Here is a 126,353-nt window from a genome sequence, read left to right on the forward strand (position 1 = left end):
ACTCCACTATACCTGATGGTAAATGGAGTGGGGACGGGATAGAATGTCGACTGTGGAAACAAGATTATCCCTCGTCAGTCGACTTAATTATGTCTCGCTGTTTGAACTGGATAAACACAGGCTAATTCCAGAACGCGACACACTTACGTGGGCCACTATGGCGAGTTTTAACATCTTATGTAGGTTGGTCACTATACGGGCGGATACTACATATTTCCACCACCGGCAAATATAGGTATGTATATGTTTGAAATATTAAAAATAATATTTTTAATCAGTTCTTAAAAATTAAAACAATTACTCCAAACAGTAGGAAAAAATAATAACATTATCACTTTACTTGCCAGCTAAACTACGTACTTTCCATTTTGTATTCTGTAGTTATAAATATCTATACAGAAATAAGTAAACCTGATCCCAGCGGTAAAAGCAATGAAAGATTATTATCTACCCATATCATTATATTTGATTGTATGTATTGTTGGCAAATAGTTCAATAATGACGTGAACTTTAAATTTTACATGAGCAATCGTCATTAATTATCAAGATTACAAGTTATTATTATAATGAGTTTGTTGGAAGTTCAGGTTGGAATATTTTTCTTCAAAGCTCTTTTTGTTACGGTAATGGAGTGTAGCATTATATGTTATTGTCATTCTTAGTATTGGATTTTAAACGTGACCAAACAAGCATTTCAATGAAATTCAGAAAAATGAAGCTGTTCTACATAACATCCGGTAGTTATTTTATTACTCTACAAAATGAAGAAATATTATACACTATGAAATTGATCCCAATTATTATTACGATGTCAGATTTTTATTGGTTTATAACTACACATTACGATAATACTTATTGTATTATGTACATTATACAACATTCTCTTTGTAAGTTATTTATGTAGAACGGAATGATTTTTTGTACTAGAGTCCTTTATCGAGTCAAACATTATCGAAAAATTAGGTACCTAAGTACCTACTTGCATTCAAAAAACGACAAAGCCAGTGAAGAATTAATTGTAGTTCGTACTATATGTCTAAGGGCTATTCTTGTACCCGTAGTCATGTAGGATAGTTACAGCCAGATATTTTTGCATACGGTGACGTAAGGTGGTGGACCCAACATTTGCCGCCCAAGGCGCCAGGCGAGACAAAAAAAAACAACAGCGCCACACGTCCCTCTCCCCTTTCTCCCTAGCACTACTAAACGCGACCAAATATAACAAGAAGAAGTAAAAAAAAATTAAATTCCTTTAAATTTTACATCCCAGCACGGTTGCCTCTACTGCGTTTACTACGCTACGCCACTGTTTGCGTACCCACCGAATATCTAACAGAATATATTTTATTTTAACAATTAAAATTGGGCCTTTTCATTAATTCAAATAATTACAATATTCTTCAATTACATACATATTCTATATTTATAAAAAAAGGTACAAAACAAAAATTATAAGTTGTATTTATTTTGTTGCCATACATTTATATTAAAAAAATATATCAATATCAATGGCTGTATAGTTTTATGTCCATTGACCAAAGTAATGTTTTGACTTTATGAGTTTTGACATTACCTTGAAGAGGTTATAAAATACATAAACAAAATATAAATGCATACGAAGATCGTTTTCATATTTCCTCTTACAGTATAATAACGTTTTATTTATAAAAAAAAAGACAATGACTAGTAAACCTAACTCTAAAAGAACGATATATGTGGGTGGTTTAGCCGAGGAAGTTGATGAAAAAGTTTTAAATGCAGCATTTGTACCATTCGGCGATTTGGTGGATGTACAAATACCTTTGGATTATGAAACAGAAAAGCACCGGGGTTTCGCTTTTATTGAATTTGAGAACGCCGAAGATGCCGCTGCTGCTATTGACAATATGGTAAGTAATAATGAAAGTAATTTTATGTTTGGTTAGTTTTTATCTGGTCTTAGAATAATGCAGCATTTGGTTTAGTTTTAATGTACATAAAATGTAAGTAGCAACTGCCTTTAACATTACAATGTAATATATTGGTCACCAGTCATTTCATACCTATACCTACCTACCTATTTTTAATACAACTATGACACCTAACACAGGGATATTATGTATTTAAATATAGGGAAATAATAAATTCCAACTCCTTAAACAATTAGTGCATACTACAGTGCTTATACAACCAAAAATTGGTGCATCAACTTAAAGTGAGGTTATTATTTTGGATCCTAATAAATCAATTATAAAATTTATAATTCCAGAATGACTCCGAGCTGTTTGGTCGTACAATACGAGTGAACATCGCAGCGCCTCAACGGATTAAGGAAGGTTCAACTCGCCCCGTCTGGTCTGATGACAGCTGGCTTCAGAAACATGCCGGAGAGACATTGAAACTGGATAAAGATGCTGCTGATGACGCTGACATGGAGAAAACGGAAGCTGGTTCAAATGTAAGTAACCATGTAGTGTGGCTCAAGTATCAGGTATAAAAAATGCCTTCCCTGTATAGTAAGCGATTTTGAAATATCGTTAAATATTTGTGATGTAATGGTTGTAAATTTACTATATTGTACTTTGCATTGATATGCTTGTTAATAAGAGAGTACATTATACCTGATTGTTTTGATTATTTTATATCCTGTAGGCAGACTTGTAATTGGGCGGAACTGCACACAGACATATCTCTACTATCATATGAAGCTGAAGAGTTTGTTTCAATGTGCTAATATCAGGAACTAATAAAATGTTTTATTTTTTTCACTATTAGGAAGTTACATTATTCCTGAGTGTTATAGTTTTATAAGCAAAATATAAAGCAGATTTTTATCAAACATTTTTCACACAGGCAGACCTATGAGCAATATAATATAAAGAAATTAAATTAAGTATCTTGTGAAATATGACATCTATAAGCTTCTCAATATAATATTATCTGTAGTGTATTTGTAACATTTGTCTAGTCTCACAAAATATTATTAAGTTTATGTAGATGTTTGGATGTTTATGACAAGTAAACTGTTTCATGAATTTGTATGAATCAGGTCTCATAGGTAGGCCATGCCTAGATTGAAATATAGGCAAATTAATCCCAGAAACTGTATGGCGACAATCAATTCCAGGAAAAGGCTTAATTAATTTATTGGTCAAGAGAAATGTAATTTATAAGTAAATCATCATTTCTAGGGAATCCCAGCAAAACCAGCAGAGAAGCGGAATCCACAAGTGTACTTTGATGTAACAGTAAACAGGCAAGAGATTGGCCGTATAATAATGATGCTGAGAGCAGATATAGTGCCCAGGACTGCGGAGAACTTTAGGGCCTTGTGTACACATGAAAAGGGCTTTGGGTACCAGGGCAGCAGTTTTCACAGGATTATACCAGAATTTGTATCCTTTTATATGCAAACAAAACTGTTGTTCATACCTTATCATATTCTCTGTATTGAAATATATACTGCAGTGGCAAAGGGTCCACATAACTCGATTCCTGCTTTACTTTATGGAGAATCTAATTACCATTAAAACAATTTGCAGACTGCATTCATGCAAATTAGTACATTGTGGGGTCCCCTTCGGTAAATTTCACCCTTCGCCACTGATAAACAGAAGGTGTGGAAAAAATGGGTAGGCTTTCTAGTTTACAGTAAATGAGTAAATCACTTGATGTTATGGTCTACTCTGTCTATGAACACCCACAATTCCAGAAGATGTATTAATTGAGGTATTGAGGAAAGCTAATAGAGATTATTCTTATATTGATTTAGTGCTAGTTGGTGCTATAGTAATTGAGCCAGCTCATTTAAGCTGTAAAAATGCCAGACCTGTCATTTGAAGCCATAACTCCTTGGTCATGCATTCTAAGGACTTCAAATTAATTAACATTAATTACCGGTTTTAAAGACAGTATAAAATGTTTTATGTTATCAAGCTCATATTGAATGACCTTTATTAGCATGGCATGGAGTATTTTGTTATTTCGAAATAGTTCTAGTATATCTATTTATAAAAAGACCTATTTGAGCCTGTAAGATATCCTTATCAATCTCCAGATGTGTCAAGGTGGAGATTTTACAAATCATAATGGAACAGGTGGCAAATCTATATATGGGAATAAATTTGAAGATGAAAACTTCACACTAAAACACACAGGGCCTGGCATTTTGAGTATGGCTAACTCTGGCCCCAATACAAATGGATCACAATTCTTTCTTTGCACAGCCAAGTAAGTGAATTATTGCTTCCTGTGTAGTTTTAATGGGATTTGAAGTTTCCTTTTACAGCAAAAAATATATATCATTTTTTGGAGTTACAAACTAATTTTATGCTGAATTATTTATTGTCAAGGAATGTAATTCTGGGGGTACTGTGGACATCTGCTATGTTGAGGTCTCGGGTTTGATCCCTGGTAGGACTTACTATTATGTGTATTGTTGCTCATTGGTTGCTCTTTAGTGTACAATGTAGAGCATTTCTGTGTGTGAATTCTGAGTGTATTTATAATATTAAAATGTTTTAATTCCAGGACAGAATGGTTGGACGGGAAACACGTGGTGTTTGGTCATGTTATAGCAGGCATGGATGTAGTGAAGAAGATGGAGCGGTTTGGAAGCAAAGGCGGGTCTGTTTCAGCCAAAGTGGTTATAAGCAACTGTGGAGAATTACAATGATTTAGATTTATCTGACGTTTGATTTTTTTCCCAACATTGCTTATGTTTATTAGCCTGACAAAGGTATGTTTATACAAATTCACTGGATTTTAGGGTGTGTAGTATGTGTGGGGTGCATTTTAGGCGCTCGCAACCCTTACAAATTAAGTTACCTTGGTGAGGGCAACCCACTAACGGGTTTCGAACCTCGGCTCAGATGGCCAGTGGGAGTGGATGGAGACATTAATGATTATGGGGTTTGATTATGTAGCTCCTTTATTCCTTTCAGGAATTAAGTGTTTAGACTTGAAAAATCCTTGTAGCTAGTGTATTTACTGATAATTATAATTCTTACGCCCCATTTAGACGGAACAATTATTGCTTACAATGGTACCCTGTCTGAACTTGTGCTTGCCAGTGTTGACGTATGCGAGTCTTTAGAAATACACAAAAATCTATTATAGCTATTAAATTTAGCTTACTTTGAAGAGAGCAAATTGCTCGTCTCATCTCGTCTATAAATAGGAACAATCGTATTTAGCTAGACAATGTTTCCAGATAGTATTGTATTTTGTATATTCATACTTTTGAGACTAGATGGCGCTGTTAGCATTTTGAATTGCTGCAAGACTGCCTTAGTGGCGTAGTTGTATTCCGGTACAACTGTTGTGCTGAGGTTTCGGGTTCGGTCCCAGGGTGTGTAAGGTGCTATTGGGTTTTTCTACTCAGTATCAGCCCGGAGTCGGGAATTTGTGTCCGATATGGTGATAGGCTTGCACCCTTGCGCCTTGCGTGCCTCTCTGCTTTTGGGATAAAAGGGATGAGTGTATGTAGCTATACCAGTGATAAAGAACTCTATAGAACCTAAAACATTGGGTTTATTGATGTGCTATATTTTAAAACCCAGTGCGAAAGAGCTTTATTTGTTCATTCGATTATAATTGACTGCCGTGGTGGTGTAGTTGTTTTCGGTGTGCGCGGCACGATCATTGTTCTATGGTGCCGGGTTCGAATCCCGGGTTGGAAAAAGTGATATAAGGTTTTACTGTTCAGTATTTTTTCATGTAATTAAATCTTACGTCATTTTTAGGAGCTCCCTGCTGCATTTGCGAGGCCCGACCTCCAATAGGTACTATTTTTTATGGATAGCACGGAAGCTCACCAGTAGCTACAAAAAAGGATAGGTACCTTTATCATAGCATATAATACATAATATTGATTACCTCTAAAATAATATTTCGATTAAAATACATATACACGTAGTTATTGCTACTGAGACTTACAGATTTTATACAAAGAACAAGAATTTATTCAAGGGAAACTTCGAACGCTTACAATATTTTCTTTTATTCTTTGAACTCTAGTTCACTTCTCTAATGATATTCACTAATTTACATATTTTTTATTATTTCTATCAAATATAAATTAAAGATAGGGATTGCTTTTCGTACTGAAATACGTAAAAACAACTTTCAACATGAGCTATGCACTGTAGAAAATAAAATATGATATGTGATGGCCGCAGTACATAGATTTTTTAATCTAGTTTTATGCGGAAATTGTTTTCCGTAGGTCAATATAGAGTTATACTTAAGGAATCTGCCCAAATAACCGGATCATTACATGACCGTGCAATGAACGTAGCTGGCACGGAAAGAAATACGACACAGTCTACGTGTTTTACGGAAATGGCCTTGCGTAGTTCCCTCGACTAACACGTTTAAAGAGTCTGTCTGCTTACATAATCGGCTCATATCATGACCGTGCTGTGAACGTATCAGGCACGGAAATAAAACAACACGGAGTACTAGCCCACAAGAACATATAATTTATAATTTTGATACTGTTGATGTGTATCATAGTCGTGCAGTCATAACAGTTGTGACGGTGGGACGGTTCGTGCATGGCACGCGAAGATGTTGGTTGGTGACGGAACGGTCTAGTGCCCATAGTCTCATACTTTTCAATACAAAGTACATTTTTGTTCCTAGTACGTATGAAATCATATCATAGCATAGTATGAAACGGTTAATTTGACAGACTCCTTTATTCCTAATTCGATATAGTGTAGGTAGGTATTTTTTTAGGAATATTGAACATTTCCAATATTCAAATAAAAGTACTGTACGAGTTTGAATAATTTTCGAAGGACGCGAGGAATGTTAAAAGATTTTATTCAATAAATATATCTAATTGCAAAATATAAAAAAACTACAATATCCAACCGTATCAAAGAAATGTTGTTAGCTTCGTATGATCTGTTTTGAAAACAAGCGAGGGATTAAAGAGGTTTTGTGTAGATGAGATGGGGCACGCGTGAGTGGAAAACAAAGCAGCAATTTCATTTACCTTACGAAAGGCTTGTAAAGGTGGGTACGCAATGAGAGCGAGCGTGTGTGGTAACAAGTACCACTAAATATATACTAAGTATACTACTTACTAAATCTTAAGGAACCAAAAAAAAGTGCAAATTTAAATAAGTATATGTATTTCTCAGTATTTTGATGTGATCGACGGGTTAGAACAAGCATTATTGTTTACATTTAGTTTTCCTTAGATAATAATAATAAATAATAATAATATCAGCCCTGTATTATATACTTGCCCACTGCTGAGCACGGGCCTCCTCTACTACTGAGAGGGATTAGGCCTTAGTCCACCACGCTGGCCTAGTGCGGATTCGAAATTCCTATAGAGAACTTCTCAGATGTGCAGGTTTCCTCACGATGTTTTCCTTCACCGTTAAAGCAAACGATAAACTCACACATGATTTTAGAAAAGTCAGAGGTGTGTGCCCTTGGGATTTGAACCTGCGGACATTCGTCTCGGCAGTCCGTTCCTCACCCAACTAGGCTATCGCCGCTTGTTTAGTTTTCCTTAGATATAGTGAATGAATTCCTTAAGGTGCGTTTCCATGCTTGCCAAGGCTTGACAAGCATCCACAAGGCACAAGCGTCCACAAATCTCGCTTGGCATTTGGAAGTCGGTTACACGCTTGTGAATGCGTCAGTGTGCTATATACATCCAAGCATGGCGGACACCGAACTTGTATCGGCTATTACGTTTGGTTTAACGTACTTTTATTTCAAATATAAGCAAAATAAAACAAAAGCAAGGAAACCCCGACGACCACGAAGATGGTGGATGATAAAGATTCATAGAAATCGTACCAGGAGATCACAACGGCTACTAAGCGCGCGCCAACGTGTGAACGCGTCGCAAGCGCTTGCCGCAAGCGCCCTTTTATCTGTGTCCAAAAACTGACACTAGACCGGATCGGATACAAGCGTCCACAAGCTCACGCAAGCCAAGCCAAACACCCTCTTTGCACGCTTGTGTTTGTGGACGCTTGTTAAGCCTTGGCAAGCATGGAAAGGCACCTTTAGATATAGGCCTTCTTACCTAGCTCTCGATAACTGTTATAAAAAGTGACAGACATTGATGTTCTATTGGTTAAGTCACTTTCTCTAGCTGTCTATATAATGATCATTTCTCTCACCATTCTCTGAAGAAATATGCGATGTAACTTATAAACTAAGATTAGTCATAAGTGGGCTCGTAGTGGAAACCTTCGATAGTCATGTCATTATTACATAGACATTTGTCATCATCCTACTGAAAAGCCAGTGTCGTGGGCGTGGGTTAGTCATTCGTGAGCCTCTCACAATTTTTCGCAGTATTTTTATAATCGACGTGGTCGTCTAACGCTTGACGCTCAATTCGGAAATCTACCTTAACAGACTTAAAAATATCTTGGGAGTTGCAAGCGCTTAAAGCGGAGATTATTTCGCACTTATTTTAAATTTATAAAAGTAATGTAGGTTATAGGTATCTATGGTTTAATTTAGTATAATAAGGTAAAGTCCGAGATAAAAAGCAGGTAGCCTGTTATGTCCACCCCTCTCAAACTATCTTCATACCAAGTTTTATCGAAATTCTTTTGGTATTTTTCCAACTAGACAGACGTGGTGTGGCGATTTTGTTTTGTAATATATTGTAAGAGTTCTTTTTATTATGTAACAGTGATGGTTTCGAAGGCTGGTTTTATTTTTCTCAAAAGAATTATTAAATTCATATTTCTTCCTTTAAGTACACTAACGTTCTTGGTGGGTAGTCACCTTAACGTGTACATAATTTTATTAAACCACGAGAATAATGAATCAGTCAAATCATTAATATTTAGGGAGACAATATATTTTATTTTATTGCGAAAGTACACATTAGAATTCAGTGGTATCTTACGGAGGAGTTATTGCTTACAATTTAGAAGGCATTTGTCTCAGTAATCGATTGAGCTGTATATCTGGCTGTAGGGCGGTGATCTAATGCTTGTTTTCATCCACCGTTCCCTAATTTAAGGGAGAAAGGGGAAGGGGGGTCATTTAAAGACAAATAGCGTTAGAGTGGTGCGATGTCGCATAATTTCAAGTATTCACCATTAAAGATTCACTATTTTATAGAGAAGTAGATGAAAAGCACATAAAAACAACCACCGTGTATAGGAGTGAAATAGACTATGTAGTATGTAGTAATTGATACTTAAAAGAGTAGGTAAGCCACCTTATGCTAAGTAATTTACATGATCAAGAAACATGTACGGGCTGCAACCAGCTGATAAAAAGAATAGGGATAAAGGAAGTGTTAGAATTTATATTTATGGACTCAGAGTATCTAATTCACTACACGAAACGCAACAGCAAACAGTCACTTTAAGTACATCGGTTTTATATTTTAATATATTTTTCGGACCTACGTTTACGAGGTTATCATGATTGCTATACCTACAGTAGCATAAGTAACCAATTCACAATTCCCCCAACTACTTAATGTAAACTGAATAGAGTTTAATAAAGTCTCACCCTTTAATGAAACCACAGACTGAATATATGGCTGTGACCACAAAGAATCTTCATTTCCACAGTTAAAAAAGGTCAGAAAGAGGGCCAATTTCAATCGTCGCTGTTGTTTTAGAAGTCTTTGTCACGGTATTACCCGGCTAGGCTCCCTTATTTACTTTTATTGCAAGGAATAAAGTACAAATTATGAGTGACCTCGTTGTGTGACAGCGTAAAAGAGACTTTAGAGGGAATATTGTAAAATTTCCTTTCGGGAAGACAACAATTAATTTGGAAGGTCCGCTGTTTTATTTAATGTTTATTATGAATATAAACTTGGGAGGAATGATGAAAGTGACGTTTTATACGTTATTTATAAGGTTGAATGTTGTTTCGTACCTTTTTTATGTATGGAGCAACGGTAGACCTGTTTGTGGGCGACGAAGTGGTGAAATTTTATTTCTTTTTAATTTACATATAAAATATTTTAAATTAAGTTTCAGCCCTTCTGCATTTTGTTGTATATGCTCAATGTTCATTAAGCTTATTTCTATCACAGTTTAACAAGAGGCGTGCAATATTTAGATACCTTAAGAACGTCAAAAATAGACTCAAATATTGTGTTAAAATCTTGTATTTAAGCTATAAAAATATTAACTTGCAGCTAGAAGACTTGTTATATGAGTCCAATTATTCAACTTGCATTTTTTTTATTTAGTTGACTCATACTTCGATTAGTTGATGTAAGTAGAATAGTAAAATGGTATGCGAATGATATATCCTAACGACAAATCTTTTGCTAAGATATCTCTCATTGTAAATATCGGAAGTATAATAATATCAGCTCTGTATTATATACTGTCCCATTTTTGGGCACGGGCCTCTTCTACCACTGAGAGGAATTAGGCCTTAGTCCACCACGCTGGCCTAGTGCGGATTAGTAGACTTCACACATCTTCGTAATTCCTATAAAGAACTTCTCAGGTGTGCAGATTAAAGCAAACGATAATTCGCAAATAATACACACATAATTTTTAGAAAAGTCAGAGGTGTGTGCCCTTGGGTTTTGATCCTGCAGACATTCGTATCGCAGTCCGTTCCACAATCAACTAGGCTATCGCCGCTTATATCGGAAATAAGTATCGAAAGTGTTATAATAAACTATTTAAACATTTTATCTCATTCCCACAGATCACGTTAGATTCAACGATTGTAGGAAGGCTTCGTTGTTACGGCTGGTGGTCATTGTATTCATTACCTTAGAATGTAAGCAAACTGCTAATTTACCATTGAACCAATATCTAATATAACTTCCAATACATAAATATAAGCAAACTTCGCGAACAATAATTTGTCTCATAACATAATTTTGGCGCGAATCAATCTAAATTACTCCCGCAATAAGTGCGAGCGCACCTGCTGGAGACATGATTATTGCGTTAATTGGATCCGTACACCTGATATGAATTACGATACAGGTATTGAGTTTCCAGTCCGTAAACGATAACCCCATTCAGCTTTTGTTCGAGAGAATTAACTTAACCATCCGGCTTCAATGTCAATTTATAGTTATAGGTTTCCATAGATAATTACTAAATCCTATTATGTGCGTCCCCTATTAATTTGGGTAGTACATAGTAAATACTAAGGATGGGATGTACTAGGTAAATTTGGGAATAGGTATTCGAATATTTTTGATATAAGTGCATCTATTATTAGTAAATACGTGCCTTTTTAGGTGGAAAAGCTTCATCTACTCCTTTCTCCCTTTTTAAACTAATACATAGTTAACAAGACTTAAAGTGAATACGTACCAAAAGATGTTGGTTAGATTAGGTGATCGAACGATGCTAAAATTGGAAAAGGTGTCAAATATTCTCGTAAAATGCCTTGATAATTCAAGGAAATTCTTGTTAAATATTATCTCAAGAAAATACCTCGTACCAGCTAGGTCCGTAGTTTATGTGAATTTGCCTGATAAACATGAGTGCTTACGAGGAACTCATTACAGATTTGGGTTTCAGGAAATATTGTATTGTTCACGAATGACTAATTCAAACTTCGAAGTTTTATTCTAAGAATTGCTGCTTAGAGAAGAGTTTTCCGTTTATGAATTACTGTAGGTCTACCTGACTTGACATTTTATATAAGGACATTACATTTTTATTTCTCTTTTGTGCAGTTGTGTAAATGTTTATAAGCATTTTATTTTTTCTTTGGTTGGTTTGGTTTTAAAAAATTTAAATCTATACCGTTCATTATTACATTTTTCCAGACCTTTGAATCGCAATAGTCATATAAAATGCTTGTTCACAAAACTCTCAGATATGTTTTTACAACAAAAAATGATTTATCGTCAAAAGCAAAATATCAAAGAATTGTATACATAATGTAAATTATTGACATTCTTCAAAATACGTCTGCAATAAAAAAGTTTTCGTACAATTGAAGGCTTGTAAATCCATACCTTCCCAATTAAGGTGGCAATGATAGAAATGTCTAAATTGTTTCTGAAAGTTGCCAAAACTTAACGAACGTGTTTGTACTTTAACGAACGTGACAAAAAAATGTACATATCTGGCTTAAACTCGTTTGCAATTTAAGATGTCGTTTAAACAAATCTGAATAGATTTGAATTCAAATTGAATTTGGAAAAAATGTGTGTAAATTGAAATTTATTGTTTTTCATTTAATGTTTTTAGTGATAGATGCTATAGAATCGGAGGGACGTGGGTTCCATTTTCAGGTCCCAGGGGTTGCCAGAGTAGAATATAAGTTGATTCGGGATTTGTGCCGTATTACTGTACTAGGCTCATATATGAGAAAATATTCCTATCATTCCTTTGCTTACCATTTTGAGAATAAAGCCGAAAGCTTCTACATATTATATGATAGGTAGTCTAGTTTATGAGGGTTGAGACTAGAAATATTTTTAAAATTTTTAACATGGCAATACTTGAGCGCTAATTTCCAAAAAAAAATCTTGATGACGGATATTTTTCGTTGTGAAAATGTGGCAACTGGGCAAAGGTATAATAATAAAATGCAACTATATATCTTGCTATAAACATTTTTATTAACTGCATAGCTTCGTTGAAAATTTCCAAAGCATTTATTGTTTGTCATAAACAATAGCAGACAAAATCGTTTATTCATATAGTACTTTATTTACACTCAATTATACTCTATGAATACAAATGTATCAAGCAAATGAGTAAAAACGTATTCAATTCCGGAGGATTTTTTTCAAAAACGGCGTAATGACATCAATGGTATCGCTAATATTCGATGTTTACAGATTTTTCTAATAATGGGGTTGTGTTACTGTTTTTTTTTTATCTGTCTTCTAAATATATTGTATAATATATTTTGTGTTCGCAATTAAATAGTTAGAGACTAAACCAGCATTGAATATGAAACTTTGCTTTGTTGTTTTGCTTCACCATTGTTAAATTCAAAGTTAATAACTAACTACTGAGGTAGGTGATGTTATCTAGGAATTGTTAAGTTTCCGAGAATAACCAATTACACTTTAACGATCATATGTCTAATAACTTACTGTTCAATTAGTTCTGTATTGAACGCAATTTTTTTTTATTGTCTTTAAAATATAAGAGCGGCGATAGGCCAGTTCGGAGTGGAACTGACTGCCGACACAAATGTCCGCAGGTTCAAAACTCAAGGGCACGCACTTCTGACTTTCTTAATTGTGTGTGTATTCTTTGTGAATTATCGCTTACTTTAACGGTGAAGGAAAACAAGACGAGGAAACCTGCATACTTGAGAGGTTCTCTATAAGAGTTAAGAGGGTCTAGGGCCTAAGCCCTTTCAGTAGTAGGGGCCCCGTACCTATCAGTGGGACAGTATATAGTACAGTGCTGATATTATTATATTTATTACTAGCTTCCGCCCGCAGTTTCGCCCGCGTGGATTTCGGACTTCAAAAATGGAGCCGGTCGCGAACGTTCGAGAATGTCCGTTTTACGAAGCTACTCCCTAGGTGATTCGTTAGCCTCTAGGTGCCAAGCAAGCCGCCTGCCTGTGCGTTCGCGACCTTATATATATACAAAAATATTCCTTATAGCATGATTCAGTATTCACGCGTGATGGCTTATTATTAGCGTATTTCATGTATAACTTTGGTGTTTCTATACCGATTTCTATGATTCTTTTTTTATTTAATAATGTTAACTTTTTTAATTAGGGACGACTGAGAGTGTTATAAACGTAAGAGTAGACAAATATAATGAGAAAGCTTGGAACTGCTAAGCTATCGGGAGTTACACGTGTTATTGTGAGTCAACCATAAAAGTTAGACATAATATGCTGTCGTGGGATATTTTTTATATAATTTTAAGGAGAACATTTCCGTCATACATGATTTCTGTGTAGCATTAACCATTAAGGTTGCACACGCGACGGAAGCTTAAAAAATGGAGTAACTTCACCCGTTTTCCCAACATTTCCCTTCACTGCTCTGCTCCTATTAATTGTAGCGTGATGAAAAGTATACCATAACCAGCTCAGGAGTATGAAAAATAATTGTACCAAGTTTCGTTAAAATCCGTCGTGTAGTTTTTGTTTCTATAACGGTTATACAGACTGACAGACAGACAGACAAAAATTTTACTAATTGCATTTTTGGCATCAGTATCGATCCCTAATCACCACCTGATAGTTATTTTGGAAATATATTTCATGTACAGAATTGACCTTTCTACAGATTTATTATAAGTATAGATTAAAATGGAGGTTAGGACTTACACAGTAAATCTCTAGAAAAAAAAATCAATTCTAAGCAACACTACGCGAGACGTCTGCGTAAAAACAAGGAAAATGATTTAATACCATCTAAAGTGGAAAAATACTTGAAGATAACACAAATATTTATTTATAAAACATCACAACACAAAAAAAAAATGATTGCAAACAAAACGCACGATCTTTTCTATAGTACTAACTAAAAATTTTGTAAAGTAACTATAATCTATAATATAAAACAATTAGTAACAAAAGCTATTAGGATGACATCGCTATTTTAAGCGTGTTAGAGTTAATAGCACAACTCTAGACGCTAAGATCACATGCCTAAGTGCAAGATATTGCATTAAAGGAGTGCTCGACAATGGCGTAGTTCAACACGAATTGACGAATTAGCGACAAGAAACTCACTTCATATATTCATAGGATTAAGACGACGCTTTATTATATTTCCTTAAATTTATTAAAAGTAAATTAGAATTTTATTAAAAATCCAAACTTAATAGTTCAAAATTGTAATTTTTGTGTACAGATTTTTTTTTTGTAAGAAGAGCTTACTGTATAGTGTTTCAAGATTGAGTATATATATTTTGCAACAATTTTTTACTTTCGCTTGTATAGGTAAAGAGATTAGCAGGCACATAAAGGCCAACTGATGAAGATAAGTCCTTATGACACGCATCACGTATGGAGATAAACATAATGTTTTTTATAGAGACCTGTCATGTGTTTTTAATGTGATTACTTAGATTTTGAACTTATTTTATATAAAATTTAAAAATACTAATTTCTATTTCCATACATTCAAGAGCCACAGACGTTAAAAATATCTTATTGTAGTTTTCAAAGACCTAATGCGGAATCTATTATACGAAAATAAAATAAAAATTTAATATTCGACGCAACATACAGATTATCTATGAAGTCACTTCCTTGAGTGAATAATATTAATTACTTTTGTTCGGAGACATTTGCTAAATTCGTAAAAGAAGTTGCAAAGTTCGAAATAAACAAACGGAACGAAGGATTCGTGAAGCCTTTTTTAGGTTCTGGTAATGTTTTGTGTCAAATAATTACACAGATCTGAATTGAGGTAAAAAAAAATCAGTAGGTACATACCTGTGCAGCGTTTCGTGGCACGAAAACATTTTAGCCCCACAAATTAAGATAGTTGATCTTCTGCCAAACAGCTCTCTTATTAAATTCACAGGGGTCTCATAGTTTATTACAGGTGCATTCGGCTTAGTGCTTTCATATAGACGGGAATACGGATGAGCTAAGGGATTCTCAGACATTGAGAGTCGACTGTAGGTAGAACTTGTAGGGTTATTTGTGAGTTCCAAGTATTCGTAGTCAACTTGATAGTACGGTATGTCGTTTTGAACTACGTCGTATTTTAATGAAATAAATACTCGTTATTATTGCATTAGTAAATTAATTGAGTTAATAATTTTGTAAGGGGTTTGGATTTTCTAAAAGGCTCATCTATCTACTTTTTATTTGTTTCCAAATATGTCAGAAACTTCGTTGTAGTCGAGTTAATTACAGTGATAATTATTGAGATTATAAAAATACATCCGAATGCATGAAATTTTGGTTTTTGCGAGTTAAATTACTCTACTATTATTGACTGAACTGACATGAAGAGGCCTGTTTCTTGCCAAACTGAATCTTATTGATAAAACTATTTTTGCTTACTGGGTACTGGTTTATAGGTGAATAATTTATTTAAAACAGACAATTGATATTGCCACAGGTAGAAAATTGACTCCATAGAAGAAAGTATGGAAACACGAAAAATTTTAGGTTCTAATGTTAAAGAATAGGAATGAAATACTAAAACATGTTTGTTGCGATGCTATATTTCATGAATGGCGTGAGTAATGCCCATTGTGCCGATAATAGTGGGTGAACACTTCCATTTGGCATCGTATTGCTTTTTCGATTAGTCTACATGTAACTTAGTACCGTTTTATAACGAAGAATGGCCGACTTTCCTGTATAATAAAATGATGTATAGTCGCAAATGTAATATTAACTTGATACACTACTCGAAATTATATTGAAAATAATTATTTGTATATATGGCGAAGAGGGTGGGGAACCGCGCAATCGTAGGGCTTCGCGCTTACAGGAGCTTTGCCTTGGAGGATCTTTTTTAAGCATCTTACTGATGAAATTGTTAAAATCGAGTACCTTTGTTTGTTTGGCCCGGGGCCTAGTGTTGGTTTTTTTTCTTGCGCCGGAGCCTCGCATCGGCTATGGCCGCTACTGGGTACCTATATCAAGCATTATCATTATTTTTCCACTATTGTAATAGGTTCTTAGCTCAGGCAACTGATGATTTTTTTTTAACTAAATTAACTGTTTCATTTTGACGGCGTAAAATAGGATCTGGTATGTAATAAATCCATGTTAAAAAAATCTATATGTTTCTACAAAAATTACTCACGCCATCTCAAAGAGGCGACAGGAAATCGTTGGACAGCTCATTTATCAAAAAGTTTGTTATTTATTTTGGTTGAGACGTTTAGATTGCGTAATAAATAAGCTATTAATTAATAGTTCTATTCAATACACTAGGATATTTTTCGAGTTAAAAAATCGGTAAAACATGCGTAATATTATATACACGTGTACAAAAAGTATATTTTGTTTACAAAGTCGTCTTTATTAATACGTGAACTTGAGCGTTTTCCTCCGTCAGATTCATCTCGCAGTTTTCCCGCCAGTTTCCACCCAGATGTCGAATGCTGTGGACGCGTCGCCCGCTCCCATGTTACCCCGCGGGATCTGTCGAATAAGTTCAAATTTGGAATATGTGGATGGCAATTGAAATGTTTCGTTTTTAAATTCGGCCAGTGTTTAAAACTTACGAAAAGAAGACTTTAAAAAGTTTTGTTACATTAGTGTGTGTTTATTATAATAAGTGTTTAGTAATGGTGAAGTTTTAACAATTTTAAGAGGTAAGTAAAATAGTTATGTAGAAAATGTCATATTTTATATAATCGGAAAATTATTATGCAAATAAATGTACTAAGATATATTTAATTGCCAGTTGCTAACATATATTATTAATATGCAAATTACGTGTGAATTATGGTAAAGTTATACACTGAAATTTGTACGCGGCTCTTATTAGCGCATTGTTTAAAAAAAGGGATACAGGTACAGTATTATAGCGCTTGTAATACATAAAATACTTACCGTTACTGGCAAATATCTAAGAATAAAAAAAAAGTCAGTTGAAATTTCTTTTAAATTTCATAGTATTTAAATTTGTTCCCTTAAAGAACATAAGGAACAGGTTATACTTGTACTATATATTTGTATGGTTTGTTAATAATTTAATTATTTATATAGTTTAGGTAATATTTTTATTTCAATATGTAACATTTTCTAAGGACATGACACAAGAGAAATGTTTAGGTATTACTGAAATATTCAAGCATTTTAAATATACAACAGTAAAGTGCAACTATGTGAATAGAAGATTATTTTTGAAAGTACTCGTACAAAAAGTACCGCTATTTTGAGGTATAAAGCACATATCAATATAACTCAATAAACTACATCAATCAGTAGAAAAATAAATCACACGATGAAAAGCTATTGAACACATGTAATGATAAAATTGGCCGTCAGGAGAAAGTCCGATAAACCTATCGAACAAAAAACAATTAATTATCTTCCAAACCTCAAACGAGTGTATGGGTCAGTTAGATTGATGGCTGTAGATCAGGGCTGCTACGGTTAGAAAAAAACTGCAAAAAATAGAACAGTAATTTTTTTTTTATTTAGTCTTCACTACTGGATTCAGGCAATATAATATGCCTTAAATACTATTTACAAGGAATGGTTGCACTATGTTTGTAACCTTTTACATGTAGGCATAGCATTCTTAATAGATAGTACTCGTATCTTAAACTGATGATGACGTCTTCCTAGTCGATTTCGGCTACGGAGACTGTAGAAACTGGACAGGAATATTTAACTTGAGCTAAAACTGGGTATCCTCTAGTCTATAGGTTAAACTATAATAAAGACTAGAATACTTATTAACATAACAACGCGGGTTGGGAGAAATATATGAAGAATTTCGTACTTGAATTGACTCGCGGCTTTATCCGCATTAAAGATTGTTCTTATGATAAAACCTAATATGAAACACTCAGAAATAATGGGGCTTCCTGATGCGATGAACAATTTTTCAGAATCGGAGTTCAACAATAAATAATTATAATTTAACCTTCGTAATATTAGCATAGACTCCTTTTAATGAAATACATTGGTTTCGGTGTATTACGACTTCATAGTTTTTGACAAAATTAATGTATTTGCCCAGTGTAGTCATGTCACCATCTAGAGTAGATATAAGATGACTGAGTTTCTTCAGTTTCTATCTTCTTTTTACGTGATTATCTGGTAAAAGACGAACATAAAGTTTTATTTATTTATTTAATTCAGGTAATAAAGGACTCATAACAAAACTTACACCTACATGACAGCATTCATATGCAAATATCTAGTAATAGCATAGTGTCATTAAGAAACCATGTTTTCTTAGCTCAATTTGGTTGATAGAATTCAGAAAAGGTTTCCGGTGCGGTTTGCAGTATTAACTGTGTACTTTTCAATAGTTGTAGTTAAATTACAAGCCAAAACCAAATATTTTAGTAATAATATAAAAGTAAACATTACGTATTAATAAAAGCTTATCATGATTCTCCTTCAATCACAGGAATAAAAATATTAAAAACTTTTTTATTTCCAAAAATAAAGAAAATACTAAGTGAAATCCAACTTGCCAACCCTGCTAAGGATGACCACGCTTTTCTTTTGTCCGGGAAGAATCCCATTATGTTACTTTATGCAGATATGTAGTCAATAGTGCTTTGTGCTCCCTACAAGGTCAAGGGTGATAATTAACGAATCGTGACGAATGTAATAAATCACAGTCATATTGAAAATTATCGTTCGGATGAACTTTGAAGGTCGGCTTCAGACACATAAAGAGAAAACTTAGCAAATGTAATATATTTAATTGATAAAACAAAAGGATTGCACTCTTTGATGTGTCATAAAATTTGCGAACTTATCAAAACAATATTTATACATTCTTAATTGTTAAAAAAATAAAAAAAAATAAAATACTTTATTTATCACGTAGGCGAACAAAGTTGCACTTATGATACGTCAAAACAAAGAATAAGAATAATTATTATTTCTAAACAACTATTAAAATCACTTATATAACTATGGAGATTTTAAATTAGGGATAAAGTTTATACAAAAGACTAGGTACAAACCGAAGTAACCAGCTCGGGCTGGCAAGTAGGGGGAATAGAAGGGTAACGCGTCGCGATTCTCACCGGTGAGGACATGAGCCCTAGCCTAGCTAACCTACCAGCCTTTCACTAGCTACCTAAGTGATGACTACCCGAAGAAGAAAGGCAGAAAGAAACTCCGGGCTTTCTTTTTTGTCATCAATTGTTCAGTACTTCTTTTGTATTTTTTCCAAGTCTTTCTTGTACATAGTCACAATAGTTATATAAGCTAATGCACGCACATCACCGTTAACATGGGATAAGATGAAATCCAATCGACTAAACCTGGAGCGGCATAAAATAAAATTAGCGATAGCAAATAAAAGAGAACATAGATTCATACTTAAATAACGGCGTACAGCGTGCATTCGCCTACATTTACAATCATAGTTTTCAATCATGAGAAAAGAAAAAAAATAGTGATATTGAACAGGCAAACACAACATGATCGGGTGGTCGTCTTTCAAAAATTACATTTCATTAAGATATGATATGATTATGTCAAATTAGAGCTATAGAAATGTCATTATTATAAAAAAAAGCATGTGAGACATGTAACAAAGACATTTTAGGCAGTTAATTAATTACTAATGTGTGCTAACATGGTGGGTCATTGTGTGCAGGACAAACTTTCCAAACCGTCTTATCATTAAGGTAATCAGATACAGTATAGTATCCTTTACACATTAATTCACGCTTAACATAACACTTGAATTTTTGTTCGGTCAAATTGGTAACTTCGAAGGGAAGTTTATTATAGAACTTAATGCTATTAACTAAGAAAGATTTATTGGTTTTACAGAGCCTATGATTAGGGACAACCAATTTATTTTTATTTCTGGTATTTAGACTATGCAAGTCACTGTTTTTAATAAAAGTACTAAGGTTTTTACGTACGTACATTATATTCTGAAAAATATATTCGGCCGGCAAAGTCAGTATATTCACCTCCTTAAACATTTGCCTAAGGGAATCATGCGAGAGCGAAGGTTGTAAATAGCTCTAATCGCTCGTTTCTGCAAGATAAAAATGGTCTGCAGATCTGCAGCAGAGCCCCACAGAAGAATACAATAGGACATAATGCTGTGGAAGTATGCAAAATACACTAGCCTTGCCGTAGCCACGTCAGTTAATTGTCTAATCTTCCTAATAGCAAACACGGCAGAGCTCAGTTTACTAGAATTTTTTTGAATATGGGGGCCCCATTGCAATTTACTATCGATTGAAACCCCGAGGAAGACCGTTGAGGGAACTAATTCTAATTTATCCCCATCTAAATCAATATTTAGTTCCTTTTTTTTGTTCAGTAACGAAAATCTGACACATTTCGTTTTTGCGGCATTTAAAAGTAAATTATTAGAAGAGAACCAGTCAGAAATCAAACTAAGTACTTTATGTGGCTCACCGAGATTCTCATCCCTTCTATTTAACTTAAAAATAATCGAAGTGTCGTCAGCGAACAATACTACATCTGCCATATTATCAACCATGTAAGGCAGGTCATTTATGTAAACTAAGAATAGGAATGGACCCAATATGGAACCCTGGGGAACCCCAATTCTAACTGCGGACCCGGCAGAGGAGACGTTGTCGATAAATACTTTTTGATTTCGACCTGATAAGTATGAAGATATTAGTTTAAGTCCAATTCCTCTAATACCATAATAATGAAGCTTTAAAATGAGGGTTTTGTGATCGACGCAATCGAATGCCTTGGAAAGATCACAAAAGACCTCCAGTGCATCCTGGGATCCCTCCCAAGCATCTAACACAGCTTTGACTAAAGCACGTCCAGCATCTTGCGTGGATCTGCCTTTTGTAAAGCCGAATTGTCTATTATGTAAGATCCCATTTTTATTAAAAACACCAGCATTTGGTTAAGCATTAGTTTTTCAAATACCTTACTTAAGGCTGGTAAAATAGAAATAGGTCTGAAATTAGAGGGGTGTTAGAACAACCTGCTTTAAAAATTGGTACTACTTTACTAACCTTCATAAGATCAGGAAATATGCCGTCTCTGACGCAGCAGTTAAAGATTTCCGCAAGAATTGGGGCAATGTTGTCTATTACTGACTGCAACGCTTTAACAGATAAACCCCATAGGTCTTCAGTGCTTTTTATGTTTAAGCTCTTAAATACTTTTATTATATCAGAGTGCGTGACAAACTCAAATTCGAAATTTGGAATCGACAGATCAACATTTTGTTTTAAGAACGACTCAGCTGCCTCTGGTGAGGATGGCAGACATTTTGTCGTTTCAAAAGGTATGTTAGTAAAAAATGTTCAAAGTAATTAGCTATTCTATATTTATCTGAAACTAGCTCGTCATTAATGTTCAATAAAATCTTGTCATTAGTTTTATTTTTGCCAGTTTCAGTATTAATAATTTTCCAAGTAGTTTTAATTCTATTATCTGAGTTTTTAATATGACTACTGATATAGGCAGCTTTAGCATACCTACATACACGTTTAAAAATTTGAGAGTATGTTCTCACATAATTATTAAATTCGACATTGGGTGTAAAGGACCTTCTGTCATATAATTCATAGAGAACATCTCTACTACGTCTAATACCGTTTGTTGCCCAAGCACTGAATGATATTTTATTTTTTAGTGGCACTGATTTTACACTACATGTTTTATTAAATATGTTTGTAATACCATTTAATAATGTTTTAAACATATTATTTGGGTTGTCTGAACCGCAAGTCAGCATAGGCAACACCAAATTAAGCCTAGCACTAAATTTCTGTAGATTATATTGGGTTAGGGGTCTAAATTGTACTATGTTCTTACTTCTATTGCTTTCAAAATTCAGTTTGACCATTTGACATGTGTGGTCTGAGCGAACGCCAGCTAATAATTCTTTAGAGTTAATTTTAAAATTTGAAATAACATTATCAATACAGGTAGCTGAAGTTGTAGTTAATCTAGTCGGCTCGAGAAATTGACAGTTTAGATTAAATGATTGAAGTAAATTCAAAAAGTCTTTTATCTGTGGAATCCACTAGCAAATCTATATTAAAGTCCCCACAGACTAAAATGTTATTATTCATTTTAAGTTTTTAAGAATATCCTCCATTTTAGAAATAAATGCCAATATACTTGATGAAGGAGGCCTATATACACACAATATAATATAACCACTGGTCTCTGCACACGCGACCTCACACACTCGTTCTACAGAAAGTTTTACAATATCCTGCCTATCCTTGTGAGAGACACCATCCTTGATGAGGATCATGGTGCCTCCACCTTCTGCTGATATCCTAAAGAACGAGCTGGCGACTCTGTAGCCACTAACACTAAATGCCATTTTATCTGCTTTTAACCATGTCTCCGTAAAACATAAAATATCAATATTATATTTTTCTGCTAATAATTCTATGTCAAGTATTTTGCCAGAGAAACGATTTATATTTTGATGAGTTAATATTAAGTCACTTTTCTCTGTTGTCATAACTAATTGTTTAAATTATTTACTACACTTATATTAGTAATACTACTAAAACATGTAGTAATGGAGGACTTCGTCATAGTACTTATGACTGAGTTAATATTAAATGCTAACAATGTAGCAATCTTAACTTTAACTAATTTTGACAGATATGTTCCATTTTATATTTTAAAACATTACATGGGATAAACACCATTGTTAAAACGTACGCGCATATGTATTTAGGTAACATCAATATTGGCTACAATCCTAATTAAAATAAAATTGGTAATGTTTTTCGAAGCGAAAATTTTATTGAAACGGATCTGCCCTAAAATTTTAAGTGCAATAAAATTTGTTGAGGCAATCTCCACGAAGCGCTGATTTGAAAAGACAAATCATACAACGATGTTAAAGTAGTTATCGTTTAAACCATTTTTGCTGGTGGAAGAGTAGTATAGAGTGTAGAGAACATGTGTTGAAAAAGCAACCATAATGACTCCTCCTAGTTCAGTCTGGTGGCTTCCGCCGATACTAAACCAAAAGAAGAAATTCAGATACATCGGAACATTTTTTTCCTGCTATCAAGATTTTAAAATGTATCGCTGAAGCCTTCTAACGGTATAAACGTACGAAAAAGTTATGCGCGGAGAAAATATTAAATTACCAAGTTAAGGATTTTCATTCAAAAGTCAAGTTGATTAATTACTTCTTTCGTTTACGTTTTTAACTTTACTGATATAAACTACATCTGAAATGTCATTCATTACTCTTCAACAAAATACTTAACATTTTAATGCCAAACTTTATGCCTTTGCGATAATATATTTAAGAATCGGAAAGTTGTATTAGTTTTATAGCTCATACGATTCTTTAGGTAAGCATCAATTTGGAATCGTAAATGCAGTGGCTATAAAACTCAACTGACTATAAAAAGGATTTCCGGTTAAATCTATTTTGTATCATGCAAATCAGTTCCGCAGATACCTTTTTTATTAATGCAGTTATTTTATCTTGTTGACATTTGGTTTCGGAAGCTCGCCCCTGTCACATTGGGACTACATTGGCGAATGTGGGTAAATCATTTTGACAGATCTGTCAGATTTAGTCGAAGTCAGATATAAGTAATAGGAAAAAACTACAAAAAAGGAATTTCTATCATGGATTATTTTCGAACTCGTGTCTGCGCCCTTGAACATTTTTTATTCAGCTTTTCGACCACTATTTCACTCTGTTTCCCTAAATCCCTAAACACTCTACCTCAAAGTATACTATAAATTTCAAAATAGTCTATTTTCTCAATTATTAAGATTAATACATATTATTTGGTATCTAGAAGCACTTGGTTTCAATACCTCATTCTCAAGCCACAACAGTCGGACATTATTTTTGTATTTCTATTTAAACGGTGTTTATTCATGATGTTGAATGGGTGCTACTGAAATTTGCATTTCAATCGAAACTTATATTTCCAAGAGGCTCGTTAGTTAGCAAACCGCTTGCAAATGAGGTTACTTTTACATCAAAGATGTTATTATAACTTCAGGAAATGTTATAGCAGAAACGGGAAGCGAGATAGTAGAACACCTGAGTTAATGCTGTCCATTAATCCATATATGTTCATAGTGCATTGAATTTTTAGGAGTTCGGCTGGTAGTAAATGATTATGTTCATAAAAATCTGTAAATATATTGCCTTATTGACATATGGGAACAGAATAATGGTTTAGATGTTTTTTCTTGGTTCAGCTGAACATGCCCTGTTTATCTTCTCTGCGTAATATAATTCTGAACTCTAGTTCACATCCAAACCATATTTTAAATTGGATAGTGTAGAAGCATGAAAATTATAGAAGAAGCAATGGATATAGCAATTCAGTAATAATTGATTCTACTCGGGATTAATTAGAAAAACTTCAATAATTTACTCAGAATTTTAGGAAAATATAAAATAAAACTTCGGAACAAGCAGAATGTTGCTTTCTTTAAATTAATTATTACATGAATAGCAGCGTCTCGCAGTATTTCATTCGACAATTATTTACGTTGATACAAAGCAAACAATGCTAGATTTCAAAATGAAAGAATACAAAACAAAACAAAGTTGTTTGTAAGAGTCGTTTGTACTAATTAAATGTAATACCTGAGCTTGTTTCTTCGTATGTGAAATATAGGTGGGAATGTATTTTACACTTTGCTTGGCTGTTTAACAACGTTTATAACTGTAAACAAATAAATTATATTATGCAGGTTATGTTTACCTTTTGGAATACTTAATGTATAAATTAAAATATATTTTAAATGTGTCATCTTACGCCGATGAAGCAGATCGTAATTTGCCTTATGTACTTAATTTCTTACCAAAAATTATTCGTATTTTAGTTAGAAGAAATACATTGCACCTGATAACCATCTTTCTCTCGCAAACGAAATAATTAGTATTCTTTGCAGTCATTTGGTAGATTCTAGTAATATTGCGCAGTAGGTAATAGTGATTGCGAATACCATGAGTATATTATGATAACCAATATGCTAGTAGTTCTTACGGAAGTCCACATCACTTCCGCATAGATTATTAGACAATGTAAATAAATTGTTATAGTAACATATTATATAGAGCATATATTAACATCCACGAACATATTACATTGTATTATTATATTGTAAGTAATTTTTACTCGCGGCTTCGCGAAGAATGTTTCTAGGATAAAATTCGTGCTATATTTTCCTGTAAACTAACTCCATATAAGAAATTTCATTAAAATCCGTTAGATAGTTTTGAGTTTATTACCTCCAGACAAACAGACGGCGCGGGACTTTCTTTTATAATATGTAAGTATAAGTAATAGTTGATAGGATATTAATAAAAACAAATAAAGATTAGTGTATTGTTTAGAATCGCGACGGTTGTGTTTTTAATAACTTGTATAATGGAGGTTTTAATGTTTTGTTTGTAATGGCCTCTGTGTTCGGTTACGTTTAAAAAGGAAAAGTCTTCTTGACTCTGTCAGTGAAAACGGTGTTTTATTGTTTTTCAAAGATAATTATTATATATTTATATATGGAAATTGTTCTCTTTGTGTAATACTATGTTACGAAAGTACTGGTTTTATTCCACTAATAATATTCATATAAATCTTACTCAATCTTTATTGAAAACGAAACCCAATAGTTTGGATAGAACCTGATCTTCTAAAGCTTATAATGTAGGTGTGGACTAGAACTCTGACAAATTCATATTATATGCATTTATACATATGGAAATATAAGCTCAATATAACTCACTAAGGTTAGGCAGATGTATATCTAGAGTACATTTCACCGAGTCACAATTCGCAAATTATACCCGTCCCATGATGTAATTTGGTGCAACATTCAGATAAAAAATTGATTTTAGAGCAACACAGGTGTGCTTTGCAAATCGAAAAAATTTATGTCGTGCTCTCGTTTTATTGGTTTATGCGATAAATGAATGCTTTTGAATTGCAAACTAATTGATCAAATGGTTTTAATGTAACGCGCAAACGCTATAAATATAGATATAGAATGAACGAAAATAACATTTTGTATATGGCCGGTCCTACATAAACGATGTAAAACTTTAACGAGGATGTATAAAATATCTTTAATGTATCACGAGATGACATGCCAGACTGCTTTGAAAGAAATTTCGTACACAATACACTTTATAATTTTCTAAAATTTATATGGAAGACGCCACACTACTCGGAATTTATTGCGATTATATTTTGTGATTGCGATGTATTCGGCAAAGTGCTGAGGGACATTTGCTATACGTAAGAAATTATTTGATCGGTATTTTACGGTCGGCGCTGATACTGAATATTTACATTAATATTAACCAAATTAATATAATGCTTTAAGATATAAATTTTGCGAAGCATTACAACCCTCTGAATCAATTCTTGTGTTTCTTACAGTTGGGTATACGATTGTAGTTTTTGTAGCATCGTACCATAACGCAATAACCACTGGACCGCAAAATCTGTTTTCCATATTATAATACATAGTTCTAAATACAAAAATGGTCCAGGATATTTGATTATTGATGAGCGCAATAGCCTGTCCTTTACTCTAGCAATACAACTTTGAATTATAGACTACTGAGACCGTCCCGAGATGGCAGAAGACTTATAATATCCAGTAATTTCACTAATGTAATACATTTGAATTGGAAATCAGGAGGAATATAACCGATGATCTTAATTTGAATTTGGATGAAACTTGGCATCGTGTAAGGACAGTTATGGCTTGAAAACTTTAATCATTTGAGCGCTGGTCTAGAGATTCGTGTTTTGTGAAATAAATTTCTGTTAGATTACATTCGATGAATTTTGTTTTAGTACCATCGGACTCACATAATAATCTAATATATTTATAAAATACTAGCTTTTGCTCGCGGCTTCGCCCGCGTGAAGGTGTTTTCCAGGATAAAATTCCACTGTTTGATAAAAGTCTTGCTACATATTTTCCCGGTACTTATAGGTTCAAACTAATTTTATCCCCAATCTATAATTTCAGTTCAATCAGTCGAAAATCTAAGAACATTTATACAAACTTTCATCCCCTATTTTATCCCCTTAAGGGTAGAATTTATCAAAATCCTTTCTTAAGGGATGCCTACGTCATAGTAGCTTTATGCATGTAAAGTCTTAGCCCGATCCGTCCAATGGTTTGGGCTGTTCCTTGATATATCACTGTCAGTCACCTTTGAGTTATATACTATATATTAACAACTGAAGTTAGCTAAAATTGAGTTTCTCGAAGCCGACCACTATTTATGTACTATGAGATGTATTTTGAGACTATGCAATTTTGTCGCGTTCGCGATTCACTTTCACTTTTGTTGAGTTTCAGAACGCGATATTAGATCCTCCAACGCGCACGCGAATTTGAACTTTATGCAGCGGTAATAAATTACAAATTGACTCTCCATTTTATTTAGAAAACGTTTGTATGGGAAATAGAAAAATGCTGTTTTGAGGATTTTCCCGGCAATTATTCGAATTTTTCTCACCTTTTAAAACTTCCCTAGACCTCCACGAATAATTCAAGACCAAGATAAGATAAATCCGTTCAGCCGTTCTCGAGTTTTAGCGAGACTAACGAACAGCAATTCATTTTTATATATATAGATAATAATAATACCTCTGTTTTATATACTGACCCAGTGTTGGGCGTGGACTATCTCTATTACTGAAAGGGTTTTAGGCCTTGGTCCACCACTTCACATATGTAGCTTCGAAATTCTTCTTGTGAACTTCTCCAGTATGCGGATTTTGTCATGATATTTTCCGTTACCGTTAGCAAGCAAAGCAAACGATAATTCGCAAATAATACACACCAAACTGTTTTTTTAAATGTCAGAGGTTTGTGCCCTTGAGTTTTGAACCTGCGGACTTTTGTCTCGGCAGACTGTTCCACACTCAACTAGGCTATTGCCACCTCTACATTATATATTTTTTTAATGTTATAATTTATATTACGGCGTGATAATCTTACTAAACTGATTTAACATGTGTTAAGGTATATCTAGTGTTAAATAATTAAACAGTTCGTATTTAAGTTTAATCAGAACCAATTGAATACAATAGAAGATAAAGCTTAACCTATCAATTTGCAAAACGGACAGCTCACACGCAAAATCTACTGGCTTTATAAGGTATTTAGCATGCAAAGCTCGTGTCATTTTCACGATAGAAGCGTTTGGCTGTAACAAACAAATCTGCCAAATTGCACGGATTGGCAATCGTGTAACAATGCCCATGGATTTAAACAAAGAGAATCCTCGGTGATTGACGGCGCGTGATGTGCATAAGAATATAATCCCGTCAAATCCCGTCACACATTTTATGTTGATCATAGCGGGTATCTCGCTAATCTTTATCAGGTCATAATTTCATTGAAAATTATATGACATTAATAAGCATAAAACCTGTGTTTTGATACCTGTTAAAATAGGGAGTGTTTATTCCCAGATCGCAAACTTTTGGTGTCTTTGGTGTGCCTTTTTGAATGTTAAAACAAAAAAATTGGATAACCTTTTGTGTTCTTCGCGTCTACCTTTCTAGATTTAAAATAAAAAAAAATGACGACCTACAGCTATCAGACGAATGAATCACGGCGAAATATTATGATGTTTTTTCTGAACAATGTTCCTCCATTTTTGCGAAAATTAATAACGATCTGACTTCTTGCGTCTTATCTCAGAATTTAAAGGGACGAAGATATCTATATAACAGCAATGTAATAAAAATTAAACAGTAGGTCTCTGGGGAATATAAGAATAGATTTAGAAATGAGGTAATCCGAAATAAATTCAAGGGCGACATCTTGGCTCCGAGTGTGTTGAACTGATGAAAGTATTTGTCATTCGTCATCGTAAACGAAACGCTTAAAATCCTCTTACGTCGACATTGGGGTGTTCTTTTATTACAAGATTCACGATGCTCGGTCCATAATTAAACGGAAAAAACACTGAAAATATACTAAAATATCAAATATGAGATTTTTAAAATTTTACTAGTACAGGGTATAGAATGCGTGATTTATCTTTAGGAGTATATGATTTAATATAATAATACCAGTCTTGCATTATATATTGCTCACTGTTGGACACCGGCCTCCTCCACCACTGAGAGGGAATAGGCCTTAGTGTACAACGTTGGCCTAGTGTGGATTGGTAGATTTCATATACCTTATATGGAACTTCTCAAGTGTGGAGGTTTCTTTATGATATTTTTCATCACCGTTAAAGCTAGCTATAATTCACAAAGAATATTTAAATAACTTTAGAAAAGTCGGAGATGTGCGCCGTTCGGTTTTTGAACCTGAGGGCATTCGTCGCCGCAGTTCGATCCACTCAACTAGGCTACCGCCGCTTTTTACGAGTACTTATAGTTAATTTGATTGTTCTAGTAACTCCTTGTTAATTATTTTCGTAATTGTCCATGATAAATATCAATTTATCTTTATTGTAGTCATTTTCAAGTTCACGGACAATATTTTTGTCTCATGATTTCGTCGTATAAAGCCCAGAAAATTTTCAATGGATTTGGCCTATTATTTTTTAACTTGATGTCAAGGTCTTGGTCACTAGAGGCATGTAAAAAAGAGTCCAATATAATTTTTTGATGGATTTACCCAAATTTTTTTACAAATTTGATTGCCTGCCTCTAGTGGTCCTCGGTCACAAGAAGCAATTAAAGCGCAATTCGGATCAATATTATATACAGATCAGTTATTGATAAACTGTTACCGCGCGATAATCAATGTAATTAATAATTATCAACACTTTAATCCGGGCGTGAAATTAAAATGTGTAATCAAATAGTTTATTAATCCACATTAATTAAGTTAAAAGCGCGAGCGTGTATATAACTGTACATGCCGTGTTAGCAATTAGTTTATCGGATTTCAGTTGCACTTGCCATGTCGAGTTCCTTGTATTTATTTTATTTTACAGTTTTTACTCGTGTAATGTATTTTATTGGAAGTATGAATGTTCTTTTTCAGATCTTGTTAATATCATACATTTTCGTGAAAATTATTGGATTATAATGTTGTCAATTAAATATGTATACAACTACACGAATTAAGAACATATTTTTATTGGAAGTCGGTTAATAAAATATGATTCGTGTAATCTCGTGACAAAAGAAGATTATTGCATAATATATATACACACACATAGGTACGGTTGACTCCTTTTGTGTCGAGCAAGCTAAAACCATAAGAAAGAGAATACGCAACTTTTGTCCTGGGAAAACTGGTCACGTGGGCGAAACCGCGAGCAATACTTAGTTTCTATAAAAGAATAATGAATATAGTTTTTGAAATTTTGATACACTGAGAAATAAAAAACTATAAACACTTATTTTTAAACAATGCCTAAATATTAATGAATTATCAAATTTATATTTGACTATTAAAAGAAAATAACTCTAACATGGATGCCTCCTGTGAGGATTGAACTCACGACCCCTGGTTTACGAGACCAGTGCTCTACCACTGAGCTAAAGAGGCGAATGGGACATCTACCCAATTAATTCACTTATTTCATAGTTAGTAAATAAGTGATTACAATCTAACATTCTTGATACTTTTTCCTTTGGTAAATTGTGGTTATATTCTTAGGAATATAACTTGGCTTTAGAGCCAGGTTCATATTTACGTCTCATGTCATTAATTAGTACATTGATCAAGATGTAAACAAATCTACGAATGATGTTAGTGATGGAGGGTGAAGTTACGAGGGATTTACGTAGACGGTAAAGTGACCCGACTGCACGTGAAGATAAGTGGAGTGGGGACCAATAGAATGTCGACTGATGAGAGAAGATTAGCCCTCGGCAGATGACACAATTATGACGGCCTGTTGGAACCAAATATACTCAAGCCGATCTCGGAACGCGACACACTTCCGAGGGCCATTATGGCTGGTTTTAACACATTGTACAGATCACCGTACACATAGCAACCACGCTATATGGGCGGATATAAAATATATTCTACCACTAGCGTATTTTAAAACACCTTTTACGGACTACCGTACACATAGCAACGATGCTATACGCGTGGATATAAAATATATTCTACCACTAGCAAAATTCTAATTCCACAAGCCGAACTCCGTCTAGTTAGACCCACTAGTTCTGTTATCTATGCACATGCCAGCACTGTGCCTTATCTGCCTATCTAGTGGTACAGTAAGGTGACAGAAAATGGGTCAAGTTGTCCTCGATTTGAGCACTTACTTAGCACAGATTGACTAATTTAGTGAACCGACTTGTTCTGTTTACTGATCGACTATCCGTACCCTTATTAGGATTTTAATGAAGGGTTGTAAGTGCATATATCTATACAATATGAATTGAATTGAATTCACAAATCTATACAATATACATATTATAAAACAAAGTTCCCAAAAGCTGTCTATATGTTATCGATTTTCCCAAACTTTACTGAACGGATTTTTGTATGGTTTTTACTAAAAGGTAGTGCAATTCTTGAGTAAGATTTAGTTAAGTAGTACAATACCGTTTTATGTAAATGAACTGAAATATAACGATTATTGTTCAAGGGTCCGCGTGGTTGGAAATAATCTCGTGGGTCGGAAATTACGCAGGAAAAAAATTGTGACATACCAGTGGCGAAGCGTCCATACAAACCGATTCCTACCGGCTTCCCTTTTGGGTTCATTTACGTTTGTCTTATTTTTAGTTTGTTGTATTGGCCGCAATGTGTTAACTAAGGCATTTTTTTGCCTCGGGTTACCTTTTGTAAAATTTCAGCCTTCGCCACGTTGACACACTAATATCCACGCGGGCACAGCTAGTCATGAAACATACTGGTGTTTTGCTGTAATGATTTTTAATTTCAATATCTAATGCGTATGTTAGAAAGTATATAGGCGTAAATCGGATCGTCAATAGCTTAAACAATTAAAAATTTATGTAATTGTTGGTATATACCTATAACATATAATGTAGTATAGAAATATTTATAAAGGATTCGAGGGTAGTGCGATCCGGCCGGTTCTCGACCTACCGTCCCAATAAAAAATAGTCTCGTTTTACGTAAGTTTCATTCCGCTTCGTCCTACTGAATATCTTGTGAAGATATTATTATATACACCAATTGTAAAGTATAGGTAAATATTGTAACTTTGAGTTTTCGAACGACCAATATCTCAGTCTCCCCCGCCAATATAAGGCTGTAGTGTTCGAAACGTCCGGAGAGAGTTACAGTATTAAAAAGGCGATAAAATTCGTAAAATAGTTTTATTGTTGATTAAATATTGGCATGAGAAAATAAACGTGTCAAACCATTAAATCTTTTTATTATTATTATTATGTAAAAACGTCAGAATGTTTTTTTTAAATAAAATAATAATTGAAGATGGGATTTATTATTATAATAATTGAAACATTTTTTCTAAACAAATAAAAAGTATAGAAAAGTCTTTATAGTAACAAAAATAATTATCATGTGACCGCGAAATGAAGAGATATAATTTATGAAAAGAAATGAAATAATAACAGCTTTAATTTATTTATCATTTTCCTCTAGGTACACGTCATGAGTAGGGCAGTCTTTATGTATGGGAAATTATTTACTGTTTCCTGCTCCATTAAACGTGTCTTTTAAACAGAAGTAAATAATGCCTGTACCATGTTTAAAATAATGATAATTATTATTTTTTTGATAAATTCGTGTACAGTCACAAAACTAGCTGAACAAATTCAAAATTTTAAATCAACTTTTGTGTTGAATTCTCTTCAAAATACGTAGGAGATTTTAAATTTCGAACAACTAAAGGCAGTTTTATGGTTTCTATACAAAAATAGCAGTTCGTGTAAGGTTGTGTAGACAAAAAAATAATGAATGATATGTAAAAAACTTTAATATTTCGTATGCTCCAAAAAGTTTGGGGCAACAGAATGTCGACTGACGAGGGAGAGGCCTTCGACAGTCGACACAATTATGCCAGCCTGTTGGAATCAGATAATATATGCTGTTACCTCGGTTCAATATTTAGTATTCTTTTTGAACAACAATAAACAGTTTTAAATTGGATCGGATACCTCTTCGATTATTTTCGTTATGTTCATAACTTTAATACATCATCGTCATTAGCCACAGAGCGTCCACTGCTGAATATAGGCCTCCCCCAAAGATTTCCAGACGGACCTGTCCAAAGCGGCGTGCATCCAATGTGTTCCTGCAACATGAATATATTATTATATGAATTTTATTGTAAGCATTTAGATGCATGTTATTAACGTTATTGCTGGCAATACTGTTTTACGTCGCTGTTTGATCTGGTCTATGAGGTTAAAGGAGCAGTAAGAATATATATACTAACAAAAACTCAAATAAATAATGATATTGATATAAAATATAAGGGGATGTCCTATTCCGTCTATTAAAAAACATAATTCGATTCAAAAAGAATAAACATAATGAAATTTTACATTAACTAAATTAATATTACAATAATACATTCAAGCATTTATCTCACAGTATCTCAGGCATTCAGCCAGTATATACTCTCCATTCATCGAACCTATGAAAGTTGTCCTTCAAAAAGACGGATTTGCCCCGTAGACGGAATAAGGCCCCCTGATGGTACATTATTATTGGTAGACATGTCATGAGTTGGTATTGGTTTAAGAACGCAGATTTAATAGGCGTTTCATAATACTTAGGTTTGAGGGTAATATCAATTTGTAATATTTGCTCTATTTAGTGGAGCATTATTATTATTACCTACCTAATGAGACTGGGAGCGGCATTTTTATAATGTTGGCTGTCGGAAACATACACACTTCTGGCTACGGTTAAAAATCATATAAGTAATTATCTAGATTATATTTTCGGAAAATATATATGGGTGCAATACATAGGGCGTATTACAGATTTGGATTTTAGTAATGATATAGATAAATAATATAACTATGCTAATATACGGCCCAATTGATTGTACATTTTGACAAGACATTCTATATTAGTAACTTAGACTATATACATTTGGTATTCTTAGCATATAAATGCTGTCTGTATATTGAATAACTAGCTTTTGCCCGCGGCTCCGCCCGCGTTATAAAGTTTTTCAGGCTAAAGTTTTCCGTTATAAATGTAGAAGTTCCCCGGGAGCCTATGTTCTTCCCAGGGTCTCAAACTGTCTCCATACCAAATTTCATCTTAATACGTTGGGTAGTTTTGAGTTTAACACGTTCAGACAGACAGATGCAGCGGGGGACTTTGTTTTATAATATATTTTTTAGAACTTTTAAAGTGGAACAATCCCGTCATACATCATTGTTGCATAACTTTAACCGTTTACGGAACGCAGGCAACGGAAGCTCTCAAGACTTATAATTTTCCCCGTTTTTGCAACATGTTTCATTGCTGCTCCGCTCCTATTCGTCAAAGCGTGATGATATATAGCCTATAGCACTCCAGGATCAAAGGGCTATCCAACACAAAAAGATTTTTTCAGTTAAAACCGGTAGTTCCTGAGATTAGCCATTACTGCTCCGCTCCTATTGGTCATAGCGTGATGATATATAGCTTATAGCAGTCCACAAATATAGGGCTATCCAACACAAAACGAATTTTTCAGTTGAAACCGGTAGTTCCTGAGATTAGCCATTACTGCTCTGCTCCTATTGGTCATAGCGTGATGATATATAGTCTATAGCACTCCAGGAACAAAGGACTATTCAACCCAAAAATATTTTTTCAGTTCGAATCGGTAGTTCCTGAGATTAGCCATTACTGCTCCGCTCCTATTGAATATAGCGTGATGATATATAGTCTATAGCACTCCACGAACAAAGGGCTATCCAACGCAAAAAGAATTTTTCAGTTTGGACCGGTAGTTCCTGAGATTAGCCATTACTGCTCCGCTCCTATTGGGTATAGCGTGATGATATATAGCCTATAGCACTCCACGAACAAAGGGGTATCCAACGCAAAAAGAATTTTTCGGTTTGGACCGGTAGTTCCTGAGATTAGCGCGTTCAAACAAACAAACAAACAAACAAACAAACTCTTCAGCTTTATATAATAGTATAGATAGTATAGAAGTATAGATAAAAAAAATATTACACCTAAACGTCTTAATGTGTCCGTTCATTCCCATTCACTCGAGTTGATTCCATTGAACTGTACAATAGGTTATGTGGTGCTCTTTGACACGAATGAGTAAGTGCCCATTATAGGTTCCAGCGTCCTGTATATTTAATCAACTCAGCCCGAAGCGCTGGCATAAAACGCGTCAATTTGTGGCATAGTAAAATTTTTACTACCTTATAAGTTTGGTGCTGCTCTTTATTCCTTCGTTTCGATTAAGGTTTAATAGAGATGGCTCTGGAGTTGTGCTTTTATATTCCTGAATTTCTTGAAGCGTATTATATTGAATGTAATTGTACTCATATTGCAATTATTATATATTTTTTTGCAACTAAAATTAATAAAAAAAAAAATTATGGACGCTCTGCCGATGTTAAATAAAGGAATGCCAAAAGAGGCACTTATCTTTAATCACACTACATATCAAATGAAAAAAGTATTCCGTACGTAAACATCAAAATTTCTAGTTAGCCTTTGCTAGTCGTATTCGCGTAGTATATGTAATTGTCCCAATTAGGATAATTTGGAGTCTTTAGATTGCGCGTTGTAATGGCATATCTACGTCTTTATTTATTACTAGTTGACCCGACAGACTTTGTCCCGTCTTATCTATGAATTTGTAGCGCGCATTCTGTCAATCGCTGACAGTTATTTCAAACAATTGCCAGTTATATAAATTTAATATTTTCATTAAGTTTTAATTAATTTTTTTGTTTCATAAGAACCTTCTCCTGACAATAACAAACACAACAAAAAAAAATAATTGTGAAATCGGTCCAGCCGTTCACGCGTGATGGCGTGACCAAGGGAAATAGGGATTCATTTTTATATATATAGATATATAATAATAAAGAGTAGTTTCCGTATACATCTCATGCTACTGAAACCATCTCATGACAGATTTCAATGTACCTCACCATTATCTAAGCTATCAAGAAGATACCAATATCAGTCTAAAGCAGTCATTACGTTCAGTGAAATGAGTTAAGGAGGCGGAATGTGAGGCTAATCGGCGCGATCATTAGGCGTGCCAATCACTGTCTACGACATGCGCCTGTGTGGCCAATTAGCGGATTGATGATTTTTGCCCTAAATTGCCTATAACCATAGTATCTTTGCAGACGGATTACACGAATATAAGGGCGTTGGTACATACGTGCACACTTTCTATCCTTGAAAGAGTATGCAGAGGTGCGAAGACTGCATCGCCTTTCGTAATCTTAACTCCGTTCCATGATCGGTGGTGAGCATATTAGCCTTTAAAATCCGGATTAATACTGGGCAGAAAACTCAATAATGCTTCACTGGGGGACCGAACGGGAGACCTCAGCACAGCAGTCGTGTAAAATAACTTTGCCACCGATGCAGCTCGAAAGCCTAGGTATGCAAATTAATTGCTAAACACGTGTAGGTCAGTAGTAATTCCTACTGCTAGTTGGTAGGCTGATGCGACAGACTCTGAGTGGTAGCCGTGTTCTCTATTCCTGCTGTCAAGCATGCAAGTCGTGTTACACTTTAGAAGATTATGATGCTTATTATCTTATGTTTAGGTTCGTAATTTGAAATTCAGGGTGGCGTTGTGGTAATATAAAATTGTAGATGTAAACAGTTTATATGTAGGCGCGGCGCTTGCCAGCTGCACGTGTGACACCAGCCTATTGTTTTGAAAATAGGTCAGCTTTTCTACTAATATTACTACAAAGGTGTATAAATGAAGAATGGTTTTGTAATGATGAAGATATTATACTGAATACTAGATAAATGTAAAAGCTCACATTAATTATGCAAATGGTTTTATGAAATCAAAAGCGATGGCAGATTCCGCAGCGTGCGATGAGCAAGTTATGAGTTTGAATCGATACTCGTCCCAAAACAACTGTTTAGTTACAAATGAGTACTGGGTCTGCGCGATACAGCATTAAATTTTCGTGTAATTTCTATCACTTACGATATTTCTGTATCTTGGTCTGTGGTATTGAGGACTTTATTTGTCTAGCTGTTTTGTAGGTCGAAAACTGTGGCAAATCCTATATTTTATATATAATATTTTATTTTCTTTATATTGAAAATCATTCCTAGGATATGGATATGGATTTGTCACTATATACATTTTAGGTTAATTTTAGCATAATAATATTATTATGTTTATGCAAAACGTGGTCATGGATATACAAAATTTCAATCAAATCCGATTAGTTTCAACGTACTGCATTCAAAAATGCTTATGAAATATCGTATTTATAATATTAGTAAGTTATTTTTAGTTTGCAAATATCATTTTAATCCAATCATAGTTATTTACCGGCCTTTGCTATGTAACGGTTCTGCTAATAAACAGCATAACTTCTTTGCAACCATAAACTAAACTGTACAATGCAATGAAAGTTGCGGCTTATATTATAACTAACGCTTTGCCGACTTCACCGATAAGTTTATAACAGAAACATTTGCAGCAAACGCTCTCTTCTTACGCTCTTTGCTGGGAGCGAAACTATTATGTTAACATTGTTAACAAGTTGTGGACTGAGGAGTTATTATATCTATAACAAGCTTTTAGAGGTGTCTCTGTTTGCATGAATGTCATTGCATTCCAATCATTTCCTTTGTCCAAATATTGGTATCAACAAGAAAGAAACAATAAATATAACAATAATTTGACATAGATAAAACATCAATTAATTTATAAACAAAATTATTTTGATGAACAATTTGATACAGTAAAGAAATATTTGCGTACACACAATTTAAATACAAAAGACTCGGTTTCAAAGGCATGTTATTCGAATTCAGAAACAAAAAATCTTTCCGATTGCTATGTTGATTGGTTTTATTCAGTTGTTTAACGAGTGCATTTTCCGTCCGGTATTCATTCCACAGAGTTTTAACAATAACCGGAATAAAATAACTATTGAGTTGTTTTTAGGTATTGATATCTCTTTTAACTTGGTTCTATGCCGAACTAGTGTTAGAATCGGTCTTCATAATTCTTTCAATTGACACGCAGTTTGCACTATAATTTGTTAGGAATATATTAATAAAAAAAGGTTTTGTTCGCCGTTTCACCCTTGTGAATAGCTTTCCCGTTACAAGAGTCCTGAAAACAATGTACGACGTCAGCGACATCTATTTAGAAATCAGATTAAGACTTTTATGTATATTCTTTATTAATGTATATTCTTCCCCATGGAAGAAAATTACCGGGATTAAAAGTAGCCTATGTGTTAATCTAGGGAATAGTCAATCCATGTGGTAAATTTCATTAAAATCCGTTCAGTTGTTTCTGCGTTTACTTCTAACAAACATCCAAATGTTTTCAAAAACTTTCGAATTTATAATATTTATTTATTTTGTTTGCGCATCTCCTGCCCTTGTGTCTATCTATATGTATTAAATTGTGGTTCTATTTCATAGACAACCATTTCACCCATTGAATAATAATAATTCTTATAGGCGAAAATTATTAAGTATTTATCATTTTATTTAATTTTGCCATCAAGTAATACTTTATACTTATTCGAATATAAGGTTTAAAACAGGTGTTATTGCTCCATTTTTGCGTACATCCAAAGAATGGAGATTGCGTACTTGTAAATAAAAATCTTGAATGGCGTACTAGTTTTAGGCAGACACCACCAAGCAAGGTCTCCTCGACTTGACATTCAGTTATAAGAAACTACGATATATAAATATATAGAGATGGGTATCTAGAATGTGTTATGTATATATCTCAAGTAGTCCATGGTCAAACGACTTCAATTCAACACAAGATTTGTAATATTTTTACTACGTAAAATATCTCCGCTAAGTATAAATGCAAATTGCATAGATCCGCAGCTGCCGTCATATCTGGGAGCTGTAAATGAGTTTTAAAATAAATGGATCCAACATTTCTGGGGTGCGATGCGCTCGCTACGGTATGATTCACGTAATGAACAAGTGATTTCTTTGACCATTTTTCGTAGCTTGATTACAACTTGTGAAATAGTATGAGTTGTTTCGTGCATATAATTTTTGTGGTGCTTTTATGATTTAATATTTAATTATTTTTATTAAATTAATGAAGTTAAAACTAGAGATCAGTGGATGTATGCTGCAACAACTCGCTTTTGTCGATTTAATATTGTATTTTACTCTCAGATAAGTTAACAAAATGGGATGCATTAGCTTTAAATAAAACTAGATCGCGGATTCACCTGCGTGATACAGTTTTCTGGGATAAAAGTCCCGCTATATATTTTCCCGGACTAGAAAGTAGCCCATGTTCTTCCTAAGGTCTCAAACTATCTCCACATCTTTCATCGAAATCCGTTGGGTAGTTTTTGATTTTATCGTGTTGAGACAGGTAGACAAATGAATATATTTTTTAGAACTTTCTAAGAGAAACAATTCCATCATACATGATCGTTGCGTAACTTTAATCGTTTATGGAGCAACGGAAGCTTTTAAAAGGAATATTTTTTTTTTCGCTTTTGTAACATTTTCCATTGATGCTCCGCTCCTATTAGTCATAGCGTGATATTATATAGCCTATAGCTTTCCTCGATAAATGGACTAGGCGACACTACAAAAAAAGTCAATTAGAACCATTAGTTCCTGCGATTAGCACGTTCAAACAAAGTAGCAAACACGTCAGCTACATACATTAGAATAGATTATATTTCTAAGCCCGTATCTCTAAAAAGATAAAGTCCTTACTTTCTCAATGATTGAGAGCCGTTCAGCTATTAATTGAGTACGCTAACCTAGCATACTATAAATCGTAGAAATTCTAAATTAACACTTTTTTCTCGTTAACATTGCAATTAATAACTTAAAATTAACAATAATATACTCGTAGTTTTGTAAATTAAGTGGTTTAAGAGGTAAATTTCCGGTCAAAGTCCTGTTTTGAATGTGTCGGCATTATGTTTGAACCTTTCGGTTTGAGAGCAAAACTTTTGGCAATTTCATATTCAATGAACCGTTTATGAAATACGTTTATGGAATCATTTATTAAGTTATTAATGTTAACTTTGTTAATAAAGTCAGTGAAGTGGAATGATCTGAGTTTGAATCTTGTTTCTATTTTATTTACAATAATAAATAAAAGTACAATGCGCATAAATTAATTCTGATGTATGAGTACAATTAGTAGTATTTGTACTCATGAAGTAGATCTTGGTTGAGAAGCAACTTTTTTATTCACTAGCATACAATGAAAAATTCAATGTTCGATCGGTCCTTGTTGTTTATTTTTTAACTGACTTCAATAAAAGGAGGAGGTTTTTTATTCAACTGTTTTTTTTACTCACAAAATATTTGCAGTAAGTAGATATTTATTCCTCTACAAATATAATTATGTCATTTATGGTGTATGACTGGTTGGTTGTGCTATTAAAAAACATATCATAGAACCTGTTAGATACTAAATTGTTGCAAACAATGAGTCGAGTCATTGATCATTCTTATACATCCAGTCGCTTTATAAATAGGATAATAACTATATTAATATCATATTCATCATCAAAATCACGTCCCAGACTACAAAGAGCCTCATTTACTGTCACTATTTTTACCATCTACTAACAAATAGAACAAGGCTTATGATGTCATAGTAGAGTTATACCTGGATATCTTTTTCCATTACCATTTTTCCAATCTAGACGTTACACCCCAAATGAACCGGTTTAAGGTGTTCACGTTATAGGTTTGTAGGTTAATATTATTACTTAACGCGGTCGTCCTAGGTCGTGCCTAATGGAAACCACCTCACTGGGTTATTCTCGTTAGATCTCATTAGGTTACGTCGGTGTCAGAATTAATGCACTGTATATTAGAATTCTCCTGTTATATGTTTAACATTATTTTATATGTTATAGTAAATAATGAGCAACAGGAGGCCTTTTGTTAAAGCTGGATTATAATTCGTTAAGAAATTAAGTGTTAATTCATGTTTCAATTAATATTGCAATGTGCTGAAGTGGCCGTGTGCGATATCGCTTCATCTCTTTCTTACGCAGCCATCGTAGTTTTCAGTGACGTCACGTGCGTGTAATGCGCCTCTTGTCACTAACTTCTTCTATTGAAATTCAGAGCCTTATAATTTATTAATTTTTTACCAAATTTTAATTATTATTTTTGCGTTAGAATTTATACGACGTTAATATTCGATAAAAGTGAATAACAATCATGATTTAAATACCGTATTGCTTGCTCAATTACTTTATTGGATTAGCATGATCTATTAACAGTCTTATTTTTTTAACGTCATACAGTTTAATTACGATACACCTTGAGCTTGTACTGGAATTTTAAATTTATAGAAGCATTGAATATTAACAAATCATAACCTACTAATGTATTAGAAAATGAGATGCGCAAAAACATCATATAGAATGTATTTCTAAAAGCCAAAACCCCAACCATCCATAAAAATATTGGCATAAAAGATAACCCTTTAGCAATCTCAGGTCCGGACCTACTCCGAAGTATTTAACCGTCTAATTCTGTCAAGTAAGGTCTCTCATTTTATCGCAAAGTAAATCTTTTGCTCGTAGCCTCTCAATCGCTGGGTATGGCGCAAGGACGCAAATATTTGCAGGGCTTTGCGTATAAACTTGGATGTTTGATTTTGTATAAATTTTCAGCAATATTCTCAAATCGTTGGCTTTGCCTTGATTTAAATGTAGGTTGGGATGAGTCAATTATTTCAGAATAAGGTCAGAATTTTATCAAATATTCGCTGGGGTTACTGTTGTAAAATTAATTTTGTTAATAACTATTACTGTAGCCTAAGCTATAATAAATCGAGCTTTTATGTTTATGATAACTGGTTTCTGAAATTAGTGATAGAAACTACGTCTATGTTATGTAATAGTATATAAATTTTATTCCAGATTACCGTTTAGTATGACCAAGCTATATTTTAATACATTTTTGTAAGTGTATTTTGTGTGAAATATTTAGGTGTTTTTGGAGTTTTCCAATAATCTCACCGACCTAATTTGCTGATCGTACTGTTGCTGTTTTTATACATAGGTTTAGTCTTAAAATTTTCCAATTCAGCTCGTACATCTTAAATTTTCTTGCAAATTTTTGTATAATAAATTTTTATAATGCTTTTGCTACGAAACAAAACTGCAAATGAAATGGATTTTAGTATAAAATTGATTGAATGAAACTTTAATCCTGGATATAAATATTTTCAATTTCACACCGAGCGATTTAAGCTGCCAGTTCGATCGAGTAACGAATATTATTTTGATAAGTGTGGATTTCAATTAATAAACTATAAAGTTGGTCATCTGATGGCAGATAATCAAGTGAACTCGATAACTGTCTGAGAATTTGTTGGAGCTTTTCCGACCAATGAGAGATATCACATGGATGGAAAAACACATGACGAAAAATAGAGGCACTAGTTGCGTCTCTGCCTACTGCTTAACCGATAAAAAGTGTGATTGTGTATGTGTGTAAGATGTTATTTTTCAGAAATCTGGTTACTTGTAGAGTACCGGAGTATTTGGATTTTATTTTTATGACTTTCTTGAATCTCATATATGTAACGATACATCGTTAGAGAGAAAGTTCTGGATTCGTGTTTAAATGATCTTCAGACTTCGCCTAGTTTATCAACGAAAAGTAATAGCTATTTTATTTTAACGTTTAATTCTTATTTATTCTAGCAGTCTTGATCCCTTATATTTACGTAAACAGTCCCAAATCAAACATGTCAGCGTAATATAGCATCTGGAGCCGAGACCAAAAGACTTCAAAGAATAAATCGGAATGGTAAGATCGACTTGGCTTTTTGTAAAGCCTGAATTCAATAAAACAAAATAGGTCAAACACATGATGCCTGAATCCGGCGAAAAAACAGCGATAAGATATTGGAATTGATATAAATCGGGTCAATTTATATTTGATTTGTTGAATTAAATTTTAATAATACTTAAATGTGTGCTGGAATTTTTTGATCATTTCATAATATAAGGTTTACGGTTAAAGGGTTCGGATTCCTTTAAAAGTTCTACGTAGAAAATAATGCTAAAGGTCAAGTCTGGCGTAGTTTTAATATAATTAGTCTTGCCAAAACTTTGTTCCTGAACCCATAATAATGTAAAACGCGCGAGTTCGCACAATGGCTTCTAATACCATTGTTTGTCGCAATTTGATATTCTACTTATTCGTTAACGTTAACCCGACATTTCTAAAAGTTCGTGACTCCCAAAATTTCATATTATATTGATCATGTAAATTGATATACGCCGACTCAATAACTGGAACAATGGGATTTTCGTTAATATACGGAAAATTGAATTTTGGAGTGAGATATTTTACATTAAAAGGGGCGATGGCGGCACCAGTAATGTGGGGCAATGGCCTATAGAAGACTAAGAGGATTATAAGGTGCTTGTTCCACATAAAGTTTGCTAGATTTAAGGAATCTGAGTTCCACTTTATATGATCTTTGCGCTGCTACATCACAAATAAAGGAATACATAGTGGTCATGGAGGAAAAATAATGCAAAATGGAAATGTCTTAAACAAAACAATAGGGTGCTGGCACGTCGTTGTTTGATGACTGAAAGAGCAGCGCAGTTATATCTACGTATAATCGTATGAGGACAAATGCAAGCCATCTTACATAGCCGGCATAATTTTTACGGCGATCGACTGAAGTGACGGTTGAGTAAATATTTTTCATTCGTAAATATTATATTTTGGCCTAATGCTCTTATTGTTGTGTGTAGTATAGCTCTGATTTGATTTCTCTATTAAAGGAAATTGTCTACCTATTTCTAAATGCAATAAATATATCGCCAACCCGACAGGGAAAATCCGCATCTACAAATTCTTAACCAAATACAAACAAATCTGTATGCTTTACAACTTCTTTGCATAACTTACGCGCTGTTTATCATAATGTAGGCATTTTGTTCACATTTTACACAAGTAAAGTTATACAACATTTGTTAATGCTAATTTTATATTTGAATACTTTTGTTGGCGTGTTTTATCCCTGCGGTGGACAGAGTTGCGGCCGGAATTTAAACAAGAAAGTTTTCTGACCTATTCCTTTAAGAATAAGTTACATTTTGCTAATGCTGTTGTACTTCAGTGTTTTTAGTCTGTTGCTTTAGATTTTAAAACCTATTTTTAAAGCTGTTTTATAGCAGCGAAAGTTTTTGTATTTAAGTATTTTTTTAGACATTTAGGAAAATAACTCGAAAAACAGGCAAAATTGGAAAAACATGACTAAAAGTACAGAAGGTTGAGAGAATAACATCGAGGGAGAGTGAAATTGCTGGCTTTTCTGTAGGCCCATAAAAGAGGAAATGTGGCGTTTTGAAAGAAAGCGAAGAAGTCATACACACGTTTTTAATATTTTGGCTAATGATGATGCTCTTGACCAGTAAAGTTTAAATTTATCACTATTCTAGTACTTTCTGTCCTCCGTCTAAAGTTAGACAACATTGCTGTTCTCATAACTATAATTACTGATGATCATAGATTAACAATGCTTACGGCCAAGCATCCTTATATAAAATATCTACAATAAAACTGCATTACAACGAAAACAGTACTAACGAGACGCATTTCAACTGATATTTCGAAAAGGTTGTTAAATATCGCGAGCGTTGAGGAACTTCCCCAGAGATCGGGACTCCCGGACTAGTAGCAAAATGTAGTTAAATATATTACGCTAGTTGGAGAATAATGCTTGTTTAATGTATAGTGTTAGTTTTATAATAATTAAAGGCGTTTCATTCTGGTAATCTTGTTTTTGGATACCTTATCCTATGGTACGTACAGTCAGCAACAAAAGTCGTTGAACATAATTTGTTTCCAATATTTCCTAATCATTATCATTTACCATAAGTTACTGATTACATTAAATTCAAAATAACTTGTCATAATTGAACTACAAAAGTAGCTGAACGCATTCAAACCATTGAATGTCAAATATTACTAGCGAATTCTTTTTATGATCTGTAATAAATACAAATGTGGCTGAAATTAGCACATTCTTTGTTTTATATAAGTACAAGCTTTTTTCCTATTCGTTAAATTGAACCCATCAAGCTTCAATACACCCATCTCGTGAAGCGCAGCGCACCGCGTTTTTTACTATCAAAACATTGCCGAATTAATACAACAGTCCAGAATATCAATTAAATTGTTATTTTATAACATATTAGCCTTGGCTCGCTGCTCCGCCCGCGTGAAAAAGTTTTTCAAGGTCAAAAATCATGCTATATATTTACCCGGGATAGAAAGTAGCCTATAGCACTCAGGAGTAATGTAGCTTTCTATTAGTGAAATATTTTCAAAATAAGTTAAGTAGTTCCTGAGTTTAGCGCATTCAAACAAACAAATTCTTCAGGTTAATATAATAGTATATTATATTGAAGTTGATAACCAGAGTTATATATTTTTTAAGTATGGGCAAAACATCATAATATATTAGTAAGTAATATTATAACATTAATAGGAATAGGTTAGTTACATTTTAAACATCCTATTTTATAGAACACTGGCTGGTTTAAGAAACAAATGTGTAAATTCAAAATTATTCTGGCAGGAGATTCTCTTTGAAGGATTCAACGTAAACGTCAGTTTCTTTTTCATAATTTTTCAGCCAATCCTTTACTTTGGTGTCCATATTGAAATGATAACCTTAATCTGTACTCTTCTTTGGTAAGTGATTTATGGTCCGTTTCAGTGTTCAGGTGTTTTGTAAATTAGTATCTGTTCATCGACTTTTGTTGCTGATCGTACCAATAAACCCTGTTACTAATGGTACGGCGTCACTGTGTCTTCGATCTTGAAAACGTTATCTTAATAGGTAATTTTTCGGAAAATATGTTGTGATACTGTAGATATATAAACAACTATAGAAGTTTTCCCATCAAACCTTTTCATGCTATGATCGTGGTAGGGACGTGTCAGGCTAATAGTATTCTTTGTATTGAAAAGTATGAGACTATGCTCACTAGATCGTTCCGTCATCGATAAACACCGGCGCGTGCCATGCACGGACAATGTCAGCGAGAGTTTTTTGCTGGTGCTGTTACGTTCCGTGCATGGCATGCGGCGTTGCCAAAGCGGTGCGTGCAGGCGGCGAAATGGGAAGCTATGCTGTTGATACGTTCTATGTGTTAATAGTAGTCCGTGTTTCTTTCCGTGCCTGATACGTTCATAGCACGATTATGATTTATGGTACGATCCGCTTATGGGGGCAGATTTATTAATTATAAAGATTAAAGTTAAAATTAGACATACGACTCGAGCCGACCGACTCGGGCTGTTTGTTGAAAAAATTTCAATATTAACTTTTTACTCTCTTTGCCATATAGGGTTGAAATAAAATGTGCTCTACTCTTATTTAGCGTGTACCTATCGTCATACTTTGTGCGTATCAAGATATTTGTATAAAGTCAAGCATTTTAGAGAAGTTAACACAATAATTTTTGACCTGAGACAATTATATATCTCGTACATTATAGTTACCGATGATTGTTACTTCTGTAACAGCGTTTACACTTGGAATAAAATAATGTTCTCACTCATAGTTGCGAGCTTTTTCTTAAGGCAATAAATCTTAGTAAAGAGGTTGTAGTAAGAAAAGGGACGTCTTGGTTTTTCTATGTGGAATTTGTAATTTGTGATACTTAAGTACAATAACATACTACTGTATAACAATTGAAATTTATGTAATTATATGTTGAAACAAGGAAATTACTCGTCTTAGAATGCATCATATTTGATATTATACTTGCCTACATTCTGATTTCTTTTATTATGTTGGAGAACATTATATAGCATAACATAGTGGATTTATCAGTGAATTATAGCGAATGAAATATAAGAGCAGAGATACTACCCACATATCCCATCACACTCCAATAAATATGTAGACCGAGCAATTCTCTTGTCATTACAATTGATTTATTAGGTTCTAGAGCGGTAGCCTTTTGCTCAAAATACTCAACTTACTCGTCCGAAATCACCTATAATTTTCTCGCTTTTCGGCTCGTCCGAAGCGATGTTAATGTTTATCTCAATGGACGAGCGGCCGGAAGGTAGGCAGGTCCCTCGGGACGTGGGAATATAGCGGTTGTTAAATTTAATCACCTCGTTGTACGTATGTTTAAAATTTGTGCTGTATTCTGAAGCTCTTACGGCCGCGTTATGGCAATTTAAATTTGGTTTTATTTTCGCTCGTGTTTAATTAGTTTGCGTGGGCGATATTGCTGGAATAAAACTATGGCTCTATTTTTCTGTATAAAATAAGCCTCGGCTATTAAAAGTAAAAAAATGTTTAGCTATTTAGTGAATTCAAATAAAATATTAAACTTTATTTGTTTTTTATTAAATGTTATAATATTAATATTAAAAATAATACATACGATTTTAAGATGTAAAGCTACAAATTTTTAAGAGGTATAAACGTAGAATTCATTGGAGGCGTCAAGAATACGTATTGACAAATATATTTCGAATCGAAAATGGATAAAAGTACGCTTTCCAAGATCGAAGGCGTGATCCGACATTTATAGCTGCTGTTTGTAACCGCTACGCCAATAAGACAATACCCTCATATCAGGAGTTAGATTAGTTTGGGTTAAGTAAACATGTCGTAAGTTCACGTCGTCCACGAACTAGACCCAAGTCACTGACGTAAGTCAATACGGGAAACGGACGAAAATCAGATGGCAGATTTCTTCGAATGCACGATGTTTGTGATTATGAGTCAGTCATACACCATACTTCCCGAGTCGCTCCAGTATTTTTAACTTCATAGTCAATAATTCATGGAAATCTATACTGATGTAAAGGTTTACAGTTTTGTGGGAAAATCGTTATGGAACACCTATGTTTTACAGTGATATGTGGCTGATGATGATTGGTTTTGGCTAAATGTTGTTTGGATTCATGACTAGCATAGGATAGCAACCTACCAAGTCGCTCATAATTAATATACATCATTATCAGCTGCAAGATGTTCACCGCTGAACATGGGCCTTTCCCAAAGATTTCCAGATCAACCTATTGTTAGCGGCCCGCATCCAGCGATCTACTGCAACTTTTATGACGTCATCTGTCCACCGCGTGGGTGGACGTTCGACGTTCAAGTCGCACACCTAGTGTTAATAGATCTTTATAAATATATAATATATGTGCGTTTAATACCACAGGAGTCATGGACATGTTGTCCCTAAAGCATGACAATATAAATAAAAATAACATAGGAAAAAGAAAAAACTGTTATCCCATATGTTTTTGCTGGACAGTGGTACTGTCTCGGCTCAGTCAGCCTTTCAAGACATCGAGTATAGATAGAAATATACTGAGATGTTTCACATCCCCATAACAACAGATCGTTAAAAGCATTCGCAGTTTACGTTACCTGTTGTACGAATACTTGAGCTATATGTAGCGACATGATTTATGGCCTATGGAATGATGCGGGACAAGACAGGCCTGGATTCGGCATCACATATTTACGTTTTTTAATTTTGTCTTAGTAGACGTTTGACAGCTTCAGATTTTTAGTGACTAAATAGAGATCAGTATTAACGTGGTGCTTACGATATTACCTTGAAGAGTCCTGTTGTGTGGTTCCAGATGTATATAAAAGTAAGAAATGTTGGCATTGTTCTGGAGGCCATTGAAAATATTGGTAAAGTATTCATGATCCAATTGTGTGGTGGGTATGGTAGTGCGATTTTGTTTAATTGAGGGTTCGGTAAATTATCTTTACTATTTCTGGCAGTGGCGAAAGGTGAAATTTTCCGCAAGGGAATCCAACATATAGGTACTTATATGCATAAATGCGGTCTGCAAATCGTTTTAATAATAGTAAGGATAATTCGATTCTGCATAAATTCTAGAATCGAGTTGTATGGACTCGCCGCTGGCACCTGGTGTTAAGTGAAGTGAAACCCAAGAAAAATGTCAATTGGTAATAGACGAAAAAAATTGTGCTAAATAATGACCATTGATTGCCAATAGTATCAATTCGATTTTCGATTTAAATCGGTCATTTTGTGTTAAAGTGTGCGAGATCGTAGAAAAGCTGTTTGTGTGGGCATAAAAGGCAAAGGAAATGTATCCGAATACGGCGCTGTTTATATTTGACGTTCGACACGGGATGATTATGTTTACATTTGTTTGGCATTAATGCGTACGTTCCGGGTATATTTTTGGACGTTTCTCAATGGATACTAGGTGAGCCGATATACCGTGCCACTAGAATTGTACATTCCATTCTTATACCATTATGACCAAAATCATTTGAATTTGATATTTTCTTTGAATTCTTTTTATTAACACCAGACGCTAGACACAAACGTCGGCAACGAGTTATTAATATTATTAACAAATTGACAGTAACTTTGAATAATTTGTTTTTCAGAATAGTAAACTTTTCACCTGTATTTATTAACACTATTGCTGGGGAATAGATAATGTTATCAGGTTTAAGTCAGGTTCCTGACAACCAAGCGAAGGGGAGGAGAAAAAATATTGCCATTAATTAGCTGTTTTTATAATTTCAAGTAGATGTAAATAAAGTAACAAATAAATTAAATGCAATTTTAAAGTGTAATTTTTGACAGATGCTGATGAATAAAGAGAGGTATTATAAGTTTAAGATGCGAGTTTATTTTTGTCCGTGACTACGTAGTTCCCAAACAAATGGAGCGATTGTGATACAGTTTTTTTGTTTTTTTTTTTAAACGTGCTCAGGAACATGACTCCTGACTGAGTGAATTTTCACTGCACCTGACGGTAAGTGAATTGGCCTTTAGATAGACTATCGACTGGTGAGTAACTCCTTGCCAGTCGACATAATTATGCCGGCTTGTTCTGTGTTGGTTTAAGTATTTATTAAGAAGTTTCTTAGAAAAATATTTATCTACATTCTTACTTATAAAATTATGATTTCATCTGACAGAAATATTATATGATTTTATTACTATTTTCTTAGTATTGTATCTCGCAAACATAAGTCCTCTTGCCTTGCCATGCTAATATCTTGGATTACGGGCAAATTAGATTTCCAACGCGACATCAGAGTAATACAGATGACAGGGCCTAACCAGGTTTGTAATCTTAGAAGGAAATGCTTCTATAGTTATAGTAGAACTATTTGGAATTTGCTCAATTTTGTTATAAAAGAGCTAAAGGAGTTTTAGTTTTTTTTATCATGTGACGACCATGTCTTCGACCAAGTGTAGTTCAAGAGAGTTTTGAGGCTAGTAGGTGAACTGGCTATCAATAGTTGGGAAGTATTATCTCAGTCTTGTTATATACAGGGTCTTTTTAACTTTGCGTTTCTACATGAAACCACATACTTATCTTCTTGAAAATAGCACTATCCAACAACAAATTACTCAAACCGTTTAGTGAAATAAAATGGTGTAAGTTTTGAAAAAGATCAATATCAATAAAAAGTATTTTTAATTTTACACGTCCTACTGCCACTATTAATACACATACTAACGTACAAAATGATTAAAAAAATGATATAGGAAAGTGATTTTATTTAGTGAAAATATTCGCTATTCACAGATGATTTTTAGCACAAAGTTAGCAGAGTACTGGTGGTAGGTATTTTATGTGAGAGTCCGCCTAGGTAGGTACCAATACAATATTTATTTCTGTTTCCAAGCAGTAGTGTGTAATCACTGTTGTGTTCCGGTTTGAAGGACATTGCAGCCGGTATAACTACTGGACATAATGAGACTTAACATCTCATGTCTCAGGATGGCGAGCGCAGTGGAATACCAAACAATACTTTGTAATTCAATGTATTGGACGGTGTTTCTACTGTTTATTGGCGGTCGTATTACTTACCATCAGGCGAATGGCAAGCTCGTCTCGTTATTCAAAGCAATAAAAGAAGAGATTAAGATTAGTGTGTCGTTTCATTTATTAACGCAAAATCAAAATGACCAATTACTGTGGCGGGTTTACGATCACTAAGTGTACGATGATTGCCAAAGAGAATATCGTAAATATTACGTGTGGTTGCTATTCAGAAGAATACAAAATATATCAGCTACTTTCAAGTGTTTACACTAAAATAAATCGCAATATCATCAAGTACGTGCGATTGCCAGACGCATTGGTACTAAAAGCATTAAGTACTATTGAATTTATTGTATTACAAATACTTATCGATTTTCAATTTGGCATCGGAGTAGGTCCTTAGGTTTAATGCGGCTAGTTTCCAATTTTATGAACATTAACGTGTTCAAAAGAATTGGTTTTCGAGATTTATAGCATACATCATTTTTTATTTTTATACGGATAGTGGCCACTGTGTACAAGGTGTAAACCACGCCATAATGTCCCAGGTAAGCGTGTCGCATTCCGAGATCAGCCTGGGCACATGCGGTCTAAACAGACCCGTACAATTATGGCGACTGGTGAGGCGTCATCGCATCTCGTCAATAGATATCCTATCCCTACTTCACTTATCGTCAGGTACAATAGGGGTCAATTTACCGTGCTAGTCCCCGAGAGCTCAAATAACTTTTCATGATTCCCTAAATTCTATTCCTTTACGGTTCGGAATGCATCTACTAATCTCCCGATGATCATCAGGTGATGTACTTACTCATTTACTGGCTTATGCCTTTAAAAAGAAAACACATATCTAGTTATAAAATGGTCTAAAACAACAGGCGTATGTGAGTCTGCATTATCCAGTTGAAGCAGGGAGAAATGAAAATTTACTCAGCGACGACTGCATCAACAAGGATACTGAGCTAATGCACAGCTGAATATGCTCGGAATATTGAAATTCTGCTATTGATTTATACAGCTTGCATTTATAATTGGGGCTTTAGTCTTAGCTTTTATTTGTTTAGACGTATTGTAGCTCTTTTATTTTTCACCTTGGGTCTGTGCGATTCTGTTTTTATCGCATTTCAACCATGATCGAGTTTTATTTCTTTTCACTGGTTGATCCAAGACCTAGCTGAGAACATTTTTCGTTGGTATGTAGTGGAGTATTGATGTCGAAGTTAGCAGAAATGTTTGCTTATAATGTAAGTCAAGATGAACTAATCTTTAAAGAGGTAAACGGTTATAGATTAAATCAGTATTGAAGTGTAGAGTATTTATAGTAGTCCGTGGTTTGGAGAAATCTTCTTTAACATTTTATAGAAATTGTGTGTTAAAATTCAGTGACAAAAGTTACGGTGTCGGTTATTGAGTTCATATAAAATGAATGCACCAATATTTATTTTTCGTAGGTGTGGTTTCATCATTGTCTGGTTTCTACACGAGTTTCATTACTTTGTTAGTTATAGAATATGGTGCTTCAAATTTCTCATTAATATTTACTTGTGCACATAGTGAAATATTCCTTTGTTATAATAAAATGGAGACAAGTTTTGCTTGTTCGCACGTTACCATAACTATACAAATTATGTTTATCTGATGAAGGGTAATGGTCTAACGGTTTTGAAATGCCTTTTAATGGATAAGTAGATACTTTTCTATTAGTAATCTAGTATACGTTTTGTTACAGCTAAGGTATGTAATCGGGCCACTATCAAAAGCAATGAATAAATAAACTTGAACATTGCATCAATCATGCGGATTTATGTCGGATGCATTCACGATATTTTGTAGTGACGTCATTGTTATGTATAGAGAAGAATGTCATTGCGGATGGACTTTTGCTAAAGGAAATTTATGGCTTTTGATCTGAACAGTTTTTATGGTTTTAGTTTTTTGTAAATATGTATTTGTTTTTTATTTGCTTAGAAACTGATAAAAGTATTATGTATGTATAATTTGATGACAAAGTTTTTTATAGATTTGTAAGGTGCGTCAAAAAAGCTAATAATATAATAATGTTGTGGCTTTGGTTGGTCTCTATTTTATGCTGAGTCTCTTTTTAAAAGCAACGAGAGATGATATAATTATAATTACTCAGACTTTTAAAATACGTAGAGTAAAATTGTACAAAAAGGGCCAAGTAAAATTATTTAATTTGATCTCGTAGACTAAAATAATTACGTTTATATTATTTGGGACGAGAATTTAAAAATTTAATTTTGATATAACTTTTTGATATTAACTATGATACCTATCTTACATAATAAGCAATTAGAGCATGTCGTTATAGCAGACGTTCCGAAACTTTTTTTTCTCATAGACAACTTTTAAAAAAATTTCTAGATCCGGTGGACCCTCTGCAGCAAAATTTTTTTTTGCATATTACAGCCGTTGAGCTTCTATAAATATTATCTGCATACATTGATAGGTGAAAGTAATTTTCATGGACCTCCGCTTACAAATTGTGAACTCCCATTTTTTGGTCATGACCTGGATCACTTTGAAAATCATTGCGTTAAAGGAACATGATCAGCTGTGGTATAGGTAGAAATACGAGAGAAGACTTTGCGCCGAGCTAATTTTCATCCCATGACGCGGTGAGCTCATAGCCACATCGGTAACTAATTCCAAAACACGGACGACTTACGTTCGTTTTTTACTTGAATAACCTTCTTACAATCACTTAAAACAAATAAGGCGTTTAAAAGAAATAAATATCAAAACTGTCCTCTATCTTCAGCTTATTCAAGCACGTTCCAATCAATTATTTTGACTATTCTTGGCAAGCCGACAATGCCGTTACAGTAACTGCCAAAACTAAGTCCCGAAGTTGTGGACGAGTAACTCTACCTGGGACAGATGGGCCAGTTAGATAACTTAAGTTCTCGAGTGTGGTTACTCTGCAATGTTCATGTACAACGTAAGCTTTGTTCAAACAAAGGGCAGGGGCCTTATTCTCTATCCCGCACGTTATTTTGACAGTGTGTAACAAGCACGTAACACAACGCATCATGTTTAGGACTATAGAAATTTGGCTTACAGAATACCATTCCACGCACATTTCTCGAAGATAACATGACACGGCCGCGTTACGCGTTTACACTATCATACAGAATAAGGGCCGAGGTGCGAGTCTGTAACGTATTCAAGTAATCGAAAAGAAGATTCTCGAAGAAAATTATCGAAGGTGACGTAAATGTAATTCTGGTAGGTTAATAATGAACAGACGTGCGACTTTAGACCTATTTTGAATTAGTTCCAAAAGTTTCTGTGAAGTTATAGTATAAAAGAATTGTACTTTAAATAGTAGTTATAGTAGGTGGTTCGTTGGTCGTAAGAAATATTTTATATCCGCCTGGATAGCGATCACCATCACTCAAGTGTAAAAACCCGCCACATTGGTCTACGTAAGTATGTCGCGTTCCAAGATCAGTGTATATTTTAGATTTCAGATAAGCCGGCATAATTATATCGATTGTCGAGAGATTTCTCGTCAATGGACCCTCTATTTGGAACCCACTTCATTTACCATTAGATGTAGTGGGGTCACAATACACGTATAAAAAAAGAGAAGAGATTTTTACATAAAACACGACCCATTCATACTTCACTCAAAGCCTATCCTAAAAAACAGACCTGAAATAAAACGCACAAAGCGCAACGGTTTCACAAACACAGAAATTCGTGAAACACGTGGAAAAGCAATTTCCCCACGCAACAGGGGAAAATGCGTTGGACCATAGAGTTCGCATTTCAGACCGGTTGTGCAAGGCGAACATGTCGTCTCCTATTACAGTGGGTACTTGTTCCGCTAAGAGTATGCATTATACTAGCGTTTATGTGCCCTTGTACCTTTAGCGGTGAGTGCAGTTGAAGACTGAATTGAAAAATATTGAGTTGTTTTTTTTATGTTTACGCGAATGTTAGACATCGAAATAAAAGTAGATTTCGTTTTTATTGCGGTTTTATATTTTAATTTTCACGGGCTGTGATTTGACCATGGAGACTAACCTGTTACATATAATTACGCCATAAGGGTGTGAGATATGTATCAAATACCTCACCTCGTATTGTGTATTCAATAAGAAAAAAAAAATACAAAACTAAAGCAAATCAGGTCCAGCTTACCCCATACAATATCTGAAGCATTTTACAAATTCGTCTTCGTTTATTTTGAGTATTAAACCTCAAGTATCACCTTAACTATTACAAAACTAATGTGAAGGTATATCACGTATGTGATGGTATAGACACGACTGTATATCCCAAGTTTCCTTTGCGGTTTATTGCAGAACTACTTTGATAAGTATGGTATGTTTGCGCACGGTCGCACTGCGAGCGATAACTTAGCTGTAATAAAATTATAGCTTACAAATGTATACTATTCGGGTAATCAAAAGATAACAAAAAAACTGTTCAACGATGTTGATTGATGAATCAGTAATTGGTTCATTAATTTTTTATTATTATTATATGGTAAGTGAAGTTGGGTCCAATAGAATGTCGACTCGCGAGAGATGATTACCCCTCAGCAGTTGTCACAATTATGCCAGTTTTTTAGAATCCGATATACACAGCCTAGTCCCAGAACGCGACGCACTTTTAACACCGGGTTTTAACACCTTAGGTTTGGTGGTCGCTATCCGGGCAGATATAAAATATATTCTACGACCAGCAAAATTACTATCTCTTCTGAATTATACTGAGTAGATCAAACATTAACGACTAGATATATTATTTATATGGCTTGAAAATTGAGAAGTCCACCGTTGAACGTAGGCATCTCTTAAGGGTTTCTAAACTTTCCTTCATGTGGCTAATGATGATGATTTTCGAACTCAGAATTGTGGTCAGAATTGAATATGTGGTCAGGTTTGTCGATTCTGTTGATATTCCGACGTCGCTCCGCTTTCGCAGTGGGACTTTACGCTAAATTTGCTTGACAACGTAATTCCCCCAAAGTTGTGGTCAACTTTGGTTCCCTCATAAGACCGTTTCATCAAAGCCCCGCACCGACGCCTAAAAATAGATGCTACGTAAATATTTGCGGCGAACTTTATATTAGTAATAGGAACTAAAGAGCGATGTATTTATGGTGAACTGAAGTCCTTTTTATATTATGATTTGCAACTAATAGTACACTTTCCATATAACAATGCAGTGGAAATATTACTGGCTCTCTATTACAAGGTTCTATGTAAATTTTTATTTATGTTGGAAAAATTAGATAAAAAAAAATCATGTTGGTAAGTTCGGAAAAATAATAATTCATGGCGCTCCCTCTATCTAGCTTTTGGGATTATTGGATATTTTTACAGATAAAGACATAGAATTGTGCGATATATATATATAGCTCAATTTGTGCAATAAATATACCTTGTAATAGTGAGTCAGAGATGTGACGATAACATACCAAAGACTGTACGTCCGAAAGCAGCTGCCGTTTTGTATAGGGCGTAAGATGTCCAGAGGCTCAATATTCTTGACTTGTAATTTGTACTCCTTTCTGTTAAAGTCGGAAACGTCTCCATAATTTTTCTAGAATCGAGTTGTATTTTTGTGAAAGGGCGCACTTAACATATTGTGACCTCTCTAGAGGCAATTCTTGTGCGCTCAGTCTCTACATTTAATGCAAGCCCATGTATGGGGGACATTTGTCGCGGCCTTAGGCGTATAGTTTAGAGTGTATATCATGGTTGTAACTACACAGTGGGGCCCATGAGGGTTCGCGAACATTTTCTTTCCTCCGCTCCGCCGATCCAAAAAGTGGTTCCTATCCTTCGACCACTTTTCCTTCCTCCAATTACCTCCCAACTCTCCTTCGGGCTACTGCATTCACTTAGCCAGGGGATTCCTGTATCGAGTTCGCAGTTAATCCCCGGTATAAACTGAAGGGACGTTTACTCTAAAAAAAAATATATTGTGACCTAACATACTTATAGGATAGGCAACTATTAACGTACGAACGCATTACCTCATATCATTCTTCAATTCACTTATGCATGAGCAAATGGATTGGGATTGATTGTTAATGTCGGGCGTTAGATAGTAGACGTTCTATCCATCCACTCCATTTTTTAAAGTTAAAGAAAAATTAGCAAGGCCAAGATGTGAATAATACACGTAAACTGAGAACCTATTCCTTAAAAAAAATGGTTAAAAAAATAAACCTTTAACATAACAAGACGCTAGTGAAAATTTCAACGTAATTTAATCTAAACATGCGCAGTGGACCGGCCGATACGGTGTTGGTGCAGCGTGTCGCGCAACGAGACGGAAACCCTACCGGGGTACACTCGCGCTCGCAACTTTACTACAAGGTCAAGTATAAATTTTCGAACTATGAATTTCAGCTGGAGTTGGAAAAGTGAAAAGGAACGAAATTTAGATAACAATTATTAACAAAGCAACTTAACTCACCGCCGTTTTTAATAAACGATCTCAATCGCTTTCTTCAATCCATCGCGAAAATAGTCCAATCAGAACAGAGGTTTTTTGACTTGCTTACATAGAACTTATTTTTTGACTGACTATTCCAGGCGTCGGATTGATGATTAAAATTTGAAATTTTGAAAAGGGCCCATAATCTTGAGCACCTATCATAACCAAATTTTTGTTTTTATGGGCAGTAGAAAATAATTTTTACCAATAGGTAAGGCAAGTAATTCATATAAATATTTACTTTACAATATTCATATGAATATTATTTGTTTTCTTCTCTAATTCATTTCACCCAATTGCGACATAGATTCAAGCCCTTTATAACAATTGAAAAAATCCTTTATAACTAAGTATTAGAGCAAACGTAGTGCAGTGCTATGCATTTTTGACAATCCAATTCTGCTTCTACAGTTTATCGATTTCGCCTCTATAAGATAAACAGCCAAATCGTGTCTAAGATGAATCATATGGAGCCACATTTCTGCCATATTTTCATTTTAAACAATGCCAGTCTTGCGTTAGCCATTATGCCGTCGGTTTTAGCTGTCCTTTATTACTTAGTTACGAATATATTAAGTTACCGTCTCCGCCTTTCGGTTACTTAGATGCCTTTGGAGCCTCCTTGAATCTCCGCTTTATTTTATTAAGGTGATTGGTATTCCCAAACCGTAACATAAGAGAGACTTATATTAATTATGGGCAAAAACACAATGAACAAACAAAACGATATCGAAATTGATTACAATAGAGATAATTCAGCGGAGTCATCAAATTATCAAGGAATGTGGGTCGCGGAGCAAAGAAATCACAATCCGAAATTGAGGTTTTATGCTTTCTTATACGTAAAAGGAAATATAATTTATATGTTCTTTGTATAATTGTGTTTGTTCAGATTACAATGAATACTTTTAATTTGGAATATTTTATTTATTTGAAATTTATGTGTACTTACAGTTCGTATGTCATGTAATTACCCTAAAAAAACAAAGAAGCTATTAAAATAGTCATGTGAATTAAAAATGAGCATGTTGGACGATGACCATTTCACGTAGTTTAAATTTATAAAAACGACATCTACTATCGAACTATTGAACTACCACAAGCAAATAAGCAACGTACACCAAACATTTTAAATTTTAAATATCGAACACAATAAAACTTGCATGGGCTTTTGCATGCAATGTTATACATTTTTTGAACCGTTGACCTGTATCTGGTATTGAGTGTACGCAGTCGTGTGCATATCAGCATGTCAAGTCGAATCACACTCGCGCTCTCGAGTGTTAGTGACGACAGCCGAGTTGAGAGCCAGTGCTGCGCTTATATATTGACGATGAACTCTTCACAAATGTCAAAGTATGAGTAAGCTAAGGTAAATCCATGGTGCATGCACCGAAAAATTAGGTTGCGCGTTCTGGCTTGAAATATGCCACATCTTTTGAAACATCTATTTTGGAAACAAACAGAGAAAAATAAAAAACCTTCGGAGAACAGTGGTATGAGAATGGAGGTTAGAAATCAACATTGCAAAGATACATAGAGCATAAGATTCTTTTGTAAACATGTTTGTGAAATAAAAATTATTATTATATTAAATTATTATTAATTACAGTAGAATCATAAATATATTGTTTCATGATCATGCCCCGCGCGAGGGGAACGAGTCTCAACGCGTTTAATGTGAGTGCATTTATAAATATTTAGTGAATAGTAAACATATGCCCTATTTAAACATTCAACTACTAATTTGTTATCTTTAACACCTATCTTATGTAGGACTAGAATAAGAAAATTATCTTCAGCTAGGTTTTGCTCGCATATTCCCTTGTCTACTTAAAATCAGCTTAAAATTCCAAATATTTCCCTCCTGCGCTAATTGTCCGCATAAAATTAGTATTTTATATTATTTTATATCAAGACAATTGTATCCAAATCCTTTACGCAGTTACTACGTTTAGTTCCAAAAATATTCAAACATACAAACATTCTCATTTATAATATTGGTAAGATAAGATCATTTAAAACACGTATTCCATTTATTCAAAGGATAATTTCAATTTATTTATATCGATAAAATCCCATCACTATTAAACATTTGCCTAGCAATTTCAATTCATCCAGACAACATAAAACATCAAAAAGCAACTGAGGTGACGTGTGGCGAGTGATGCGCATTGTTCTTTCAACATAACCGAAGCGTTATTTTGTGAGCAAATAGGCATGTTTTCGTATACATTTTAGGAAAAAATTAAAAACTGTACAAGCGTTGGTAGCGTTGAGATTTGTGGATATTAAAGTATTAATTACTAGCAAATGCTCTCGGCTTCGACTAGGTTGCAATTTGGTCGCCTAAAAATTGCACGTGTCCTTACTTCGTATTAATGTTTCTTCCGTAACAAATTTCAACAAAATTTAAACAGGCTAATTGTGCCCACTGGCGAAAAGTACTGTTCTCCTCAGTTGAAATTGTATATGGACCCAACTCTGCTTACCACCAGGTGAAGTTGGGTTGCTTTCACGCGTCAGTAGAAAAATAGTGGTTTAGCTGTAAATTTTAACAAACAGACATACAGTTATTTTCATATTTATATTAGCACGAATACGCGGTTATGATTATTGCAATTATCTCATATTTCATTACTTAATTATAATATTAAGGATTATTAACAAGAAGTGGTAATCGTCCCACTGCTTTCAATACTAACATAGTACAAAAGGTTGGACTATTTGCGAAGGAGCGACTTCGTCGTGGTTTGTGAAACCGATAACCAACCACGTAATAGAGACGTCATATAAAGTAAATTTTACTTAATCGAGAAATTGATTCCCTAATTTCCATATATTTATTTCATTGCTTATATTGTGCGTTGTTGCATTTAATAACATAGAGAAGTAGAGAGAGAGAAGATAAGAGAACCCTTCATTGTACTTTGCTGAATAATAAAGTTGGAATATACGAAAAATACCGTTTTCATTAAATAATAAAGCAGGAGGTAGATCATTTCTCTCATACTTATAACTTTTTTAATCAGTAACTTGACTAACGTGAATAATTCCTTAGCCACTTGCGTTAAAATATTGAATAAAAAATGGACTCTCATTAAAATTCAAAGTATCGTTAATAAGTAAAGTAATTCAAGTTTAAAATGCAACAGAGCATTAAATGCACAAACAATTTTAAACTCTTTCACTGCTGTCATAAGTACTAGATCCACTCATTTTTCTTCCTTCACGTTTTATATAAAACTTGATGTATCACACGAGTTTTGTCTACAACGAATATTTTTATTGCTCAGAATATGGTCAAGATATAAAAATAAATCTTTTATAGCACTTTTCACTCACTGTCCAATAATTCCGAAATTCCACTTTTAGTGGCTGATAAAGGTTTAAGGTGAATTCGGGAATCACGAGTGACCGTAAAATATTTAATACGTTCGTCGAACGGTTTTCTATTATCCGAGTTTATTACCTGCAATAATAATCTTATTAATCTTTTGTATTTTGTACTGCTGTATACAATTTTTACGAATATTATTAGAAAGAAATTGCGTTTGGATTAAAAGAAATTTTTTTTTAGCCATTGGCTGATTAATTTAGTTTAGATCAGTTAAATCATCATCAGATTGATGGTGTAACGTCTAGACTGATTTGTGAATACCTTGATCCGAGTCACTGAACTGATGCAAGTTCACTGTACTAGGTCTTTCGTATGTCAGTCTATCTTAGAAGTTATTTACTTGTTTATTGCTGCCGATATGTTACTTAACAATGCTTTCCCGTATAAGGGCATGGTATCCAATCACCAATGTAATTACCGGAGATAATGAGCCTTAAGTTGAAACTCTCAAGGTGACGATTCCTTTGCTCTGCCATTACTTGTTCCTATTGTTGACTGAGTTAAAAAGCCTTTCCATTGCAAGCGTTTTTATTAAGATCTTTGCCTACTTAACTCCATTACGGCAGAAGATGTAACGATTATTTCCTAGGCGAGCTATTTACTCTACACAAACTGTTACCGATATCTAGAAAAAGCAACTGGAGGTAATTAAACGACGACGTAAATAAACGACTCGACGCCTATTTTCTAAGTCGTGCGTCTTCGGATTCGGTCAGGATTCTGGCGGAAGCGAGAGCGATAAACATAATATGGCAGGTTATTTGTATACGACGTTGCGTCGGTGCACCTGGGTAGGTGTCATGGTTTGTGTTTATTGGTACCGGTATGCAACCAATGTAAGTTATATTTTGGATGATATTGAATTCAATATAATTTATTAAAGTCTTAATTTCACAAACTTGATGCAATAGTATTAATCGCTTTAGAATTTTTATTTTGTTATGGTGTTGCTAGTTTTCATCGACAGTCGTCGGGCGGACACTGAGCGAATCGTCATTAAAATTTTACGTACATTTTCGAACCAAGTAAAATAAATTTTATGATCACCAGATAATTCGTTGATGATTAATCTGTAAATTAACATATGCATGGAGAATTCATTTAACCAGTACAGCATATAATTACCTGTTACAACTGATTGAAGACCGACCAAGTAATAAAACAAGTATGTAGTCAAGTTTTATCTTATAATAATGAGGTACCAGTGTCACAGACTGTGTTATAAAACTTCATCATGATAATAGTAATAACAGCGCTATATTATGTACTGCCATAGCAGAGAACGAGCTTCCTCTACTACTCAGAGTTTAAGGTTTAGTCCACCACGCTGGACTAGTGGGTTAGTAGACTTTAACGTTACTATTGTTCAGGGTTTTTATAAGCAGTGATAATTATAAACAATATTGTATCCCTTTGCTGGTCTTTTGCTACATAAAAACACAAACATGCCCAAAACGGAAACATTATCTACTCTTCGATCGAACTATTTCAATTATGATTATTATAATAAGCCAAACACATCTTCAGAACAAAAGCATTTCTCCACATCTACTATTACCAGAGGAAACTTCCGCAAATTCCTTTATTAAGGCGATACGTATAAAATCCTTTTTGTATTCCGTGAGTTTTTGTTCATACTGATTAGGCTGTAGATAAACGCATTTATTGTTTTTTTCTTTCTTTTTGGGCAAGTTAAACGAGAAGAAATTCATGAATTTATGCAGTGTAAGACTTTAGAGGTATACGTATGTTATAGAACAAAAGAGGTAAATAAGCAATTGAACAATATCGCCAAGTCTACAATACCAAATTAATCGTCGAGGGTGTACTACCTAAGACACCTCCTCTAAAGTACAAATAGACTTTTCATGAAGGTATTATATTATAACATTCTAGAAATACCGCAAGCGAAAGCTTATTCTGTCATCTGAATTCAGATAACCCTGAAAATATTTGACCGTTCTGAACTTAGTGTACTTTGCTGCGTCAGGGCAAAAAAGCTTGTAAGGCAATATTACTTTTAATGCGTGAAACGCTATCCGCCAACATGACGACCCCAGCATCATCTTAATCCGTTGGGAGCTAAACTTAATTTAACCCACACACACACAATTTGATACTAACATTTATCTTAATGATATCATTACCGTAATTTTGATCGTTGCGTCAGTAAAATGGACGTACTTGACTTTCAGTCCAGCAGTAGACCTCTGAATAGCTATTCAGTTTAGTGGTTGGCTATTAGCATATTTTTTGACGTTTTATTAAAATAGAAGCGTCTGTTCATGTGATAGTAAATATTTTAACTAAAGGTGAGCAGACCTGACTGCACTGAGAGAAGAAATAAAGAGTTCAGTCGAGTGTTTGGCAAATTCAGTGATCTCACAAAACACAATAGAAAAACTTTGACCACATATAACATAAACTAGTTATTTTCTGATCTCAATTAAGGATTTGTACTATTGAAGACATAGCAGGAAAGAGATCAGTGATTGGGAAGTAAGCCTGCCGTAATGTCCTGTCTTTCTCATTCGTCTTTTTATTTGGTAAACTTTTGTGCCTATATCGGACAAGATTTATCATAATAAAACTTTATAACATTCTTTCATAACTTTATATTTTGTTAGTCATATTTCCCAATCCTAGTAGTTATTGTAATAAATGAATGTTAGACATTAGCAGTTCGTTTCCTCGTCGGATGCAAATTTAATATGATCGATTTCAGAAACTGTATACAAACTTTTACTAGTATTTCAAGTAGAGAGAGATATTTTATATTTAGACAGAATTCTCTCTATCTTTATATACAGTTCTCTCATTACGTCACTAATGCTGCTAATACCTTTATCAATAAAATACTAGGTATTGCTACTATCTTGATAAGCTTTTTCCGCTTCAAAAGTTCCTGTATCACAGAAGCGATCTATGACGACAGCATCATCAATTTTATAAAATGCAATTTGAATTATTTCCCAAAACAGCAAATTGCCGGGACAAAAATTACCCTATATTAACACATCCAGGACATGGTCACTCAGTGTAAATTTTACTGAAATTAGTTCAACTGTTTCTGTCATTAGCTAGTGCAAATATCTAAACATCCACAAATTTTCGAAAACTGTCGTATTTATAATATTCTTAAGATAAGAAAATATATGATGCGTTCCCCGCTACAAGTGTGACCCAGCACAACATAATGATCTGCTTGCGACCTTGGCTCGCTCGTCTAAGATGTTTGTGCGCTATTATTGCTTTCAATATGAGTGTATTGAAATATTCATAAGCGTATGAGGAAAAGGGTGTTTGTTATTATTATGTCTTAATTATGATTCATGTTTCATTACTTAAACATTTCTTATCAGTGTGTGTGAATCTGTGACGTATGGGGAGTTTTATATGGCAAAGTTATTTCACTGCACCCGATGGTAAACGAGGTTCCACAGAGTATTGATTGATGAGATATGATAACCCTGGCAAAGGCCAGTCGATGCAATTATGCCGTTCTGTTTGAAACAGCATATACACAGGTTGATCTCGGAACGCGACACACTTACGTGGAACATTATGGCGGGTTATGATATTCTTTGTACGATGGACGCTATCCGGACGGATACAGATATTCTACCGTCCACACCGAATGCACGCACATGCTTCGGGGGACATTTGTCGCGGTCGCAGGCACACAGTCAAATGTGTATACCTCATGGTTGTAAGTACAAATTGAGGACTATGAGGGATTCGCGAATGTTTCCCTTCCTTTTCCACTCCGCCCATCTTAAGATGATCCCTTCTCCTTTCTCATCTTTTCCTTCCTATTTTCCTCCAAGGCCCTGCAGTCGCTAATGCGGGGGATTCGAGTATCCTATTCACTTTTTTTCCCAGGTGTTGACTGCGGGGCCTGTAGATATCTATAAAAATAAATATCTATGAAAAGATCTTAGCACCTGAGTTTGATTGTAGAAATCGAAATACTAAAGTGGATCGAAGTTCATTAATGTTTGAACCCATGCAAATAATATTCAATCCTCATTAAATAATAGAATCTACTGACCGTGATAGATAATGACATGTAGGTACCTAGTAGAAAAATATAGTGCTACATGAGTGTATCAACTGTGGCTGGTACAGAAAGTTATTCAAAATCTGTTCCCTAATTTTCATTCCTTGTTTCGATAAATACGAATAAAGGCTTATTTTTTGGAATATCACTTGAAATGAACGTTTCATTTTTCGCACGAACTTGTCCGTTTGTATGACAGCTCAGACTGAACAAAAGAGCACAATTGTATGAAATATTTCAAGAAAATTTAATATTTTTCTGAATGTCCCACGTTTTATCGTTCTATTGCAGTATGAGATCATTTTAATTCATGGCTTTATATTGTGGAAGAATGCGTCTTGGGTGGTCAAGGTTCAATTATAAGGCACTTTAATTCGACTATTACCCGCATCCTCGGTGGACTTGTATCATAAATCTTTGGTTGGATTCCTTCGGGTAATAGTATAAGTTTAATTTCATGTAATTATAAAATATGTCTTACTTATGCAACATTTAGCCACCATCTCTATGAGGCAGTTAACATAAGAATAGTTCATCATAATATAATGACTTGATTTTTCTAAGGATTTTACCGATGACTGGGAATGTAAATGATTGTTAACTGATAAACTACGTATGGTCTGTAACAGTGAATTTAGAAGCATGAAACACACATGAGTTATGTATAATGTAGGTAAGCAATAAAAAAATAAAAATTATTGACCTAAAGCGGCCAATTTCATGAGCCAAACAGCTAAGGTACCTATCATAAAATCAATTTTATAAAATTATTGACTTAAAACGGCAAATTCCTTCAGCCAAACAGTTACTAAGTACCTATTATAAAATCACCCGTATAACATGCACTCACTGTTTTATTAGTGTTATGTATTTGAATTTCGAATGCTATTCGGTGAATGTATTGATTTTGTAGCATGCTAGAAGTTAAATCCATTTATTACTGACGCGGATAAATGACTCCGCTTCCTTTATATCAACTGAGGTCGAAACTGTATTTCGAAACTAGGTAATACATTAAAGACATCTTAAAATATTTACTTCGGCTTACATTACACGTGTATGAATTGTTATTTTAAACTGAATTTATTTTTTAGTTATGGTTACACGCTAATGAAAACGTATCGTGCTTAAGGGACCCGAAAATAGACAACTTTTATTTAGTATATGATACAACATTTTGCAATATTTTTTGGTGTTTGTTTTATAATTTTTGAACATGTTTTTTTAGACAGACAAGAGAGTCAGACAAGAGTAGGTCGAACAGGGTTTCTAAATATTGATAGCATAATTTATGTTTATTTGTAAAGCCCTGATTTAATTCCATAGTGTTCATTATTGTTTTATTCAGTCGTTTAAAGTATAAAAATATTGTTTTAAAACGAACTTTTTTTAATAATATTTTTTTTTAATAATAACAAAACGCATCGAAATAACAGCAAAACATATAATAGTATCAGCCCTGTATTATATACTGTCCCACTGTTTGACATGGGCCTCCTCTACTACTGAGAGGGATTAGGCCTTAGTCCACCACGCTGGCCTAGTGCGCATTGATAGACTTCACACACCCTCAAAAATTCCTATAGAAAATTTCTCAGGTATGCAGGTTTCCTCACGATGTTTTCCTTTACCGTTAAAACAAGCGATAATTTGTGAATTATCGCTTGTTTTAACGGTATAAAGAATACACACATAAGTCAGAGGTGTGTGCCCTTGGGATTTGAACCTGCGGAAATTCGTTTCGGCAGTCCGTTCCACAACCAACTAGGCTATCGTCGCTCTTACAAAAACATATACTCATACACAAAACACCAAAAACATTGTCGCCAATTTATATTTACTAAATAACCGGCACGGATTGAAATAGGGGCACGCCGCAGAGCCCACATGCGGCATGAATGGTCCACTGCACCATTATTCACTACGAAGGCGCTGCACTCGCTATTAATTTTTCATTATACAGCAGCAAGTTTTGACGCCGGAGGTGTTCGCTATTCTGGTACACATAACATGCTTGTGGATTGCGATCGTGGAAGTTAATGGAGACGTTTTTGGTCGCTGCCGTGTGTTTTTTATTTATTTTATTTTATTTTTTTTTTCTATTTTGCGAGTATTTTTTATTTATTCATAGCTTACATATTAATAACAAAGTTACGTTTACGCGAATGTTAGATATTGTTTTTTTCAGATTTTACTGCGGTTTATATATAATGTCGTCTCGACGTTTCCAAGACTTCCGCCTTCATGGTCACGGGGGGACTATGGGACCCTAAAATCTCAAAAGTAGTTTTATTTCAAAGTGAGTTGTTAAGACGGAAACTCAGTCACAATTGTTATTAGTCCGACTCGGAAAAAAATACATTTACCATCTACAAAACTTATAATTTTGTAGAGATTTCTCTAAGCCAAACCAAATGAACAGAAACACGCATCTGAAATATAATTACAAAGACTACAGAACTACGTGAGGGTAGCGTGTCAAGAGGGAAATATCGTAATGCACACTCGAATCAATCAATAACAGCGCACTCTGTTACTCTATCAATAGTTTTAAGTGTATTGATTTAAGGCTCATATCTACTTATGTTAACAATAGGGATGTTGAAAAGTATATTATGTTTGTTCAGAATCTATAGGATAAAGCGAGTTCAATCAGATTAGAACATATAAACAACTGCAGTATACTAATAAATATGTAAAAAGGTTTATTGGTTGTTTGTTAATTTTCCATTTTGTTATATATAATTGTATTAGTTAGTCATATATTAGTATATGAGAGGATAGGATTTATTTTCTACATGGATAGTAATATAATAAAATAATCAAAGACTTCTTTATATTTTTTATTGTTATCTAATTCACATAGGACAAAAATATGAAATTCGCTGGTAAACATTTGAGCATAATAAAAAATAATTAAAAAAAAAACTCTACTCCTTTTCTATTCGTGATTTCGGCCTTTTGCACTAGCAACTAAAAGGATGAACATTGACTATTTTTTGGAGTATCCACATTTAGAATTTTGACAGAAAAATTAGCGAGCAAAAGCGGGTGGTAGTAAAAAATCGCGATTCACCGCCGCGCCGCGTCACACTCCACCGGTTTCAGCTGCATTTTCTTTGAAGTGACTCTCAAAGGCCATCATTTCACAAAGTGGAAACATATGCATATGCATAACTGCTAGATTTCAATTGTGCGCTTGATTTTGTATAGTATAGTCAATCCGCTTGTTATTGGATTATGTTTTTAGTATGATAAAATTAAAATATTTTCAATTAATTTATCATGATGCGTCTGTTTATACAGGATTTGGGAGGGAATATGATCTGTATTTTTTTTTATCATTATTGAAATTTGTTGAAATCTTTCTACCTACATGATTAAGGATTATAGTTTTAACCTTAATTATGATATAATAAAGTCATTTCATCATTATCATCATCAGCATATATCTGTGTCCACTACTGAACATAGGCCTCCTCCAAAGTAAAAGTAAATAAAGTCATTTACATGTTTCCAAAAAATATTTACAAGATCATGTATAAAAAAATATCTTGCAAACCAATAAAGATTTTAATTCACCTATAATAAGAATGTGTAGAGAATTTAATTAACATATAAATCTGATCCAGTGTTGAAATACATGCAGATTCACTCATCCTTTTAAGAAAAGTTATCGTTTCTTTTCCATTGATTCAGCTGTAGTGCACGTATTTATGTAATGTTATTCAATAAAAAAAAAGTTTTCTGTTTATTTATCCCTCTTTGCTAAAGTTCCAACTATTTCTAAATTTTCTATAAGGCAATATTGTTTACCTAAAGTATTGTTGTTTGTATTGATATTTCACCATAAGCATGATGCGGAAATCGAACCAACGTTGTTTTGTTCATCTATTTGCATTTTGTTCGTTACGTCATGACATTTACAATCCTTAGTCAATATTACTCTGTTAACAATAAATATTTGCATAAATGAACGTTGTACTATTATATCCCATGAATTGTATACGTATTTGTTTCGATTTTTTTTAAATCCGTTTTCCATAAACGATCCCAATCTTTATCTTTAATCCGATTCCGAGAATGAACTTATCGAAACAAGTCAATAGAAGGGTTGCGTGACCTTTGAATGCAATAAGTAATGTAGGATACTACACATTTTTACTAGCAGGACATATTTGAAGAACTTGCCTATAGTGCATTAGACTAGATTATTTGATGTTTTCTTTACATAAATAATTATGTAAATGTCCGTAATTAAAAAATCATAGCTATCACTAGTGTGTACATAGGACTATACAATTCAGTATTATGACGACGTATTAAACAATCTAGAATATTTTAGTCTAATCAAGTAAAATATAAAAAAAACGTTCCGTTATTTTAAACTTTACGCTCATTTGTTTAATGAACAAATTTAATCCACATAATGTTCCAAAATAATACTCAGTATTTACTAGCTTATTGCTATTTTACTTATAAATGCGAAAGTTTGTGAGGATGGATGTATGTTTGTTCCTCTTTCACGATAAAACTACTGAACGGATTTGGATGAAACTTTACAGTAATATTGGTTATACATCAGAAAAACACATACGCTACAATTTACAATGATTTTGTGTAATTTGGTCACAATATAACGATACATATCCAGTAAGTCGGAAAATAAATATTCCGGAAAACTCCTTCACGTGGTTGAAACCGCGAGCAACAGCTAGTCCTTTTTAATTACACGAACAAATATTGCATCCTATTTAAGCATTTCATATCCATTTGTCCTTTCTATATGATTTCGATAAAATTATTATTTTCGAAAAACAATGTAATACACAAGTTTATTATTTTATATAGACTTGAAATACATTAAGGTTGATTTTATGATCACATCTCCATTTAGTTGCATCATAATTCTCGTTTGAACTGTATTCTACCTTGTTATTGCAAGTATCGCCTTGGCATCTTATTTACGTTAAATTGTGCCTTCATGAGGTTGCAAGTCGACTCGTGTCATTTCCACTTCGATTCACGTGTCATCCGGCGTGGTACGGGTGAGGTAATTTTGTTTACTCCATTACATTAGTAAGAACTATTTGTAGTACGTTAGGGTACTTTTTGGAGCGACTTTTTAGTCTATTGCGCAATGCGCACATTTTGTAGGCAATGATGATCAGTCGATATGGTGATACGCTCCGTATCATCCGGATGGAAAAGTTTGGCGAAGTATACACTAGTTACTGCTTTTACTAATATTTTGGTGCGAAGGGCGTAAAGTTATGTAAGTCAATTATCCTTGGTTTATTGTTTATGAATTTAATTCTTAATATTGGCGTGGCAAAGAGGTTACTTATTTAACATCTTGCTAACCTTGTAGTAAGTTATTCCAATTGCTGCGAAACTTCTGATAGTTAAACCCCCTTTTGTCATACTAAAAATATATCAAAATGGTTAAATTACAACCGAAAACCGCTTATTTCCTTCGTGAACCTTCAATCATGTCTCCAATAAAGGTGACGTCTCGAAAGGTTCAAAGCGGTTATACTTAGCGCGCCTTTGGCAATCACCCCGGCCTTTAATATGCGCGAGTGAGGGTCCTCAGCGAATGCTTGCCAGCTCTTTGTGGTACCTGCGAGGTTCGGAGTCAGCGGTTTGGATTCTATCAATATGTTCTTGTGGACAAAGATTTTTTGTAGTGTGTCAAATTTTATGATGTGATAAGCTTTTACTCTACAATTATTTAATTGATTTAGCAATACCTATTCTGTCCATGGCAAAAATTATGACCTGTTTTCATTTCAAAGTTACTTTTTTTTAAAAATAGAATGTAAACTAATATTTTATTATAAGGTTTTAACACATTCCACTTAATTGAAAAAATAAATTTAAAATCGATCACGTGAAAAAAGGGATTTGTTACTTATGACGTTGACGCACCAGAGGTACGATGTGTCAGCTAATTTACATAATTGCAATGCCTAAAAACTTTATGCCTGAGCCAGATTTTGATTTAGCTACAAAAGGCGGATGTTCTAACAAAGTTCAGTTTATTTGGCAGCAGGATGCGTGGTCAAATGACGTTGAATTTGAGCCAAACGCGCAGTTGTCTAAAACATATTAGTTTAATGTGGACGGATTGAAGTTTGCTGCTTGTAAGCAATAGATTTACACGTCTGTCAGTTAATGTCACTATCTTGGGTTTATTCAGTTTTAAAGTTGACTGGAACAGGTACTGGCGTAGAGCAGATCGTCTGAAAATAAAATATTTATCTAACGAATTTCCACAAATATATACACTTACGCCTTTTATACTCGAAGGGGTAGGCAGAGGCGCAACTGTGCTCATATTAACTATCCAATTAACCTTTATTTGCAAATACGAATGTGGAATTAGAACATAATATTTTATTTAAATTTATAATATTATTTGTGTGAAATGTAGTAAAATGTTTTACTAAAAGATAACATCTAGAATATATCCCAAAGGGATAGTGCATACCGTTTGAATTGCCAATAAAACTACTGTCAAAGTTTTAACAACTAAAAGTTTAGTCGCTTGTTGGCACTATATATTTTTTATTTAGGCATAGCTACAGAGATATAAACTATAATTATACAGAAAAGATATATATAATAACATTAACAAAACTAAATTTAATTCCGATAAAAGCCACGCCATTACTAAAAGATTATGTAAATATTTTCTCTTTGTTTCAGATTCAATGTGCAATGGGTGACACAAATCCGAGTATGCCTGAGGTGACGTAGTACCGTCATGGAATGAGAACGGACATGACGAACTATACGTACGTGGATACGTTACAAGACTTACGTTGCCAATTGTACTCTGGGAGAGGCTGCGGGGACTCCTACTACGGAATAGATTGCAGCACCGACGAATACGTCGCTTACAACTGCGATCTCAACATCGACATACAAAATGAGACCTCATATAGTTGTCGCTCTTGTTTTAACACCACCTTGGACCCTAACAGCAACAACACTCTATGTAGTTCTGGATTCAAGCTAAACATGCTCACCGTTGTGTTCGAAAACGCACTCAGAAGCATGTGGTTACGTTTACCGACAACCATTTGTGACTTGGACTTGATATGCTTTAACGATAACTTCAATCGGACGTTATTCATTGATGGTTTAAACGAAACTGTTGAAAGTAGAGCGATAGACACCTATCAATGTAATTTGAACTACGGTAACGTGACCGAAGAAGTGCTAACGGGTAAAGGTTACGATTGGAGTTTCTTATTTGTGATATTATTCATAGTGGCAGGTGGTGTAGGCAATATACTAGTGTGTCTTGCGGTGTGTTTAGATAAGAGACTGCAGAATGTGACGAATTATTTTCTATTGTCCTTGGCAATAGCTGATCTCTTGGTCAGTTTGTTCGTGATGCCCATGGGGGCAATACCGGGATTTTTAGGTAAGTCTATGATTGTATAATGTATAATAGTGTAAGGTTTATTGTATTGTATACTGTATTTAATAGAACTCACGAGGTCTAGAGTGCCGTCTTCTCTGTTGTTGTAAATGAGCGGTGAGGGCACCCATCAAGTTTCTCATCTCATCTCATCAGCCTACAACTGTCCACTGCTGAACAAAGACCACCCCTAATATATCCCCATCAAGTTATATAAAGGTTAATAGCTCAGCATGTATTTCTTTACCCTTTTGATACAAAAGAAATATAGCCAATTATAGTTAATGCAACATATTCGATATTCATTAACAATATTTGGCACGAATAATATTTTGAAGTCAACGACCTTTGTATTCACTTGTATATTATATACGTGTCATTATTCAGAAATTTACGATGATTATAAATTTAATAGACTCAGAACAGATATTAAGCCAGACTGTATGGTTATTGTTGGTTTATTTTATTGCTGACGTTACAATACGGGTAACAAATGGATATATCTAAATATTCGCCATTGATGTTTGAAATAAATTACACCACTTAAGGTGTTCTCACTAGCAAAACGGCTATCTACCCGTATTTTTAGAAGCTACCTATTTGAAATTTATAACTATATAAAAAAGCATCGTATTTCTAAACCATGTTATCTTAACGTTGGATTTTTTTTTACTGTGGTTATTCTGTCATTAAAATAAGCCATGCGTTTACTATCAAATAGGTGGCTTCCTCTTTTTTCATACGCTTTATTTAGTTGCTTAAAAATATAATGACCATAAAAATATTTACTAATAATAAACAAGAATCTTCAATGAATATGTTGTATGCTTTTATTCAAAGGATTATAAGCGAGTTTAAGCTCCTCTTTGTATTCTGTGCGAACACGCTATAAACATGTGCAACAAAGATGAACACTCCCACACACCGTCGGATATGTCAGCAAGTTATAGGATATCCGCTTCCGTTCGTCGCTGCAAAACCGACCGTATTACCTTCTCAACAATAACCAATAGACCTTGGCATTTTCAAAATATCTATAACTTTAAATAAAAATACCTACTGGGTTAAAAACTATGTTTTGTCATGCCATTTTGACACTTATGTCATTACGAAGCCGTAGTTTATGCTAAGAGTTCGTAATCTAGCAAATTCTGTTGTTATAGCAGATTTGGGAAATGTGTGGTTGTATTTAGTATAACAAATTTAACAAATTTTGACTTTAAAGGCTGATTCGTATCTTCTGCGTGTGTTTATAGATCTCAGAGACCTTATTCATTTTGCCATTAAAGGCTGACTCGCATCTTTACTTAGAGACCTCAGGCCCTGTCACAGTGACATGACAGTGTAAACTCGTAACGCGGCTGTGTTCCGTAATCTTTGTGAAATTAGTGTGGAATGGTAATTTGTATGCCAATTTCTATTGTCTTAAACGCGACGTGGTGCGTTTCGTGCTTGTTACGTACTTTCAAAATGACTTATGGAATAAGGAATAAAGCCCCTGACCACATAATATATTTTCAGATTCATAAGAAATTATATCTACGGTTGAAAGGCTAATTGGCTTAAGCGACTATTTTTGCGTCACTAAGTTTCATACAAATTTAAAATTAGCACTTTTTTCTGTTTTTTTTTAAACTAGATAAAAATTTTCGAAAAAAATGTCGCTTACTTCAATTAGCCTTTCAACCGTGTATATACATTTGACATTGCGTTACTAAATGAAATCACATACACGTCTTCACCTTTGCCGACGTTGTGCCAAAAATAATCCATTAAAAACTAATATTTTCACGAAAAATCCTGGTTTTAGTATTCCGAAATTTTGAGCATGTTGTAGTTTAATGCGAATATCGCGTGTGCGTGGGTATATTTCTGACTGAAAGAATGATGTTGCCACTGCAACAAATTCTCTTAGAGTAGGTAGTAGTAGTGACTTTAGGGTGCGTAATATCAAAATTAGTTTTCATTAATACTTATTTTGTTCAAAACTTACACTTTTTATTTTATATCTACGGCTCAAGTAACTTATTTTAAATGTTGTTTTTAAGTAGATAAGTATGTGGTTTCATTTAGTAACGCGATGTCAAAATGACACTGTATATGGCTTATGAGTAAATGGTTTCCATAGTCAAGTCTGTTGGCAAATATAAGTATAGAAATATCATCACCGTTGGTAAAAAAATAAAATCTTATTTGAAATAGTATTCACAATTATGGTCTTATCATTATCAAATGCGTGATATTACATATTCCAAAACATTTAAATAGCTATTTTGTAAGTAATGTATGAATTGTAACGATTGATAATAGCGGTAATTTAACACGCAAAGCCAATTCTGAGCCTTTTTGCCAGAGGAAGTACAAGCAATTGCTTGCATGCGTTCGGTTATATTACATGCGGGGACACACAGATATGAAGAGTGACAAGCGTATCGTCCGACAAGTTGGTTGCTAGAGAACTTGTTTCGATTTGTGTTTTTGGGTGATTGAATGTAATAGTAATTGTTTACGAGTTTACGTATGTGTTCCATGGTACAAATTACTACATATATCCAGAATTGATGGTCTTGTGATTTTGGATTGGAAATTTCTTATAACTTGTGATAGCATGAAAATATTCCGTAACCTGGTTTTTCTAACAACACAACACAACAGAAATTAATTTACCTTTTGAAGAGTTTATTAATTAAAATAATGTAGATTAATGTGGTTTAACAGAATTCCATAAGTAATATTAGAGACAGTTAAAAATATAACACATTAATATAGTAATTATCAATTATGTATCATAGTTTTGTAATGGGGACATGTTAATTATTATACCTTTTTTTAAATTATTAATTTGGTAAACAGACAGAATAAATTATGACTAAAAATAAATGAATGTAAATTAAGGTTCTTAATCCAACACAGTTTCCACTAATAGGTAATACATACATAGAAGAGAGTAGACGAAAATTAATTAACAATATTAGAAATTAAAAAGTTTTTATTATGAAAGTGCATATCGACTTCACTCCGAGTTAGAGAGATTGTCTTTTTGCTGTGGTCGTGTGTCTCGTCACTGAGGATATTGAATGTTATCCCCTATTCCTGAGTCTTTGAATTCGGGATATTTGTCAGTTGGAAGCAATTTTCTCGGTATAGTCGTACGCTTGTCGTCTATAAATGCATCAAATTCATATTTACGACTTATTGTACATCATTTTGACGAATAAATTTGTAGGGGAGTCGTGCCTATCACGTAACTTTGAATTATTACGGAATAAAGAAAATTTGTATACAGCAATCTAAACATCTTGGAAAGATGCCGTTAAATGTAAGTAGTAGAGGAGGTCTTGATTTCAACTCCTTAATAAAAAAGATGAGTTTTTCCCAAAAAAAGTTTGTTTGAAAAGAAACGATGATGAATGATGTGCAACATAATGGTCAGGTTTATGGGATAGGTTCATTAAGAACGTATTTTTGCTTTGACCTATCATTGGTGAAATTAGTGGACGTTCGTTTGAATATTGCTCCTTTGAGAGCGAGACAGAATCCGGAATTACCGACGTCAGTCAGATTCACCGCTTCGCCGTCGTAAATTATTTTTTAAATCATAGACACCCACGCAATCTCTTTCAAGGTACGCGGGGTTCTAATTTTTTGTCATTAAACAATCTCTTCAGATTAAATCAAAATGATTCAGGCTTTGGTTGTTAAATTAGTGGTGTATAAAATCTGTGAATTGGTGTTCAGAGTGATTTATGTTACCCATCAAGTATAATTGCATATTTTCTTAGTATCAAAGACAGACATTTATAAGGTTTAAGTTTAGACGCGGATTGATATGGCAGATTTTACTCTCTTTAAAATCGTGTTATTTAATATGCTTTTTCTTTAACATAATATATATTCTTTCTGTGAAGACAGATATCTGATTTTTCTTAAGCAGTCTCTTGCCTTACTATGGTAGCTTAACTACGCTGTGGAGGTCATAAGCATATGAAACACCATGTAGAATATTGAACTATAAAATGCTGCATAGCACTGCACTGCGTTGTCTCCCTGAGAAATAAGACATCAAGTCTCATAATTCCGAGTAATTACTCTGTCTTCAAAGTTCTTCAAAGCGAAACCCACGGCACACTGCTGCTTGGTGCGAGGAATTGATTATAATTAATTAATTGATTATCATTAATGCACCATTACGGCTCCTTTACATTTTATTTTCATTAGTAGGTACCAGGATATCAGGAGACTGCAAGAGCTCTAATAATATATTATTGTGCAGGATACTGGCCGCTCGGCGTGGTGTGGTGTAACGTGTACGTGACGTGTGACGTGCTCGCGTGCTCCGCCAGCATCATGCATATGTGCTTCATCAGCATTGGGAGGTACGTCACATCAGCAACCGTGATACCCATTATCAGTATCATCGTCATAATCCCCATTGACAGGTTTTTTAGTTTTACAGGCATTCATTATCTTGCCATTTACTTAATCCCAATGTATAGATCTTGGATGATTCGAGATATTTTCAAGATTTCGTCAAAATTATAATAGTAATAAAAAGGCAATTTTGAGGAGACCTGTAGGCAAGCAAATAATTGGCTGATGGTATTGATAATGTTAATAAAAAAGTTAAGGACTCTATTGAGAATTTTTCGCTGTAATTTGTTAGATCCAGTTACCTTAGTCATGTGGAGTAACACTGTTGTCATAAATCCATGCGAGGCGAGGTCGCGGGCAGCGCTGTATCTTGTGCGCTGTCACGGGTGTTTTATGCGAGCTGGAACGACACCTGGCTCTTACGTGGTTATTAACATGCTAACTTAGGATAAGGGATTATGCACACTAGGTTTTGCAAACAAGCTATAGTTAATTAATGTATTTAGTTCTAATGGATTTAATTTAGGCAAAATAACTAAGTTCATAACAACTTACATGCCCTTCTTAACGGCGGTGTTGATCCAGTATGAGTATTTGCACTATATTGTGAAATTATCTCAGGATACCGTATATTTCATTTAGTTATTAAGTACATTATTGATTTGTTTAATATATTAATATAGTTATATGTTGTTATTATTAACTTAATTAGTGGTTTATCTGTTCTAATTTAAATAAATAAATACACTTTATTATATTATAGTCTTATAAAAAGAGATAGCATACACCGTTGATTTCTTATAATGTAACGCTTTAACCAAATAAAAGAAAGTTATTGAGTAGGTAATAACTGTTTGAGCAAATTTTTACTTTTAATATTATTGCATTGATAAATTAAAGGTCGAAATTGGTTACGCGAAATTCACTTTATTATTTCCTAGTGATCCGCCTCGGATTCGCATCGGTAGCAAGACATATATGCCTATTGCTTACATTTCTTTTCTCTCCCATAAACATTAATGAATTATACACGTAAACTTTATTCTTTGACCACTCCGTCCATTGGAGAATATCGTATGTTAATCTGTTTAGTAGTTTTTGAGCTTATCTTGTTCGAACAGACGCGGTAGTGTGTTTTAAGGAAAAGTCATTATTTTATGTAAGGATACTCTAGGTATCTAAAATACATTCCTATTATAATATTTTATGTTAGCAGACGGCTTCTAGTTTATGAAAAATATACTGTCTAATAAACAAGGTTTAGGATTATTTATTTACAGCGTATATCAAGTCGTAATATTCTTGAAACAGTAGCGCACAATATCTACGAGCTATATCATAGCTTATCCCGGACTGACCTTCCAACATTGTTATCTCTTATTGATAAACATTGGGTGTCTTGAAAAAAATAAAAAGGATTTTCTTTCCTTTCTTATCTTAGTTTGAATTTTATTTAAAACTAGCTTTTGCTCGCGGCTCCGTCTGCATGAAAAGGTTTTCCGGGATTAAAGTTCCGCTTTATTTATGCCCGGGATAAAATTGAGCTTATATTTTATGTTAGACTTCTACCAATACATCGGCGAAAACTTCATTCAATTATAAGCAGTAGTATTTGCGTCATGCGTGTAAAAAACATACAGACAGACAAGAATTGGCTTCTGTTGCTCTCATAAAGACCCCCATATTATTTTTTCCTCAATATCTGTAATGTACAGAAATCGGTCTGTTAAAATTTAATTATATGTAAGGAGCAACATGCCTTTACCTTGCCTTAGTTAAGATATGAATACTGAACAGTTGCGAAGCGTCCATACATCCCGATTCCTACCGGCTTACGGTTTGCAGTACAGTTCGACTCAACTGTACTGCAAACTGTACACCTGACTTAAGTATGATTTCAACATTGACAACGTGTGGTTATGTACGGAGTGGCGCTCATAATATAAAAACTTGAGTCTAAGTGTAAACCTGGATGTGAATAAAAAATATTGGTCAAATAAGTAAAATTAATGATTTCTTATGTTTACGCGAATGTTAGACATTGAAATTAAACTAATTTTCGGATTCTATCGCGGTGCTAGTATTTTATTTTCTCCCGACGTTTCGAAGACTTTGCAGCCTTCATGGCCCCATGTCCCCCCCGTGACCATGAAGGCTGCAAAGTCTTCGAAACGTCGGGAGAAAATAAAATACTAGCACCGCGATAGAATCCGAAAATTAGTTTAATTTCAATAAGTAAAATTATTTGTTGTTCAAGTGCATAAATAGGTTATAACAGTGACGTTTTGGTTACCATTTTAGTTCAGATTTTAAACAAATAGTTTATTTGGACCTTTATGTTTATTGAATATACGCCAATGTTGAATATATAATATGAGCGCATCCGCTTATCTGTATTGAATATTTTGCGCCGAAAACTGATCGTATGCCGATATTACCCCCAATCTTTTACTTGAGATATTCCCTTTAACTTCTAACGCTATGTCAGGCGTATATCATTAAATTTTATGATAAAGTCGCAGTAAGAGTCAATAGTGGACACTTTATGGCGCGTCGTGACGGACTCGCGGCCTTCTGTTTATGGTCTCTAATTCTATTTAAGGCCAAAACTGGGTTATTTTCGACATCTGCTTTCCTGTACTAGTGGACAGTAGGATATGGTTCCAAAATAGGTTCATCAATGAAATAATACTTTTAATTGTCCAAAGACTAGAGTTACATGCGTTTACAAAAAGTTCGATCGCACTGAAGAACCTTGGAATGTCAGATATCTGACATTCTTAGTAAAGGCCAGGTCAAAAGTACCCGGAACCGGTGGGATTGCTCGAAAGGATTGATGAAAGTGGAGGAAGCGCATGTATGCCAGAATCTCTGCCTACCCCTATGGGATGGAGGTGTGATACTATGTATGTATGTATGTATAAAAAGTATGTAACTTTTTATGAGTAGATTTCTGTATGAAATTGTATTGAAGGATATTTATAAACGTCTCGTTTACGATCTCTTGGTACATAGCATTGATTTACTTGTGTTTATAGTCAATCGGTTTCTGTAATTGTCCCAGAAGGTTTAGGCTAGCGTGGTGGACTAAGGCCTAATCCCTCTCAATAGTAGAGGAGGCTCGTGCAAAGCAATGGTACAGTATATAATACAAAATGATGTTATTACAACATAACATAGCCGTAGTAAACGTGAAAGAAGCACGGCTCCAGGTAAACCCAAAAATACATGCAGTCAGAGTTAGCACTATGTAAATCGAACATTTATACATAAATCATTTTATTCTAACAATTTCATTTACCGTTTAATGTTTGTACATCTATTGTATTGTGTACCCTAGTGGCCTATTTTATATGAAAAAAACAATGGAATTCCCGAATAAACAAAATTAACACAACCAATTCCAGGAGTCGTCGCAAGTGGCACATTTGATGCGAAATGAAAGCAGGTTAATGAGCCGGGTAATCGTGAGACTACACTAAAGTTTATCCGGTTGCGGCGCCGCGTTGCATATAAAGGGATGCCCTGTTTTACCCGGTTTTATTGTTCGCAAACGGAATGTACCTGAAATGCTGTTTTTGTCACATTTTATAGTTTTCTCCCAGAAATCTTCGAAGGCATGGATACAGTTATGTATGCCTTGTCTGAGTAGATGTAAAAAAATTAAAATCCGCAAACATTTATTTGTAACAAAAGTAAAAAAGTGTAACAACCTTTGCAAGTATGCCTCAGAGTAGGTATAAAAGTTAAAGCTGCTCATTATTTTTGTTATAATTTATGTATAGGTATATGCGACGTTTATGACTAATAAAGGCTAAGGGCCTATACGCAACTTTACACAATAATTTTAAACCACATTTTATAAGCACGTTCATTGCGCGTCTTCGCTCTTCAACGCTCGTAAGTATACAATTCTAAATTGCTGTGGATATTTGTAGCATATGAAGTGCATATAAAAAAAATTCAAAAATTTTACTGTATTGGCGCCTCGTGTCATCCTTCGATTGAAACAGGTTATTCAGAACCTGTTTCAAGATTTTTTTTATTAACTTATGCTTACGTTTAGGTAAGATTTGTTGATCGTAATTATTTATATTAAATCAAGTTTATTTATATTAACGAAATTAAGACTACTAATTAAGTTTCAATACTAATTTAACATAGACAATCAACCTCTAAGATATAATGAAGCGAATTTTTTTAATTTCTTTATTTATTTACCTACAACATTAATTTACATTTTACAGTAATTATTGTAGATAATGATAATGTAACTCTATCAGGAACGAATAACAAATACCCGCCTAATCCATAAAGTATAGAAAAACCAATAATCTAATTCAATACTTCAACGTAAAATAGCAAAATACTTGTACTTTTCTGTCGAAAGCCCGCCCTCTGCGTCGTAAACGTGCCCCATTAAACAGACAGTTTTAAAGCATTTTAAGTTTTAACGACTACTTGGGACAATGCGAAATAAAATTGAAATAGTTGATTCGGTGCCTTCATTTATAACGCCCGGAGTAAAATGGCATAACGTACTACAAAGGTTGGTAAGTTCAAAGTTCAAACAGCGTATAAGTATTTTTTTATGTCAGTGATTTGAGTTTTAAATGTTATAATGTTATGGTGTTCCAAAATAATATCAGTCCTGTATTGTATACTGTCCCAATGCTGGGCATGGGTCTCCTCTACTACTGAGAGGGATTAGGGCTTAGTCCATCATGCTGGCCTAGTGCGGATTGGTAGATTTCCCATACCCTTGAAACTCTTATAGAGCACTTCTCAGGTGTGCAGGAATCCTCACGATGTTTTCCTTCATTGTTAAAGCAAGCAATAAATCACAAAGAATACACAGAAATTTTTTCGAAAAGTCAGAGGTGTGTGCCCAATTTATGTCTGTTCCAATATATCTGTTTGTTATATAATTTTATAGGGTATTCAACATTCTGAAAGATATGTTTATTAGATTATGTTAATTGTTTTATTATTAGTTCCTTCCTGAAGTCGTCTTCGAAACTTTGGGAGAAAATTACAATATAAAAACCGCGCCAAAATCGGAAAATAATTTTATTACAACACTACCAGTAATATTAGATAGAACTTTGGTGCCCTCCCATAGTCATGGTACAAGGCGTACATAATAGAATTCCTATCGACTTACTTTTGTAACTTTGCCAAGAACCTTTAAATTACTATTCTATAACTAACAATATTCATAGAATTTGATTATTTATTATTACAAAAAGTCAATTATCGGCTTCCCTTTGAAAAGTTTCAAACTTTACCACAGTACATAATCCGCAATCTAGTAAAGATTTATGCAGTTCCAACTGACAGTACGAAGGTAAAAAATCCACGGTCTGTGGTTGGCATGTGTCCAGTAAGCCTACAGTATTTCCTACACAGACGGATATGTCTGACCAAAATAAAACCGATCAATCCATCATATTTCTGAAAGCATTGTTGTTATCAGTGTTTTTGAAAGTTTGGTTTATGGATTGCTGGAAGTGCTTGAGTTAAAAATAGATATTCAAAAACCCTATTTATAAATTTCAGTAATATATTTTTCAAATTTACTTCAAATATAACGTTTAAAATTTGGAACATAAGGTTTTCTTCACAATAATTTTGTTCGTGATTGAGAAGCCCCGTCTAAAGATAAGTTAAGTTTAGCAAGTTCTCCCAGATCTGTTTACGTTATTACAATATTTCAATATTATATGCACATGCGACTCGCCGTAAGTCCCGCAACCTTCAACACGTGCAAAAGTTAACTTGCCATAATTGTTCACATGGTCAAAATCACTCTGCGGTACGACAACTTCTGCAAGAGTTTTTGCTCCTATACAGTCAGATAGTATATGGCTGATTTTATCTGACTGTAAAGCGAGAGTTATATTATTACTATCTTTCAGAACCTATGTTCAGATAGAACAGAAATAAAAAGGTCAACTTAAATGTTTTTCCTTAAAGTCCATAATGCTTTTGATTAATTTACTTGCAGTTTATGATATGTAGGAATCTTCTATTATAAACGAAACATCACCTGCTTCGCCTGGTTAATAATAAAAATCTTAATTCATCTAGGCTCCGGTACTAAGGACCAAATTACTTTGAGACAAGTAAAAAAATAGAGCGCACCTCGCTAGGGCCAGTAGTTATCTTGATTAAAAACACTCAGGTGAACCGACGTGATAACTGGCGTCCGTCCAGCGGCCTGCAGCGCTTCCTGCGCGGTCGGATTAATTTCCAAGCCAAAATATAGCTCTGTCGCGTCGATGCGCTCTGAATTCCTAATGCACGGACTCTGTTTTATGTGTTCTTTAGTTAAATTTGGAGTGTTTAACGTACATTTAAATAAGACTATTATTCATGATCACAGAAGGGGAGGTGGGAATGAAGGCTGCCTTCGAAACGCCGAGAAAATTGTATTATAAAAAACCCCGATAAAATCAGAAAAATTGTTTTATTTCAATGTCTAACATTCGCGTAAACGTAAATCATTGTGTCTAATGTATTTTTTTATCACTATGTTGGTGCTGAAACGTCCTTTATACCAGTACATATTGTTTATATTATATTAAAAATACTATTTAAAAAAGGAAAAATATCTTTTGATAAAAATTTTCACTCTGTTGCAATTTATTATAATTACAACGCATAATACCCATTGATATACGACTTTTTACATTTGAGATTGATCTCAAATTAGAAAGCAATGTGATAATTATTAAACAGTTATTAATTACACATTTGTAACGTAAATAATTCAACATTCAATTGTATGCAATGAAATGAAACACAAAATCGTTATAGATTACTGGTATTTTACAATAACCTTCTGTATTTGTAACGCTAATATAAGTGTGGTCTAAATCATGATAGTGCGGTAAAAACATCATCAATATGAGGTGGGAAATGAGGTATTTCCACAAAATTTACAGCGACGACTGCCCAGACTTGCACTAGAGCACTACGGGACGTGACAAGATTATCATAGTGATACATACAGAACATAATTTTGTTTTTAAACTCTGTGATATTAAGATGTGACTGCCTCAGTGGCGTAGTTTTATTGGGTACGTGTTATTAGTATGACTATCATGCTGAGGTCTTGGATTCGATCTGGGTCAGGCCAAAACATAGTGACTGGGTTTTTCCATTTTAAAATTTTGTTCGTCCTAGACCGGAGTTTTTGGCCGTAGTCGTCGGTCGGTCCTACCGGAATATGAGAGTGAAAGAACAGAGAGTACATGTGGATAATCTCTTGCGTACCTTGCGGCTGATCTCCGTTGAGATTGGCCGCCGTAGACATATTAGACATAATTTTGCTAGGGGAGGTCTATGTTGCATTGATTGCAATTCTTAAGCGCTCGATATCCACACCGAATGCACGTCCATGCATAGTTATACAGTCTGTATCAAGCATGAACTGTCATATTTTTAAATAGGTCCCTCGATTAAAAACAAAGACCATACAGACAGCTTGAAAAATGAGTATAAATGCAAACTATAATACCATTAAAATAAGAGAAGTGAAAACTGATTATGTTCCACAACTAGCATATTCCGCGACCTACTATGTCTATGAAAGTTACTGACAGTAGCATTGAATATTTAGCGCGCCCGTCCGAGATAATGTCCCGTATATTCCAAAATATTTCCAGGTGCATTTCAAAACGTACTCGTGTTTTATAGAACGGAAATAGCATACAGATGTTTTTATCGTAAAATATGTATCGAAATAGTGTTTGAAGAAAGTTCGGTTCACGGAAAACGCTGGATGATTTATTACCCGCTTATGGAATTTATATCGCCTGTGTGGTTTAGTGACTGTGTTGAAGTGAAATTTGTGATTCGGGTTTAATTTTGATGAAATGCTATGCATTTTTTTTGGAGACATTAAAAGAAAGAATTATAAAACGTAATGAAATACTTAGATAAAATATACTGATTTAAGATAGATTTTATAAATTATAACATTTGTGGTGCCTAAGAGTCGGTTCGCGTGAGGTGAAAAATGGATTGGTTCCATTCTAACAATACTATGAATGTTTGTATCCTGCAAAACCAAGTCCCATGTCTGTAGAAGTTCCGTTAAACAATTGGCTTTATTTATAAAAAAATACATTTCCAATATCTTTTTTCGTGAAAAATATCTATGAAATAAAATTTGCGCATTTGTACATATTATATAAATTCCAGGTGCATATGTTTTTCATGCGGGTTCAAAATAAATAAAGTGTGCTTTCTATTTGTACCGCCCAAACTTGCCGACTTAGATTTATCCGATACGTGTATACTGCGAGTGTTTTTTTTAGATTCCAAATTATATTTATCCAGAGATAAAACAAACAACGGTTTGATACACTGAGGAATAATATTAGCCTTGCATAATATAAAGTCCCATTGCTGAGCACTGGTGTCCTTAACGATTAGGTTTTAGTCCACCACGCTGGCCTAGTTTGTATTGGCAGACTTCACATACCTTCAAAATTCTTATAGAGTATTTGTCAGGTATGCAGGTTGCGTCACAATGTTTTCCTTCACCTTTAAAGCAAGCGATGATTTATAGAGAATACATACATTATTTCAGAAGAGTCAGAAGTACGCGAGGATGCTTCTGGTTTGTCTATTACTGTCGCCAAGCAGCAGTTTGGTATACTGTAAATACTGGACGTGCAAAGTCCGATGCAGGATAGGGCCAGACATAGTTGGAGACCCTGGGAAGAATATACACAATTTTTTTCCCGGGAAAATATATAACGCGACTTGGAATAACTCTTTCTGACAAGCAAAGCCACGAGTAAAAGCTAGTTTGGATTAAATACTAAGTAATGCATACATTATTTCTAAGATTCGACAGTTAAAGTAATACTAGGATATTACGTAGAAATGATAGGGTTGGCAGTTTTATAGTTTTCTTTACGTTTGTTTATCTAAGAGCCAATTGAAGTAAAGTCGTATCTCAATAACCACAGCGCCCCGTTCCATCCTATACATTGCGAATTCTTTCAGGTAAAAAGCACTGAGAGCTAGAGTGGTATAATGATTAATAAATCAGTCTCACCTTTGAATAGCATCTCAAGTAAATATTTAATGTATTAATCTATTTAATAAAAAACTTAAGCTGTAATTTAAGAGCTTTGTTGGCGACGCAAATACTTTTTGGTAACATTTAGTTTTGTTTTTTTAATTATTTAAATTCCGATCCCTGGATAAAATGTTATTTTTATGTAGTTCTTACTTGTTTCTTGAGAGGTTTTCGTCGTATGTGAATAAATATTTTTGGGTAACTGGTTGAGTACTGGCTCATCGTCAACAAGCTTCTTCACAGCTGGATCGGCGCTGTTTACTAAATAAATCTCAGCTGTCAAAATCCTTCACATACTGTTACTTAACACATCACTTAAGCTGATGTTCATAAGGGTTCATTATATAGTAACTATCTTAAGATGCTGACCTCAATTTGAGAGCGTCTCAACTAATATCGTACTGTTCTATAGTTATAATATTATTTGTGAATACAAGCGTAAACGAACCTATCTTTACTCAATATTTACTCTCTTTGTTAAGGTAAATTTCCTAATTTAAATTAAAATATAGTAATACAAATTACTCAAATATAAACGGTCGAAATAAATTCGTGTCACCAAGTCTCGAGGGGTTCTCCTTCAATTTAACACTTCAATTGAACTCAAAAGATAATTGAAATTATGTAGAGGTGCCATTAGTGAGATTGCCGTAGCCATTTCAATATTTCTTCTTTAATAACAATTTGATAAATGGCTGTTTTCTACGTAACTTAAGGTTGAAGATTATCACGATTAATATAATTTTATATTTTTGGTAAATGTCTTTATACTTCTTTTTACTGACATGGTAAAGTAAACTCACTGCACCAGGGACCTTGTTCTCTATCCCGCACGTTATTTTGACAGTGTGTAACAAGCACGTAACACAACGCATCATGTTTAGGACTATAGAAATTTGGCTTACAGAATACCATTCCACACACATTTCTCGAAGATAACATGACACGGCCGCGTTGCGCGTTTACACTATCATACAGAATAAGAGCCCTGATGGTAAGTGGAGTGGGGTCCAATAAAATGTCGATTGAAGACAGATAATTGCCCCTCGGTATTTATTATGCCGGCCTGTTGTAACTGAATATACACAGGTTGATACCGAAGGACAAACTTACGTGAGCCATTATGGCGGGTTTTAACGACCTGTGTTCGATGGTCGCTATCCGGACGGATATAAAAGAAATCCTACCACCAGCAAAATACTATTGCTTCGTTTCTATTGCTATTGTAGAATACCGGATATCGTACTAAGAATGAAATATCCGTCAAAATGGTGCCTTTGTAATACCTTTTGTAGGTCTATTGTATAGCGCTAGTGGTAGAATATTTATATTTGCCTGGATAGCCAACACCACGGGCAGCCACCCGGCAGGTCCTTAGGTTCAATGTGGCTAGTCCCTAATTTAATAAACTTTAACGTGTTCGTAAGAATTGATTTTCGAGATTCATAAATTTTGATTGTAAATATATACATAATATTATAAAAAAATCCCCTTTTCTATCTGTCTGTATGTTATCGATTTTTTCAAAATCAACTGGAGCCTTATTCTCTATCCCGCACGTTATTTTAACAGTGCGCAACAAGAACGTAACACAACGCGTCATGTTTAGGACTATAGAAATTTGGCTTACAGAATACCATTCCACGCACATTTCTCGAAGATAACATGACACGGCCGCGTTACGCGTTTACACTATCATACAGAATAAGGGCCCTGAACGGCTTTTTATGAAATTTGGTATTGAGATAGTTTAAGACCTTGAGAAGGTTATTAGTTACTTTTTATCCCGGAAAACTCCTTCACGCGGCCGAAGCCGCGGGCAAAAGCTATTAAAATTAAAGTAAAAAAAAATACGTTTACTGTACTATATTATTTACGATGGAATTCAGTTCAGTTACTTAGATGTGCATTTTCACGAGCAATCCGTAAGAAATATTTTGTAACAATATGTTTATGCCACCAGAGTGTGACATCAGACACATTAATAACATCCCCTTCACCGGTATAAGGGCCATAGACAAGATGCCGTAATACAATCGTTAACGGTATATATGAGAATGTAGGTATAGATTTATCGATAGAATGTGTCTTTCCAGACAATTTCTTTGTTTTTTTTTTTTTTTTTTTTTGATGACAAAACATTTAATAGTCACTTAAGTTAAATAATGTAGCTATGGCATTCCTCGAAGGTTATGCATCAAACAATCTTTTCAGGTATCTCGGCATCCGCAACCCTTTGAAGAGCCGGCACCACTCCACCAAGAGGCTGGTGGTCATCAAGATAGCTTTAGTGTGGCTTCTCAGCATGGTCGTTTCAAGTTCCATCACTGTTTTAGGTAAGTTTTATATATTTTACCAGAACTTCAGAGGCAGACTGCGGGCGTAGTTTGCATTTTTCACAGAATCTAATGTGCAGGAATGAAAAAAATATGTCGCGCCATTTTATAAAAGACATTCCATTTTTAAACTGCTATTAAAAGCAAACACAATAATTTTAGGAGGTTGCAAATTAACACATGAATACTCATTGCTCATCATAATATAAACGGCTCGCAATGACGAGTTACGTCCATTTCCATGTCTATTTTCCACCAGGTGACAAACATGTTGGTGTTCAGACCTCGCTCGAGGTGTGGTCTCGGCTCTATTACAAAATGTTGAACAATCTCGCAATATGAAGACAATAATTAGCTCGATTTTCGACATATAAATACAACTGCCACATACCGCTGTCTACGTTATTCCATCACAGGCTGTCAGTTTGATTTAGTTGGCTCATGCGTCTTGCTGATAAGTTTGATCAAACATTTGGTGTATTATTGGAACGTTTCGAAACATTTGTAACAATGACGCGGAAAACATTACGTACGAAGTGACGTGCATCACTGTTTAGTAAATGTTAGTAGTGGTTGATAAATAAAAAAAAACATACATCAGGTCTTTATCGCCTAAGGGGAAGGCAAATGTCCAACTAGAGCACCCACATCGTCGTGCGTGTTTCGTCCTATGATGTGATAGGGGCAGTCTATCGCCAGATCATGAGCAAGTTCCATACTCCAGAAGAATTAAGAAGATAAATTTAAAGAAATTTTCAACCAGTAAATAAAGTAATGTTTAAAGTTAACATATTTCTGCATTCTCGAAAAGTATAGCTTATTTCTTTTGTATTATTTCTGTGGGAGATAGGGAATTAAAAATAACGCACATACTTCCTTTGGTATTTGGAGTAAACCTGAGAGAGACTACGTTCACAAACATCAATATGTCGCTAATTATACGACATTACGTACGACATATTTCGCGTTAGTCTTAAAGTATGTAAAGCCATTGGTGCAGGACGCATCTGAACTCTCGGTCATGTCGGATTGCCGTCTCATCGCACCATAAGAGTTAAGGAATAGAGAGTGCAGTTGTATATTGCGCATGCATTCGTGCGTTACAATATCTCCTGCGTACCTGGCTGATTTCCGTTGAGATTGGTCGCCGTAGCTGAAATTCGACTAGGAGGGATTTATATTCGTTAGTCAACATGAATCATCCTCAATAATAAAATCATGTTCATTTACGTAGCCTAAGAAAAGTATCTATCTACCTTTCACCTCAAAAGAAAATATTCGCGATTTTCAAATTATGACTATTCACAATATATCACCACCTATTTTTGTCTTAAAAAAAGTATTAATTAAAATAATTTATTCATTTCCTTACTCTCGATGTTTAAATTCCGAACCCGATTGCAATGCAAAGTCGCAATCAGGTCCAAGATCTGTTCACTTTCGATCTGAAGATTTGATTCTCGAAGTCGCCTTTGAGTCGAGTGGTCTCAAGACTTCTCGGAAACTCAAATTACCAAGCTATAAATGTCATTACTGCCTTCATTATTCCCCTTTGATTTGCGAAGCTTTTTCTACATCACTTTAAAGTTATGTTGACCCGGTTTTTATTTATATTATGTAAAATGTTTCCTCTAATGGGTTTGTAGTAATGCAACTTTTATAGCTTTTTAATGTATTATTATTATTATTCTTACTGCCGAATTCTGTAGTGTTGTTCAATGCATTATGTTTTAGGTTTTAATTAAATATGTTGTTAGTGGTAAATGTTGTGTTCACCTATTAGTAGCTCACATATCAGATGCTGTACCTTATTGCTTTTTTGTATTGAATGATGTAATACGTACAAATAAATAAATGCATTGTGAAAATATTTTCAATGTTTTGTGATCTAATATTATCACTTGAATATTTTCGTTTTATGTATACAATTATTTTGGTTTTCTTGATTTTTTCATCACATTAAAATTGATTTTTTATTTTAAAATTGTGTCTATAGGTTTTGAGAAATAAGCATAATATGAAGTGAACAATATAATACTAACAATAAAATACACCAAAGTAATAGTCAAGTTCGATTGTTTTTTTACTAATTTGCGAAACCAGCATAAATTAATTTCAAATTCAAGAAAAGTTTCTGTGTGAGACACCTAAAAGGCTTGATAAGTGAATGAATGTGAAGCAGATAAAAAGCGATTCAATATACGAAGCTTACACTCATTGATTACTCAAAGGCAAATGATTGCGGTGGCGTATTGTGCCGAAAATGAGCCCAGCGCCTAAAAGCATTGATCGTAAACTTTAGTACTGATGTATGTTTACGCGCGTGTATTTTTCTCTGATTGATGGAAAGAGTTCTTCACATTTGGGTCCTTTTCGGAGTTGCACTCAACAAAATTTTATATCGATATCAATAGTTTAAGCGGCGATAGCCTAGTTGGGTGTGGAAAGGACTGCAAAGACGAATGTCCGCAGGTTCAAATCCCAAGGGCACAGACCTCTGACTTTTCTAAAATCATGTGTGTATTCTTTGTGAATTTATCGTTCGCTTTAACGGTGAAGGAAAATATCGTGAGGAAACCTGCACATCTGAGAAGTTCTCTATAGGAATTTCGAAGGTGTGTGAAGTCTACCAATCCGCACTAGGCCAGCGTAGTGGTCAAAGGCCTAATCCCTCTCAGTAGTAGAGGAGGCCCGTGCTCAGCAGTGGGCAAGTATATAATACAGGGCTGATATTATTATTATCAATAGTATCAAGGAATGGCTCCTTAAGCCTAATTTAGACGGAGCAATTATTGCTAGCAATATATATTTTATATCTGTGCAAATATTTGTATTTGATTTACAATTGTTGCACTTACTATCAACAACATACAAACATATTTACAAACTATCGCCTTTATAATTAATCGACTTCAACAAAAGGAGGTTTTCAATGCGTAGTTTTTTTTTGTATATAAGTAGGTAGTATTGTATTCTTTACATAATACTTCAATAGATTTCACCAAATATAAATAGATAAAATATATAGGTATATATTTCTGTGTTCGCCGTGGTTAGCTTAACGTCCACGACATAAATTCCAAAAGAATTTTCCAAGCGACTTGAATTTGAGAATTTTCTATTTTGTTCCATTTAAATAATGCTGGACAGATATAAATTACGTCTTGTAAAATACTGTTTAGAACGGTTTTGAATAACTTCTTGTTTATAAAATAACTGAGTTTATTATTAAGATGATTTATTGTTTCTTTACATTTCATTTTTCTACAATTTAATTCATTATCAAGAATCACTTAGAAATTGTTTATCCAGATTAGCTTGATGACCTTCCTAACTCGCTATAGAATTATTCTTGAATTAATAGTTTATACTAGCTTTTACTTGCGGCATTGCCTGTATTTCATATAAAATTAAAGGGATATCGCTGAATCAACATAACAAGGTTCTATGTCAAGTTTAACTTGTTGCAAAAATGAGATTAATAATTTTCATGTTGATGTAAAGAACACGGATTCCTGCTAAGGATGATTCGCGAGGCTATTGAAATTAAATAACATCCTAATTTCAATAAGGAAGATGGTTGGAACTTGGAAGCTTGCACAAGCCTGGAATCCAGTTCTACATTTAATTAAATCGGGATCCAAAAGACCGGCTGCCAGACTTCAAGACACTGTGAGCTCATTCTGCGTAGATCGGACCACCAACAGCTAAAATTTAAAAAGTTGTATAATTGTAAAACGTAGGTAGATATTGTAACTTTAACTGTGGGTGAACAACACCTCAGTGCCTCCCGTGATCATGAAGGTTGCAAAGTTTTCGAAACGTCGGGAGAAAATTAAGGTATTAAAACCGCGATAAAATCCGAAAAATAGTTTAATTTTAATTTTCGTGTTGGTAAAAATTGGTCAGGACAATCATTCATAGTTTCCCCTTTATTTTTCTCTCGTGATTATTGGAAATTATCTAAAAAAGAGTTAGAATCATGTGATATAATTCAATTCACGCAACAAATATAATATAGAATATTGTAATAGTGAGCCAACGATATGTCGTTAGGTAGTAATAGGGATCCGAAACATTTGTCTGTCTTTTATTGCCCTTGAGCAGTGGTTTTCAACCATTGTTATATTGTTAAATGAAGCCACTATAATTAATGGTCTATTGGAGACTTAAAATCTATTATGTCTGTGAATGGTTAGCGCAGTACAGTATAATGTTTAATAATTCAACTTTTGAGAGACATTGTTTTTATGGGTAGCCATCACGACTTCTTTTTTAAATAATGTGGGTGGGTTACATTAATATATGTGGCATGCTAAAATTTAGACATTTAGCACTATAGGCTTAAATATCACGTCAACAAATTTGTCATCTCAGTTGATTCGATAAAATATGTATTATGATAATAATGAGGGTGCACCGGTTGCACCTCTGCCTACCTCTTCGTGGATAAAGGCCATATATGTGTACTACGTATGTGTGTACAATATGACATGTGAAAGTTGCACGACATATTATCATAATATACGATATTTTATAATAAATTTTAGACCACAAATTGTGATAAATATCTTAATTTTAACGTGTCACACAGATTATTTATGACTTTTCCACACTATTTTATAAAAAAGTCATGTCTGTGTGAGTGTTTTCAACAGGAGAATCATGTCGTAGTCCCATTACAAGTTAAAAATCGATTTTTCACTATAGAAAGTATGAAATATGAAAGTATTTTCAAATCAAATTAAAGTTGTATAAAATACTCACTAAAAGCTATAAATGGGCACTAACGGTTTAAATAAACACAGTTCCACTACAGAAGTTACTTTTACGCGGAACAAATTCAAATAAGATTTAAATACACAGCCATTTGAGCACTATAAATAATCTTGTTATTCCATTTGGTTGTGGTTTTGTCTACTTTATAAAGAATAGTATCTAGTTCATAGGTATTGCTAGTCTGGCATCTCGGTTTTAATTATCTGCACTTAATAATAGGTTTACATTTTGCATAGTGATTTATTATAGCATTTTTTTTATTTTTAGTCAACTTTCGTTAGTATTGTTTGAGGTTAGTATTGTTAGATATTAAATAGTTGATTCCTTTTAAATTTAAACTAAAAAGAAGGAAATGGGTCATTTGATTATAATATTTAAATAGACACTTATTATTCAAATTTCATATTATCAAAGAAGTTATGAGTCCGTTGCTTGTTTGAGGATGGGTTATATTGTTTGAGAATGTGATAGTGGAATAGGTGGAGGGAATTTATTGAACTGACAGCAATGACGTAAATACTGCTGCTTTACTTGACTAGGACATTGCTAGTCAGACCGATCTAATCTAAACTAATTGGCAAAAGTGCGTCTTCTATTTAAAACTTTTAATGCTTGATCCTCGAGTAATTGGTAGTGGTAGATAAACAGTGTAAATTATATTCAGGAAATGGAAACAATTCTCTTCGGACTCGTTAGTTAGACATTAAATTGCAATCGTTCTTATCTCGTCATCAATAAATTTACTGGAGAGTGTTTCTGAAATTGCACACCTTCAAAGCCAGCCGAATTATGGATGGCGATCTTTAAAGAGGAATGGAAATTGGGAACACAGAGAAGACTTATTGTATCCCGGGCAATATAAACAAAATATTCTAATTAATTTTAGAGCTACTTTAAATGCTAAATAGATACAAACAAATCTCCAGGTCTAGGTGTCAGCACATGTCGCAGGTGTTTCGTGCTTATGTTATCGATTTTGAATTTGGCACTGCACCAGAACTAAAATGGTCTTCATTTATTGCGAGAAATTACAGCTATATTTTATTATTTACATTTTCATTAACTATTCTGTCTATAGAAAGTGTATTATTAATGTATTACGTCTATTGATTTATGATCAGATGAGTTCCAAAATGAAGTCTGAATATTTATTAAAATAATAGAACATTTCATTACTTTTATGAAACCCATTATTCAAATAAGTAATCAAGTTGATTCGACACGACACCTGTTCACAAGTTTTAATCATCGCCGATTCGGGAGTTAACAATTTGGCCACATTCAAATAAAGGCGAAACTTTGTCGGATTTACATTGATTTGAAATTAAAATGTCGCGCGCTTCTGGCTTCATTCAGAATTTCTGTTTTCTGTCCATACGTCTGAACGAGTTTTATTATCTTTCTCAAGATTAATCTCATTGATGTTCTTGTATATGTTTGATGATGTACGAGGTGGGTTTTGTGTCTATAAATATTTTTCTAGAATGAAACAACATTGTAATTAAAATGTTTGTAGGAGCAAAGAATTTTCCGTTATGTAGTTATGTACAATCGGCGCGGCATGAATTTTCGCTGGACTGGGATTCTAATTATTTTTAATGCAGCTGTTTCTTTTCTTTATACGTATTTAATACTAGAATCTATCTTCAGTGACCTTTAGGTCATTACTGTCCTTTTTATAATCTCTTCTATTTTTATTTTATTTTTCTATTTATTGCTCTTCTTAATTTCGTACTGCTTACAAATTTTAAATTACATTTACCTACTATTTAAACAAAAATGCTATCGCTTTGTAAAAACAAGGTTATACAGCAAAAACTTTAATAAATTGTAACCATTCAGCGGGTGGAGTTTTCTCTGTTAAAAAATGTAGCACATTAAGTTTAACTTACTTTCTTGAGATCTGAAAAAAATACAGTTGAGATGTGCTTGAGATTTTAAAAACTTTTTTGCATTTAATTGTACATAAACTGTCGTAAACTGATACATTAATTTCAATTTCTTCAACATATTTGCTTATTAAAGTTTTGAACACATAGACGATTCTCATACAGTCTCAAAAATAATCCTTCCTCATTCCTGCCATTTTGGTTGTTCACAGGCCTCATAAACAGAACAAATATAATGCCAACAGAAGATCTTTGCGTGATCAACAACCGTCTATTTTGGATCTTTGGATCTCTAGTGGCGTTTTACATTCCGATGCTGATGATGGTGGTGTCGTTTGCGTTGACTGTACAGCTGCTGAAGAGACAGGCGAGGTTAGCAGCTACGCCTGTTCCTGGTGGAACTCAGAGGAGGTAAGTTTGGTAGATGTTTTTCTGCAATTTATTTACGGGAACTCTTTACTGCTTACAATAATTAAATTATTTTTGATCACGATTAGTTCAATTAGATACTTTGATCACTATAGAATTCCTGTCAATTTGTGTATAAGTAACTACGTCTAAAAATGTTTTGTATGTGATTCAGTAAATTCTACAAGTACCAATTTTGTAGTAGTATAGTTTGACAGATCTATGTGATATGAAAATCTTCAGGGAAAATGTATTCAGCAGTAGACTTCATATGACTGATGATGATAGTTGTTACAAGATGACAGCATCTGCGCGAAGCCTAACACATATCACAGTTGAATATATTATCATAATGTGTTCTATGTCAACATGGATTACTTATAGTTTTAGTTAATAGCAATAACCTTGGAAACTGCTAAATAAATACAGGCAATATCCCACTAAGATATATAAAGTTCCCGGTCTATTCTTGTAAGTTTGTAATATTCTTAAAAATCAGCCTCGCCGTGCTTTGGATAGTCCTCTTTCTTTTTAACAGCTTCATAATTAGCTTTAATTGTGGTATTTAATCCCATTACTCTTTGATTGGTGGATTGCTAGTACTCTCTCAAAAATTATCAATTCATTCATCAAAGAGTATGATGATGATTGACCTTACTACATTCTTGTACTAACTTTAATTTTGGAATATGTAATAATCTTTATAGTGACATCAATCAGTTAAGTCACAAGTCGATAATTCCACAGTGTTGCCTGACGTGGGAATTGAGAACTTGCTCCACGCACAATTATTGTACCAACCTTTTAACCATTGTCATTATGGTTAGTCTCTTTCATCTTTTAAACTCACACATGATTGTAAAGTTCTATACTGTGTTCATTATGACTGATGCCGACAGAGCCTACTTCGTTAAGCCATTTGGATCCATGCCAAAATATATTACACTTGCGGTTTAGCAGTAAACTGGGCGGTCTAACACTGACACTCCTGCACCAAACTACTGAATGTTGCTAATGTGTTCATTCATTACAACACCACGTGGTACTATTATCGTCTGTACAGAAAGTTAAAGAATGTTTAATTTACTAGAAGTTGGCTATGTAAGCAAGGGTTCGTGGTAGTATATACTATCTGTCGCCAACAAGGTGGAAGGGATATTGTGGTCTTTTTTTACGAAGGTTCAAACCAATGTTGGTTAATCCGGAACCTAGGTCGGATTGATGATTCATGAGGACATGTCATGCGTCTTCTGATGTTTTTAGCGTATCATTTAATATTTATTAGGTATTTTATTTAAAAATTCCTGTCCAATTTCTTTTTGTCTCATTTCTTGATGTCGGAGACGATGAAATATTTTCAAAGAAGACATTAAAAATATCTGTACAAAATGTGTTACTAAAATTATATTCTAAAAGGTTCTAAATATAATCTTATTTCTCATTTATTTTGTTTACTTTATAGAAACTTTTTTTTTAAATAAAATCCATATAACTGATAAGATAATAACAGCGAGTAGTTTCAGGTTGATCATTCTCCGTTGAGAGATCACCACACTCTGATTCTATTTCGATAATTTTAGAAATAGAACAAATCCCGCATTAAACCTTTATGGTCGAAGTCCGTAGATTATCAGGCGATTTAAAAGGAATTATGGCATTATTGCCATTCTAATCTTAAGATCTTCCATACCAACTCCCACGCACAATTTAGGTAATCAATGAATTCACCTAAGCGAATTCGATACATAAGAAACCAAACGCATTTAAAATGTAAACCGTTTAAACTTATCAGCACATTCTGCGAATAAAAGTCGGCTTAATACAAAAATATGGGTTTAAACGTAAGTTGACACAAAGGAGTTGGTGAGAAACAAGTTTTTAAGTAACCGACTTACGCTCGCTTATATAAATTTGTCATCACTCGGAAGTTGCAAGTCTGAAGTTACGAGATGAAATAAAAATATAGACTTAAGAAGTGTATGATGCTAAGAAAACTCTTGAGGATCTCTTCGTCACACTTTGGGATGATTCATTGAAAAGCGACTTATCTTATAATTATCTCTTACCCTTCATCTCTATAGTAGTTTGAGTTTCTATTTGAAATAATTTTAGGCTCTCAAACGTACTATTGTCTGTCAGTTTCTCCTCCAATTTCTTTTAAAACATAAATACTGTCCATTTAATTACATTTAGAAAACACGAGAAATATGGTTTTTGATATATTTGCTGACATATTTTTAAAATGTATTGTGTAATAATTTTTAAAGTGTGTATTCATTGACCCTAATACGTCTACGTGGACATATAAATTTTTCTGCAATAACGGACATTCTAACAAATGTTCTTCAACATTAAAACAAATTCTAGTTCCCAAACGACACTGAAAAGTCAGAACAAATTCCACACTTTTGAGAAAAGTACGAATTGCTAGAGGCAAAAGATTGTGAAGTTTGTGCAAACGTTCGGAAAGTTATTGTTCCTGTTGATGGGCCGATGCAAAGTAATAACTTACGAGCAGATGTGACTGAAATAGATTTTAATTTTACTATTAACAGACCTCCTCCTGTTGGTGCAAGTCAGTGGAAAACCCGTGACTGAATATTGTGATGTTATCATGCTGTAAATAAAATTTGAATTTAGTCAAAAGTATTTTTTGACCTAGTGTAACAAAATTGATCGATTGCTGATGCTAAAATTATCCTGTATTTCGTTGCCCAAACAAACACAATTCCTGAATGTATGCACGGCCGTTAAATGCAACACCTACATGTATACAATATAATCCTAAATCTTTACTACCAATTTAGACTCTACGTCACCACATAATGCTTTGCGTAGTTTCAATATTCATATACATCATAAATACGTCAATTTGTGGCATACAATTACATTACCGCTTTTATAGGCGATTATTCCCCACAGCCCGATGTAAAGCGTCGATGTTTATGTCAGACTCTGGCTATGTTTATGACCGCAATTTGTTGAGATATTGTTTACTTGCCTTTGTATAGTTATTGAGTTTGTTACTTGATTGGTTTGTAGAACCGATGGGTTCAATTGCTGTTCGCTTTCAATCTTGTTAGTTACAGTTTGCAATTTTGGGCGGGTTTGTGGTTTTATAATTGTTTTAAGTTTAAAGTTGTCTTTATCATCATCATTATTATTAATATGTCCATGTATTTTCTTTATTACAACAATGAAGCAGTTTAAAACGAGTTAGTTGAACATTAAAAAAGACATCAGGATAAGGAATTAATTAATGGCATAATAATAAATTACTTGTGGATTTATAAATACTTGTGGATTATAGATTCGTAGAACCCAATCAGATGTCGTGTCAATACATCGATTTTTTCATCAAACGAAATAATCAGAAAAATAAACTATCACTCAGATGTTCCCAAACTCTTGTGTTTAGTTTTTTTTATCTAAAATACCATCATTGTTTCATGTAGTGAAAAACATACTAAGATCAATAGAATTTCTCGATACGAGATCAAAGATCGGATTGGGAGATTATTATCGTATTCCCGCGCGATACCTTCCATTTTTAAAAATCGTTTGTATAAAGGACCCTTTGTACAGCAAATCCTATGGGAATGAGATTGCGAAGAATCTACATTTTTTGAGAGTCACTTTTACCTGATCTCGGATGGCTTAGGATAATAAAGTGATCATCTCGACTTGGTTTAACATATTGAACTTTCTTATTTAATATACTTCGGTTATGGTACATTTTTCTTTGAATTTATATTGCTAGTTGTATAACACGACTCCGCTTAGGGTGATTTTAATTGCAACTAGATTTATCGGTGAATTAGTCTATTAATTAGTCTTGATCTTTATTTCTTTGTTTTAACTAGATGATGATTGACACGGTCATATAAACGAGATGATACTATTATTATATACTAGCTTTTGCCCGCGGCTCCGCCCGCGTTATAAAGTTTTTCAGGCTAAAGTTTTCCGTTATAAAAGTAGTAGTTTCCCGGTAGCCTATGTTCTTCCCAGGGTCTCAAACTATCTCCATATCAAATTTCATCTTAATACGTTGGGTAGTTTTTGAGATTAACACGTTCAGCCAGACAGATGCAGCGGGGGACTTTGTTTTATAATATATTTTTTAGAACTTTTTAAGAGGAACAATCCCGTCATACATCATTGTTGCATAACTTTAACCGTTTACGCAGCGCAGGCAACGGAAGCTCTCAAAACTAATAATTTTCTCTGTTTTTGCAACATGTTTCATTACTGCTCCGCTCCTATTAGTCATAGCGTGATGATATATAGCCTATAGCACTCCAGGAACAAAGGGCTATCCAACGCAAAAAGATTTTTTCAGTTTGGACCGGTAGTTCCTGAGATTAGCCATTACTGCTCCGCTCCTATTGGGTATAGCGTGATGATATATAGCCTATAGTACTCCAGGAATAAAGGGCTATCCAACGCAAAAAGAATTTTTCGATTTGGACCGGTAGTTCCTGAGATTAGCGCGTTCAAACAAACAAACAAACAAACAAACAAACTCTTCAGCTTTATATAATAGTATAGAGTATAGATTTGTTCATTAAACAAGAAACCAAAATATTCCTGTAATAATATTGAAGTCAGTACCAAGCAGGTACCGTATAATTAGGTATTGCAGTAATACTGTTGTTAGCATTGCTCGCTCCTGAGCCCACACAATACCACACAGGAGGCTCATTTAAATTATATTCAATATTCTTGATGAAATTTGATTACAGAATATCGGAATCATTATAGTTTCATGGTATTTGAATACTTATATATAGACTATTTGCAGGCAATGCGGTGGTTTCGACAACGGCCCTCTACAAGGAGTACGACGTATTGGAGCTAGGAGTTCTCCAGACCTATCACCGGGGAGATCAGTATCTCGACAGCTGACCTGGAGGATTACCAGTACATCTAGGTTTGATGAAATCAGTCATTTCAGCTAATCATTGGCCAATTCTTCAGATTTTGTCCTGTTTATAAATTCCATCAAAAAATGTAAACTATCTTTTATATTAACTACATGGAACCAAGTTATTAAAAAAATATATATATTTGGAAGAGCGCTGATTATTCAGGAAAATCGATAAATTTGAAAGCATTGGAATCATCAATAGGTCGAAAAAATTTCTTTGAATAACAATACGCCAAAAAGGGTCAATCATTTCCACTACTTTTTCACAATACTATTCCAACTACAATAGATTTCCGAAACTCACGTCAAAACCTTTCTTCAGGTCGCAGCGTAATAAGATCGGAATGAGCGTGTCCCATCCGCAACTGAGCTACATGAACGGTTGTGGAGGCGGAAATGTGTCAGGGAATAAGAGGGGGAGGGATGTTGCTACCCAGACCCCTCCGAGCATCGCCGCTGAGACTCGAAGAGCGAGGCTCCGGCCTCTGAAACTAACACTGGCGGCTCCTAATGCTTTAACTCTTAGGTAAGTAATTTTACTGTATCGTTGTATACACTCACCTTCTTTAGTCTATACACCACCTAAAGTTTGACTGGGAGAAAATACCATCGGCAATAAGTCTGCCTTAAAAAAAAAAAAAGTATGTACATGATACTTAGACATGAAAGTGGAAGGTTTCAAGAGGTATCTAGTAGATTTATCAATTTCGAATTTATTTCCTTCTTACGATAATACCTTATAATATATTTGCATTATTGAATAACACCTGAATTATACTAAAGTAGTTCATTGTAAGATTAGTTGAATGCCATTCGATAAACCATTACGATATCTCGGCTCAGTTACAATTGCTCCAATTTAAATTTGCTTCGTTCCATTATAGAGTGTAAAAAAACTAAGAAAATTGAATATTGAATTCAGATTTGTTGAAACGTATGTAGCCTGCGATAGAGGATGTGGGAAAATGGTCATAATTCTTTTTGTTGGTATCTCCACGTATCTCGGAAAAACTGACGACTTTACTACTGCTCCTTTTTATATCTTCATAACGAAATTAAATCAAGTTTAATCAGTTCTTCTCAAATTCGTGTCATTTAACAAGAAAATTTTATAACGCAAATATTAAATTATGTAAAATTATTTATACAGTTATCAACGAATTGGACCAGAGCATTATTATAGTTATATTCGAACTGATTTTTATTGTAAGAAACACGACATACTTCAAACATCCTGGTAGAAAAACCGCAAACTAGCTAGTGTTCCCAACAGTAAACGATTGATTGAAACTATTCGTTCGTGGCTCCCAGAAGTATCATTCTTCCTACATTTGAAGTGGAAAACTTTGTCTTGTGATTTTTAAAGCAAATATTACTTTTTGGGTACGTAGTACGATATATTTATTTTGGATTTTCTTACTTTAATAGGTCAGGTCAGGGAGCTCTATGCCGTCTAAGAAGCGAATCCATCTTTTAGCTTTTACAGGCGTTCTAATCGAAAGACAATTTTGTCCGCCGTATGGGTAAATAGAGAATATTTTGACTCTCGCCTATCAAAGCTATGACGGCTTCCAAAACTGGCTTTCGATTAGAACGTCTTAAATTGCAAAGAGGATATGCCCCCGAAAACAAAATAGGACCCCTGATACTAACTGTTTTTCTGGATGATTATATGCATTTGTACTTATTATTGACCCTAAAACTATGTACTCGGACAAAGTTTAATGAAATGTATTTTACTGCATAATATCCACATCAGTGAAGCACGCTATTATCTAAAATGTATTGATTGGTTGAAACAATATAAATCTATGATAAAATACCAAAAACGTGAAAATAAATCTCAGCTACTGAGTTAGTCCCTCATAAATGTGCGTAACTATCCTGGTGCCCATTTACTCCCATTTGCGAGGGCACGAATAAAATGAACTTACGGGCACGTTTGTAATAAGGATCCTATTTGTAGTCGAAATGGGTTTGACAGTTTTATCATGCAGTAATGTTACTAAATTATGACACTTATGTATTTCTTAAGGTAAAAGCGTACCTTGCACTTCCTCGAAAAAATAATATAAATGTAATTCTTTTCCATGGATAGACTACATAAACAAGAATGTTTAAAAAAACAACATAAAGGTATATGTAAATTCACAAGCCTTAGGGGCAAGTTTTGAACTAAAATATCAAACTACCAAAATATGACACTAGAATCAAACTACAACGAAGTAGAAAGTTTAATAGTAACACAGTATTTTTAGAAGTTAATCGTAAAAGATCCAAACTTTATAATCAAAACTGGGTTCTAGAAACTTACGCGGTTATCCCAGTTCCAAAGACAAAGTTAACTTAGGTAATCTTAGACTTTATTATCTTGGCAAATCCGGTCAAAATTGTTTAGTAGTGGCCATTATGAGATACATACGATAGTTTAGTTGAGTGTGAAACATAATGTCGTGAATTGCTTGTTCGATCTCACCTCCATGGCATGGATTGACATTTCGAACAAACACAGAATTCTGTATCTATCTTTAGCATTTTTGTGTGCATTCTCTGTAAATTATTGTTCAATATGTTGGTGAAATTACTCGCAAATATAAGAGTTTATTAATTTTGAACGTTCATGAACAATTAGTATGCTTAACATACAAACCTATATTTTGAAAAAAAAAAGTAATAAGGACACCAATAAACACTGTGCAAGCAATACGTAAACAAAAAATTGTTTATTATAAAATCATGTATCTAGATGAAAGTGGAGTTTGATTAAATCCTATGTTTTATGAGTTAAATGCTTTTATAAGTTTCTGTTGCCTTATTTTTAGACACTATCTAGACTTCAGTTCTTTTGATCATGTATTGATTTTTGTATATTATTAAAATCATTTGGTTTCGAATACTAAGATAAATCATCAGGATTTGTTTATAAATAACGCTTCGATTTAATTTATTGTTTTAACCTTTAGTCGTATAAACTTTCGCATCTCATAAGCTTATATTCTTAATATGATTATCAGAATTCTTAATTGGAATAATTGAGCAATATCCATACTTCAATGTGTTTATATGAGCCGATTAATCAGGGAAACGTTAAATTCGCGAAATTAAAAAAGGTTTTACGTAGTACAGGTTTTTAACTCATAAAAGAAGCTTCTGTTATATAATTTTCTTTCACGTAACTTTTTAGCACATTGGAATTTATCTAAATCATCATTTTTTTCCCAATAATACGGTAATAAATTCCTTCTTTAGCCATCACCAGTACCAGGCTACCTAAAATTTTGAATTATTAAATACTTAACTGCTGCTGCATACTATACTGCGGTGAGCGGCCGACATTGCAATTTGCAATGCATTACAATACTCTGGCTCTGAGTCGAAGATTAACTTTACTGTACCACCGTCAAATTCAATAAATTAACATTATTCTATTTCTATTAACATAAGAGTCAAATTAAAGTACTTTTGTTCCAGATTCCTAGCTAATCGCAAGAAAGGTCGGTCGCTGTCCGCAAACGCGGTTGCTAACGAGCAGAAGGCCACCAAAGTTTTGGGTTTAGTTTTCTTCACATTCGTCTTGTGTTGGGCGCCGTTCTTCCTTCTTAACATTCTGTTCGCGTCGTGTCCCGCCTGCATTGTTCCAGGTGAGTTTTATTGGATATGATTTGGGTTTTATCGTTGGATTTATTAAAATTTTGCTTGAGTATTACATTCTTCTGATGGCCTTGTTTGGTGTAAATTGATTCTGCATTAAGTGAAATTATTGGGTAATGCAAAGAAATATTATGATTCTGGTGTTGGCAGTCAGTTAAACATTTTACAGCTATCGGTACTATATTATTAAACCTTGGATTTGCGTGAGTTTTCTATGCAACATTTTTAGTAAGATTAATGTTTTAACTTCACCCACGCCTTAAACAACACAAATATATGAGATTATAGATGTTCCACGAAAGGGTTTTAATTCTTAAAAATATACGAAAGATATATTTGCAAAACTAATAAATGTAAAAAAAAAGTTTAATGACGACCGCAAAATTGACGATACCAAAATCATCTCAGAAAATCTCAATGTCTCCAAACTTATCCCTTATGTTCTCAAACATGGCTACCCTCGCTGTTTTAACAATTAAGAAGCTACTTTCAACATTTAATACATCAATTATTTTAGTCCTACTTCCACCACCAAGTAGAATCACTGCTTTAGAATTTAATGTTTTTTTAACAGAGCATGTGGTCGACATTTGCTTATGGTTGGGGTACGTGTCATCCACCATCAACCCCATCATATACACGGTGTTCAACAGGACCTTCAGGGCTGCCTTCCTCAGACTGTTGAGGTGTCATTGTACTAGGTGAGAAATTGTATTATGTTTCTTTGTTATAAGCGCAGAAGGCAACTTAAAGACTTATTGGTAAGTGATTTTAGGAAAAGAATCTGTATAATTATTATTGTGATAAAGACATGGCTTAATTTCTGTAGCAAATGATGTCCAACAGAGGTGTTGTAACTCTTACAAAAAGTCAAAATTGAACCATACTTACCGTTTCATGTGGCTTAGTAAGTGATATATTAGGACTCAACAAATTCCCTCCCTTCTAAAGTCCTTTTATCTTTTTTAAATCCTTTCTTCATCGAGTAATGGCTGTGATAACATGAATTTCTTGTAAAGAAAGCCTAGGTTTTTTACGCGGGCACGACGAAGTGACCTCACTGTACGTAACAGTTAAGATTTCTATTTTGTTTCCTGAATGCGTTATTGATCCAATAACAGATTTTTTCTTTCTTAATGGTACGTGGAGTAGGGTTCACATAGAATGTCGACTGACGAAACATGTTTATCCTTCGCAAGTCGACACAATTTTACCAGCTCGTTTATAGTCAGATACAGATATTCTGATCGACGATCACGATGCATTTATTAGGTTAAAATGAAGCATGACTCCTGCAGGTCTAGTTAAATTAGGGGCGGCTGCGGTACATACTTAGACATTTTCGTCAGAGGAAGCCCGCAGTCGTACCCAATACGCCGAAGAGGGCCACCGCGGAGTTTTAGTTGGTATGCCGTGCGTTGTATATGGGGTTAGGGACTCGGCCCGGTGGTCGCCCGAAGGTCAACATCAAATCCGGGCGGCGCAACGCCGGATCGTAAGGCACGGTGACCCCAACATAGCCGCTCAATCGCTCCCCATGAAGGCTGGGCGGTAGTCATAAGGCACTATCACCGCGAAAATAAAAGAAAAGGTCTAGTTAAAATTATAAATTCTGTTGTGTAATATTTTACCGCCTTCAGGCGTTGGTCTCAGCGTAGCGTTTTAGTACCACGTTTGTTATAATCTATGCATGCATGGAGCTTAACATATGTAAATAGTTGTGACTGCTCCTTCTGCAAAGAATGAAGATGTAAGTTGACTGTTTAGTGAGGGATTACGCGTTTAAGACAAAATATTTTGTGTATAAAAATATTGCCAAATAAATTTACGTATTTATTTTAAATAGAAGTTATTTATGAGATTGGCATTGTTTCAAATAAGTAAAAATAAACTTTTTAGAACGTGTTTAACAATACACGGTAATTTTAACATTGTGTTACTAAATGAAACCGCATACATGTCTATACCTCTGTTAAGATCGTAACAAAAATCATCCATGAATAAGAAATATTTTCGCTAAAAGCTGGTTTTGGTTTTCTGATTTTTATCATTTGGGACTTAGTGAAAAAATGGTGTGTATGTGTGTGTGTAGGTGTATATCAGACTGAAAGTGTGATGTTGCCGTTCTAATGAAATCTCTTAGAGTTGTATTAGGGGATATAGTAACAAAATACCTTTTTGGTATTATTAATTTTGATAAAAAAATATAATTTTATTTCACATCAGCGGTTAGAGTAAGTTATTGTAGTGTTATTCTCAAGTAGACGAGTATGTGGTTTCATTTAGAAAGGCAATGTCAAAATGACCAGGTTTAGAATTACGCTATCTAAATAAATGGAAACTTCAGATGCAATAATAATTGATTGAGATGACTTCGTCAGTCTGAAATTTAATTAATTGAATCGATCTTATGCTTTTGTGGCCACGTGCCAGCTAGCTTGACACTGAAATAGATATGACGAATTATTTACTAAGCTGCCTCCCAATAGAAGAATGTTTCGATATATTGCGACAAAATTTTCTCTTTCTTTTTTTTGTCGGCTTATGTTGATGAATTTATTTATTCGCTTATTTATTTATATATCATAATCATTACTGCTTTATGAGTTGCCCAAAGAAATAATATCTGTTAAGTTACTTGTGGTTCGTATAGGATTTTATGTGGCTATTTTTTATAACATTACTAACATTTAAATTGTTTCTAAATGTGAAATTAAATTTCAAGAATCCTTTGGTAGTCGTAAATTGTTTATGTATTGGTAATAAAAGTATTGATTTTTTTATGGTAATTTATCATCTTAGTGAATTAAATTATACCAATGTCAGAGGTACATAACCTTCAGCAATAGAATTTTAAATACACGTAATTAAAGTAGTCGATAAGAATACACCCATTGTTTATTTTCTCACAATGTGCAAGAGAAAGTGTCTAATTATTTTCGCTTGAAGCGTCATGTTTCTTAATTGAATTAACAAAATGTTTGCCACCGCTGCATTAACGAAACAAAGGAAAGTAAATCAGTCAACGCAAGAATGAACCGAATACCAAATGAGACTGCTTGCAAAATATGTTGATGAACAAAAGGATTTTGAACCCATAGCAAGTTGATTCAGAATGGTAGCCGTTTGAAATATTTTTACTCATGTGCTTTAATATGACGCCATTATATCCCTGACGAGGTACAATAGTGGCGACCACAGTTTTCTTATAGTACTTTTGTCAATTCTATTGCACGTCTATAGTCTATGTTAGGTCTATTTTATAGTCTTTATAATTTAATGTAATGTTGATTGTATTTTTTTCAATTGAAAATCATGTGCGTATGTGGCTAAAATAATTTAATTGGAAATGTAGTTTAACATAATATTATAAATACCAGACAAAATTCTTTCTGGAGAATAATAAGGACCTCGTCAGCAACACCATTCGATTAAAACTGTTCCCCTAACAACCATTTCATGTTCATAATATATTAATTCACAAATATACATAGGCTGACTTAATGCCTTAGGCATTATCTGCCAGTGTACTTTTGGATGATCTAAATGATTATGATGAGATGAAGACGGTGTATATAAAAATATATAAATATTTTAAATAGAAAGAAATAAAATAACCGATTGATAAATGTAATTAAATACTGAATACATAAAATAATAATATATGTTACAGTATTTGCGATTCCGCTTTTAGAACTTTATTGCAATTAGGAAACAATTCCTTTTTGATGACCGCAATTCTTAATTTAAAATACATCTCAGAGCCATTGTGTAACATATTTGAGTCTTATTTCATAAAGTAATAAGCCTTATTATCGTGAAGTTGATGTAAAGTTTGTAAAGAAAACAACACGCTTCTTGAGTCGTTAAAATCTACTTGCATTCACTTGGGAAGCCTTTGTTGCCTTAATAAATTGTTAGAGAAATTATTAAAATAACATGCTTTTTATTTATGTTATATACAACGTTTTGATATATTTTACGAGTATTTATGAGTATATTTATTGTATTATTATTATGATTGCCACATGGAATAGACTATAAATTCTGTTATATCCGTGGAACAACTCCGAGATTAAAAATAAATAATTTATTACATATATATACATTACATTATAGTAATGTGTATCATAGCAATAAAGTGTTGTATATCCTTTTTCGGCAAATGGTACGTGAGAAGGGATGTGAGCTTACGTATAATTAAATTTCACGTCGAATTTTATATTATGTTTTATAAATTTATTAAATTCGACGGTTGAATTTTGGCTATTTGACGAGTACTAGACATATTTATAGGACGACTTCGATCGATCAATTTAAGCCTAATATACAAACAGTGTAAGGTTAAAAATCTGCTGATTTTGAATGTGAATTGATTTAAGAAAATTATAAATCTTAGTTTTGCTTAAGTGAAAAGAATTAGATGACTGAAAATAATATTACCATTTTCACTACAATGAAAGCTTAAATTCATTTCGCCTTTAATGGTCTCGTAAGCGGGGTTACGTCGTTAGTCTATGATATTGTTTTGTTTGGAAGCAGTGAATGGAGTGCACCTGATCCTAATTACAGTAGCATCCCGATTATCCGGTTTAAATAAAACTGTGGCATTCTGTATAATCAAAAATCCGAATAATCCATTTCAAAGACAAATCAAACAATATTTAAATTGTAATCAATTTCCATTATGAAAGCGGTTTTACATACATTGTATAGACTATGCTATATGAAAAATCAGTATCTATGTAATTAAAATTGAGACCTACCCATTATAGACGCTATCAAAGAAAATGAAACTATTAACGAACACTATCAAGCAAACAAATGAGAGCGGTAGTACACAGTTCGAGGCTGGCATAAACTCGTCGACCGGGACGAATGAGTCCAAAAAATCATATGTTCGGATAATTAAATGTTCGAATAATCAAGGTTAGGGTAATCTGGATTCTACTGTACATTTTAGTGCAATATAATTTGAATATATAATCGCCCATGAGGCGACGTTGTCTCCTCACGGACGTAGGAATTATATCAGCCTGTCTTGCATTACTATATTTTGAGCCCGGAACGCCATTCTAAATGAGCCACTATGCTTTAGTTGCTATAGTTGAGCACAGAGCTGACTCTTTATAGATATATTTTAACGAACAAATATTTCGTCCTTTTTTACTTAAAATCGCGCTATAAGAAATTGAGTAGTTCTCAACTAGACGTTCAAACACATATTGAAAATGCTTATTATAAACTATAATTTTCTTAATCTCAAAAATTTACCAATCAGAACGAAAGTATTTTGACATGCTTACTATTGAGTTATTCTGTATGGTTCATTTTCGGAATAGGATTGAAGATTGAGATTGGAATTGGGCATTGAAGCCGGCTGTAAGTCGATTTTATCTGTCAACAACTAAGATGTTAAATACTAAAAAATATCCTATATACAATTTTATTTTATTGCTTTGAATGACGAGACGAGCTTGCAGTTCACCTGATAGTAAACGATACGACCGCCCATAAACAATAGAAACACCATGCAACACTTTGAATTACAAAGTATTATTTGGTATTCCACTGCGCTCACCATCCTGAGACATGAGATGTTAAGTCTTATTATGTCCAGTAGTTACTCTGACTACAATGTCCTTCAAATCGGAACACAATAGTGACTACTACTAACAGTTGCTTTGTGTCAGAAATAAAATATTTTCTACACATGAACTATGTATGTATGTATATTTTAAGTAATTTCGTAAGCGGAGATAGTCTAGTTGGGTGTGGAACGGACTGCCAAGACGAATGTCCGCAGGTTCAAATCCCAAGGGCACACACCTCTGACTTTTCTAAAATCATGTGTGTATTTTTTGTGAATTTATCGTTCGCTTTAACGGTGAAGGAAAACATCGTGAGGAAACCTGCACATCTGAGAAGTTCTCTATAGAAATTTCGAAGGTGTGTGAAGTCTACCAATCCGCACTAGGCCAGCGTGGTGGACTAAAGCCTAATCCCTCTCAGTAGTAGAGGAGGCCCGTGCTCAGTAGTGGGTAAGTATATAATACAGGGCTGATATTATTATTATTATTATGTATATTTTACTCTGTCAGATATATTTTTTATTGAATATTATTTAAGCAGAATCTTAATAAATTAAAATATGCGTTCAATTCGTTTAATATCTCAATGTCTTTTTACGAGTCTTTGTCCCGCGCAGGTAATATTTTCGTACATGAAAAAGCTTTTCCTCCAAAATATACAGTAATTATGTTGGTTTTGTTTCATAAACGAGCGGTTTTTGTCGCGTCTCTCTGCCACTCATTGTTAAGGTGGACTATAGGGTTGTCAGGAGTTATTTTACCATATATTTTTTGATATAATATTTCTTAGTATAAAAAATTGTTTTTATGGAATAGTTGGTTAAGTTAGTTAAATGATATTGTAGGTAAAATGGTGTTTTCCTTCGAGATATGTTTTATCTTAGTATTTTATTGTTTTTGCTTACTAGTATTTTCTGATAATCCATTGTTGGATGTTTGATAATAATCTCCATATATCGTCGACTAAAATCCCTCCGACTATACAAGAATAAATGGTAGTGCAAAATAACCTTTACGTCTTCCTTATCACAAGCTCTCTGGTCAAGAATAAAATATTTTGCAGAGGAAACAAAATATACTGCCATCTATACTTACGACAATCTAGCAAACTCTCCGACAATACTTGGGTTGGCAGGCATCTCTTACCTCTCCCATAATAATGACGCAAAAATTCCAATAGCTTATTTTTTTGCTCTGAGGTATTAATTTCTTTATTTTACAATAGAGAGAGTTGGCTGATTGAGACATTGGTAACAACAATCAGCCAACCCTTGATTTAAGTTTCACAGTTTTGGAAGGAAGCCAGAGGAAACGAACCAAAAAATCGATCGATTATAACAAGTATTTCAGTTTCACAAATGACAAGTAATAAATTTTATGTACCAAGAATTAAAGAGTTTTTTGTTATATTTTTCCATGTAGCGTCTAGCAGCATTGTTGGTACAAACAAGTCTGCTTGGTGACTGGCAAATGTAAAAAATGTGATGACTCACGCTCAAATGTTACGAGTCTGATTAAACATCAGCTTCTCATTTATTATTGTTTTATGATTATAAAAAAAATTAGTATCCTATACAAAACGAACTCAACTATAAAATAATGTATTCTTAATAACCGGGATTATGAAGGGCTTAATCAAAAATAGAATTGAGGTTCTATTTTGCACTGCTTTGATTTGTTGTATCGTGTTGATATTTCAGAAAATAGTGGAGTTTGTAAATTATTTATCGCTTCGAGTTTCTGTGAGAAAATGGTGTCGCAAGTCTAATTGGCCTATATTTGTTGGATACAAGACTAGGTGCAACGCGGATCTGTTATCTTGTTTCAGCTGTTGAGGTGCGTTCCAACGTGGGCATCATTTATATTTCGAAAGCGTAATATTTAAGTAAATTAAACTAACAAAAATCTCAAAAGACCTGTTATAAAATTAAGTGATTTATGTAAATAGGCTCGTTTTAACATTTCTATTTAAATATGATCAATGTTCGAAATTCGAACTTCGAATGTTTGTCGAATAAAAAATCGTTTTTAATATTTATTTAATTAAGACGTAAAACAAATTACAATAAATCTATTTTAAATTTTATAAAATTTACAAACTTAAAACTTGATTGTATACCAAATATGCTCTCTCATACGGGTTAATTACTTAAACTGCGGATTAAGATAAAAATAAATAAAATAAGATAAAGATTTTTGGACATGTTCTTTCATTGACATCGGTACAGTGAGAATGAGTACAATTGTAAAATCGTTATAGACAGACAGAGTTATTTTCGCATTTTTAATGTTAAGATAAATGAAAAGGTGTGTACTATACATTGAAAAAACACTATTTTTCGGATTTTAGATTATTATATTATAATTATCTCCCGACATTTCGGAGACTGCAGCCTTCATGGTCACATCAATGTGAATCTATAAATAGTAAGTTATTATAATATATTTAACAATTTAATAAGCTTTGTTTGTTATTACCTACTTATTCTAGACGCGGAAGGTGTACGAGGTATCGGTCCGTGGGGTCGACAAGGGGGGCTTCCCAGCTGTGTGCGAGGTCAGCTCTTCCTCTCGCCATATCATTACGACCTTCGGGCCTGTCCACTCCGTCGCCTGCTGCCCAGGAGACTACGGAGACGGTCCTCATAGAGGCGCCATTAGCTGACTACAACATGAGGTACTAGGTAGATAAGTGTAGTGCCTGTTACAATAGTTCGTTATATAAAATGTATGATGTATGTAATTGTCATTATAGGTGCAACGCAGGTGGTCATGTTTAGAAGGGCATCCTTTTTCGTAACTCACTATAAAGGCGTTCACGGTATACTTCAATACCACAAAAATCGAAACATGTAGATCAAAGTTCATAAATTCGTTTTAATGGGCACATTTTTTATTTCTATGTATGCGGTAAACCAGAAAAAAAACAGGAAAAAATTAGAATAGAAAGAACGAAATGAATGTTATAACAAAGATAAAATATTAAAAGCACAATATCCTACATAACATAAACAATTATTGCACCAACAATAGGAACATATTAAATGTATTGTTAATTATTTTATTTGAATTTGTTTAGATTCTATTGTTACGGTCACCTGCGTTGGACAATAGTCTTGATAGTGTGAATTTTTTTAATGTTTTAGGTGAATTGAAATCAGTTAAAGAAATAATATGAAATATGTAGACAATGGAAAATTATCAGATTCTATGCGACACCATTTGAGACGTTAATTAGTGTGAGTTCTCTTATTCTTGTAGTTTCTGTAACTTGGCTCGCTTACTCATTGGAGATTTGTAATATTTTAAACTTCAGTTCAATTATGCTACAAAAAAAGATTATTTTAAAGAGCGTCTTGCGGAATAGTTTTGGAATCAGTAAGATATTTTTCTTGTTTGAAGTAGCCACCGCTGCTTAACCGAATAAATATTATGTATAAAAATACTTTAGATATGTATAGGTATTAAATTATTTGACACTATTAAAATATTTTCTAAAGAGTTAATTGATATTACTGTTTTGTAATAGATTTTAATTGGCTATGAATGAGAAGGTGTAACCTACTTCTTAGACTTATCTTTTGTGCGATATTTTTTAAAATGTTGTTTTTTTTTTCGTTAAGGGAGAGTATACAATAACATTGAAGCCATATTGCGGCATATTTTTTATTTTTTTTATCCAAAATAGTTTTATCCAGAAGTACTTAGTCCTGTAAATAATAAATGATAATTTCTGTTGCTTATATAGTGTGTATAGGGGTAATACCGTTTTTTTAAGAATGCTGCTAAACTCGACAATATTTCTCAATATGGACAACATAGCCTTATGTGCTATATATTTATGTGCCACAATTGTTTGCACATTGTATTAGTTTTAGTTACCGTTTAGTAGTAATCTTGAAACAACAGTATTACCCCCTCATCCGACATTATCCTAACGAATCGCAGGTGAAAATATTATTAAATTCAGTGTATTCACATAGTTTAACAGTTAAAATAAGAAAATCCATTCAATCATTGATTCCCGATGACTCAATTGAGTTATTGCCGTTCTATTTGTATACCCTGCCTTTATATCAAATATTTGTTTGCCAATGTATCTGTTGTATTCTATAAATATTTGTGAATTAATGTAGAGAGTGATCGGATCACCTAGTTGCCAAATTGATAGTTCGCCAATATTCAAATAGTACGTACGTATTTGCTCAAGTATTGTTTATTGTAAGTTAAATGTAATTTTTTGTAAACTTTTTGAATTTTGTGATGTGTTAAACAGTGTTGAAGAGTCCATCTAACCCGATTCCTGTCGGCTTTCTTTTCGTAATTTATGTAAAATCTTATCATCATTATAATGATTTGTAGACCGCATATTAGTACCTATATTATGTTTTCGGTTTCTATTTCGGAACATTCAACCGTCGCCACTAGTGTTTAATTCGAACAGTGGAATTTAATTTTTATGACTGGCTTGAAATTAGTCCCGAATTGCGTTATGGTTTTTGTACACATACTAGGATAACAGAACGCAAGAACAGATGAAGTGAGTTGAATTGAATAACTTCAGGTGGACCATCAATCGACTGCGCATCGGATATACGAGTAGTTATTTTCTTCAAAAACATATTTTAACAGGGTATTTATTTTTTAATTTGTTTTTACTGTGAACTAGCATGTGTTAGGTTTTTTTGTGATTTATAATTGCTGTATAGCCCGTAGGTTTATATGTATTAAATGCGTACATTTCAACGTGAAAATTCACTATAAAAAACTAAATAAGCCAGGATAAACACATTTTTGCCATTTATTATTTCTACTACTATCAAAAACGCCTTTTATAAAGAAAAGAATATAGTTTCTTTTCATCAAAATGATATCTAATTTGATCCTAACTTAATTCAATTTATCTTTACATTTCAAAAGACTTCAATAGCGAAATAGCGAAATTGATCCATCTATTATATATTAAATGATATATTTCTTTGAAAAAACCGAAATCGATTGCCATTAAGAGAACTTTGGTATCTGGATTAAAGTCTCTAATTATTGAGGGCGCGAAACTTTGGCTATTTATGTCAAAGTGCTTTATTCGTGTTGTCCCGCTAAGGAATTCATCTTGCTTTTGGACCCTGAAATGTTAATTAGGCAATTAAGTTTTTTTTTAAGATTAGCTTCATTAACTTGAGGTTGGCCATTGTATAAGTTTTTCAGGTTTGTTTTAATCGCAATGTTTCTCAATTTAGAATTCTTACAAAAATCCTACGTTTGTCGATCATAGAACTAAAGAATTGGTCCAAAATTAGTTTTCTAATAATCAAAAGGTGAAGTCCAAATAGAAGACATGAGACCTATAACACGCAACACATATTCTGCAATATCGACTTGTTACTTGTAGAAAGAAAGAAAGAAAAAGAATATATTGCTAGAAACACAAGGTACATACATAAATAAACAAACTAAATAGACAAAAAGTACTTAAAAATATGCATGTTACAAAAATGGTTCCAACTCAGCAATATATTGGTAGGGAAGCCAGCGCTGGTCTTCCGTTGGGCCGTTTGTTTGTTGATGTCGTGGAGGACAAAAAACTCTTACTACTACTACTTACTACATACCCTTGGGTTTTTATTAAACTGATTTCGACTTGTCTGGAATTTTCATTCTTAATTTTAGTGGACAAGTTTTATGTCGCTACATAGTGTATAAATTAATTATGTCGTTGTCAAGTAGGAGAAGATTTTATTATGAGTCCTTTGTTACCTGAATTAAATAAATAAAAAATAAATATGTCTACCAAGTATGAAAAAACCCATATTGTTAAATGCTTCAATATTTTTTCTTCAATATGTTATGACATTTCAGTGTCGTTATTCAATTTAATGTACTTAGTCGTAAATTTTCCTCATTGCCGACTACTTTTCAACTCCAATCACATTTACATTAACCATACATTTTATGTTTTACTGGCATGCCATTTTTCTTTCTGTCTTTATAATTTTTGCCAGGATTTAAACACGATTTATTTGCAGCAATATCAATAATTCCTGTAATAAATCTTTAAAGGCACTTTTATAAAATCTGGTTGTTGATTCGAAACGGAATTCTTTTTATATTAGTTTTTGGAAACTTATCGAATTTTTGTGAATTAAGTTGAAAGAAAATGAATGTTATTTTGCGGTTTAAGTGGTTTGGTATGAAATATTAACGACCGCAGTGGCATCACTGTCCGCAAAAACCTCTATAAAACAGGATATAATTATATTTCACTTAATATAATAAAATGTTCGCATGGTCGCAGCAAAAAAGGGGAATGAGTTTAAGAACGAACTTGTTAAATATATAAATATGCTAGGAAGTAAAGGATTGACAATTGCAGGATACAGGCAAATCAGTTAAACGAACCGCCTGCCTGATAACAAACAATTATATATAAAATATAGAATCTGATAACACAATATATAAAAAAATATGAATTATTGTTACATGCGTCCAAAAATAATTAAAATAAATCTATATCGTTACATAAAATCTATATATTTTCCTAAAATTGTGTTCATCATTAATTTGTATGAAGTATTGTTTGCAATTTGCTGTTTCGTACAATTTGTGAGATTGTCAGGCGCTATAAACTTATTCAAGTATAGGCAAAGCTCATACTTACATTTCAGTATTGTAAAAGTTCATTTCCATCCTTCTTTTCTTGGAAGCCAGTTAAAAAGAAGAAAGTCCTTCATTCGTGTGTTTGTATTTAACCATAGGTCACCTAACAAAATGGCGAAATTTTGAAAGCAAATAAATTTGGAGTAATTATTTCATCCAACGTTTATTTTCATAAAGTTATGGCTCAAACTATCAAACAATTTCAAAGTAAATAGTAACATTAATTGGTTTATTCCAGTGTTAATTAATATCTGAAGGGCAATCTTTGAAGTTTTCTGAAAGTGATTTCGTCACATTAATTATTTTAGTTATTTTTTTTTAAATAACTCTTTTAGCGCAAGAATATTAAATAGAAATTGTGTATCGCGTAAAACTTAGGTTATAAATATTTTGAATTTGGAATTGTTAATTGACATCTGAATATATTTAAGATTTCTATGTAATATTATAAATAATTATTGATTAAATCACAAATAATTATGATCATGTCTTTCCTTATTTATTGTAAATCAAAGATGTTTGCCAAATAATAGTATTAGAGAAATAAATATTTAATATACATGTTGTATTGATAAATTCTATGAATTTAATTAAATCGGTCTAATACTAAATGCACTAATTGAATAATGATGATTATTTTTTTTATTAGAAAACAAATTAGACTTCCTTTGTATGAACTTACGTTGGTTTTTAAGATGTATTTAAAAATGTAATTTTTAAAACTTCGCAAATGTTACGGGTTAACCTAGAAATAAAGTAACACATTAAGACGATTAAGATCTTGAACCGTATAAGTTAGTGCATTTAGTATTTATTTCAAAACTGTACTTATTTGTAGTGTGTATATAAAGTACTAAATATAAGTGAACATAGTATTTCTTAAAAGATGTTCAATTAAATATTTTTGTGTAATATAAATGAATGTAATGTAGAATAAACATTATTTTCAAATTACGTGGTGTTTTTAATTCGTTATCCTTAGAAAGAACGATGTAATCACGAAACATTCGAACTTCATGAAATAAAAATATTAAATCATTATTTTACTTATCAGAACGCTCTAACGACAGTGAAAGATTTGAGGCTCAATTATTATGAGAGATTTCAATTGAGAGTTACTGTTTATATCATTTCGAAGTTAAAACCCGAAAGCAGTTTTTTTATTTATCAGAGATATAATTATATAATACATAATACTACACATCTTTATACAAAGGTATTCAGTATAAAAGCGTATGTTTACCTTTTTGAAGGATCTACAACCTAAATAAAATGATGATATGAGGATTATTTTTTTCTGTTTTACAAGGTTAGGCAGAAGTTTCACATGCCCACCTTTCGCCAGCCAGGCTATTGCCATTTACTTCGAAAAAATCCATTGGAAGGTATATACTATTTACATAAAATGATGATATGAGCATAACGCTTTTTTGGTTTACAAGGTAAGGCGGAGATATAACCTACCTACCTTTCACCAGCTAGGTTATTGCCATTTACTGCGAAAAAATCCATTTGAAGGTTTGTACAACTTACATAAAATGATCATAGGAGCATAAAGCTCTTTCTGGTTTACAAGGTAAGGTAGAGATATAACATGCCAATCTTTCACTTCCTAGGCTATTGTAATTTACTGCGAACAGTTTCAGTCTCCTGATTGACACAGCAGAAAAATTCATCACTGTACCCGACCCGGTCATCGAATCCGAGGCCTCAGCGCAGTAACCGCAATGCAATACAACTACGCCACACAGGCAGCTGAATAAAATTGCGGAAGAATATTCTTTTACTCGTACAATTTGTAGACTGAACCGGAAGGGATAAGAAGCCGGCTGAGAAATTTTATCATCTAAGTTTCCAGAACTAAACTGGTAAATAATGTTATCAGATGGTATAAAGGAGAGTTTCTGTTACTTAAGTTTCTGAATTTAGCTTAGATTTTTCTATTTAATAAGATAAAATTAAAAAGAAAATCATATAACATTAGCTTATAGATATAAGTTTAGTTTATTATAGGTATAATAGCGGCGATATCCTAGTTGGGTGTGGAACGGACTGCCAAGGCAATTGTCCGCAGGTTCAAATCCCAAGGGCTAAAATCCCTGAAATCATGAGTGTATTATTTGTGAATTTATCGTTCGCTTTAATGGTGAAGGAAAACAGCGTGAGGAAACCTGCACATATGAGAAGTTCTCTATAGGAATTTCGAAGGTGTGTGAAGTCTACCAATCCGCACTAGGCCAGCGTGGTGGACTAAGGCCTAATCCCTCTCAGTAGTAGAGGAGTCCCGTGCTCAGCAGTGGGCAAGTATATAATACAGGGCTCATATTATTATATGATATTATTATATAAGTTTAGCAAGTGCGTAGAATTGAGAATCCCATCTAAATTGACTTACGGACTTAATTTTATCCATTCAATTAAACTTTCATCAATTAATAATTTAATCCATTAAGCTTAAATTCTTTACTTTAAACTTAACACTGAGTTATCAGCTACGCAAGTTTGCTACGATGCTACGTAGTTATTCCCGCTACGACAATCGCTACGAATAAAAATATTCTACGGAACTTAAACTTCTGTCCACTACGCAAATGAACTTTGCCTCTTTGGGTTAAGTTATTTATAGTTATACTTTGCTCAGATAAGAATTTTGCTTTTATATATTCTTTAGAAGATATAAGTTGAAAATTAGGTTAATATTAGCTCTGTGCAGATGACAAAGGAATCGCAGGCTAATTAGGAGCATTACTGTGAGAACTAAGTAACTAATGCAATTTTTTAAATGTGAAAATTTATTCGAATATGCTAATTGTTTTACTGTGCTGAAATTACAAAGGTGCGTCCACTTGTTATGATTTTTTTGGTGTCTGCAGATTTTGATATTAAACAATATTATGTGCGTTATTACGGCACATTAGACACTATTTGTTTGGCAACAACTTTTTACGTCTCAATAAATGTATGTCATTTGTAAAATTTATGCAAAAAAAATAATTAAGTCATTTAGAAAATATATTTTACAATAAACATTTCTGACCGCAACTAGTTCCAAACGCACCACTAGGAATCCGCAGGAAAATTATCGTGTCTTATAACTGCAGGCTTATAGTTGGTGGTTAATTGAATTTATGCAAGGACTGAAGAGGTTTTTATTAAAAGAAAATATTACTTCATTATAATCAGTTATTCATAAAGCCATATTGTTTCAAACGACCCAGTGATTAATAAAATCTAATTGAAAGAAGCCATTTGTAAAAAAGCTATAATTGAACTTAAATTGAAAATTATTCCGTGACTGATTTCGTTTTCAATTTTTATTATAACTTTTATTATGGTTTCTTTATTTTAAAGTTACGTTGTCGTATAATAGTATCAAGCATTTCTGTAGAATCAGGGTGACTACATATTAATTAAAAAAAATACGTAAGTAGTTTTAATTTTTCGCTATTTAAATGGGAAGTCGGGGCTCATTAAATTTCCTTCTTACCAATCTGTAATTCTTAGCAACGCAAATTTCGTCAAATATTATAATTTCGTGTATAAATAAATATTTTTTTATCATCAAGTAAAATAAGGAACTTGGTATTAAAGACAGCGCGCACCAAAGACTACGTTGCGTTTTTTTCAGTCGAATCAGAAGTGCATAATGCACTGATGATGATTTTGTAGCAGATATAATAGAATCATTAAATTTATTAGGTTCATAATTTTAGTCGTAAAGTACAGCAATATCTAAATTAAATATATCAACATTTTTTTAATACACTAGCTGACCCGACAGACGTAGTCCCGTCTTAACTATGAATTTGCAGCGCGCATTCTGTCAATCGCTGACAGTTATATAAAATTAATATTTTCGTTAAGTTTCCTAAATTTTCTAATTTTCCGCGCAATTTTTTGATTTTTTTCTTTCATAAGAACCTTTTCCTGATAATAATAAACACAACAAAAATGATGAAATCATTCGTGCCGTTCATGTTTAATAGCGTGACCAAGGGAAATAGGGATTCATTTATATATATATAAATTATCTAAAACATTTGTAGCCACGACAAAGTTCGTGAGATAAGTTTCAGGCCTAATAGTAGCCGAATAGGTGTTAATAAACAGTGAAGTTTCATAACAAAATGTGCGCTCGTAAACGCGGGGTTTATCAAACACAACGGGTGCCTCAGTTTATAGTCAAGACGTATCTTTATATCAGCTGATCGTTATTTTGTGGCTTAAGAGAAAGCGAAAATATTTTTAGTCTGGTTATAATACGTTATATTTCTTTTTTTATAAAACGGTACGAGTATTTCGCACGTCTGATGATAAAATTGGTAATAAATTTATTCCAACAAGGAATTTGTATGAAAACCCACTGTGTTATTGGAAGATTAGATGTTCTCATAAAGGCCACGTCTGATGGTAATATTGCTTATAAATAACTACACTATCGGAATTTGAATAAAAAAATGCAGCGTGATCAGATGTTAAGTACCGGATTAATAAATCAATCTCTCTTTAAATAGGAGTATATATTTAATTTATTGAATTATTTCATAAAGAGATTTAAGCTGTCACTTGAGAGGTAGTTCTCAGTTGAATCGGCGTTGTTTAATAAATACAACTGAGCTGCTAGAACCATTCACATGCTGTGACTTAAGATAACACTTGAGACGTTGTTGATATCTGTTTATTAAATACCGACGATCTTAAGATGCTGACTTTAATTTGACAGCGTCTCAAATGAAATCGCACTTCAGAGCGAGACTAAGTTGTCTTAACTGAGTTGACTGTAATATAGTCCTTATAATTTTTTTTAAATGAAGTCTCTCTTCAATTGAAGTTTGGTACAGAAATGGAAATAATATAGCTCTGATGGACTCCACTAGCTACTATGGAGGATAAACATATTATTTTAAGCACTTTGAGATGATTATATTTTGTTTCTATTGGAAACACTGGATGAATGAATTACCGTTTTTTCGGAAAAGGAAGAGGTTTTTTTTGTATTTATAGCATCAAATGTTACACCAAAACTGAATTTTAATGCTAGAATTTCGACACGGTCCAGTCATTTTATTCATCAAATAAAAAACTGACCGGTGAATTTACCGCGTACAAAACTTATTGTATAAAAAAATAAAACCTACCATTTATGTTGTCCACAATCCCATTTCAAATCACTTTAGTTTGATAACAAACATTTTAAATGTAACGTCGCGCGAATAAAACCTATATGTTACATTGTGTTGGAAAATAAACACAACATTCATTTGAAAATTTAATTTCGTTTCACTCGAAACGAATTGGGCGCATGTTTACTGTCGAATATAGTTTTTTATACTATGCTACGATCGAATGACGAGGGCTAGATATATAATTTTACTGGTGGTAGGTTTCTCATATGTGAGAGTCCGCCTGGGTAGGTACCACCGCAATGTCTATTTCTGCCGCAAAGCAGCAGTGTGTAGTCACTGTTGTGTTTCGATTTGAAGGACATTGTAGTCAGTGTAACTACTGGACATAATAAGACTTAACATTTCATGTCTCAGGATGGCGAGGGAATACCAAACAATACTTTGTAATTCAAGGTGTTGGATGATGTTGCTATTGTTTATGGGCGGTCGTATCGCTTACCATCAGGCGAACGGCAAGCTCGTCTCGTTATTCAAAGCATAAAAAAAATATATATGATTCAATCAGCCGGTCCCCGTCCACTGCTAGAACGTAGGCCTTCCCAAGTGAGCGCCAACCATCCCGGTCTTGAGTACCACTACCCGCCGCCTTTTTCAAGACATGGGTCCATCGAGCAGTTGAGCGTCCTACACTACGTTTAACATGATATTATAAATAGTGTTAATTAGACTTAAATTAATTTAAAAACTACAAATCTTATTTTGCGTTTGTTATCTTGAGCATTATTTTTCTCGTTTGAAAGATTTGTGGCCAATGATATTATTGGACATTTATCACTTCTGCAGTCTAGGGGTGACGGGCCCAAATTGTATGCGCTGTAAAATAAATAAAAACACCAAAAATGCTTAAAAGTGAAAACTTTACCAGCTAGTCACTTAGACCCAACGCATTTAATCTCATAATTAATAAGGGTTGAACTGGAAAATTTCATGAGAAGTTATATTATTTTTATATATTAATATCATCAGGATGCTAACACATCAGTTTAATAAATGAAATAGGTAATCATTAAAATAACAATTTATACTAAGAGCTAAATTAAAGTTATAAAACTGAAGATTTTGTTTCTCTCAGAAGGCGCTGTACTCTCAAACCACTACTCCGATTTTTTTTTCACTAATGGATTATACATTATTCCTAAGAGCAATAGGCTACTTGGGAACTATCTTGAAAAAACTGAAAGGATTTTGGTTGTTAAGGAGATCAAGCAATCATGAATTTGGTTTTATTTCAACATTTTTCTTTGTTTTAATTTTTTTTAAACCTTCAAATAATGTATAATTATTCGGATTTCTAAAGTATAGTCAAAGTTAGTCAAGTAAAGGGGGCATATCCGTCTTTTTGAAATTATGGACGTTCTAATCAGAGAATAGCTTTGATATCCATATAGCTAAAAGAAACATACCCTATTTATCTATATGCCTAACAAAACTATCCTTCGCTAAGAGCGTCCGTGATTGCAAGAAGACGGAGTTGGCCCCATAGACGGTAAAGGCCCCATGACATTTCATCAAAATTTAACATGAAATGGCGCTTTCATAAACGGCTTCGTGTTAATTATATTACTCGTTATGCATTTTTTACATTTGTATTGCAATAACTAATAGTTAAATTAGACTTTACATTCAATAAATTGGCTCCAATCATAACTATGTAAAAAAAAAACTTTGCCACTACTGGAATAATAGTTTTTTTATGTTACAGAGAAGGAAAGGTAACAGACATTAAAGGTCCAATTTTGACACATATATCACAGTAAACTAAAGTTGCCTAAGGAACTTGGTAAATTAAGTAGATTTATTGTCTTTGAATGTTAACCTTGCGACTTTAATTTAATGTGAATTCTTGGTTCATTGTTATGTACATTCTTTGCGCATAGCTCGTTGATCCTAATGATATTACAAATGCGAAAGTTTGTGAGGATGGATGTATGTTTATTCCTCTTTTACGATAAAACTACTAAACGGATTTGGATGAAACTTTACAGTAATATTGGTAATATATCAAAGTAAGTAAGTCGGAAAAAAATATTCTGGGAAACTTCTTCACGCGGGCGAAGCCGCGAGCAAAAGCTAGTTCATAATAATTGTCCAATGTCCGTCATTGGCACTCAATTCTAAAATCAACCTACCCACAGCTACTGATCCTGTCATAAGATTATAGTTAATATTTCCTGCATTTTCAAAGAATAAACGAAATAGTTGGAACTTTGTGATAAAATCTTCAAACTCATTATCACGTTGACACTACAGCACGAAGTTTAATTTAAAAACAATTGAAAAACAAATTGAAAACGTGTTAAATGTCAGTAATTAGATAGCGATTAGCATGTTTCGTGAGCGTCTGAGCGCATGGTTCGCGTGATTGCAATGCAAGTTGCTAATAACACAATCGACCAGTATAAGTTGAACTATGGAAAAGTAAAAAGTATGTAAAATAAAACAGGTCCTTTTTATTACAGGAAAATTGAGGGTCGGCTTGATTGATACGTCTATTAATTGATTGATAGTGCGTGATAGTCTATATGTGAAGGGGTTGGATTACCGACACAAGTTTCAAAACCCAAGGCCCACTTTTCAAAATGTGTATATTGTTTATCAATTATCGCCCGTTTTATAACCGTAGATAAATGCCGTAATATAAAAAAAATGCTTCATAAGAATTTGGAAGGTATGTGACGTTTGCTGACCCACACTCGGGCAGTGTGGCGGATAATTTCACAAAAACTCTCTCATTAGTAGAGAAGGCCCGTACTCAGTATATAATGCAAAGCATACAAGGACACTATGATAATTATTTCTTTATATTGATACGTATAATATACTTAGTCTGGCCATAAATACTGTTACACTTAATTATAAAAAAATATTACATTTGAATTTCGAATCTGTCATTTTTATACGATTGTTCATTGTGTTTTCTCATTTTGGCGCCAATACATTGTAAAATATTTTGCGATATTAAAATGGTGTGGGGTGATAAAGAGAACCGAATCGCTGTGATAGCATTACACAAAGTAGGTATGGAGCCAAATGCAATTTTTAAAACTCTCCATACACTTGGTATTAGTAAAATGTTTGTGTACCGGGCTATTAATAGGTACAATGAGACCTCCTCTGTTTGTGACAGAAAAAGATCTGGCCGTCCACGTAGTGTTCGTACGAAAAAGGTGGTCAAAGCAGTAAGGGAAAGAATTCGAAGAAATCCTGTCCGAAAGCAAAAGATTTTATCTCGGGAAATGAAGATAGCACCTAGAACCATGTCGCGTATTTTAAAAGATGACTTAGGACTTGCAGCCTATAAGAGACGCACTGGCCATTTCTTAACTGATAATTTAAAGAAGAATAGGGTGGTAAAATCGAAACAACTACTGAAGCGGTACGCAAAGGGAGGTCACAGAAAAATTTTGTTTACGGATGAGAAAATTTTTACAATTGAGCAACATTTTAACAAACAAAATGACCGTATTTATGCTCAAAGCTCTAAGGAAGCTTCCCAATTAGTCGACAGAGTGCAACGTGGACATTATCCGACTTCAGTGATGGTTTGGTGGGGTGTTAGCTATGAAGGAGTGACTGAGCCATATTTTTGTGAAAAAGGTATCAAAACATCGGCACAAGTGTATCAAGATACCATTCTTGAGAAGGTAGTTAAGCCCCTTAACATCACCATGTTCAATAACCAAGTATGGTCCTTCCAGCAAGACTCGGCGCCGGGTCATAAAGCTCGGTCCACGCAGTCTTGGTTGGAATCGAACGTTTCGGACTTCATCAGAGCTGAAGACTGGCCGTCGTCTAGTCCCGATCTTAATCCGCTGGATTATGATTTGTGGTCAGTTTTAGAGAGTACAGCTTGCTCTAAACGCCATGATAATTTGGAGTCCCTAAAACAATCTATACGATTGGCAGTGAAGAATTTTCCCATGAAAAGAGTGCGTGCTTCTATTGATAACTGGCCTCATCGTTTAAAGGACTGTATTGCAGCCAATGGAGACCACTTCGAATAAGCTTTTTATATTTTTAATTGTTTTATATTTATGTATTAAACTGACACACTGTAAAAGTAATAAATGTTATTTGCAGTTAACAATTTTCTTTTTTCTTTATTACAATATTTATGGCAAGACTAGGTATATTGTGGTTTGTCAGACAATTTCTTTTAATGATATTAAAGGAATGGCAGCTGTGAAAGTAGGAATACAGATATACCTACTGGCTTTATTTTTAGATCACTGAAACTAAGGTGTATCCATTTGTTCATTTTAACTTATTTGGACCTATCATTCCTATAAAAATGGCTAGCGAGTACCATATAACTACTGGTAAAAAAAATATGCATCAAATATTACAATATTGTGTGCTCTTTGAGGAAAAAGTAATAATGGTCATAATAAACATTTACAGCCAGTTAAAGTAACAGTTAAAGTATGAGTCATATTAAACTGACCATAATACACATGTCGTAATTTTGGCAAAAGTAACATTAAATGTGACTATCGATGAAGTAAACTGGTAGTAATAGTGAATACTCTTGTCAGTGACTGTTACTTTTTAAATTTCTAAAGTATTCTTTGCCTTTATTCGACACTCATAACTTCGTTACGTTTTTTGAAACAGTTATTGAATCTCTGACAG

General features: G+C 33.8%; 2 protein-coding genes and 1 non-coding gene across 3 annotated transcripts; 2 read left to right on the forward strand and 1 right to left on the reverse strand.

Annotated features, from left to right (window-relative positions):
* The first annotated feature begins 1,555 nt into the window (after nt 1-1,555).
* Nucleotides 1,556-4,665, forward strand: LOC115442127 (peptidyl-prolyl cis-trans isomerase A1). Its single transcript, XM_030167103.2, has 5 exons — nt 1,556-1,890; nt 2,250-2,438; nt 3,172-3,375; nt 4,038-4,210; nt 4,511-4,665. The coding sequence occupies exons 1-5, from the start codon at nt 1,681-1,683 to the stop codon at nt 4,653-4,655; spliced, it is 921 nt and encodes a 306-aa protein (XP_030022963.2). The 5' UTR covers nt 1,556-1,680; the 3' UTR covers nt 4,656-4,665.
* Nucleotides 4,666-16,849: 12,184 nt separating this feature from the next.
* LOC115442114 (5-hydroxytryptamine receptor 2A) lies at nt 16,850-115,654 on the forward strand. The gene is made up of 10 exons (XM_030167087.2): nt 16,850-17,196; nt 72,106-72,829; nt 77,100-77,202; nt 88,509-88,630; nt 95,511-95,709; nt 100,511-100,639; nt 100,959-101,162; nt 104,108-104,277; nt 104,862-104,988; nt 112,370-115,654. The coding sequence occupies exons 2-10, from the start codon at nt 72,169-72,171 to the stop codon at nt 112,560-112,562; spliced, it is 1,908 nt and encodes a 635-aa protein (XP_030022947.1). The 5' UTR covers nt 16,850-17,196; nt 72,106-72,168; the 3' UTR covers nt 112,563-115,654.
* On the reverse strand, nt 30,968-31,039 carry Trnat-cgu. The gene has a single exon. It is a non-coding gene; the product is annotated as a tRNA-Thr (tRNA).
* Nucleotides 115,655-126,353: the final 10,699 nt, after the last annotated feature.

Source organism: Manduca sexta, chromosome 28 (genome assembly GCF_014839805.1).
Source record: "Manduca sexta isolate Smith_Timp_Sample1 chromosome 28, JHU_Msex_v1.0, whole genome shotgun sequence".
Taxonomy (NCBI): Eukaryota; Metazoa; Arthropoda; class Insecta; order Lepidoptera; family Sphingidae; genus Manduca; species Manduca sexta.

Bases quoted from the DNA above. Each gene is read 5' to 3' on its own strand.
- LOC115442127 (XM_030167103.2), top strand. From the start codon at position 1,681: ATGACTAGTAAACCTAACTCTAAAAGAACGATATATGTGGGTGGTTTA. The intron at 1,891-2,249 runs GTAAGTAATAAT...TTATAATTCCAG, and splicing joins CTGCTGCTATTGACAATATG to AATGACTCCGAGCTGTTTGG. The intron at 4,211-4,510 runs GTAAGTGAATTA...TTTTAATTCCAG, and splicing joins TTCTTTCTTTGCACAGCCAA to GACAGAATGGTTGGACGGGA.
- LOC115442114 (XM_030167087.2), top strand. From the start codon at position 72,169: ATGAGAACGGACATGACGAACTATACGTACGTGGATACGTTACAAGAC. The intron at 100,640-100,958 runs GTTTGATGAAAT...ACCTTTCTTCAG, and splicing joins AGGATTACCAGTACATCTAG to GTCGCAGCGTAATAAGATCG. The intron at 104,989-112,369 runs GTGAGAAATTGT...TACTTATTCTAG, and splicing joins TTGAGGTGTCATTGTACTAG to ACGCGGAAGGTGTACGAGGT.